General features: G+C 39.5%; 9 protein-coding genes and 1 pseudogene across 10 annotated transcripts; all 10 read left to right on the plus strand.

The window, feature by feature from the left end:
* Window positions 1–7714: 7714 nt before the first annotated feature.
* Window positions 7715–11514, plus strand: LOC110284916 (protocadherin beta-6). The gene has a single exon (XM_021150913.3). It carries the CDS (start codon window positions 7893–7895, stop codon window positions 10209–10211), a length of 2319 nt encoding a protein of 772 aa, XP_021006572.3. The 5' UTR covers window positions 7715–7892; the 3' UTR covers window positions 10212–11514.
* Window positions 11515–15673: 4159 nt separating this feature from the next.
* On the plus strand, window positions 15674–18957 carry LOC110284896 (protocadherin beta-4-like). The gene has a single exon (XM_021150889.2). It carries the CDS (start codon window positions 15734–15736, stop codon window positions 18128–18130), a length of 2397 nt encoding a protein of 798 aa, XP_021006548.2. The 5' UTR covers window positions 15674–15733; the 3' UTR covers window positions 18131–18957.
* A 9965-nt stretch (window positions 18958–28922) lies between these two features.
* LOC110284914 (protocadherin beta-8) lies at window positions 28923–32551 on the plus strand. The gene has a single exon (XM_021150911.3). The coding sequence runs from the start codon at window positions 29044–29046 to the stop codon at window positions 31381–31383; it is 2340 nt and encodes a 779-aa protein (XP_021006570.1). The 5' UTR covers window positions 28923–29043; the 3' UTR covers window positions 31384–32551.
* Window positions 32552–53140: 20589 nt separating this feature from the next.
* LOC110284897 (protocadherin beta-4-like) lies at window positions 53141–56346 on the plus strand. Its single transcript, XM_021150890.3, has one exon. It carries the CDS (start codon window positions 53242–53244, stop codon window positions 55726–55728), a length of 2487 nt encoding a protein of 828 aa, XP_021006549.1. The 5' UTR covers window positions 53141–53241; the 3' UTR covers window positions 55729–56346.
* Window positions 56347–65003: 8657 nt separating this feature from the next.
* LOC110284904 (protocadherin beta-6-like) lies at window positions 65004–69345 on the plus strand. Of its 2 annotated transcripts, XM_021150898.2 has the most exons (2): window positions 65004–67545; window positions 69181–69345. In XM_021150898.2, exons 1-2 carry the CDS (start codon window positions 65259–65261, stop codon window positions 69237–69239), a joined length of 2346 nt encoding a protein of 781 aa, XP_021006557.2. In that variant the 5' UTR covers window positions 65004–65258; the 3' UTR covers window positions 69240–69345. The 2 variants fall into 2 exon arrangements, with proteins under 2 accessions (XP_021006557.2, XP_085689682.1); XM_085833556.1 differs by lacking the exon at window positions 69181–69345 and having other exon boundaries at window positions 65004–68608.
* Window positions 69346–73536: 4191 nt separating this feature from the next.
* Window positions 73537–78524, plus strand: LOC110284906 (protocadherin-3). Its single transcript, XM_085833534.1, has one exon. The coding sequence runs from the start codon at window positions 74343–74345 to the stop codon at window positions 76734–76736; it is 2394 nt and encodes a 797-aa protein (XP_085689660.1). The 5' UTR covers window positions 73537–74342; the 3' UTR covers window positions 76737–78524.
* An 8373-nt stretch (window positions 78525–86897) lies between these two features.
* Window positions 86898–87998, plus strand: LOC110285081 (large ribosomal subunit protein uL15m pseudogene; annotated as a pseudogene).
* A 202-nt stretch (window positions 87999–88200) lies between these two features.
* On the plus strand, window positions 88201–91790 carry LOC110284907 (protocadherin-3). The gene has a single exon (XM_021150903.3). It carries the CDS (start codon window positions 88407–88409, stop codon window positions 90795–90797), a length of 2391 nt encoding a protein of 796 aa, XP_021006562.1. The 5' UTR covers window positions 88201–88406; the 3' UTR covers window positions 90798–91790.
* A 150-nt stretch (window positions 91791–91940) lies between these two features.
* LOC110284908 (protocadherin beta-6-like) lies at window positions 91941–98205 on the plus strand. Its single transcript, XM_021150904.3, has one exon. It carries the CDS (start codon window positions 95252–95254, stop codon window positions 97640–97642), a length of 2391 nt encoding a protein of 796 aa, XP_021006563.1. The 5' UTR covers window positions 91941–95251; the 3' UTR covers window positions 97643–98205.
* A 2230-nt stretch (window positions 98206–100435) lies between these two features.
* Window positions 100436–105857, plus strand: LOC110284905 (protocadherin beta-14). The gene has a single exon (XM_021150900.2). The coding sequence runs from the start codon at window positions 100594–100596 to the stop codon at window positions 102985–102987; it is 2394 nt and encodes a 797-aa protein (XP_021006559.1). The 5' UTR covers window positions 100436–100593; the 3' UTR covers window positions 102988–105857.
* The last annotated feature ends 7861 nt before the right edge of the window (window positions 105858–113718 follow it).

Consider the following 113718-nt stretch of genomic DNA (forward strand, 5'->3'; position numbering starts at 1 on the left):
TTTCCTTATTATGCCAACATCTTATCTCTATCTATGAAATCTCAACTTACCTGAAGTCTTTCAATCAACAAAGATGTATGAACTGGGCAACTGGGCGTGGTGGCACACACCTTTAATCCCAGCACTCGGGAGGTAGAGGCAGGCAGATTTCTGAGTTTGAGGCCAGCCTGGTCTACAGAGTGAGTTCCAGAACAGCCAGGGCTATACAGAGAAACCCTGTCCCGAAAAACAAAAACAAAAAACAAACAAACAAAAACGAAAACAAAAAATAAACAAACGAAAACAAACAAACAAACAAAACCCAAAGATGTACAAGTATCTAAGAGCTATGTTTATACATTTTGTTTCAATGATAATTTATTTCCAGCTTTATTATTTTTAACAAATAAATATCTCATGTGATTTTTATATTTGAGTTTCTATCTCTCAATTCTCTCTTGGTTCTTCGAAATATAAAACACTGAAATGACCACATCTTCATGGTGTAGAAGTATCATAAACATAAACATTTATATCATGAACATGTACAAATTTTTATCAGGTAGATATGTTATAACTTTCTGCTTAATGTGCAATTAAGCAGTTCTCTCCTCTACTTTGCTGGTGTCAGTGCAAGGAGAGAAAATTCATGAGGAAATCACTTTTTTTTCTAACGATTAATAGCTCTTCTTATATACCATCATATGTTTTAGAAACAGCTTTCAGAAAGCACAGTCATCTTCCAGATATCTTACGCAAAGTCAGACATCTTCCAGCAAAAGGAGAAGATCCACATGATTTTCTACAGCAACAGGAAGAGTAACCAACACGAGTTAACTTAGCTGTATATACCTACAACATTGGGTATAAACTAGCATTAAATGCAAAGAACATTGGTAGACTTCCCTTCTGTGTTAACCAAATCCTCAGGTGTGGTCCACACACTTTTGTTTAGAGAAACTTGTGTACTTTTTGTGGAACTTTGGTCATAATCCAGACCTCTATAATCAATAATTTATGCCAGTATTTTCTAAAATATGGCAGTAAGCGTACCAGGAAGCAAGCGTAAGTGAACACTGGGTCCAGTGTGCTGTGCAAAATCTGTACAAGTTGTTTTGAACACCATTGCACAACTGTATACTGGCACAAGGATTGTTTTTATTCCTGTTTCAACTCTGAGAAGGTGGGAGCTCAGATAATTTCATTTATTTTCTGGTAGCCAGACCAATAACTGGCAGAATGGGAATAGCACGTGTGTGGTCTTCCAGCACTGCAACTTCTAACATTGAGAACAGCAGTGAGCAAATTTGCTCTAAGTTCAGGGAGAAAGGAGCCATGTAACAAGCTATTGTATGTTACTAACTTTTCATGCTTTTCCACATTTAGAGCCATTGTAAATATTTCATTAGCCTTGTTAATATTGTACTTAATGAAAATAGCACTCACATCTCATTAAGATTAAAAGGGAAACCCACTGTTTTAAAAATGTGTCATAGATCAAGTGTGATAAAATATAAACTCCACTTCTCCAACTCATTGTCATATCACCTACTGTTGAGAGCTACAAGCAAGTCTCTATTTTAGAAGTCAAGTTATTTGTGAGTAATTCAGAGAGATAGAAATCACTTCTTTCTAATGGCTTTTAAAATATTCAATGGCTACCTTTGTTTTCCTCCCTTCCTTCTTTGCTTTCACTCTTATTCTTTCTTCTTTCCTCATTCCTCTATTTCTAGTACACTTGCACCTGTGATTCAGAGTCAAGAGATAAATTACATAAGATTTGTGTGTCTGTTGAATGTGTGTAGAATATTTGGTAAAAACAAAATTTCAATATACTCAGGTGATGAAATCATGTGAACTATTGGGCCATGGCTCTCCTTGATTAGGCTGTTATGTTTGTCATACACAAACTATTTGTATTTGTTTTTGCTCATCTTTAATAATCCAGACTGTCAAAGATTTATGAGGAACAATGTTGCTGCATTTGAGAATTTATTTCAAATGTCATTTGAAATTCAGAACTGAGGAAAATATAAAATCTTATCAATCATACGAATTAGACAAATGTACTCTAAAAGTCTATTTCACATGTTGAATTATTACAAATGCTCACATGAGAGCTAAAACAAACACATAAACCTGCGAATGAGTGAACATATCAAAAATCATTTGGGTGCCAGTAACTATGGAGAGATTATAATATCTAAACTTCAAAAGGGCATTGTAAGAAAGAAATGACAAAAGTCTTCCATGGACGTACATGGACATGCTCTTTCCTTGAAAAAGGCAATCAGATTTGGAGATGTATAAGGCAAAGGTAAATGATGACATAATGAGTTAGTATCTGATGCAAAGCAGTTCAGTATTTGAAATTTGATCATTGTTATTCACCGTAGTAACAGGTAAAAGGGAAAAATAATACCGTTAATCTCAATGTGTACAGAAAAAATTTACTCAACAAAATCCAGCATATACTAATGTGCAAAGTATGTAAATATACATATAAGGGAGTTTTTGAGTGTTTAAAAGTATGCAGTAGCCAGATTTGGTGGCAAATCTTTAATCTCAGAACTCAGGAGTCAGGAGCCGGTGGATCTCTATGAGATCATTTGCCATAAGTTGTTCCAGAACAGCCCAGGCTATACACAGCGGCACCCCATCTCATAAAAAAACCAAATCAAATATATACATTGTAAATATCATTAAAGGAAAATTATTGAGATGTTTGCTGGAGATCAAAAATGAGACAAGGATGCCCTCCATGGTTACTGCTGAGATTTTACTACCAATCCCAACTAGAAGAAAAGACAGAGAAGAGAGAAAAGCCATAATAGAAGAAATAGCACTACATGTTAAATGACAAAAGTACACACACAAAAATCATGAAAACTTTTCAATCAGAAGTGACAAGTGAAGTCTTGAGTACTGACAGATGCCAGGTCAGTTCTGTTTCTATGAAGAAAATTTGAACATTCAAATAGCGTTTAAAACATCTTCCAAACATGTAAGCACCAAGAAACAAATCTAATTGAAAGTTACAATGCAAAAATATACAACACTATTGGAAAATATAAGGATGTAAATAAGTGGAGGAATGCACAGTAGTCTGTTGGAAGGATTCTGTGGTTGGAATGTTTATCTTTCAAAAAATCAATAGAAATTGTAAAAACTTAAGCAAAATTTCAACATTCTTTGTGAATTTGATGGGCTGAATTACACTTTGTATGCATATACAAAGAGAACATAATAAAGCAATCTTAATGCCAAATAAAACTGAGTATTCTGTAGTGATACTGTGATCAAGGGAAGTAAGAATTGATGATTCAGGATTTATTAAAATTAAATGTTCTGCTCTGCAAAAGATTATTCAATTTTTTAAAAAGCCATAGACCAGAAGAAAATACTGGCAATAAATAATAAATAAATAATAAATAAAATACAGCTTTCAAAATAAAGACTGCCAAGATTCAACATTAAGAAAACAACAACATGTAAAAAATGTGATTTTAACACAAAACAAGACTTAGAGATGGTGCGATGGCTATTCTTGGTTGTCAACTCGGCTACATCTGGAAACTCTCAATCGGGCCACACATGTGAAGGAACTTTTGTTTAGTTTGAGCTGGGAAAATCCATTTCTAATTCAGACTTTTGAGGTGGGATAACCCACCTCTAATCTGTGCCACATCTTCTGCTGGAAGTCTTTATAACACAGGCTCTCAACCAGTGGGACATGGCTGATTTGAAAGTCAAACAGTTCTTTCACAGGGGTCGCAAATCAAATATCCAACATATCAGATATTAACATTAGATTTATAAGAGTAGCAAAATTACAATTATGAAGTAGCATTGAAAATAACTTTATGGTTAAGGATACCACAAGAGAAACTGTATAAAGGATTAGAGCATTGGGAAGGTTGACAAGTATTGATTTATATAGACAATGAAGAAGGAGGCTCTTCCCTCTTTGCCTATTTGCTCTTGTCTTGCTAGCTAGTCCATTCATCCACTGGCATTAGGACCTACCTCTTCGGAATTCAAGAGTATAACGGAGACCATCTGAATAAATACTGGTTTTTGGACTTTTCATTTATTGGTAGCCGTGGTTGGATGAGCCGGACCACAGTCTATAGTATGCAAGTCATCCTATAGAGAACCCTGACTAATATAGATGACAAATTCACACATGAGAAGAAGCTCACATCAGCAAATTCAAATAATGAAATGCCACCACCCAACCATAGGCAGGATGGTCAAACTCCAGGACACTGAACTATCAACTGCTGCAGATGACACAAAGGACCAAGAACCTTCATACCTGGATCATGGGAATGAAAAGGGTATTATCATTTTAGAAGATAATTTGGCAGCAAAATGAAGTGCACTCTTACATGTCATCAAGCAATCAGTTTTCTAAGTATAAACTTAAATTGGCTGAAAACTGATGTTCACACAAAAACTGGGACAGGCATGTTTATTGAAACTTTTTACACCACTTATAAAAACCTGGTAGTGACCAAGATTCTTCAGAAAGGGAAACTGAGAAAGTCTGATGCAATTGCAAAATGAAATATTAGCCAATACCAAAATGAATGACCTATCAACCCATGAAAAGGTGTTGAGTGTAGACTTATGTTTTTCAAAACCTACTTTAATAAGCATATGTGAAGGCTTTAACCTCCCTTCTTGTCTGCCACCCACCAGAGGTAGTAGAAAGGAAAGGTTAATATGGCAAAAGAAGATGTGGGCCTGTTTAGAAATAGCTCTTTAGAGGTGATTACAACCTGAATTGTTAAGATAGTTGCTGTTCAGTTCACACAAATCAGCAGTGGTAGCTCAATCCACTTGCAAACACCATTCACAAACCAGCAATGGCAGTTTGATCCAAAAGAAACCCTGAGGCTTTGCCAATCTGCCGGAGTTCCCAGAAGTGGCAAGAAGATGCAGGAATAATACAAGAAGTTCTTTGATGTGTTTGTCTCTACCAAGTCATGACAGACAATGATTAGCAAAGAGTGGCAAGGCGAACCAATACCAGACAGCACTGTCCACTGTCTGTTGGATTATATTTGCACTCTTTGTAAACATCACGTGTTCTCTCAAACATCCACTCTAGCGAAAAATCGCATACCATTTTTCTAAGATGCTTCCAGAAAAATATAAGTGTGTACATCAGCAAAATTATCCTCTCATAAAACAATTTCCAGAAAAACATCACATGCCACAACTAAGGCTCAAAACAAATCAGAAATTTCCACTTCAATTGAGAAAACATAAACAGAAATTCATCACAGAAGCCAAGCTGAAAAACTCTTACTATGTGACATTTTGAAAGGGCCAAAGCATGCAGACACTAAAAAGGTCAGTGATTTCAAGAGATTCAGAAAGGGAGAGGGGGATAAATAAATAGATTTTGAAGAATTGAGGTCAGAGGAACTACTCTGTGGTATGCTAAAATGGATGGATGTCATGATAAATTAATTCAAGTTTATATGATGTAGAGTATATAGAAGTAATATAAGTTAAAGTAATGGACTCAGTAAAAATTAATGTGTGATACTAAAGCTCAGTTAGTTATAAGAACTGTATCATTCATAGGGGTTTACAGTGAAGATAGCTGTGCACAGCTGTAGAAGTTCTTTGTGCTTTTAATAAATTTTTCTGTGCTTTTAATACATTTTTAAATTTTAAAAAATTAATATATTTTTTAAAAATTACTTAAAACTAATCTTTTTGTAGGAAAACATGCCCTGAGAATAAGAAAACCTATGAGTTATGAGAAGAAAGCATAGTATCATTTGATAATCAATGGCAAATGGAATCTTTGCGTTAAGTCATGTCAATTGTGACTTGACAGTTGAATTGTGACTATTCAGAAGCAATGGGGAATGGATCATCTTTCCAGTACAAAATGCAAAACCATTTGGAAAAAAATATGGGACTTAGTCTTCTGGGCTTGTAAGATTTTACATTGTACTTTTAAATGTGAAAAATGAAACAAGCATTCAAAATACATAATAAGACTTGCAATAACCTTGGAGATGGAAAAATTTAAATGGGAGAAAAGTGCTACCCAGAAAATGGAAAATATTGACAGATCAGGCTAAGCTAAATTAGTAACTTTTGTTTTACAAAGACACCATAATAAGGTTAAAATAGAAGGCATATCATGGGGAAATTATTTACAATATGTGCATGCAAACAGAGATTGTGCTAAGAATTTAAGTTCTTCTGCAGAACAAGACAACAGGCAAATACCTCAGATAGACAAATCTATAAAACAACTGAGCATCTGAGTGGTCAATTAGCATGTGAAAGTTTGCAAAATTTCATTAACCGCCAGAGAAGTGCAAATAAATATTCACCATGATATCCATACTCACTAGAGTGGTTAAAAATGGAAAGACAGCATCAAATGTTGACAAGATTATGGAGTAACTGGAATTCTCATGAGTTGCTAGAATAACTTTTTCACATTGCTGGGAATGGATCTCAATCCATTGAGTGCACTAGGCAAGCTCTCTACAATTGAACTATACTTTTACCCCCAGCTTTTAAAGAAATGTCTTTGAGACAATGACTCACTATATATCCCACTCAGGCCTTGAACTTGTGATAACTGACGTGTCTTCACAGACATGGGACTACAGAGGTGAACCACCACAGGCAGCTCAGTACATCATCGACCTTTGGAAACTATTTCACATTATCTGCTAAAGCTAAATGTATTTTCACACTTTGACATACACCAAGCAACCCTGATATGTATGATATATGTATATTTTTATACATAGGACATGTTCAGTTGTTTATAGGAGTTCTAGTCAAAATTCAAGCCTGGGTCTCAGTGTGGTGGCGCATGATTTACATTCCAGCACTCAGGAGGCAGAAGCAGGCAGATCTTTGTGAGTTCCGGGTCAGCCTGCTCTACAGAATGAGTTCCAGAACATCCAGAGCTATGTAGAGAGATCGTGTCTCAAACACGAACAAATAAAACTCAAACATGGAAGCCCCAAATGTTTCTTTTGTGGAGTATATGCAAACAAATAACACAAGCACACGGAGGAATGATACAAAACATGGAAAACAACAGCATACCATAGATGAGCTTACCAAAGATGATGCCAGTGAAGGAAAATACTATAGCACAGAAATACTTTAGTGATTCTACTTTATAAAGGTTCTAAGAAAGACAAAAGATCCTATGTTAATAAAAAGAAACAACGTTGTTGTTCTTAGGAAGAGAGTAGAAGCCAGTGGAGGTCGGGGGAATATGTTTTGTTTAGGCGCACAATATTTATCCATCCAGACTCTGCTTATTGGAATACATGGACTTGATGACTTTTTGTTGTTCTGAGCACTTAAGATTGGTGTCCTTTTCTATACATATGTTACATTTCATTGTAAAGGAACTTAAGAATATTCAAATATTTTGTAGATATCCATTGCATTGAATTTATGTATTCAAAAAGTTTTTACGATCAGTGTGCTATTCTGTTCATTTAAAAAAGTTACATTCACTGAAAATTACTGCAGCAAATGTGTTGGAACTTACGTTTTCAAAACTGAACATGAAAAGAGCGATACTTCTGTATCTTAAAAGATGTTTAAACCCAACAGGGCTGAACTGAGAACAAGGTGGAGAGAACTATGTGCAACACTAGAATAGCACACACGGTGGCGCTGCAGTCTAAGGATTTGTAAAACAAGGGGCTCCCAGGATGCCCAAGACGCCATTCCTGGGATTCAGAATGCTGAATGTTTCCCCGAATAGGGGGGTATTTACATAAGATCCGGGGAGAAAGGACTCCTGAAAGCAATTCAATAAGGTTCATTTGAGGTCATTTCACTAAAACATCTGTGTGACTGAAACCGACAAGATTTAGAAGCACTGTTTGGATCATAGCTCAACAATGGAGACAACGCTAGCAAAAACGTCAGAGAAAAGGCAAGTGGTTTTTCTTGCTATATTGTTTCTATTGTGGGAGGCTGGTTCTGAGGCAATTAGATATTCCATGCCAGAAGAAATGGAGAGTGGTTACTTGGTGGCTCACTTCGCAAAAGATCTGGGCTTCAGGGTAGGGGAACTGGCCACTAGAAGGGCTCGAATCCATCACAGAGGAAACAAAGAGCTCTTGCAGCTAGATGTGGAGACAGGGAATTTGCTCCTGAAGGAAAAACCAGATCGCGAAGCACTGTGTGGGGCGACAGAACCCTGTGTGCTGCACTTCCAGATCATACTAGAAAACCCTGTGCAGTTCTTTCAAACAGACTTGCAGCTCACAGATATAAACGACCATTCTCCAGAGTTCCCTGACACAGAAATGCTGCTAAAAATTCAAGAAATTGCCCAGCCAGGAACTGTGTTTCCTCTGAAGGCAGCTCAGGACCCTGACATAGGGAGCAATGCTGTTCAGAACTACACAGTCAGTCCCAACCTCCATTTCCATGTCATTACTCTCAGTCGCTCAGATGGCAGGAAATACCCAGAGCTGGTGCTGGACAGAGCCCTGGACAGGGAGGAGCAGCCTGAGCTCTCTTTAATCCTTACCGCTCTGGATGGGGGAGCCCCGCCCAGGTCAGGAACCACCACAGTTCGAATTGAAGTTGTGGACATCAATGATAACGCCCCCAAGTTCGTACAGTCACTCTATGCGGTGGAGGTCCCTGAGAACAGCCCCCTCGATGCCTTCGTTGTCGCGGTCTCTGCCAGGGATTTAGATGCTGGGATACATGGCAAGGTAGCCTATTCTCTGTTTCAAGGCGGGGGAGGGTCTCAACCATTTGTGATAGATGAAATCACAGGAGAAATTCGTCTTAAAGGGGCACTGGATTTTGAAACAACTTCATATTATAACATGGAAATTATAGCCACAGACAGTGGCGGTCTTTCAGGAAAATGCACTGTAGCTATCCAGGTGTTGGATGTGAACGACAATGCCCCTAAGCTCACCATCTCTTCGCTCACTAGTTCCATCCCAGAAAATGCTCCTGAGGCTGTAGTTGCTGTTTTCAGTGTCTCTGACCCAGATTCTGGGGATAATGGGAGGATGGTGTGTTCTATTCAGAATGAACTTCCATTTCTTTTGAAGCCTACATTCGAAAATTACTACACTTTAGCGGCAGAAGGGCCACTGGACAGAGAGAACAGAGAAGAGTACAACATCACCATCATAGTCTCCGATCTGGGCACGCCCAGGCTCACAACCCAGCACACTATAACAGTGCAGGTGTCTGACATCAACGATAATGCCCCTGCCTTCACCCAAGCCTCCTACACCATGTTCGTCCACGAGAACAACAGCCCCGCCCTGCACATAGGCACCATCAGTGCCACAGACTCAGACTCAGGCTCCAATGCCCACATCACCTACTCGCTGCTGCCACCCCATGACCTGCAACTGGCCCTTGCCTCGCTGGTTTCCATCAATGCAGACAATGGGCAGCTGTTCGCTCTCAGGGCAATGGACTATGAGGCCCTACAGGCCTTTGAATTCCATGTGGGCGCCACAGATGGAGGCTCACCTGCGCTCAGCAGCCAGGCTCTGGTGCGTGTGGTGGTGCTGGATGACAATGACAATGCGCCCTTCGTTCTCTACCCGATGCAGAATGCTTCTGCGCCCTGCACTGAGCTGCTGCCCAGGGCTGCGGAGCCTGGCTACCTGGTAACCAAAGTGGTGGCAGTGGACTCTGACTCTGGCCAGAATGCTTGGCTGTCATTCCAGTTGCTCAAGGCCACGGAACCTGGGTTGTTCAGCCTCTGGGCTCACAATGGCGAGTTGCGCACCACCAGGCTGCTGAGTGAACGAGAAGCACCCAAGCACAGACTGCTGTTGCTGGTCAAGGACAATGGAGAACCTCAGCGCTCTGCCAGTGTCACTCTTCATGTGCTGCTAGTGGATGGCTTCTCTCAGCCCTACCTACCTCTGCCTGAGGTGCAGCACGACTCTTCACAGGATGAAGACTTGCTCACACTGTACCTGGTTGTTGCCTTGGCCTCTGTGTCTTCTCTCTTCCTCCTGTCTGTACTGCTGTTCGTGGGGGTGAGGCTTTGCAGGAGGGTCAGGGAGGCCTCTCTGGATGCCTGCTCTGTGCCTGAGGGACACTTTCCTAGCCACTTAGTGGACGTCAGCGGTATGGGGACCCTGTCCCAGAGCTACCAGTATGAGGTGTGTCTGAGCGGAGACTCTGGGATTACAGATTTCAAATTCCTGAACCATTATTCACAATAGAGTCCTTCAGGAATCCAACTAAATTTCAGTGTTAGGATCACCCAGGTTTTGGTAACTGAGTAAGAATGAGTTTCTTGGCTATTAATATTTCCCTTTGCCTTTAACAATTTTTCCTCGAAATATAGGTCTATGTTGATTTTACCCATGATTTCTAATTGTGTAGGGTTTTTAAAAAATAATTGTTTCTTTCCTTTTCTCTTCTTTTTTTGTTCTTTGCTTCATATTTTATCAATCCAATCTTAATGCATGTTTTTCTTCACTCATTTGAGAGGGAAATAAGTAACTTTGCTGTGTTTCGATGGCCATTTCAGTTACTATTCTTAGGAGTCATTTCTTCCTCTGCATTTATGACTATATTTGGAAATATATCCGCTTCAAGTTGTATCCTGTTGATGCTACGCATGTAACTTGCTAAGTATTATTTGTTTTACTTTTAACTTTCATTGCTGTGCATTAACTGTGCTAAGTACAATGTTCATTGGGGCGTTTTCAGAGATGCACATACCACAGCATGATAACATTCTCCTAATTATCACCTTCTATAATCCCACTGTTTCCTCCCCATCAGTCTCCTAAAAGCCCCACTTTGCTTTCATGGGCTTCTTGTGTTAGAGTGTGATAATTGAGCCTAGATGATCTGAAGTTTCAATTATTCCTGAAAATGCCAGTTTGATTTTTCTTGATGCCTGTGCATCAAGAACTCCATTGTGCATGTGTGTTTTCCTCGCCCACACGCCTACTGTATATAAAACAGCTTTGTCTACAGCTGGTGAAATGTGACCATAAGATACAGCTATCTGTCATATTTTACATGTTTTGTACACAAACAGAAGTAGAGAAATTAATTTATTATCTTTACTAACCACCACAATTAGTATTTCAAGATTTTATTTGCTTATATACAGCCCTATATTGCTACTAAAATATACCAGAGACGGCCGTTTGTGACTTAAGTCACTGTAAGTGATGTAGAGTGCTTTCATTTTGTATAAGCAGACATTTAGTGAGGCATGTGTTCGGATGATAAGTTGAATTGTAAATTGTGGATGTAAATGAGGGCACATTAAACTTTCAACAGAATATGCAGGTGAATGGTTTTTAAGTGTGTTAGTCATTTTATTATTAATACTTACTTGCCATAAATACAGTGCCTTAGGGCAAATAATTTTGTGTCTTCCTTTTGAGGGTTTATCCCCTCCTATTTCAATCTGTCATGCTGTAGGAATATTTGGGGATGAAAACTGTCAATCCACAGCAGTATTCTACCTACAATATTGTAATTAAATGGTTTGAAAATATAGAATATATTATGGGAAAAAGATTATTGTTTGGAATGTTTGAATCTTCTACATCGAAAAATGACATGTGGAAGCAACTAAAACAACAGAATGAAATTTTTTAAATTTTACATCACAAATTATTATTTTTGGTTAAATTTACTTAAAATGTTTTGTTTTCATGTTTTGTTGTCCAGAGGCATCTATCTAATATTTGAATGCTACTGTCTAAAGAAAATAATTGAAGCTGTAAAAAAAATTGAATAGTTTGGGATACTCAGGAAAGACAACACTTTAAGACTGACACACTCCCAAACATCAGTAAGTTCAATTGTATAGCCATAGCCACTTAAGTTCTCCTGGGCGTGGGAGAAGCACCTTCCATCCTAAAGCTCCCTAGCACCAAAACCTTATGTAAATGAGCAAGAGTAAATTCTGAATAATCAGAGGATATTTTTCTCTTCAGCCCAATGCCTTGTATAGAAACTTTAACTGAGTCCTTCACCCTTTCATGCTTATGTTGATTTTCAGGAACGTTATGCAGTTCATATAGGATGGTTATTTTGAGAGGCACTATACCATATGATATCAGACTAAAGCTGGAAGGGCTATATGCTGACAATCCATTTACAACTTTAAAGAAAATGTTGAGACTACTATGAGAGAGAGAGAGAGAGAGAGAGAGAGAGAGAGAGAGAGAGAGAGAGAGAGAGAGAGAGAGAGAAGGGGGAGGGAAAGGGAGAGGGAGAGGGAGAGAGAAAGAGAATGAATTCAAGACCTGGGGTCCATGGAATACAAGGTATGCATTTTATCACTAAGATAAATCCCCAGCTCCAGATCCTACTAGTAATTTAATTTGTAGATGGCTTATCTTCATATGTTGTTGAAAAAAATGAGCAGAAAATTCCCAAGCCAGAGAGTTAAGCTGGACTTACTTTAAAGACAAAGAACAATCAGTCTTTGTTCAAAGTTATTTTTATTTCTCTGCTATTAGAAATCATTTATCTGTTTCTTTTAAACTATTGCTATTACTTATTTCTGAGGTAAGTTCTTATTAAGTTCTCTCTATGTAGCCTAGGCTGTGCCACCATGTCTGCTCCTGAGGTCTGGGATTATGGCTGTGCAAGCATGTCTGGTTCCCAAGACCTCTTTATATAGATATTTTATTAAGTGCAGAACTCAGGAAAGGTAGGATATGTGCAGTACTAACTATTCTTGCACTTTGGAGCATTTTACAAACTGCAAATCTGATGTCAGTACAAGAGATGTACTTTGTCTATCAATTCTCTAGTGGTAAGGTCACTAAGGTACAAGTTGATATTGCTGATATTTCAATATTTGAAGAGGAAACTAAAACTAAATAACTTCAGTAAATACTACATAATCTAAAAAAAAGCTGTTTTGTTTTTATTCATAGTTGAGCAATTGGCATGCAATGCAATGCCTCATTCAAACAGGTGTTCGCTTTGTACTCATTGAACCTTCTGTGCTTCTGTCATGCTACAAATACTGTTGATTGTACGTGTGGGGCCAGCCAGCTTCTCAGTTTTTATATGCAAAACCCCATCCCTTCTACATTTGACTTCCCCCAAAAGCAGAGAAGTGATAAATTGGTATTCGTTAAGATTATTTCGTTTAGTCATCGCATTTGGCATATTGTCATAGCAAGTTTACTTACTTTATGATTGTTGTTTCCCTCTTGTGATTTTCCCTCACGTACAGTCTTTTCAGGTAGTTATGAATCTCTATGTCCCAGGGGAGAAGACAAGCATTGTGCCTGTCTAGTCTGTTTTCCATGGCCTTGGTTGTCCTCAGTGATGACATTTCATCAGCTATCTGCCTTCTTTTGGAAGTTCCTTCATACTGCCATGGCTTTAATGGCCTTTAAAAGAGAGATTAGAGGTCTCATGTTAGTATGTACTCATATTTTAGGGGATCCAAGCATTAATGAAGAAGGTAGGCTCACACATGGGTAGAAGTTCTATTCACTCCTAAAGTTGTATCAGTGCTGGGTTCAAACAGCCTTGTAGCTTACAATTCTGCATTTGCCTTATGAAGCTAATTATCTTAGATGTTGTCTCCTTCATAGCTGTTACGGTGTCTGTTATGGTGGTAGGCATGAGATCTGTGAGAATATTTTTATAAAGTAATTGTTAAGTAAAAGTCGCATGGAGAACTTGGCATGGTGATGCATGACTTTAATCCCAGCACTTTGCAGACAGAAACGGGTGGACCTCTGTGAGTTTAAGGTCAGCTTGATTTACATAGTGAGTTCCAGAACAGCCAGAGCTACACAGAGAAACCCTGTCTCAAAGCAACAAGAAAGCCACACACACGGGAAGTCTTGTAGCCTTCATATTGGCAATAAATGTACAATTTTGATGGAGCTCAGCAACAGTATGACACAATCAAAATTTTCCATTCTGAATGAGTAGTTGGTAGTTTTAGACTCTAGAGATGAAGGAAATTGACTTGATACTTCAATATAATTCCCTCCCCACAAAGCTGTATATCTGCCATTACTGTCCTAATAACAGATCAAAGCAGCAACTACTTATCAAATCATTTTGTGACAGTAAACTGTGACATCACCAGGCAAATATAATAAAAGGAAAGAAAATCATACAGCCATTTTTGTTGATGTGAAAATTCTCAAGAAAATACTAACAGATTGACAGCAATAACAGATGAAATTGTGCGTCGTGTCTCTAAAGGATTTATCCAGGAACAAAATTGTTTCAACACACAGAAATCAATGTGGAAATATGACATATGGGCAGAATGAATGGGAAAATCACAGAATTGTCTTAATAAATACAGAAAAGCATTTTAGAAAAATCTGACGTGTAGAAAAGGAAAACAGAACTATTGATACTTATAGATGGTGTGGCTTTGCATATTCAAAATCATAAGTAATAGACAAGAATGCTAACACTAATGAGCAAATTCAGCAGCTGTGGAGAATACAAGATTATCTCCAAATCAGTTATATCTGTACACTACCTAAAATGAAGGAAAAGTGCCTTGGAGTCAAAGGGAACAAAATGCTTAGAAAATAAGCTGATGAGAAAATAGATGAACTTCGTACAGAACACTAGACAACATTGAAGGAAATCACAGAAGACTTATGTAAGGAGGAAGTGTATGTGTGCTGTGTTGTAAAGATTACCCTCTGACTAGTTATGACTTAATGGAATCCTCACCAAACTGCCAGCTTGCTTTTCTCTTAGAAGTCGCCAAGATGTCTCTGAATTTTTCGTGTGAAAATGGAAGAACTCTCGAATAACTAAAACAATATTGAAAAAAAGAAGAAGAAATTTGAAGAAAAAAAATTTCCCGGTTGTAATATGGTACTCAAAGTTTGAAACCAAATATTTGAATGACTTATGCACCAAAGCATAAAAACAAATTTCTATTTAAATAGACACAGGAGAGTTTTGTTACCTATTATCTTAGATTGCATCAAAATCTATAATGCCAAAGTACTTTAAAATATTTTAGTCTTGGAAGGTTAGTCAATCTTAAACCTTAGTTTATTTTTACCAATAAACCCTTTGGTTTGTAGCTATTTCAATCAGGTGGTCAGCTGATGAATTAGATTATGCAGCTGTAACTGTACATCATTGTGTTCCAAAGGTAATTCCTTCTGTAACAATTTATAGTAAATTCCTTACATTCTTGATATTAACAATGTACCTTTGATAGTTTATCACCGTGGAAAAATACTTTCAAAATGCTTTCTTGTTTTGTTTAGCTGATTATTCAAATTCTCCATTTATGCAAAGACTAGTTGTCTTCCAGCTTCATTTTCACGACTCCTCAGGTGTACAGTTTTGGATAACCATACTGATCATGCAATTTCAAGAAATAACAACATTAATAGAGAAAAAACATTTGCATACACTTTTAAAATGACAATTTGGAAATTTTAAAGAAGTAAATACCTCCGTTTGACTTGAAAATAGAACTGTATGAATTTATCAAAGTGGACGCAGGGTGGCGCTGCAGGCTAAGATTGTGATTAAAAGTGCTAAAATAACCGGAATCGCTTGTTGCAATCCTGAACAAAAGACGCAGGCAAGAGCTTGGCGGACACTACAGAGCTATGAAAGGGTTTGGGCAAAGATATACTGGATTAATATAAGATTAACAATGTTAAGATTCCTCCAAAGAAGAAATCAGAGTTCAGCATTTCAAAGCTTTGGAAATTCTAAAGGATTGGTTGCTAGCACTCAGTGGGACTTCATGGAGAAGCTGGAGAAAGCTCACCCAAAAAGGCAAGTAATCGCTTTTATTTTTATGATGGTTTTGGTTCAGGTTTGCAGTGAGCCAACAATTCGATACTCTATCTTAGAGGAAACAGAAAGTGGCTCCTTTGTAGCCCACCTGGCCAAGGATCTGGGTCTGGGAGCTGGGGAGCTGGCTGCCAGGTCTGCACGGGTGGTGTCTGATGATTACAAGCAGAGATTGCTGCTGGATCCTGAGACTGGAGATTTGCTTCTGAGGGAGAAAGTAGACCGGGAGGAGGTGTGTAGCACTGTGGATCCCTGTGTGCTGCATTTCCAGGTGACTCTTGAAAAGCCAGTGCAATATTTTCAAGGAGAATTATTGATCCAGGACATAAATGATCATGCTCCAGAATTTCCAGAAGGGGAGATGCTATTGAATATACCAGAAAACAGCCAGCCGGGCACTCTGTTACCACTGAATTTAGCCCAGGATTTGGATGTGGGCAGCAATGGGCTTCAACAATACACAGTCAGCCCCAACTCTTATTTTCATGTCCTCACTCGAAATAATAGTGAGGGCAAGAAATACCCAGAGTTGGTGCAGGACAGAGCCCTGGACAGAGAGGAGCAGGCAGAGCTGAGCTTAACCCTCACAGCTCTGGATGGAGGGTCTCCACCGAGGTCAGGAACAGCCCAGGTTCGAATCCTGATGATAGACATCAATGACAATGCTCCTGAATTTGTGAACAGCCCCTATGAGGTGCAGGTCCTAGAGAGCAGTCCCCCAGACTCCCCAGTCCTGACTGTCTTAGCACGGGATGCAGATGCTGGCAACTTTGGGAGAGTTTCCTATGGCTTCTTCCAAGCATCAGATGAAATCCAGAGAACTTTCTCAATAAACAAAGTCACAGGAGAAATACGACTGAAAAAGGCATTGGATTTTGAAAAAAATAAATTTTACCATGTAAAAATTGAGGCCATGGATGGGGGAGGACTTTCTGGGAAAGGCTTGATAATGGTAGAGGTGGTGGATGTGAACGACAATGCCCCAGAGCTGACCATATCTTCACTGACCAGCTCTGTCCCAGAAAATGCTCCTGAGACGATCATAAGCATCTTCAGAGTTGGAGACAGGGATTCCGGAGAGAATGGAAAGGTGGTTTGTTCTATTCCAGAGAATCTGCCATTCATTCTAAAATCCACTTTCAAGAATTTCTACACTCTGGTGACAGAGAGCCCTCTGGACAGAGAGAGCAGAGCTGAGTACAACATCACCATCATGGTCTCCGACCTGGGCACACCCAGGCTCACAACATGGCACACCATAACGGTGCAGGTGTCCGACATCAACGACAATGCCCCCGCCTTCACCCGAACCTCCTATACCATGTTTGTCAGCGAGAACAACAGCCCTGCCCTGCACATAGGCACCATCAGTGCCACAGACTCAGACTCAGGCTCCAATGCCCACATCACCTACTCGCTGCTGCCGCCCCATGATCCGGAGCTGCCACTCTCCTCGTTAATCTCCATTAACGCAGACAACGGGCAGCTATTTGCACTCAGGGCGCTGGACTACGAGGCGCTGCAGGCCTTCGAGTTCCACGTGAGTGCGACAGACCGAGGCTCACCCTCGCTCAGCAGCCAGGCTCTGGTGCGTGTGGTGGTGCTGGATGACAATGACAATGCGCCCTTCGTGCTCTACCCACTGCAGAACGCCTCTGCACCCTGCACAGAGCTGCTGCCCAGGGCAGCAGAGCCTGGATACCTGGTCACCAAGGTGGTTGCAGTGGACCGCGACTCTGGTCAGAATGCCTGGCTGTCATTTCAGCTGCTCAAAGCCACGGAGCCCGGGTTGTTCAGCGTGTGGGCGCACAATGGCGAGGTCCGCACCACCAGGCTGCTGAGTGAGCGAGATGCACCCAAGCACAGGCTGCTGATGCTGGTCAAGGATAATGGCGATCCTCCGCGGTCTGCCAGTGTCACTCTTCATGTGCTGTTGGTAGATGGCTTTTCCCAGCCATACCTCTCTCTGCCTGAGGTGGCGCCTGACCCCACACAGGAAGTTGAAGATATGCTCACTGTGTACCTGGTCATTGCCTTGGCATCTGTATCTTCTCTCTTCCTCTTGTCTGTGGTGCTTTTCGTGGGGGTAAAGCTGTGCAGGAGGGCCAGGGAACCCTCTCTGGGTGGCTGCTCTGTGCCTGAGGAACTCTTTCCTGGCCACCTGGTGGATGTCAGTGGCACAGGGACCTTGTCCCACAACTACCAATATGAGGTGTGTCTGACCGGGGACTCTGGGACTGGTGAGTTCAAATTCCTCAAACCCATGATCCCCAACCTGTTGGTTCAGGACGCTGGGAGAGAACTTAATGAAAATCTTCGCTGCAGGGATAGCTTTGTATTCAGTTAAGTCAGAGGTTCTCAACCTGAGGTTTACAACCTCTTGGGGGGTCGAAGGACTCTCTCGCCACGGTCACCTAAGACCCTCAGGAAACTCAGATTCTTATGACACACACAAAACAGTAGCAAATTTACACTTACGAAGTAGCAGCGAAAGTAATTTCATGGTTGGGAGTTACCACAACACTATGAGCTGTCTTAAAGCATTCCAGCATTAGGGAGGTCGAGAACCAGTGAGCTAAGCGATGTGATTTCCTAAGTGTTGTACAATTCTTTTCTTTTAAGAAATGATCTTGTTTCTATGAAGTTCTCCACTAGTCTATTCTACTTATTAATAGTGCTCACAGTTTCTTTTTTATTGGTATGAGAGTTCTAGCCTTTAGTTGTACTAAGCATAGTTCATATTTTCCCCCACATATGAATAATTTTGGTGATTAGTACCCTGATAAGCATAAATAAACTGTCTTTAAATGAAATTCTTAGTGATCTTATAAGACATTTCACTCATCTCAAAAAATCCTTGTGCTTTTGTTTGTATTTGTAACACCTGCCATTTCCACACAGTTGCCTCTTTTTAAAGGTAGAGTGTTTAAAATTATTTATGTTGCCTGAATCTTTCTGCATGAACAGAAAGCATCACTATGTCGTGTTCACTACCAGTTTAAGCGCCCTGGTTGTCCAAGTCATAAACTTTACGGTGTACATGAATGCACACAAAGGTTGTGGCCTTTTTGTTTTTGAGCATCATGCATGGTAGTGGTTCTATTGACTGGTTGAGCATGTTCTGGATGTACTACGGTTAGTTTTGGATTTCTATTTGACAAAAATTAAAGAGAATATGTGTAGTTTGTCATCCTGTATATTTAATAAAGCTCTTAAATCACTGCTTTGACATAATCTCTTTTAATAATTAATCTCTGAATTGGAATCATGTACTATCTTTATGAAGGGAAAATTCAGGATTATTGAGGGCATCATATCTTTCTTTCTCTTCCTCATGCAAAGAAGTCCAAGCATGGTGGTGGTGGTGGTGGTGGTGGTGGTGATGGTGGTGGTGGTGGTGGTGTGTGTGTGTGTGTGTGTGTGTGTGTGTGTGTGTGTGTGTATTTTCCAGCGCTTCTCTGGCATTTCAAATGAGTAAATTCTCTCGAAGTTTGGGTATCTGTCTAGTTCTGTTCATTAGTAGATTTCAAAAACTTTTGCCCTTGCATTATTTGGAGGTTTTGGTTAGAGTAGATCAATCAAGAAAAACCATTTTTGTTGTTCCATCATTTTGTTTTGTTGCCCAGTCTGTCCTCCAGTTGATTTGAGATCAACTGATGAACAGCAATGAATATGATTGTGTTTGTTAATATACAGGAGCAGTAAGTAGTACATTGATTGATTTATTATTGTAGCACTCTACTTTGTTCGATAAGCCCAGTGAACTGATTGATTTCTAGCTTATTACATGTATGTAGATAATACTATATCAAATTTTCTTGAACTTTTGTCAGAAAATGAGCAACTGAAACTCATTCTTTATATTCTACCACTCATTTTTAAATCTTAACTATCAGTCTACATGAAGTGAAATAGTTTTACTTTAAATTACTCCCTTCACCAAAGCTAAGGAACAGTAAAAAGGCAAGTTACTGTCAGTTTAAGGCCTTGAAATATAGAGTTTAGTCATCATTCAGTTTTTTGAAAAGTAATAAATAAACCTGATAATCAGTAAGCCGCACATAGAAGACCTGAAAGTGGGAAGGAGTCCTTTCAGAAGAGGGGCTTAGGCAGGAGAGGGAAGGGATGAGAGAGAGGAGATTTGGGGGTGTGGGAAGTGGCTAACAAGTATCTGGAGAGATAATGACTGATTCTTGGTGCCACTAGCGAGTCATTGAATATTTGGAATATTCCGAGAAACCTAGAGTCTGTAAGAAACAAATCACACTTAGGCATATCATAGGAACATTGCTCAACACAAGGTCCAGGGAGAGAGAATATTAAAGCAACTCCATGAAATGGTATATTTCTTTTACAGGAGCATCTGTAAAACTAAGAGCTGATTTAAACTGCAATCACTGGAATCAAAGACAATGTCTTTAAACCCCCCCCCCCAGGTTTTCCAGAGTAAAGCCTTCAAAGGTAAAATTTTTGAGCAAAGACTGAGAGAATGAGCTGAGCTACATAGGCACCAAGAGAAAATACTTTTAGTAGAGTTTTAGACAGAAGGAAAACAATCCCAAAAGCCTTTGCAGACTTGTGTCAAGAAGTACAACGTAACAGTATAGATTACAAGCAAATAACGACCAGGCATTGACTGTGCAAAGTGAGAATGGTGGCTTCTTAAAATTCAAGAAACCCAACAATGCGAAGGCACAGCAACAGAGAATGAAGAAATAGAAAATGGAGAGAAAGTGTGGAACCTTTTAAAAATGAAAGGAGCTGGACCTGGCGGCACACTCTCAGGAGGCAGAGGCAGGAGGATCACTGATTTGGAGGCCAGTCTGGTCTATGTAGTGACTGTGTCTACATGGCCAGCAGGAACTACATAGTGAGGCCTTGTCTCAAAAATGGTTTTCTAAATCAATCATCTAATAATACTATTACTACTTTTTTCTAATCATTAATTCATAGTCACATTTCTATGATAGTTTGTTTGGCGGGGAGCCTTTTAAGATTTTTTCTCTTTTTGAAATACCTTTCTGTTTACACAACTGTAGTACTTATTTCCATACACTGTTTCAGTAGGCATGCCCATGTGAATATTAAGTCTATTTTTAGAAAAAAATAGTTTCCTCTTTGGAATATTATGTTTTCTTCCATCTCTTTATTATTTTCTTCTGGAAACTTTATTTTCTGAGATTCCTATTCTATTCCCCATGCCCCTTGAATTTACATTTTTATTTCTCTGTATTATGCCAGCAGATTATCTCTATCTATGACATCTCAAGTTACCTCAGGTCTTTTAACCAAAAAGGTGTTACAAGTACCTACGAGCTATGTTTATAAATTTTGTTTCGATGATAATTTATCTCTAGCTTTATTGCTTTTAACAAATAAAGATCTCACACTATTTTTATATTTGCTATGGGATTGAGTTTCTATCTCTCAATTCTTCCTTGGCTCTTTTAAATATAAAGCGCTGAAATTACTACATGTTCATGATAGAGAAGTCACACAAACATACACATCTATAAAATGAATACATACAAAATTTTATCAGATGAGCCACACTATCGTATACCTACTTTCTGTTTATCATATGTTTAGTGTTGTGGAACCTTGTATGTTCTCTCCTCCACTTTGCTGGTAAGTCTTGGGGCAAAGAGAGGAAAATGAGGAGGAGGAAATCACTCCTTTCCAATGAACTTTTCATATACAATGTCTGCTTTGACTATCTTTTCCTCTCTTCCTTCTTTACTCTCACTCTTGTTCTTTCTTCTTTCCTCATTCCTCTATTTCTAGCTCATTTGTACTAAAAATGTAGAGTCAAGAAGTATGTTACATTTGTTTGTGTGTTGAATGTAAGCAGCATATTTGGTAAAAAATAAAATTTGAAGGTGACAGAATCATGTGAACTTGTGGATCACAACTCTCTTTGATTAGACTATCATGTTTGTCACACGCATTGTATTTATTTTGTCTTGCTAATATTTAACAAACAGAATGACAAAATTTTGTAAGGAAAATATTGTTGCATCTGATAAATGCTGTAAAATGGCATTTAAAATTCAAAAATGAAAATATAAAATATGAGACCAATCATATTGATTAATGGTACTATAAAAGTCCATTTAACATGTTGAATTATTACAAATGTTCACGTGAGAACAAAAATTAATGTATAAACTTGTAAGCATAATGAGCATATCAAAAGTCATCTGGATGCCAGTAACTCTGAATAGATTATGACATCCAAACTTCAAAAGGACATTTTAAGAAAGAAATGACAAAACTCTTCTATAGACATACATGAACGTGCCCTTTCTTTTAAAAGGCAATCAAATTCAGATAAGTGTAAGTGATATATAATGAATGTAATGCAGTATATGAAGCCATGTATCCATCCAGATATACTCCTTGGTTGGTGGTTTAGTCTCTGGGAGAACTGGGTGATCAGGCCAGCCTATGTTATTCTTCCAATGGAGTTGCAATCCCCCTCTGCTCCTCCAGTCCTTCTGCCAGCTCCCCCACCAGGTTCCCTGAGCTTAGTCTGATGGTTGGCTCCAAGCATCAACATCTGTATTGGTCAGTTGCTGGCCAGACCTCCCAAGGCACTATCATACCAGGTTCCTGTCAGCAAGCACCTCTTGACCAAGACAACAGTGTTGGGTTTGGTGTCTGCAGACATGATGGATCCCCAGGTGAGGCAGTTCCAAGTTGGCCGTTCCTTTGGTCTCTGTTCTGTATTTTTGACCTTATTATTACTTTGGACATGAAAATTTCTGGGTTAAAAACTTTGAGATGGGTGGGTGGCCCTGTCTCTCAACCAGGGGCCTTCCCCGTCTACTGGAGGTAGTCTCTACAGGTTCTATCTCTGCACATTTCAGCTAAAGTCATCTCCATTGGCTCTTGGGAGCGCCGTGTTTCCCTGGTGTCGAGGACCCTCCAGTGGCTATACTCAGTTCCTCATTCCCCCTGCTACATATTTTTGTTCAATTTTCTGACCCTCTGTACCTCTCTCACATCTCCTCCAGTTTCTGATACTGCCCCCCATTTCCTCCCTCTCCTTTCTCCTGCCCAAGTCCCCCTCTCCCTCCATCACTCATGATCATCCTGTTCCCCTCCTCAATGCAGAACTGAAGCATGAACACCCTGGTGCACTTCCTTCTAAGCTGCATATGGTCTGTGGGTTGTATTATGTACACTATGAGCTTTTGGACTAATATCCACTTATCAGTGAGTTTATACCATGTGTGTTCTTTGGTGTCTTGGTTACCTCATTCAGGATGATATTTTCTAGCTCTATCCATTTGCCTGTGAATTTCATGATGTCATTGTTTTTAATTGCTGAGAAGTCTTCCACTGTGTAAATGTACAACATTTTCTGTATCCATTCTTCTGTTGAGGGTTGTTTCAAACTTCTGGCTATTATAAATAAGGAGCACAATATATCCAAACTTATGGGACAAAATGAAAGCAGTAGTAATAGGAAAACTGATAGCCCAGAGTGCCTCCATAAAGAACCTGAATAGAGCATACACTAGTAGCTTAACAGCACATCTAAAAGCTCTTGAACAAAAAGAAGCAAATACACCCAAGAGGAGTAGACAGCAGAAAATAATCAAACTCACGGCTGAAGTCAACCAAGTAGAAAGAAAGAGAACTATACAAGGAATCAACAAACCAGGAGCTTGTTCTTTGAGAAAATCAACAAGATAGATAAGTCCTTAGCCAGAGTAACCAGAGAGTACAAAGACAGTATCTGAATTAACAAAATCTGGAATGAAAAGAGAGACATAACCACAGAAACAGAGGAAATTCAAAATTCATATCCTACTACAAAAGTCTATACTCAATAAAACTGGAAAACCTGGATAAGATGGAAGATTTTCTAGACAGATACCAGGTACCTGGTATCTGGATCAGTTAAATCAGGATTAAGTAAACTATCTAAATGGCTCCATAACACCTACGGAAGTAGAAGCAGTCATTAGAAGTCTCCTAACCAAAAACAAAACAAAACAAAACAAAACAAACAAAAAACAAAAAAACAGGACCAGATGGTTTTAGTGCAGAATTCTATTTGACCTTCAACGAAGATATACTACCAATATTTCTCAAACTATTACATATACTAGAAACAGAAGGAACACTACCCAATTCTTTCTATGAAGCCATAGTTACACTGACACCTAAACCACAAAAAGACCCAACAAAGAAAGAGAACTTCAGACCAATTTCTCTTATGAATATTGATGCAAAAATACTCAATAAGATTCTCAAAAACCAAATCCAAGAACACATCAAGATGATCATCCATCACGATCAAGTAAACTTCATCCCAGGGATACAGGGATGGTTCAATGTATAGAAATCCATCAATGTAATCCACTATACAAACAATGTCAAAGAAAAAAACCACATGATCATCTCATTAGATGTTGAAAAGGCCTTTGACAAAATACAACACCCATTCATGTTAAAAGTATCGGAGAGATTAGGAATTCAAGGTTCATACTCAAATGTAATAAAATCAATATACAGCAAACCAATAGCCAATCTCAAGCTAAATAGAGAGAAACTCAAAACAATCCCATTAAAATCTGGGACAAGACAAGGCTGCCCACAAACTAACTCACTCTCTCTCTCTCTCTCTCTCTCTCTCTCTCTCTCTCTCTCTCTCTCTCTTCAATATAGTACTCAAAGTTCTAGCCAGAGCAATTACACAACAAAAGGAGGAGGTCAAAGGGTTACAAACTGGAAAGGAAGAAGTCAACATATCACTATTTGCAGATGATATAATAGTATACATGAGCAGCACCAAAAATTCTACCAGAGAACTTCTACAGCTGATAATTTGATATCCAGCAAAGTGGCTGGATATAAATTTAACTCTAACAAATCAGTGGCCTTCCTCTACTCAAAGGATAAAGGGGCTGAGAAAGAAATTAGGGAAACGACATACTTCACAATAGTCCCAAATGATATAGAATATCTTGGTGTGACTCTAACCAAGCAAGTGAAAGATCAGTATGACAAGAACTTCAAATCCCTGAAGAAAGAAATCAAAGAAGATTTCAGAAGATGAAAAGATCTCCCATGCTCAAGGACTGGCAGGATTGACATAGTAAAAATGGCCATCTTACCAAAAGCAATCTACAGATTCAATGCAATCTACAGATTCAAAGCAATCCCCATCAAAATCCCAACTCAATTCTTCATAGAATTAGAAAGAGCAATTCTCAAATTCATTTGCAATAACAAAAAAACAAGGAGACTAAAATCTATTCTCAACAATAAAGAACTTCCAGGGGAATCATCATCCTGACCTCAAGCTGCACTACAGAGCAATAGTGATAAAACTTGCATGGTATTGGTACAGAGACAGGCAAGTAGATCAATGGAATAGAACTGAAGACCCAGAAATGAACTCACACACCAATGGTCATTTGATCTTTGACCAAAAAAGCTAAAGCATGCACTGGGAAAAGACAGCATTGTCAACAAATGGTGCTGGTTCAACTTGAAGTCTGCATGTAGAAGAATGCAAATTGATCTATTCTTATCTCCTTGTACAAAGCTCAAGTCCAAGTGGATCAAGAACTTCCACATAAAACCAGATACACTGAATCTAAGAGAAGAAGTGCAAAAGAACCTTGAACACATTGGCACAGGGAAGAATTTCCTGAACAGAACACCAACGGCTCGTGTTCTAAGATCAGCCTTTGAGAAATGGGAGCTGATAAAATTGAAAAGCTTCTGTAAGACAAAGGACACTTGTCAATAGGACAAAACAGCAATATTTTTATTCTTAATGGGTACAGAAAAATTGTAGAACAAGACTCAGTACATATTAACACATAATATATTAGCATATGATTGAATAAGGGAATGTTGAGTATTTTCAAAAATATATAGCAGCCAGATGTGATGGCATATACTTTTAATCTCAGTAGGCAGAGGTGGGTGAATATCTGTTAGTTTGAGAGCACAGTGGTCCACACAGGGAGATTCAAACTAGGCTAGGCTCCAAAGTGGCACCCCATTTCAGAAAAAAAAAAAACCTGAACAAATACATACATAATACATATCACTAAAGGCAAATTATTTAAAAATTTCTTCTTGAGGTCAACCATGAGAGAAGGAGTCTCACCCCAGCTACTACTGTGATTTTATTACCAATCCAAACCACAGGAATCAGCAAAGAAGAAATGAAAGTCATGACCATTAAAGCAGAAGAAATAAAAACTATATTTTAAATGATGCAATTACACGCATAAAAATTATGAAGGCTCTGCAATCAGAAGTGATGGATGAAGTCATGAACAGCAGTAGATGCAAGGTCAACAGTGTGTTTACATGAAGGAAAATGAAATTTTTAAATAACATTTAAAAATGCTTCCAAATACATACATATTTAGAAACAAATGCAACAGGAGACTTGTAAGGCAGGAAGTGCAAACATTATTGAGAAAAATATAAAGATCTAAATAAATTGAGGAATGTGCAATGGTCATTTTGGAAATGCTCCATGGTTGGAATATTGTTCATCTTTCCAACAATCAGCAGAAATTGTAAAATCTTAAGCAAAACTTCAAAATCTTCTTTGTGAATTTGATGGGCTAAGTATGTATACTATGTATGTCAATACAAAAATGTTGATAAGGAAATATTGACACCAAACAAAACTGAATATACTATGAAACAGTGTTATATTTGGATGAAAGACTTGATGGCACAGAGTTCATTTAAATTAACTTTTCTGCTCTGCAAAAATTCTACAAAGAAAATTAAAACAAAGAAACAAACAGACAAAGAACAACAAAACAAAGTCACAGACCAGGAGAAAATATTTATGACAGACACGCTTGATAAAAGACAGCTGCCCAAAATATATAAAAACTTTCAAGACTCAACAGTAAGAAAACAATACCATGTAAAAAGTGTGCCAAAGACCCAAACACTTACCAAACAAGACTCAGTAAATAAGTGCACGGGAAGAGACTCCACATCACTGTTGTTAGGGAAATGCAAGTTTGAATAATGAGACACCACTAGACGACCTTAAGGTACAATGGCCAGACTCTGGTATGATGACACCAACTGCTGCCAAGAGCGTAGGGTACCAAGAAGCCTCATTCATGGCTCAAAGTGGTGGATCAGGGGAAAACGTGTTAATGTTGAAGGTCGGTGAGAAATGTACCACTCTGGAGCTGTGGAGGGATGGCCCTGAGGAAGGTGGTGCACGGTCCTGCATGGTTTCTATGCCTTTACATTTTTTCCCGTGGATTTAAAATTCCTCAAAAATAATCTTTGCAGAAGAAAACTTACCCTGAAGATAATAAAGCCTCTCATAGAGTTATGAGAAGTAAGAGAATACAGTATTACTCGATATTCAAAGACAAATGCAATCTTAAAGCTTTTCCATGATCCCCTGACTTGTGACAATTGTGGCAACTCAGAAACAATGGGGAATGGATTATCTTTTCAGTACAGAATGCAAAGACAGTTGGGGAAATATGGGCCCTAATCTTATGCACTTGATTTTAGGTTGAGTGTAGCTTTAAATGTTAAAAATAAAGCAAACATTCAAAATATGACTTCCTATGACGTTGGGGACACAGGAGGAAAGTTTTATTCAGAAATGGAAAATATTGACAGAACAGACTAAATTAAAATGAGTAACCTTTGTTTAACAAAGACAATATAATAAAGTTAAAATAGAAGGCATAGATGGAGGAAATTATTTACACTATGCATAAGCAAAGGGTGATATACTAAGAATATAGATTCTTCTGCAAACCAACAAGCTGTTGACAAATGCCTTATAGTAAAAGGTATAAAAGAAATCCTCATGAGAATGAATTTGAATGGTCAATAAACATGTGAAAGTTTTTATACTTACATTATTCACCAGGGAAGTGCTAATCAAATGTACACTGTGACATCACAGTACCTAGAGTGGTTAAAACTGTAAAGACAGCATCAAATATTGGTTTGGATCATGGAGCAACGAGAATTCTCAGGCATTGCTGGAATTACTTTTTCACATTGCTGGGAATGGAACTCATATCACTGAATGCACGAGGCAAGCACCTACAATTGACTCACTATATATCCCACTCAGGCCTTGAGCTTGCGATAATTGTTGTGTCTAAACAGAGATGGGACTACAGGGGTGAACCACCAGGGGCAGCTCAGTACATCATCTATATTTGAAAACTATTCACAGTGGTTGCCAAGGTTAAATGCATTTTCACACTTTGACTCACAGTAAACCATTCTTATTTATATGGAAGTGTGAAAAACTTTTTTGTAGGAGTAGTATTCAAAATTCAAAGTGTTGGCACACACCTTTAATCCCAGTACTCCTGAGGTAGAAGCGGGCAGATCTCTGGAAGTTCAAGTTCAGTCTGGTCTATATCGAGAGTTTCAGGACAGCCAGGGTTGTGAAGAGAGACCATGTCTCAAAAACTCAAACCTGGAAAGCTCCAATGTTCCTCATATGGAGTATATGCAAAAAAAAAAACAAAAAAAAAAAACGCAAACATATGAAGGAAAGATACAAAACAATGGAAACAGGATACCGTAGACGAAACTTACCCAAGAAAGCTAGCAAAGGAAAATACTATCACAGAGAAATATGCTACTGGTTTTAATTTACTTCTTAAAAATTCTAAGAAAGGCAAAATATTGTATGTTAATAAAAGACAACATAGTTCCTAGGAAGAGATTTAAAACTAGTGAATAGCAAGGAGAACATGTTCGTTTAGGTACACGCTATTTATTCATCTAGATTCTGCTTACTGAATTATAGTACCTTGGTGACTCGTGCTGTATGTATACTGTGTGCTGTGCCCCTTGTAGATATTTATGACAGAATTTGTGTATTCAAAAGTCTTTATTCAAAACTAATATGCCATATTGTTCGTTTAAAAAATTACCTTTCACTGAAAATTAGCTCAGCAAATGTTGCAATTTCCAGTTGCTAGAAACTTGACATACAATGTAAAAGATACTTCACTGTAGGGCTGGAACTGAGAGCAAAGTGGAGTGCAACGCTAGAGTAGTACACACGGTGGCGCTGCAGTCTAAGGATTTGTATAACAAGGGGCTCCCAGGATGCCCAGGACGCCATTCCTGGGAATCAGAAGGGAGACATTTACTTAAGATATTGGGAGAAAGAACTACTAAAAGCAACTATTTCACCAAAACATCTGTGGGATTGAAACCGACAAGATTTAGAAGAAGCAGAGCCCTCTGGATAACTTCTAAACAATGGAGACAGCGCTAACAAAAACGTCAGAGAAAAGGCAAGTCATTTTCCTTGCTATATTGTTGCTTTTGTGGGAGGCTGGTTCTGAGGCAATTAGCTATTCCATGCCAGAAGAAACGGAGAGTGGCTACTTGGTGGCTAACCTGGCACAAGATCTGGGGCTCAGGGTTGGGGAACTGGCCACTAGAGGGGCACGAATCCATCACAATGGTAACAAAGAGCTCTTGCAGCTTGATGCAGAGAGAGGAAATTTGCTCCTGAAGGAAAAACCAGATCGCGAAGCACTGTGTGGGGCGACAGAACCCTGTGTGCTGCACTTCCAGATCATACTAGAAAACCCTGTGCAGTTCTTTCAAACAGACTTGCAGCTCACAGATATAAACGACCATTCTCCAGAGTTCCCTGACACAGAAATGGTGCTAAAAATTCAAGAAATTGCCCAGCCAGGAACTGTGTTTCCTCTGAAGGCAGCTCAGGACCCTGACATAGGGAGCAACGCTGTTCAGAACTACACAGTCAGTCCCAACCTCCATTTCCATGTGGTTACTCTCAGTCACTCAGATGGCAGGAAATACCCAGAGCTGGTGCTGGACAGAGCCCTGGACAGGGAGGAGCAACCTGAGCTCGCTTTAATCCTCACCGCTCTGGATGGGGGAGCTCCGCCCAAGTCTGGGACAACAACTGTTCGAATTGAAGTTGTGGACATCAATGATAATGCCCCCCAGTTTGTACAGTCACTCTATGCGGTGGATGTCCCTGAGAACAGCCCCCTCGATGCCTTAGTTGTCACAGTCTCTGCCAGGGATTTAGATGCTGGGATACATGGCAAGGTAGCCTACTCTCTGTTTCAAGGCAGGGGAGGTTCTCAACCATTTGTGATAGATGAAATCACAGGAGAAATTCGTCTTAAAGGGGCACTGGATTTTGAAACAACTTCATATTATAACATGGAAATTGTAGCCACAGACAGTGGCGGTCTTTCAGGAAAATGCACTGTAGCTATCCAGGTGTTGGATGTGAACGACAATGCCCCTAAGCTCACCATCTCTTCGCTCACTAGTTCCATTCCAGAAAATGCTCCTGAGGCCGTAGTTGCTGTTTTCAGTGTCTCTGACCCGGATTCTGGGGATAATGGGAGGATGGTGTGTTCTATTCAGAACGAACTTCCATTTCTTTTAAAACCCACATTCAAGAACTTTTACACCCTAGTGACAGAGAGACCCCTGGATAGAGAAAGCAGAGCTGAGTACAACATCACAATCACGGTCTCCGACCTGGGCACACCCAGGCTCACAACCCAGCACACTATAACAGTGCAAATGTCCGATATCAATGATAATGCTCCTGCCTTCACTCAAACTTCTTACACCTTGTTTGTTCATGAGAACAACAGCCCCGCCCTGCACATAGGCACCATCAGCGCCACAGACTCAGACTCTGGCTCCAATGGCCTTATCATCTACTCGCTGCTGCCGCCCCATGACCAGCAGCTGGGCCTTGCCTCGCTGATCTCTATCAACTCAGACAACGGGCAGCTGTTTGCGCTCAGGGCGCTGGACTATGAGGCACTGCAGGCCTTTGAGTTCCGCGTGGGCGCCACAGACGGAGGTTCGCCCGCGCTCAGTAGCCAGGCTTTGGTGCGCGTGGTGGTACTGGACGACAATGACAATGCGCCCTTCGTGCTCTACCCGATGCAGAATGCCTCTGCGCCTTGCACTGAGCTGCTGCCCAGGGCAGCGGAGCCTGGATACCTGGTCACCAAGGTGGTGGCTGTGGACCGCGACTCTGGCCAGAATGCCTGGCTGTCGTTCCAACTGCTCAAGGCCACGGAGCCCGGGTTGTTCAGCGTGTGGGCGCACAATGGCGAGGTGCGCACCACCAGGCTGCTGAGCGAGCGTGATGCGCCCAAGCACAGGCTGCTGCTGCTGGTCAAGGACAATGGAGATCCTCCGCGCTCTGCTAGTGTCATGCTGCAAGTGCTAGTAGTGGATGGCTTCTCTCAGCCCTACCTGCCTCTGCCAGAGGTGGCGCTCAACCCCACACAGGAAGAAGACATGCTCACTCTCTATCTGGTTATTGCCTTGGCTTCTGTGTCTTCGCTTTTCCTCTTGTCTGTGCTGCTGTTTGTGGGGGTGAGGTTGTGCAAGAAGGCCAGGGAGGCTTCTCTGGGTGACTGCTCTATTCCTGAGGGACACTTTCCTAGCCATCTGGTGGATGTCAGTGGTGCGGGGACCCTATCCCAGAGTTATCATTATGAGGTCTGTCTGACTGAGGACTCTGGGACCTCAGATTTCAAGTTCATGAACCCCATTATTCCTACTAGTCTCCTTCAGGACTCCTAACTAACCGCAGTGTCGGGAAGATCTACAGTTCTATAACTGAATCAGAATTAGTGTCTTGGTTAATATTTCTCTTTTTGCATTCAATAATCTTTTCTTGAGACAAAATATTTCTATGTTTATTTTAGCTTCTTATTTTATCAATTCAATCTTAGTGTATCATTTCCTTACACTAATTCGTGAAGGGAATAAGTAAATTTTTTGTGTTTCTATGGTCATCTGAAATACTATTCTTAGGAATAATTTCTTCATCTGCTTTTATAACTATATTTTGAAATCTACTCCCTTCAAATTGTATCGTGTTGAGGCTATGCATATTTCTATCTAGGTAGTATTCACTGATTTTCGCTTTCATTGCTGTGTATTAACTGTGCAAAGTACAGCGTTTATTGTGACATTTCCAGAGATATTGTACATACCACACCATGATAACCTTCTCCTAATTACCACCTTCTATAATCCCACTGCTTCCTCCCCATCAATTTCCTAAAAGCCCTACTTTGCTTTCAGGTGTTTCTTGTGTTAGAGTGCGATAATTGAGCCTAAATGATCTGAAGTTTCATTTATTCCTGAAAATGCTAATTTCATTTTTTCTTGATGCCTGAGTAAAGCAACCTCATGTGCGTGTGCGTGTTTTCCTTGCCCGCACATCTACTACATATAATGGTAAAGCAGCTTTGATCAAGTGTGAACGTAAGATACAGTCACCGGTCATATTTTACATCTTTTGTACACAGACTGACCTGCCACTTGATTTGTTACATTTACTGACTATTACAATTACTATTTTAAGACTTTGTTTGCTTGTATACAAGCCTAAATTGCTACTGCAATGTACCAGAAATGACATTTCTTGACTTAAGCCATTGCAGGTCCCGGAGTATGCTTTCATTTTGCATGAGCAGACATTTAGGAAGGCATGTGTTTGGATGATAAGTTCATTTGTAAATCCTGGATGTAAATAAGAGCACATTAAACTTTCAACAGAATTTGCAGGTGAATGACTTTTGTGTGTTTTAGTCTTTTATTATTAACACTTAATTGCCATAAATAGGGTGACTTACAGCAAGTATTTTTGTTGCTTCCTATCAAATGGTTCCTTTCTTCCTATTGCAATGTGTTGTGATATACTAATTTGGGGGGATGAAAACCGTCAATCCACAGCAATATTTTACCTACAACATTTTAATTAAATGGTGTGCAAATATAGAAATTTATATTGGAGGAAAACAATAACATTGGGGAAGTTTAAATTTTCTACAACTAAAAATAACATGTGGAATCAGACAATACCACAGAATATGGCTATTTTGTGTTAAATAAAAAAATGACTTTCATATAATAAACCATCAAACCATTATTCCTTGGTAAATTTTAATTAAAATCCATTTTCATATTTTATTACCCAGAAATATCTGTTAGAATTTGAAATGTTTTGTTTAAAAGAAAAATAATTGAATTTATCAAAATTTGAAAATTATTTTGGAAGCTCTAGAAAGACAAGAATTTAATGTTGAATATGTTCTCAATCATCAACCAGTGTAGTTGTATTGCTATAACCGCACTTAAGTGCTTACAGGAGCAGAGGAATTACTTCTAATGCTGAAAGCTCCCCGGTACCGAAAATTTTACATAAATGGCAATTAAAGGCATGAACTCAAAATAATCAGAAAAAAATCTTTCCAAGTTCAGCCTAAACACTTTGTATAAAACTCTTAATTAGAATTTCATCATTTTATACTCATCCTCATTTTCTGGGAAATTATGTAATTCATATAGGACGATTTCTCTGTGTAGCCTTGACTGTCCTGGAACTCACTTTGTAGACCAGGCTGGCCTGGAACTCAGAAATCAGCCTGCCTCTGCCTCCCAAGTGCTGGGATTAAAGGTGTCTTCCACCATGCTTGGCTTAGGACAATTATTTTTAAAAGGCACTATACCATATGATATCAAACTAAAGTTGGAAGGCCTAAATGCTGATGACCCATTTACATCTTCTTTTTGATGTTTGTAGATATGATTTCAATGTTTTCAACTGTTAATATTCAACAAACAGAATACTTATTTTAAGATATACTTCCTTGTTGTGTCTCCCTTTTCATTTCTGATTTTATTCATTTGGATATTCTCTCTGTGACCTCTGGTTAGTCTGGCTAAAGGTTTATCTCTCCTGTTGATTTTCTCAAAGAACCAGCTCCTGGTTTTGTTTTTTCTTTGTATAGTACTTTTTGTTTGTATTTGATTGATTTCAGCCCCAAGTTTCATTAATTCCTGCTGTCTACTCCTTCTGAGTGTACCTACATCCTTTTGTTCTAGAGTCTTTAGGTGTAATGTCAAGCTGTCAGTGTAAGCTCTATTCAGTTTCTTTTTGGAGGCACTTAGAGCTATGAGATTTCCTCTAACCCCTGATTTCATTGTGCTTCATAAGTTTTGGTCATTTTCATTAAATTATAAAAAGCTTTTAATTTCTTTCTTTACTTCTTCCTTGACCATGTTAGCATTGAGTAGAGTTTTGTTCAGCTTCCATGTATATGTGTGCTTTCTGTTGCTTTTGTTGGTATTCAAGACCAGCCTCAATCCCTGGTGATCTGATAGGATGCATGGGATTATCTCAGTGCTCTTGTATCTGTTGAAGCCTGCTTTGCAACCAATTATATGGTCAATTTTGGAGAAGGTACCATGAGGTGCTGAAAAGAAGGTATACTCTCTTGCTTTAGGATGAAGTGTTCCACAAATATCTGTTAGGTCCATTTAGTTCATAACTTCTGCTAGTTTCACTGTGTCTCTGTTCAGTTTCTGTTTCCATGATCTGCCCATTGATGAGAATGGGGGTTGAAGTCTCCCACTATTATTGCATGGGCTTTAATAAATTTTCTGTTATAAATGTGGGTGCCCTTGCATTTGGAGCATAGATGTTCAGAATTGAGAGTTCATCTTGGTAGACTTTTCCTTTGACCAGTATGAAGTGTCCTTCCTTATCTTTTTTGATAACTTTTGGTTGAAAGTTTATTTTATTCAACATGAGAATGGCTACTCCAGCTTGTTTCTTGGGACCATTTGCTTGGAAAATTGTATTCCAAAATTTTATTCTGAGGTAGTGTTTGCCTTTGGTATTGAGGTGTGTTTCTTGTATGCAGCAAAATGTTGGGTCCTTTTTACCTATCCAGTCTGTTAGTCTATGTCTTTGTTGGGGAATTGAGTCCATTGATATTAAGAGATATTAAGGAAATGGTACTTCCTGTTATTGTTGTTGTTCATCCAATTAACTCTCGGAAATCTATATTTAAATTTCTTAGTCCCTAACTAGTGTTTCCTCTGCCCCTTTGGTTACTCTTTACAGCATTAATATTAAATGAAAATTTCAAGATAGAAATTCACTCATTCATTTTCAAAACATAATTCTATATAGTATATACTACCCTAATTTTTCTACAAACAACATCAATTCAGAAATTTTAATTATTTTCTCAAAAACTCATGATCCCATTTTATTTTTTATTGGTTATTTTATTTATTTACATTTCAAATGTTATTATCTTTCCCAGTTTCTCCTCCACACACCTCACATTCCCTCCCCCTTCTCCTCTCCCTGTTTCTATGAGGGTGCTCCCCCTCACCCACCCACTCCCACCTCAGTGCCCTAGCATTCCGCTTCACTGGATCATCAAGCCTGCATAGGACCAAGGGGCTTCACTCCCATTGACATCATATAAGGCAATCCTTTGCTACATATGCAGCTGGAGCCATTGGGTCCCTCCTTGTGCACTCTTTGGTTGGTGGTTTAGTGCTTGGGAGCTTTGGGGGGTCCTACTGGTTAATAGTGTTGTTCTTCCTATGGGATTGCAAACTCCTTCAGCTCCTTCAGGCCTTCCCCTATCTCCTCCATTGGGGTCCCCATACTCAGTCCAATGTTTGGCTGCATGCATCTGAATCTGTATTAATCGAACTCTGGCAGAGCCTCGCAAGGGACAGCTATGCCAGGCTCCTTTTAGAAAGCACTTCTTGGCATCAGCAATAGTGTCTGGGTTTGGTATCTGCAAATGGGATATATCCCTAGGTGTGGCAGTCTCTGGATGTCCTTTCTTTCAGTCTGTGCTCCACTCTTTGTCCCTGCATTTCCTTTTGATGGGAACAATTGTGGATTAATATTTTTGAGATGGGTGGGTAGCCCCATCCCTCAACTGGGGGACTTTGCCTATCCACTAGGTATGATCTCTACAGGTTCAATCTCTTTATTTTGGGGTATTTTGGCTAATGTCATTCCTGTTGGGTCCTGGGAACCTCTTGGGTCCCTGACATCTAGGACTTTCTAGTGGCTAACCCCAGCTCCCCATCACCCAGTGCTGCACACCTCTGTTCAAATTCTTGACCCTCTATACTTCTTCCTGTCTCCTCCTGCATCTGATCCTGACCCCCTTTTCCCTCCTCCTCCACTCTCCCTCTCTGATCCCTCTCTTCCTTTAACACCTGTGGTTATTTTCTTCCACCTTCTGAGTAGGACTTAAGAATCCACCCTTTGGTCTTCCTTCTTCTTGGGTTTCATATAGTCTATGAGTTGTAATGTGGGTATTCTGAAATTTTTGGCTAAAATCCACTTATCAGTGAGTACATACCATGTGTGTACTGTTATGTCTGGGTTGCCTCACTCAGGATGATATTTTCAAGTTCCATCCATTTGCCTTTGAATTTCACGAAGTTATTGTTTTTAGTGCTGGAGTAGTACTCTATTGTGTAAATGTACCACATTTTTTGTATTTGTTCCTTTGTTGAGGGAAATCTGGGTTATTCCCACCTTCTGGCTATTATAAATAAGGCTGCTATGAACATAGTAGAGGAGCATGTGTCCCTGTTATATGTTGGAGAATATTTTAGGTATATGCACAGGAGTGGTATAGCTGGGTCCTCAGGTAGAAGTATTTCCAATTTTCAGAGGAACTGCTAAACTGATTTTCAGAATGGTCATAGCAACTTGCAATCACACCGGCAATGAAGGAGTGTTCCTCTTTCTCCACATCTGCTGGCACCTGAGATTTTTAATCTTAGTCATTCTGACTGGTGTGAGGTGGAATGTCAGGGTTGTTTTGATTTGTTCTGATGACTAAAGATGTTGAACATTTCTTTAAGTACTTCTCAGTCATTCAAGATTCTTCAGTGGAGAATTCTTTGTTTATCTCTGTACCCATCTTTGATAGGATTATTTAGTCCTCTGGAGTGTAAGTTCTTTGTATATGTTGGATATAGCCCTCTATTGGATGTAGGGTTGGTATACAATAGTATACATAAATGATTCTAAAATGTTCATAAGAGAACTCCTACAGGTGATAAACAACTTCAGCAAAGTGGCTGGGTATAAAATTTAACTCAAACCAATAAGTAGCTTTCCTCTACTCAAAGTATAAATGGACTAAGAATGAAATTATGGAAATTACACCATTCACAATAGTCACAAATAATATAAAATATCTTGGTTTGACTCTAACCAAGCAAGTGAAAGACATGTATGACAAGAACTTCAAGTCCCTGAATAAAAAAATCAAAGAATACCTCAGAAGATGGAAAGATATCCCATGTTTATGGATCAGCAGAATTAACATAGTACAAATGGCCATCTTACCAAAAGCAATCTACAGATTTAATGTGATCCCCATCAAATTCCCAACTCAGTTCTTCAGAGATATAGAAAGATCCATTCTTAAATTCATCTGGAATAACAAAAAACATCAGGATAGTGAAAACTATTCTCAACAATAAAAGAACTTCTGGGGGAATCGCCATCCCTGACCTCAAGCTGGACTACAGAGCAATAGTGATAAAAGCTGTATGGTATTGGTACAGAGACAGGCAAGTAGATCAATGGAATAGAATTGAATATCTTGAAATGAACCCACACAACTATGATGACTGGATTTTTGACAAAGGAGCCAAAACCATTCAGTGGGGAAAAAAAGACAGCATTTTCAACAAATGATACTGGTTAAACTAGTGGTTAGCATGTAGAAGAATGCCAATTGCCAGGCAGTGGTAGCACATGCCTTTAATCCCAGCACTTGGGAGGCAGAGGTAGAGGCAGGCAGATTTCTGAGTTTGAAGCTAGCCTGGTCTACAGAGTGAGTTCTAGGACAGCCAGGACTACACAGAGAAACACTGACTCAAAAAACAAACTGAGAGAGAGAGAGAGAGAGAGAGAGAGAGAGAGAGAGAGAGAGAGAGAGAGAGAGAATGCAAATTGATCCATTCTTATATCTTATACAAAGCTCAAGTCCAAGTGGATCAAGGACCTTTACATAAAACCAGATACACTGAATCTAATAGAAGAGAAAGTGGGAAAGAATCTAGAATATGTTGGCACAGCTAGAAATTTCCTGAACAGAACACCAATGATTCATGCTCTAAGATCAGCAATTGACAAATGAGACCTCATAAAAATGCAAAGCTTCTGTAAGGCAAAGGACACTGTCAATGGGACAAAACAGCAGCCCACAGATTGGGAAAAGATATTCACAATCCAATTCTAATGCTTATGCTAATACAATGGTTTTATTGTTTAAAGTATTGGCCTCTTGGAGTAGGCTCAGAACAAACCCAGCACCATATTCTCAGCACACAGGAGATTTATTACCCCAATGAGGAAAGCAGGAGCAGGACTGCCTCTGGGTTGGGTAAAGGCAGACTGAAAGCAGCAGGTGTTTCTATTGGGGTGGATTTTTACAGAGAAAGGGGAAGAAGTATGTATTAACATGAGTTGGTATATATTTATTGTCCTTGTTATCCAAAGAATGAATTTTGATTGTTAGAGCTTGGTATTTTGTCTCAGGGATGAATCAGTAGCCAAATATGGTAATAGACCTTGGGAGCTAGCTTTATGAATGTAATCTAATGGCTTGGCAATTGAGAAGTAGAGAGAAAGGGCAAGACCTGCCAGAACCATGTGTGCTATGCTCAGGCCTATTAGATAGTTTGTAGAGAGAATATCTTGTACATTGTATGGATACATCATCTGCCAGTTAAAAGGCCTATGGCCTATGACTTAAGCAGGAAATGGAAGGTGGGATATCCAGGAAGAGAAAGAATTGTAGAACAAGGACAGGTGGGAGATTGGCCTGTGAAGATATAAGGAGATGTATGGTACCTGAGCACAGGTAACCAGCCCAGTAGCAGAATGTAGGTTAAATAAAGGAGTTATCTTGTTATAATTCTAGTCAGAGAAGAGCCTACGTATATAGCCAGGGTATTTGTAAGTATATTTCGAGTCTGAGTTTTTTTTCTTTTTCTGGAAACATGAGACTGGGAGACAGAACTACAACTAAATACAACAACGCCCTTCATTAGTCATACACTTAGTAACTACAGTATATTTTCACTGCTCTTCTGTCATGCTACAAATGCTGTTGATTGTAAGTGTGGTGTCAGCCAGCTTCTCTGTATTTGTATGTAAAACCCCTTTCCTTCTAAACTGGATTTCCTCCAAAACAGAGAAGTGATAAATTTCATTTTCTTTTAGATTATTTCATTTATTCATCATATTTTATATATGCATTTCAGAACCTGGTATAGGCTTAGACTTTTTAAAAACCTACTTTAAATAAGGAATTTTAAATGCTTTGACCCCCCCCCTCTTTTAGTGTACTATTCAAAGGTGAGGGAGAAAAGATGGTAAATGGAACAAGGAGATGTAGATATGTTTAGAAGTAGTTCTTTGGGGTAATTCGCATCTCCATTTGTCAGGATACCAGCAGTCCAGTTCAGTCACGTCAGGATAATTTGATCCTTCAAATGCAATTCATATATATATATACATATATATATATATATATATATATATATATATATATATATCCTGTAATGGCTATTCCTGGTTTTCAACTTGACTATATGTGGAATGAACTATAATCCAGAATTGGAGGGCTCACCTGTAATCCAGATCTTGGGGCTGGAAGAAACACGTTTCTGACCTGGATCTTACCATGGAGATGTTAATGCATAGTGGCCATGAAAAGCTTAATCCCAGGCAAGGTAGTCCGTGTCTTAAATCCCAGGAGACTAATGCAAGGAGATCCCTGAGTTCAAGGTCAGCCTGGGACAAAACAGGTACCAGATCCAGGCACAGTGGTACATAGCTTTAATCTGGGCTACACCTTCTGCTGGAGACCTACATAAGGACATTGAAAGAAGGAAGATTTGAGAGCCTGGGACAGGATCCTTCTGGTTTCCATCTGCACCCAGAACTGATCTTGTGCCACAGCGCTCCATAGCCAAATACTGTCAGGAGAGAGCTAGTCTCCAAGGAATGCCGAAACCACCTGTAAGCACAGGTAAGATCAATACTTCTGCTCAAATTCCTGGCCCAAGAGGGACCTTCCTAGAGCCATTAGGACACAGGAACCAAAGAACATCCAGGAACAGGATCCTTCTGGTTTCTATCTGTACCCCAGAGCTGACCCTGTGCCACAGCTCTCCATTCTTAAATTCTACCTGGAAAAAAATGGTCTCCCAGTAGTACTAGCACACAGGCTTGCAGGAGGGACAAGCCACAATCAAGACAGCAAGACCAACTAACACTAGAGATAACCAGATGTCAAGAGGCAAGGGCAAGAACATAAGAAGTAACCAAAGCTTCTTGGCATTATCAGAAACCAATTCTCCCACCACAGTGAGCACCGGATACCCCAACGCACCAGAAAAGCAAGATTCTGATTTAAAATCACATCTCATGCTGAGTCGGTGCCCTGAGTAGACCTTGGGTGCTAGCTCCACACCCAAGCCCAAAACACCCAGAGGAAACTTGACTTACAGGTGTTCTAACATGATCATAGGATCACAGGATCTCTGGAGCTTGGTCACAACAAGATTTCAGGAGCCCAGAGGCAGCTTGACTCCCAGGAGCTCTTACATCTAGGATCTCAGGATCACAGGATCTCAGAGACAGCTGGACTCTGAGGAGATCTGACACAACCAAGATAAAAGGAGGGGCAGGTTCCAGTCAGAGACAGTGAGTTCAGGTAGCACTAGAGATACCAGATGGTGAAAGGCAAGTGCAAGAATGTAAACAACAGAAACCAAGGTTACTTGGCATCATCAGAACCCAGTTCCCCACCATAGCAAGTCCTGGATACACCATCACACTGGAAAAGCAAGGTTCAGATTTAAAATCACTTCTCATGAGGTTTATAGAGGACTTTTAAAAGGACGTAAATAATTCCATTAAAGAAATACAGAAGAACAAAGGTAAACAGGTAGAAATCCTTAAAGAGGAGACACAAAAATCTCTTAAAGAATTACAAAATTCATAACCAAACAGGTGAAGGAATTGAACAACACAATCCATGATCTAAAAATGAAAGCAAAAACAATAAAGAAATCACAAAGCAAGACTACCCTGGAGATAGAAAGCCTATGAAAGAGATCAGGAGTCATAGATGCAAGTATCACCAACAGAATACAAGAGCTAAAAGACAGAATATCAACTGCAGGAGATACAATAGAAAACTTGACACAACAGTCAAAGAAAATGAAAAAGCAAAAAGCTCCTAACACAAACCATCCAGGAAATCCAGGACACAATGAGAAGAACAAACTTAAGGATAATAGGTATAGAAGAGAGCTAAGAATCCCAACTTAAAGAGCCTGTAAATACCTTCAACAAAATTATAGAAGAAAACTTCCCTAACCTAAAGATACCCATGAAAACACAGGAAGCCTACAGAACTCCAAATAGACTTGACCAGAAAAGAAATTCCTCCAGTTATATAATAATCAAAACACTAAATGCACAAAACAAAGAAAGAATATTAAAAGCAGTAAGGATAAAAAAGTCAAGTAATTTATAATGGCAGGCCTACCAGAATTATACCAGACTTCACCAGAAACTTCAAAAACCAGAAGATCCTGGGCAGATGTCATATCGACCCTAAGAGAACACAAATGCCAGCCCAGGATACTATACCCAGCAAAACTCTCAATTACCATAGACAAAGAAACCAATATATCCCATGACAAAAACAAATTTACACAATATTTTTTCACAAATCACGACCTTCAAAGGATGATAGATCAAAAACTCCAAAGCAATGGGGAAAGTACACTCTGAAAAAAAAATCAAGAAAACAACTTTCTTTTAACAAACCAAAAAGACAACAACCACATAAACATAATTCCACCTCTAAGAACAAAAATAACATGAAGTAACAACCACTTTGCTTAATATCTTGTAATATCAATGGACTCAATTCCCCAATAAAAAGACATAGACGAACAGACTGGAAACGTAAACAGGACCCAATATTTTTCTGCATACAGGAAATGCACCTCAGTGACAAAGGTAGACAATACTTCAGAGTAAAAGGGTGTACATTTTTTTCCAAGCAAATGGTTCCAAAAACAAGCTGGAATAGCCATTCTAATATCAAATAAAATAGACTTTCAACCAAAAGTTACAAATATATATATATATATATATATATATATATATATATATATATATATGGAAGGACATTTCATACATATCAAAGAAAAAATCTACCAAGATGAACTCTCAATTCTGAACTTCTATGCTCCAAATGCAAGGGTACCCACATTAATAAAAGAAATTTTACTAAAGCTCAAAACACAAATGGCACCTCACACAATAATTGTGGAGGACTTCAACATTCATTCCACTCTCAGCAATGGACAGACCATGGAAACATAAACTAAACAGAGATGCATTGAAACTAACAGAAGTCTTGAACCAAATGGATTTAATAGATTATAGATAGATAGATAGATAGATAGATTATAGATAGATAGATAGATAGATAGATAGATAGATAGATAGATAGATAGATAGATAGATAGGGAGGGAGAGAGAGAGAGAGAGAGAGAGAGAGAGAGAGAGAGAGAACATTTCATCCTAAAACAAAAGAATATACCTTCTTCTCAAAACCTCATGGTACCTTCTCCAAAGTTGACCATATAATCAGTCAAAAAACAGGCCTCAACAGATACAAGAAGATTGAAATAAACCCATACATCCTATCATATCACTCAGACTAAGACTGGTTTTCAATAACTACAAAAACAACAGAAAGCCGACATACACATAGAAGCTGAACAATGCTCTACTTGGTGATAAATGGTCAAGAAGAGAAATAAAGAAAGAAATTAAATACTTTTTAGAATTTAATGAAAATGAAGGCACATCATTCCCAAACTTATGAAACACAATGAGAGCAATGCAAGGAGGAAAACTCATGACTCTAAGTGACTCCAAAAGAAACTGAAGAGAGCTTACATTAGCAGCTTGAAAGCACATCTGAAAGCCCTAAAACAAAAAGAAGCAAATACACCCAAGAGGAGTAGATGGCAGGAAATAATCAAATTCAGGGCTGAAATCAACGAAGTAGAAAAAAAAGAACTATACAAAGGATTTTCTCTCTGGTGATTGTCTAAGGTGGGTCCACTCAGAAGTGTACAAGCCAAAGAAGCAGCAGAGAAGCTGGGACAGGGTCTTATGGGCCTACATCTGCACCCAATAGGTGGGGCTGTTCCACAACCCTCAGGTCTTGCTAGGGGAGAGCTTGTGTCCAGGGAGTCTAGACATAGGCTTACAGATTCACAGGAGGAACAAGCTCCAGCCAGAGACAGGAAGAACATCTAACACCAGAGATAACCAGATGGGAAAGGCAAATGTAAGAATCTTACCAACGGAAACCAAAACTACCTGGAATCTTCAGAACAAAAAACTCTCACCACAGAAAGTCCTGGATACCCCAACACACCAAAAAAACAAGACTCATATTTAAAATCATATCACATGATGCTCACAGAAGATTTTAAGAAGGACATAAATAACTCCCTTAAAGAAATACAGGAGAACACGGGTAAAGAGCTAGAAGCCCTTAAAGAGAAACACAAAAATGCCTTAAAGAATTACAGGAAAACATAACCAAACAGGTGAAGGAATTGAGCAAAACCTTCCAGGATCAAAAAATGGAAGTAAAAACAATAAAGAAATCAAAAAAAGGAGACAACTCTGGAGATAGAAAACCTAGGAAAGAAGTCAGGAGCCATAGATGCAAGCATCACCAACAGAACACAAGAATCTCATGTGCAGAAGATGCCATAGAAAACACTGACACAACAATCAAAGAAAATGCAAAACACAAAAAGCTCCTAACCTAAAACATCTGGGAAATGCACAACACAACAAGAAGACTAAACCTAAGGATAATAGGTATAGAAGAGAGTGAAGATTCCCAACTTAAAAGGCCAGTAAATATCTTCAACAAAATTATAGAAGAAAACCTGCCTAAAAGCAGTAAGGGAAAAAGGTGAACTAACATATAAAGGCAGACCTATCAGAATTACACAAGACTTCTCACCACAGACTATAAAAGCTAGAAGATCATGGGCAGATGTAATATAGATCCTAAGAGAACACAAATGCCAGGCTACTATACCCAGCAAAACTCTCAATTACCATAGATGGAGAAACTAATGTATTCCATAACAAAACCAAATTTACACAATATCTTTCCATGAATCCAGCCCTTCAAAGGATAATAAAGGAAAAGCTCCAATACAAGGAGGGAAACTGCAACCTAGGAAAAGCTTGAAACTAATATTTCAACAAACCTAAAAGAACAAAGCCACATGAACAGAGTCCCAAGTCTAACAACAAAAAATAACATGAAACAACAGTTATTTTCCTTAATATCTCTTAATATCAATGGAATCAATTCCCCAATAAAAAGACATAGACTAAGAGATTGGTTATGTAAACAGGACCCAGCATTTTGCTGCATACAGGAAACCCACCTCAGTGACAAAGACAGACACTACCTCAGAATAAAAGGATGGAAAACAATTTTGCAAGCAAATGGTTCCAGGAAACAAAATGGAGTAGTCATTCTAATAACCAATAAAATCGACTTTCAACATGAATTTATCAAAAAATACAAGGACTGACACTTCATACTCATCAAAGGTAAAATCTACCAAGATGAATTCTCAATTCTGAACATCTATGCTCCAAATGCAAGGGCATCCACATTCACAAAAGAAACTTTATTAAAGCTCATAGTACACATTGCACCACACACAATAATAGTGGGGGACTTCAACAAATGAAAGACTTTTTAGAGATTAATGAAAATGAAGCCATAACATACTGAAACTTATGAGACATAATGAAAGCAGTCCTCAAAGGAAAACTCTTAGCTCTGAGTGCCTCCAAAAATAAACTGGAGAGAGCATACACTAGCAGCTTACAGCACACCTGAAAGTACTAGAACAAAAAGAAGCAAATACACCCAAGAGGAGTAGACAGCAGGAAATATTCAAACTCAGGGATGAAATAAACCAAGTGGAAATAAGAAGAACTATACAAAGAATCAACAAAAGCAGGATCTGGTTCTTTGAGAAAATCAACAAAATAGATAAACCCTTAGCCAGACTAACTAGAGGCCACAGAGACAGTGTCCTAATTAACAAAATCAGAAATGAAAAGGGAGATATTAACAACAGAAACCGAAGAAATCCAAAAAATCATCATATCCTATTACAAAAGCCTATACTCAACACAGCTAGAAAACCTGGATGAAATGGACAATTTTCTAGACAGATACCAGGTACCAACGTTAAATCAGGATCAGATTAATAATCTAAACAGTCCCATAATCCCTAAAGAAAGAGAATCAGTCATCAAAAGTCTCCCAACTAAAAAAAAACAAAACAAAACAAAACAAAAACAACAACAAAAAAAAAAAAACAAAAAAAACAGGACCAGATGGGTTTAGTGCAGAGTTCAATCAGACCTTCAAAGAAGACCTAATACCAATGCTCCTCAAACTATTCCACAAAATAGAAACAGAAGGTACTCTACGAAATTCGTTCTATGAAGCCACAATTACTCTGATGCCTAAAACACACAAAGGCCCAACAAAAAAGAATTTCAGACCAATTTCCCTTATGAATATCGATGCAAAATACTCAATACAATTCTCAAAAACAAAATCCAAGAACACATCAAAATGATCATCCATCATTATCAAGTAGGCAGGGATGGTTCACCATATGGAAATCCATCAACATAATCCACTATATAAACAAACACAAAGAAAAAAACCACATTATCATCTCATTAGATGCTAAGAAAGCATTTGACAAAATCCAACACTCGTCCATGATAAATGTCTTGGAAAGATCAGGAACTCAAGGCCCATACCTAAGCATAGTAAAATCAATATACAGTCAACCAGTAGCCAACGTCAAACTAAATGGTGAGAAACTTGAAGAATTCCCACTAAAATCAGGGACTAGACAAAGTTGCCCACTCTCTCCCTATCTATACAGTATAGTTCTCAAAGTCCTACCCAGAGAAATTAGACAACAAAAGGAGGTCAAAGGGATACAAATTAGAAAGGAAAAATCAAAATATCACTATTTGCAGACGATATGATAGTATACATAAGCAAACCCAAAAATTCCACCAGACTACTCTTAAACCTAACAAACAACTTCAGTGCAGTAGCTGGATATAAAATTAACTCAAACAAATCAGTGGCCTTTCTCTACACAAAGGATAAACAGGTCGAGAAAGAAATTAGGGAAACAACACCCTTCACAATAGTCACATAAAATATAAAATACCTTGGTGTGACTCTAATAAAGCAAGTGAAAGATCTGTATGATAAGAATTTCAAGTCTCTGAAGAAAGAAATTGAAGAAGATCTCAGAAGATGGAAAGATCTCCCATGCTCATGGATTGGCAGGATTAATATCATAAAAATGGCCATCTAGCTGAAAGCAATCTACAGATTCAATGCAATACCCATCAAAATTCCAACTCAATTCCACACCGAGTAAGAAAGGGCAATTTGCAAATTCATCTGGAATAACAAAAAACCTAAGATATCAAAAACTATTCTCAACAATAAAAGAACCTCTGGTGGAATCACCATGCCTGAAATTAAGCTGTACTACAGAGCAATTGTGATTAAAAACTGCATGGAATTGGTACAGTGACAGACAGGTAGATCAGTGGAATAGAATTGAAGACAGAAAAATGAATCCACACATCCATGGTTACTAGATCTTTGAAAAAGGAGCTAAAACCAACAAGTTGGAAAAAAGACACCATTTACAACAAATGGGTCTGGTTCAACTGTGGTCAGCTTGTAGAAGAATGCGAATCAATCCATTCTTATCTCCTTGTAAAAAGCTCAAGTCCAAGTGGATCATGGATCTCCACATAAAACCTGATACACTTAATCTAATAGAAGAGAAACTTGGAAAGAGCCTTGAATACATGGGCACAGGGGGAAATTTCCTGAAAAGAACACCAATGGCTTATGGTCTATGATCAAGAATTGACAGATGAGACTTCATAAAATTTCAAGTTTCTGTAAGGCAGAGGATACTGTCAATAGGACAAAATGGCAGTCAACAGGTTGGTAAAAGATCTTTACCAATCCTACATCCAATAGAAGGCTAATATCCAATATATACAAAGAACTCAAGAAATTAGACTCCAGACAATCAAATAACCTTATTAAGAAACGGGGTACAGAGCTAAACAAGAATCCTCAACTGAGGAAACTGAATGGTCAAGAAGCACCTAAAGAAATGGTCAACACCCTTAGTCATCAGGGAAATGCAAATCAAAAACAACCCTGAGATTCCACCTCACACCAGTCAGAATGACTAAGATCAAAAACTCAGGTGACAGCAGATGTTAGTGAGGATGTGGAAAAAGAGGAACACTCCTACATTGTTGGCAGGACTGCAAGCTGGTACAACCACCTGGAAATCAGTCTGGCGGTCCCTCAGAACATTGGACATAATATTACCTGAGGACCCAGCTATACCACTTCTGGGCATATATCCAGAGAGTTGTTCCAACATATAACAAGGACATTTGCTATTCTATGTTCATAGCAGCATTATTTATAATACCCAGAAGATAGAAACAAACCCAGATGTCCTTCATCAGAGGAATGGATACAGAAAATGTGGTACATTTACAAAATGGATTACTACTCAGCTATTAAAAATGATGAATTCATGAAACTCTTAGACAAATGGGTGGAACTAGAAAATATCATCCTGAGTGAGGTAACCCAATTACAAAAGAACACACATGGTATGCACTCACTGAGAAGTGGATATTAGCCAAAAAGCTAGGAAACCGAATATACAATTGACAGACAACCTGAAGCTCAAGAAGAAGAAAGACCAAAGTGTGGGTGCTTCGGTCCTTCTTCGAAGGGGTAACAAATACTTATAGGAGCAAACACTGAGACAAAGTGTAGAGCAGAGACTGAAGGAAAGGCCATCCACAAACTGCCCCACCTGGGGATCCATCTAATATATAGTCACCAAATGCAGACAGTACTGTGGATGCCAAGAAGTGCATGCTGACAGGAGTCTGATATAGCTGTCTCCTGAGACTCTCTGCTAGAGCCTGACATATACAGAGGTGGATACTCACAGCCAACTATTAAAATGATCATGTGGTCCCAAATGGAGGAGTTAGAGAAAGGAATAAAAGAGCTGAGGGGTTTGCAACCCCATAGGAAGAACAATATTATCAACCACTGGGAGCTCCCAGGGTCTAAACCACCAACCAATGAGTACACTTGGAGGGACCCAAGGCTCCAACCATATATGTAGCAGAGGATGGCCTTGTCAGATATCAATAGGAGAAAAGGCCCGCAGGCTTTTGAGATCTCGATGTCCCAGTGTAGGGGAATGCCAGAGCAGGATGGCAGGAGTGTGTAGTTTGGTGGGGGCACACCCTCACAGAAGCAGGAGGAGGGGAGATGGGATAGGAGGTTTCTCGGGGAAATTCAGGAAATGGTATATCATTTGAAATGCAAATAAATAAGATATCCAATAAAAAAAATCACATCTCATGATGACTATAGGGGACTTTAAGAAGGATATAAATAACTCCCTTAAAGAAATACAGGAGAACACAGGTAAACAGCTAGAAGCCCTTTAAAAAGAAAAAAAAATACCTTAAAGAATTACAGGAAAACACAACCAAACAGGTAAGGCAATTGAACAAAACCTTCCAGGATATAAAAATGGAAATAGAAACAATAAAGAAATCACAAAGCAAGACTACCCTGGAGATAGAAAACATAGGAAAGAGATCAGGAGTCATTGATGAAAGTATCACCAACAGAATACAAGAGATAGAAGAGAGAATCTTAGGTGCAGAAGATGCCATAGAAAACACTGACACAACAGTCAAAGGAAATGCAAAAGGCAAAAAGCTCCTAACACAAAACATCCCAGAAATCCAAGAAACAATAAGAAGACCAAACATAAGGATAATAGGTATAGAAGAGAGTGAAGAATCCCAACTTAAAGAGCCAGTAAATGTCTTCAACAAAATTACAGAAGAAAACTTCCCTAATCTAAAGAAAGAGATGCCCATAAAAATACAAGAGCCCTACAGAACTCCAAATAGACTTGACCAGAAAAGAAATTCCTACCATCATATAATACTCATAACACCAAATGCACAAATCAAGGAAAGAATGTTAAGAGCAATAAGGGGGAAAGGTGAAGTAACATATAAAGGCAGACCTATCAGAATTACACCAGACATCTCACCAGATCTAGAAGATCCTGGGCAGATGTTTTACAGACCCTAAGAGAACACAAATGCCAGCCCAGGCTACTAACTATGCCCAGCAAAACTCTCAATTACCATAGATGGAGAAACCAAGACACTCCATGACAAGAACAAATTTACACAATATCTTTCCAAATATCCAGCACTTCAATGGATAATAGGCGGAAAACACCAACACAAGAAGGGAAACAACACTCTAGAAAAAGCAAGAAAATAATCTTTCTACAAACCCAAAAGAAGATAACCACACAAACGTGAAAATAACATAAAAATAACAGGAAGCAGCAATCACTATTCCTTAATATCTCTTAACATCAATGAACTCAATAAAAAGACATAGAAAAATGGACTGGATGAGTAAACAGGACCCAGAATTTTGCTGCATACAGGAAACACATCTCAATGTCAAAGACAGACACTGCCTCAGAGTAAAGGGCTAGAAAACAATTTTCTAAGCAAATGGTCCCAACAAGCTGGAGTAGCCTTCCTAATATTGAATAAAATCAACTTTCAACCAAAATTTATCAAAAATGATAAGGAAGGACATTTCATATTCATCAAAGGGAAAAATCTACCAAGAAGAACTCTCAGTTCTGAACATGTATGCTGCAAATGCAAGGACACCCACATTCATAAAAGAAACTTTACTAAAGCTCAAAGCTCACATCGCACCTCACAAAATAACAGTGGGAAACTTCAACACCCCACTCTCATCAGTGGACAGATCATGGAAAAACAAACTAAACTGAGACATGTTGAAACTAACAGAAGTTATAGAACAAATGGATTTAACAGATATCTATAGAGCATTTCATCCTAAAACAAAAGAATATACCTCTTCTCAGCACCTCACTGTATGTTCTCCAAAACTGATCATATAATTGATCACAAAAGAGGCCTCAAAAGATACAAGAACATTGAAATAATCCCATGCATCCTGTCAGATCACCATGGACTAAGGCTAGTCTTCAATAGCAACAAAAACAACAGAAAGCCCACATATACATGGACGCTGAACAACGATCTACTCAATGATAACTTGGTCAAGGAAGAAATAAAGACTGTTTAGAATTTAATGAAAATGAAGGCACAACATACCCAAACTTGTGATACAAAATGAAGCAGGGCTAAGAGGAAAACTCAGCTCTGAGTGCCTCCAAAAAGAAACAAGAGAGAGCATACACTAGAAGCTTGACAGCACACCTGAAAGCTCTAGAACAAAAAGAAGCAAATATACCCAAGAGGAGTAGATGTCAGGAAATAATCAAACTCAGGGCTGAAATCAATCAAGTAGAAACAAAAAAATCTATACAAAGAATCAACAAAACCAGGAGCTGGTTCTTTGAGAAAATCAGCAGGATAGATGAACCCTTAGCCAGACTAACCAGAGGGCACAGAGGCAGTATCCAAATTAACAAAATCAGAACTAGGGAGAAAAAGGGAGACATAACAACAGAAACTGAGGAAATTCAAAAAAAAATCATCAGATCCTACTACAAAAGCTTATATTCAACAAAACTGGAAAATCTACATGAAAGGAATGATTTTTCTAGACAGATACAAAATATCTAAGTTAAATCAGGATCAGACAAACCATCTATATAGTCCCATAACCCCTAAAGAAATAGAAGCAGTCATTAAAAGCCTCCCAACCAAAAAAAAAAGCCCAGGCACAGATGGGTTTAGCGCAGAATACTGTCAGACCTTCAAAGAAGACCTAATACTAATACTTTTCAAACTATTCCACAAAATAGAAACAGAAGGAATACTGCCTAATTCATTCTATGAAGTCACAGTTATACTGTGTATTCTCTCTTGGAGATGGAATTGTTTCTGTCTAATCAAGGAATCTGTCACAATTTCCTTTCATAGAGGACTTTATAAGAGATTTTTTTCTACTTCTATCATGGTTAATGTCCAGATAGATTTTAAAACCTGGTTGAGTGCATATTATTTTTAGCTTCAGAAGATATTGTGTATATTTAAGAGGCATTTAACTTTTATAAATTATTTTGATGACTTAAAAAATGTCACAGTGTATTTTAAAATACACTGAATTGTGTATTTTAAAATAAATGTTATTGGTTTAATAAATAAAAATTTAAAAAAGAATGAAGATTTGCTTTTCTTCACCTGCTTACATTTACTTGCCAGCACCTATGTTGGAATCTACTTCTGCAGAAGACCAGCTGAAACAACTAGCCCTTTGGGACTGAGCAACTACTAGATTCTTGCATTTCCCAATTCACAGCTGACCATTGTTGGAGTAATTGGACTACAGACTGTAAATCAACACAATAAATTCTGCCAATATAGAGAGAGACATTCCAAAAGTTCTGTGACTCTAAAGAACCCTAACAAAGACAATAGTCATGTGTCAAACATTACTGCTGTAATAACAAAGATCAGAGAAGCAACTACTAGTCAACTCACTCTATGGCAGAAAACTGATAAAGCCAGACAAATATAGTAACAGGGGAGAAAAGTATACACCCATTTGTCTTACCAGCAATTATTTAAAACACCTCAACAAAATACTGGCAAACAAACACCAATAATAAATGAGATTACATTTCACCGCTGTAAAGAATTTACCTGGGAACATACTGGCTCAACATACAATGAAAAATAATTAAATATGCCTTATGGATAAATGTCACAATGCAGAAAAGCATTTCAGAAAATCTGATAATTAGAAGAGGAAAACACAATACTTCTATAGACTTCTCTATGTATAGATGATGTGGCCTTGCATGTATAAAATTCTAAATAATCTGCAAAAATGGTAACATGAATGAACAAATTCAGCAAGTGCGTATAATAGAAGATCATTACCCAAAGATTAACCACCTCTGCATTGGACAAAGTGGACATGAGGGAAAAGTCCCTTGGAATCAAAAGGATCAGGATGCTTAGAAAGGAAGCAAAAATGTGTGTAGACAAATTTCATAGAGAACACTAGGCAACACTGAAGGAAATTACAGGAGACCTATCTAAGGAGAAAGTGTGTGTGTACTTGAAGACTAGATATTAGAGATAACCCTCAAACTAGTTTACAACTTAATGGAATTCTTATCAAAATGCCAGTTTGCCTTTTCCCCAGAAATTGCAAAACATCTCTAAATTTTTCATTTGAAAATCCTAGTACTACTGAACAGTCAAAAGAGAGAGAGAGAGAAGAAGAAGAAGAAGAAGAAGAAGAAGAAGAAGAAGAAGAAGAAGAAGAAGAAGAAGAAGAAGAAGAAGAAGAAGAAGAAGAAGAAGAGGAGGAGGAGGAGGAGGAGGAGGAGGAGGAGGAGAAGAAAGAAAGAAAGAAAGAAAGAAAGAAAGAAAGAAAGAAAGAAAGAAAGAAAGAAAGAAAGAAAGAAAGAAAGAGAAAGAAGAAAGGACACCTTTTTAAAAAAAATCATGTTTCCTGATTTTAGAGAAATGTTCTAAATTGAAAATAAATTCTTTGGCTGATTTCTATGCATTAAATACATAGATACTATTTTCTATTTAAATACATACAGGAAAGAGTTGTTAGTTGTCTGAGGTTGCATCAAAAATTCATAATGTCAAACTACCTCCAAATGCTTTAGAATTAGAAGGTTGGCCAATATTAAATTTTGGTTTGCACTATTTGGTTTGTAGCTATTTCACTCAGGTGGTCAGCTGATTAATCTGATCTATTCATCTCTATCTGTACATTAGAGTTTTCCAAAAGACAATTCCCTCTGTAATAGTTTATACTAATGACACAAACTGCTGATTTTAAGCAAGCAACTTTGTTCTTTTGGCACTGTGAAAAAGCACTTTTAGAAATAGAATTTCCTGGGTTTTTTTTTTAACCTGATTATTCAAAATTTCAAAGTATATGTGGGAAGATGAGCTGTCTTCTACTTTGTGTACATGGTTCTTCTTATACATAGTAGTGAATGACCTTACCAAATTATGCAATATAAGGCGATAACAATGTTGCCAAAGAACAAAAACTATATACACTTTCAAAATGTCATTAGTCTGAACATTAAAATTGTGTTTTGACACTAAAGGCTTGTTTGCCTTAAAACTAGAATTGTATCAATTATCCCAAAAAGACACAGGGTGGCGCTGCAGGCTAAGATTGTGATTAAAAATCACAAAATACCCGGAATCACTGTTGCAATACAGAACAAAGGAAGCAGACAAGAGCTTTGCAAGCACTATGGAGCTATAGAAGTTTTGGGGGCAAGAATATAATGGATTAATATGAGATTATGAGCAACACGGTGAAGATTCCTCCAAAGAGGGGAACAGAATTCAGTGTTTCAAAGCATTTGGAGACTGCTACAGGATTGGATGCAAGCATGCATTTCCTCATCATGGAGAAGCTGGGGAGAATGCACCTAAACAGGCAAGTAATGGCGTTTATTTTTGTGATGGTTTTGGTTCAGGTTTGCAGTGAGCCAACAATTCGATACTCTATCTTAGAGGAAACAGAAAGTGGCTCTTTTGTAGCCCACCTGGCCAAGGATCTGGGTCTGGGATCTAGGGAGCTGGCTGCCAGGTCTGCACGGGTGGTGTCTGATGATTACAAGCAGAGATTGCTGCTGGATCCTGAGACTGGAGATTTGCTTCTGAGGGAGAAAGTAGACCGGGAGGAGGTATGTAGCACTGTGGATCCCTGTGTGCTGCATTTCCAGGTGACTCTTGAAAAGCCAGTGCAATATTTTCAAGGAGAATTATTGATCCAGGACATAAATGATCATGCTCCAGAATTCCCAGATAGAGAACTGCTCTTGAGAATACCGGAGAACAGCCAGCCAGGCACACAATTTTCACTGAATTTAGCCCAGGACTTGGATGTGGGCAGCAATGGGCTTCAACAATACACAGTCAGCCCCAACCCTTATTTTCATATCCTCACTCGAAATAATAGTAAAGGCAAAAAATACCCAGAGTTGGTGCAGGACAGAGGCCTGGACAGAGAGGAGCAGGCAGAGCTGAGCTTAACCCTCACAGCTCTGGATGGAGGGTCTCCACCGAGGTCAGGAACAGCCCTGGTTCGAATCCTGATCATGGACATCAATGACAATGCTCCTGAGTTTGTGAACAGCCCCTATGAGGTGCAGGTCCTAGAGAGCAGTCCCCCAGACTCCCCAGTCCTGACTGTCTTAGCTCGGGATGCAGATGCTGGCAACTTTGGGAGAGTTTCCTATGGCTTCTTTCAAGCATCAGATGAAATCCAACAAACATTCTCAATAAACGCAACTACTGGAGACATGCGATTGAAAAAGAAATTGGATTTTGAAAAAATTAAATCTTACCATGTGGAAATCGAAGCCATAGATGGAGGTGGGCTTTCTGGGAAAGGCTCTGTAACGATCGAGGTGGTGGATGTGAACGACAATGCCCCAGAGCTGACCATATCTTCACTGACCAGCTCTGTCCCAGAAAATGCTCCTGAGATGATCATAAGCATCTTCAGAGTTGGAGACAGGGATTCCGGAGAGAATGGAAAGATGGTTTGTTCTATTCCAGAGAATCTGCCATTCATTCTGAAATCCACCTTCAAGAATTTCTACACCCTGGTGACAGAGAGCCCTCTGGACAGAGAAAGCAGAGCTGAGTACAATATCACCATCATGGTCTCCGACCTGGGCACACCCAGGCTCACAACCCAGCACACTATAACAGTACAGGTGTCTGACATCAACGACAACGCCCCCGCCTTCACCCAAACCTCCTACAGCATGTTTGTCCGCGAGAACAACAGCCCCGCCCTACACATAGGCACCATCAGTGCCACAGACTCAGACTCAGGCTCCAATGCCCACATCACCTACTCGCTGCTGCCGCCCCATGATCCGGAACTGGCCCTCTCTTCGTTAATCTCCATTAACGCTGATAATGGGCAGCTGTTTGCTCTCAGGGCGCTGGACTATGAGGCCCTGCAGGCCTTCGAGTTCCACGTGGGCGCCACAGATGGAGGCTCACCTCCACTCATCAGCCAGGCTCTGGTGCGCGTGGTGGTGCTGGATGACAATGACAATGCGCCCTTCGTGCTCTACCCGATGCAGAACGCCTCGGCTCCCTTCACTGAGCTGCTGCCTAGAGCTGCGGAGCCAGGCTACCTGGTCACCAAGGTGGTTGCAGTGGACCGCGACTCTGGCCAGAATGCCTGGCTATCCTTCCAGTTGCTCAAGGCCACGGAACCTGGGCTGTTCAGCATGTGGGCACACAATGGAGAGGTGCACACCACCAGGTTGTTGAGTGAGCGTGATGCACCCAAGCACAGGCTGCTGTTGCTGGTCAAGGACAATGGAGAGCCTCAGCGCTCTGCCAGTGTCACTCTGCAGGTGCTGCTAGTGGATGGCTTCTCACAATCCTACCTACCTCTTCCAGAGGTAGCACAGGATCGCGCCCATGAAGATGAGGACGTGCTTACGTTGTACCTGGTCATAGCCTTGGCATCTGTGTCTTCTCTCTTCCTCCTCTCTGTGCTGCTGTTTGTGGGGGTAAGACTGTGCAGGAGGGCCAGAGAGATCTCTCTGGATGGCTGCTCTATGCCTGGTGAACACTTTCCTGGCCACTTGGTGGATATCAGTGGAGCAGGGACCCTGTCCCAAAGCTACCAGTATGAAGTGTGTCTGAGGGGCGACTCTGGGACTGGTGAGTTCAAGTTACTGAAACCCATGATCCCCAATGCTGGGATAGAAATTATGGAAAGTCCCCACTGCAGGGATAGCTTTGTATTCAACTAAGTAATTAATCTTAAGAATTAATACACTTTTATATGGGTAAGTGTAATATTAACTAACTTTAGGAGAAACTACCTTGTGCATGTCTCCAATGGCTCTTGTTTATCCTATTCATATTACGCACGCTTATTCTATCATTATGTTAAATGTGGGTTTTCTACATATTCAGTGTCTTTGGTGAATAGTAATTTCACAACTACAAGTAACTCAAGTAGCATAGAATTTCCTAAAGTGACTTTAATGCTCATAAGAAAATTTGGATTTCTGTATAATTATGACACCTGTTCTAACTGTATCTTTTATATTTTTAAGATCAGAATGCTTAGAATTATTTGGTCTTAGAATACTTATTTTTCCCAAATCATGTTAAGATGCACTTCATTAGAACACTCAGTTGTGACACTTGTCGTGAGCATCATAAATGTTTGTCATTCTTTTCATGAAATAAAGTTGTTAATCCATTGCTTAGCATGATTTTTTTTTCAAAAAGCAAAATCCAAATCCAAGCATTCTGAGATAATGAAGCGCCGGGTTTATCCTTTCTTACCTCACACTTGGCAGAAGCTAAAGCGTAAAGTTATGCTGCATCTTACTGTAGCTTGCGCTGTCTTCCAATAGGAGAAACTTCTGCATTCTGACCGTCTTGTTCAGAGCTTATTATTGTGACATAATATTCTTGTGTTTTGTCATTTGGTAGCTATGAGTTCTTTTTAAAATCAACAATAGAATCCCCTTTACTATTTTCATTTCTTCGTTGATGTTTAATGTGACTTCAGTTATTTTTAACTTAAATTCTCAATCAAATGCATTTGCCATTCTAGTAAATAAATACTGTTTTGCTCATGATTGAACAGAAGAGCATGTATTGTATTATAATTGTTTTATGCTATGTTTAGTGGATCTAGTACACACATTGTGTGATTCTACCTAACTATATTTATGTCAATGTGACTGTAAAACAGTCAGTAAAATTAGACAAAGAAATGAGGAGTTAAAAAGCTTTCTTTCTATAGCGGGGCATAATGGTACATGCCCTTAATCCCCCAGAACCTGGCAGATCTTTAAGTTCAAGGACTGTCTGGTCTTCAATAGTAAGCTCCAGGCCAGCCAATGTTATGTAGCAAGACCATGTCTCGAAATGTAACCAGATACTGGAGTTTGTGTTGCCTTAGTCTATAGAAGTGTCAGAAGTGGAATGTTTACATCACTTTATTTAGAGAACTGCCAATCTGAGAAGGCAGCAAGTCAACACTCTAAAACCTACCTTATGTCTTGCTTCCAGGCAGCAGATTACACAGGAGGAAGGTGTAGCAGCCAGTCATTCAGAATTTAGTCTCTGGGCAGGTGGTCAGTCACTTTTTTTAGAGTTGTGATATATTTATTTCTCTCATTATCATCACCTGACCGCTTCCCTCATTCTGTGGATAACAAGTGCAGGATCTTCTGACAGGTTTATTTACACTCGCTGGATTTATCCTGAAACTCTTCCAGGGGTATCTAGACAGGAATGGTGTGGTAACTCTGAACAGACAAGTTAATCATGTAAACATACCAAGCTGTTCATAGTATGTGAGTTATATAGTCCTTTTTACAGCATGGACTACACATAGTGCCTTTATACAGACTACATATGAGAGTGCTCCTATCATTCTTCTCTGGTCTCTGTTGCTTGAAGTTTACATGAAGGATCTGGTAAGAGAAAACAATCATAAAAGCAGGTGAAAGGTCAGAAACCATTACTGTTCAGCCACAGAGATTGTGCTGTATGATAATTGGGTGGGCTTAAATCACCGAGAATCAAATCCCATGGGGATGAGCAACAAGTCCTATTGTCTGCTTGCTCCCAAAGAAGTTTGCTGAGTCTGAGCAAACAACAGGTTGTTTGCTCACAGAGACAGAGTAAACGGAAACTTAAGTATATTGAAGATTGAAGTCTAGTTCCTTCTCTCAGGACATGTACTCAGGGAGAAAATACACAGTTAAATCAAGTGGAAATTTCTGGTTTCTTTGGAGGCTCAGTTGTGTCATGTGATGTTTGTCTAGAAACTGTCTTTAGAGGATTTTTTCCTGAAGCAGGCACATAGCAGGATGTTTTGTTGAGAACAGACATGTGGTGTTTTTCTGGCAGCTGCCTAGAAAAGGGGGCATGTGATGATTTTCTAGAGCAGATGCTGGAAAGAACACATGATATTTGGAAAGTGTATAAATATAATCCAACAAACAGTGGGTGATGCTGTGTGGTATTGGTTCGCCTTGCTACGCTTTGCTAGTTATTGTTGGGTTTTGCTGATCATGGTCCTTGCTGACAATGCTGTGTGATATTAGTTCACCTTGCCACTCTTTGTTGGTCATCATTTGTTGTGACTTCATAGAGAGAAATGCACCACAGAAATTCTGATGGTGTTCCAGTGCCTTCTTGATGCTTCCATGATCTCAGGCTGATTGGTAGACCGTCGAGGTTTTGTTTGGATCAAATTGCTGTTACTGATTGGTGAATGGTGTTTGCAAGTGCTGCTGATTTCTGTGAACTGAATTGATGATATCCTGACAAAACAGATTAGATTTACTACAAAGAACTATTTCTAAACAGGTCCACATCCCCCTTCGCTTAACCTTTCCTTTCCTGCCGGGCGTGGTGGCACACGCCTTTAATCCCAGCACTCGGGAGGCAGAGGCAGGCGGATTTCTGAGTTCGAGGCCAGCCTGGTCTACAAAGTGAGTGCCAGGACAGCCAGGGCTACACAGAGAAAGCCTGTCTCGAAAAACAAAAAAAAAAAAAAAAAAAAACAAACAAACAAAAAAAAAAACCTTTCCTGTCCACTTCCTCCGGTGGGTGGTGGGCTAGAAGAAAGGTTAAAACATTTATGTGCACTTTTTAAAGATTTTGAAAAATATAACCTACAGTTATATAACCTGAATGCAGAGGCAAAATACTGTTTTTCTTGCTATGCAAAAATTAGAGTTTGGCCTGGAGTAGGAAAGAGATATCAATAATCCAAGTTCTCAACTGGAAATTAAGTAGTGTTTGCTGTTCACCAGGCCTGAAACTAACCGTAATTAAGCACAATGCCTGTTTGGATTAGAATAATTTGATTAGACCTGGCTCTACCATGCAAAACTCAAAAGGACTTCTCTGGAGGGAAAATAGGAGCTTGATCTTAGGTTAAGTTTTCACATAAACATCCAGTCTTCAGTAGAAAGATTCAGTGTAAGCCCCACTACTTAGAGACAAGAATAAATGAAGGGGGAAAACATTTGACTTAGAAGGCTCAGATCTTAGACTGAAAGATAGTATTAAAAATTCAACTTAAGGGCTGGAGAGATGGCTCAGTGGTTAAGAGCACCGACTGTTCTTCCAAAGGTCCTGAGTTCAAATCCCAGAAACCACATGGTGGCTCACAACCATCTGTAATGAGATCTGACACCCTCTTCTGGTGTATCTGAAGATACCTACAAGTGTACTTAGATATAATAATAAATAAATCTTTAAAAAAAAGAATTTAAAAAAAGCAGGGCGATGGTGGTGCACACCTTTAATCCCAGCACTTGTGAGGCAGAGGCAGGCGAATTTCTGAGTTCGAGGCCAGCCTGGTCTACAAAGTGAGTTCCAGGACAGCCAGGGCTACACAGAGAAACCCTGTCTGAAAAAAATTCAACTTCAATAATTAATTAAATTGATTTGTAGGGAGATGACATTGGTTCAGTGGGGGAAAGGGCCTGCTACCACCAAGTTCAAAACCTGAGTTTGTTCTCTGGAACCCAAAATGTGGAAAGAGAGAGCTGACTTGTGTAATTATCCTCTTGACTTGTATACACACACACGCGCACACACACACACACACACACACATACTGTGTCATGTGCATGTAGGGCTAGGGCTCTCAAGTCTAAAACTGGTAAACAACTGTTCAAGATGTTTTATGAAATTCCAACTAGACAAATGATGTGGGAATTTCTGGTTTTGTTGGAGACTTAGTTGTGTCATGGGATGTATTTTTGGAAACTGTCTTATGAGAAGTTTTGTGAAGAACAGACATTTAGTATTTCTGAAAGGTGACTGTTGAAAGGGTGTGTGACAATTGAGAGGACACATGATGTTTAGAAAAAGTATAAATATAACCCAACAGACAATGGACAACAGTCTTGCATTGGTTCACCTTGCCACTCTTTGCTGGTCATTGATGGGCTTCACTGAGGCTTTGCTGGTCCTTGCTGATGACACTTTTGCATTGGTTTACCTTGCTTTCTTTGCTGATCTTCGCTTGTTGAGACTTCATAGAGAAAAATACACCAAAGAACTTCTGGTGGTATTCCAGCTGCTTCTTGACTCATGCTGATCAACATAGTCTTGCAGTTTCTTCTAGATCAAGCCACTGCTACTGATTCACTTTTGGTATTTGCAGAGTAGACTGGACTACTACTGTTGATTTATGTTTGGTGTTTTGCTAGTGGACTCGACTTCTAATAATGAATATTGGAATCACCTCAAAAAACTATTTCAAAACAGGCCCACAACCTCTGTTTCCTATTAAACATTTTTCCCTTACCTCTAGTGGGTGGTGGGCTAGATGGAAGGTCGAAGCATTAAAGAACCATAATTAAAGAAGGTTTTGAAAAATCTAAGCCTACAGACAAAAATCAAAACACACCTTAGGAGAAAATAAGAAAGTGCAGTATCCAAGTCAAATAGAAAAGCAAAAAGTATTCTAGCAATCACATGAAGAGATAAATTTCATTAAAGAAACATCAGAGAAATGGAGCAATAACTTCTCGATATGAATTATGAGACCAACAACAAAAGAGTCATGTTTTAACATCTCAAAAGAAACATTTATCATACTAGAATTCTATTATGAGAGAATAGAACCTCAAGAAAATGAAGTTTTCAGACAAAGAATATTAGTAATATGAACACTGAAAGAAATATGTTAGAGAAACTACATTTTAAAAAAGCATTCTAGAAGAGATTATAGAATTGTAGGAAGAAAGAAAATGACTGGAAATGAATAGTGATTGAGTGTTGATTATGCAGCCAATAAGAATAGGGAGATTAATTATTGTACACCATTGTAGATGATTCATTGATGAAATTTAGGTAACTTCTAAATAATGATTCAAAGACTAATTGAAAGAAAATTAAAATAAAAACATTTGAATAATATAGGAAGAGCAAAACATAGGGGACAAATAAAAATATTCTCTAAACATAGAGAAGATACATTATATAGTACATCAATTATAATTGAATTAAAATTAAACCTAAATTATCAGACTACATTTAAGAGAGATGTAGATTACATACAACCAAATTGAAGATTCTACAACAAAGACACAATATATGGAACAAGAATTATACTATCAATGATTCAAATAAATCTTTTCTTCTGCAAAATATCCTATGAAGAAAATGAAGAAAAACATCAAGCTGTAGATTGGGAAACTGTTTGAAAGAACTTATTTCAGAGAGGATGACTACACACAGAATTTAAGAACTCAACAACAACAAGAAACACTGCCATGTAAAAGTGCTCCAAGACACACAGGTGGTCAATATGTACATGAAAAGCTGTGACACATTGTATGTCATTCAAGAAATGCCAATTAAAATAACATTGAAGTACCCCCAAAACAACTACTAGAATGTCCAGATTGCAGAACACCAACACCATCAAAGGCTGAGGAGGTGGTGGAGCACCAGGAACTCTGATTCGTGGTAATGGGAATGACAACTGATGTAGCTACTTTGGAAGACAGTTCTAAGTTTCTTGAAGCACTGGGTGTATTCTCACTGTGTGATCCAGCAAGCATGCTCTACAGTATACATGAAAAGAAATGGAAAACACATCCACACAAAACTGTGGACACCTGTGTTTCTGGAAACATCCTTTATAAACATCAAAACTTAAAGCAATGGAGATTTCCCAGTAGATCAGTGGATAAATACATTGTGGTAGAAGCTGAAAATGAAGGTTTAACATCAAAAAGAGCCATCCCCTCATGAAAGAGCATTGCAAGAACTTAAATGCATGTACTAAGCTAAGGACTCCTTCTTTGATTCTCATGACATTTTGGAAAGGGAGACAGCTGTAGTGACAGTAAAAATGTCAGTGATTTCAAGAAATTCAGGAAAGCCAGGGAGAAATAGGAAAATTTAAAAGATTTGGAGTCCCAAGAAACCAATCTACTTGTCCAAAGCTATGGAATACACCACATCAAAGGAAAACAGTTGTTTAAATTTGGGCTTGATGGTAAAGATGCGTAAAGGGAAGCTGGAAATAGTTCAGTGGATAAGAGTGCTTGCTGTTCTTCCTGACCTTAGTCCTAGACCTACATTGGACAGCTTATTAATTCCATCTCCAGGGAATTCAGTAGCCTCTTCTGACACCTACACGTAATTGGCATACAGTCACATAGATGTCCAGAAGAATAAAATAAAAATAAATAGCTTTTAAAAAATATGTTAGCTGGGTGTGGTGATTCAGTTCTTTAATCCCAGAACTGAGAGGCAGGAAGATCTCTGGGAGCCCCTGGGAGCCCAGGTTAGTTGATTCTGTAGGTTTTCTTGTAGTGACCTTGACCCCTCTGGCTCCTATAATCCTTCCTCCCCTTCTTTAGCATGATTCTCTGAACCTAATGTTTGGCTGTGGATCTTCACATCTGTTTCCATTAGTTGCTGGGTAAAGCCTCTCTGATGAAAATTGGGCTTGGCACCAATCTCATAACAGGGGTCTCAATATGGACCAATCATTGGTTAGCCACTCCCACAATTTCTGTGCCACCTTTATCCCCGCACATCTCTCAGGCAGTAAAAATTGTAGGTCAAATATTGTGTGGCTGGATTGGTGTCCCAATCTCTTCACTGGAAGTTTTGCCTGGTTACAGGAGATGGCTGGTTCGGGCTGTAGCCCTCATTTCTCAGAGTCTTAGCTAGTGTCACCCTCATAGATTCCTGGGTGTTTCCATTTCACTTGGTTTCTATATCACCTCTGAAATACCAACTCTCATTCCAGTTTTCTCTCCCAAATCTCTCTCCCCTGGTAGTCCCTCCAATTAATCCCCCTGTTCCTGTCCCTACCCACTTCCAGTCCACCTTCCATATCTATCATATTTTCTCTTCCCAGGGAGATTCCTACAATGCGCCCAGAGCCCACCTTGTTACTCAACATCTTGGTGTCTGTGGACTGTATCTTGGTTATCCTTTACATTACATCTAATATCCACTTATAAGCGGGTACATACCATGTTTGACTTTCTGGGTCTAGGTTTCCTCACTCAGGATATTTTTCTAGTTCCCATCGTTGGCCTAGAAATTTTATGATTATTTTTAACAGTTGTGTAATACCTTGTGTAAATACATTATGTAAAAGTATCGCATTTTCTTTATCCATTCTTCAGTGGAGGGACACCTACGTTGTTTCCATGACTATTACAACTGAAGCTGCTATGAACATGGTTGAGCAAGTGTCCTTGTGGTGTATTATCACATTTTAATAAGCAATTGAAAGTGGAATTTTTTTGTTTCTTTGGAGACTCAGTTGTGTCATGTGATGTTTTTTTCTGGAAACTGTCTTATGAGAGGATGGTTTTGCTGAGGTAGACACATGGGAGGATGTTTTCTTGAGTACAGACACGTGGTGTTTTTCTGAAAACAGCCTGGAAAGGGGGCATGTGATGTTTTGCTACAGCAGATGCTTGAGAGAACATGTGATGTTTGGAAAGGGTATAAAATAATCCAACAGACAGTGGATGATACTGTGGCATTGGTTCACCTTGCCACTCTTTGCTGGTCATTGATTGTTGTGACTTCACAGAGAGAACCACATCAAAGAACTTCTGGTGGTGTTGTAGAGGATTCTTCATGGTTCCTCAAACTTGAGCAAATGGGCAGAGCCTCGAGGTTTTCTCTGGATCAAATTGCCATTCCTGATCCATGAATGGCATTTGGGAGTGGATCAAGCTACCACTGCTGATTTTTGTGAAGTGAACTGCTGATATCCTGACAATCCTGGTTGGATTCACTTCAAAGAATTATTTCCAAAACAGGTTGTCTTAGTTAGGGTTTTGCTGCTGTGAACAGACACCATGACCAAGGCAAGTCTTATAAAAGCAACATTTAATTGGGGCTGGCTTAGAAGTTCAGAGGTTCAGTCCATTATCATCAAGGTGGGAGCATGACAGCATCCAGGCAGACATGGTGCAGGAGGAGCTGAGAGTTCTATGTCTTCATCCAAAGGCTGCTAGTGGAAGACTGACTTCCAGACAACTAAGGTGAGGATCTTAAGCCCACACCCACAGAGGCACACCTACTCCAACTAGGTCACACCTCCAAATGGTGCCACTCCCTGGCCCAAGAATATACAAACCATCACACAGGTCTACATCCTCCTTTGCCCTATTTAACTTTTCCTTTCCACTACTTCTGGTGAGTGTATGGCTAGAAGGGGTGGGGGATTAAAGAACTGAAGTCCTCTTATTAAAAGTAGGCTGTGAAAAATCAAAGCCTACGCACAATAACACAGTTCCTAGAAATAAGTTCAAAATAAATACATACATATTACAGAAAAAATGGTAAATATAATAATGCTCATAGCATTACTCTTCAACAAAGTTCAAAACTGAAAACTAGCATAGTTCATAAACTGGAGTAACCAAAATGAATCAAGGCAGACTTCTACAGAGGAGGACCATAAGACAATGGGGAGACAGTAGTTAGAAAAACTTGTCACATATGACTTCACAAAATCAATGTCTATCAACTAACACAAGAGAGGAGTAATCTATAAACCCATTTCATAAAACTCCCAACCAAGATGAGTAATGTGTAATGGTAGCAGCCAATATGCTGCTTTTGTAGAGCTGACCGTCAAATAATAGCCACAGACAGCATGGTAGGTTTGGTACATTTTAGGTTTTCTTTATGTTCTGCTTATATGAATATATTAACCATAGGATATATTCCAGTTGGGTGTCTTATGAATGTATTTCCTACATCACAACAAAACTGTATAAAATTCAATTATTTCTGGGTAAAATTAATAAGAAACATTCAACTTAATAAATTATAAGTCCATAAAGTTTTTTTTTACATTTTCAAAAGAATTTTAAGATTAGTATACAATGTTAACATGTTATGTTAGGGCTATCTTTCCACGTAGTTTCAGCTCAGCGGAGGTATGCTTAGCACAACTGATATTTAGGAGGTGACATAAATAACTACAGGTGATAGCTATAACTCAAAACTAGAGTTAGAATTCGTGACTACTAAACTACATGCAATTATGGGAATGGACACGTGGTGGCGCTGTCGACTAAGGGTGAGAATTATGGGCTCGCATATAACCAGAAAGCCACAAAAGCTGGAAAACAGAACGCTATCTACCCCCTAGAAGAAGAAGGTATCTGACTGTGATCTAGGGGAGAAAACCCCGCGGACAGTAAGGCATTAAAGATTAAATTGAAGGATATTTTGCCAAATAATTTCTTGGATTGAAACTGACGAGAAGAAGCAGCACCCTCTGGACTAAATCTGAACAATGGCGACCGCACTAGGAAAAACACCAGAGAAAAGGCAAGTCATTTTCCTTACTATGTTATTGCTAGTGTGGAAGTCTGACGCTGAAACGATTAGATATTCTATGCCAGAAGAAACAGAGAGTGGCTACTTAGTTGCTAATTTGGCAAAAGATCTTGGGCTCCAGGATGGAGAACTGGCTATTAGGGGGGCACGAATTCATTACAAAGGAAACAAAGAGCTCTTGCAGCTGGATGCAGAGACTGGGAATTTGTTCCTGAAGGAAAAACCAGACCGTGAGGTGCTGTGCAGGGCGACAGAAGCCTGTGTGCTGCACTTCCAGATCATACTGGAAAACCCTGTGCAGTTCTTCCAAACTGAACTGCAGCTCACAGATATAAATGACCACTCTCCGGAGTTCCCTGACAGAAAAATGCTACTAAAAATCCCTGAGAGCGCCCAGCCAGGGACAATGTTTCCTTTGAAGGCAGCGCATGACTCTGACATAGGGAGCAACGCTGTTCAGAACTACACAGTCAGTCCCAACCTCCATTTCCATGTGGTTACTCTCAGTCGCTCAGATGGCAGGAAATACCCAGAGCTGGTGCTGGACAGAGCCCTGGACAGGGAGGAGCAGCCTGGGCTCGCTTTAATTCTCACGGCTCTGGATGGCGGAGTACCGCCCAGGACAGGAACCACTGAAGTTCACATTGAAGTTGTGGACATCAATGATAACCCGCCCCAGTTTATACAGTCACTCTATGAGGTGCAAGTTCCTGAGAACAGCCCACTCAATGCTTTAGTTGTCACAGTCTCTGCCAGGGATTTAGATGCTGGGATACATGGCAATGTAGCCTATTCTCTGTTTCAAGGTGGTGAACTATCTCAACCGTTTGTGATAGATGAAATCACAGGAGAAATTCGTCTTAAAGAGGCATTGGATTTTGAGGCAACTCCATATTATAACATAGAAATTGTAGCTACAGACCCAGGAGGTTTTTCAGGAAAATGCAGTGTAGCTATACAGGTAGTGGATGTGAACGACAATGCCCCTAAGCTCACCATATCTTCACTCAATAGTTCTATCCCAGAAAATGCTCCTGAGACTGTCGTGGCTGTATTTAGCGTTTCTGACCCGGATTCTGGGGATAATGGAAGGATGGTGTGTTCTATACAGAATGAACTTCCATTTCTTTTGAAGTCCACATTTGAGAATTATTATACTTTAGTAACAGAGGGGACACTTGATAGAGAGAGCAAAGCTGAATACAACATTACCATCACAGTCACTGACCTGGGCACTCCCAGGCTCACAACACAGCACACCATAACAGTGCAGGTGGTGGACATCAACGACAACGCCCCTGCCTTCACCCAAACCCCCTACACCATATTCGTCAAGGAGAACAACAGCCCCGCCCTGCACATAGGCACCATCAGCGCCACAGACTCAGACTCAGGCTTCAATGCCCACATCACCTACTCGCTACTGCAGCCCCATGATCCGGAGCTGCCGCTCTCCTCGTTAATCTCCATTAACCCCGACAATGGGCAGCTGTTCGCGCTCAGGGCGATGGACTATGAGGTCCTGCAGGCCTTTGAGTTCCACGTGGGCGCCACAGACCGAGGCTTGCCCGCCCTCAGCAGCCAGGCTCTGGTGCGCGTGGTGGTCCTGGACGACAATGACAATGCGCCCTTCGTGCTCTACCCGATGCAGAATGCTTCTGCACCCTGCACAGAGCTGCTGCCCAGGGCAGCAGAGCCCGGATACCTGGTCACCAAGGTGGTGGCAGTTGACTGTGACTCTGGCCAGAATGCCTGGCTGTCATTCCAGCTGCTGAAGGCCACGGAGCCCGGACTGTTTAGTGTGTGGGCGCACAATGGCGAGGTGCGCACCACCAGGATGCTGAGTGAACGAGATGTACCCAAGCACAGGCTGCTGTTGCTGGTCAAGGACAATGGAGAGCCTCAGCGCTCTGCCAGCGTCACTCTACAAGTGCTGGTCGTGGATGGTTTTTCACAGCCCTACCTGCCTCTGCCTGAAGTCGTGCAGGACTCCGTTCAGGAAGATGATGACACTCTCACGCTGTACCTGGTCATTGCCTTGGCATCTGTGTCTTCACTCTTCCTCTTGTCTGTCCTGCTCTTCGTGGGGGTGAGACTATGCAAGAAGTCCAGGGCTGCTTCCCTGGGTGTCTGCTCTGTGCCTGAGGGCCACTTTCCTGGCCACCTGGTGGATGTCAGCGGTATGGGAACTCTGTCTCAGAGCTACCAGTATGAGGTGTGTCTAAAAGGAGACTCTGGGACTGGTGAGTTTAAATTCCTTAAACCCATGCTTCCCAATGTAATGGTTCAGGATGCTGGGAGAGAATTGAAGGAAAGTCCCACCTGCAGAGATAGTTTTATATTCAGTTAACTGTTGTATTTGTTTCGGTGAATTTGTTTTTGACAAACCTATTATGATACCGTTCTCTTAAGGAAGTGATTTGCTTTAAATAAGTATTGACAGTGTCCTCCATTACCAAAATGTTTACTTCTTTCTTGGTATCCACTATACTTAGTAGTTTTAGTTTTAATCGATATTAAGAACATGACTAATGTTTTTGCTTTGCCCACATATTACAGAACAAAATTTATTTTGTGTCATCTGATTTTGTTTTGTATTGTTTTCAAACAATACAAACAGGGTCTCACTATGTAGCTCTGGCTATCCCGGAATTCACTATGTATACCAGGAAGGCCTCAAGCAGACATCCATCTGTCTCTGTCTCCCAATTGCCAGCTACTTTACATGTTTTACCACACAATTTCCAGTTTTTATGACTAAGATGTTTGTATTTCATTTCTCTATTTCCCTTTATTTTGTTATGATTGGATATTTAATATAGGATCTCTTACATGTTAAACACAGATTAGTGAGCTTTTATCATAGCTTAAGTCATTTTAGTTACTTTGAGTAGCCATGATCACATTTGTCTTCTGAATTATAAACAATCCCTGTATTAAAATATTGTGATGCTAGAGTTGTACCTTTTTGAGAACTACGCATGCTAGAGATTTTCTGCATTATTTGCTCGCCACATACCTAGCATATTGTTCTATAAATAATATTAATTTTAGAAATTCCCTTCGTGAATACTAAAGATACAACCTTCTATGTAAATAATTTGTCATCTCTGTCACTAAATAAAAGTGCTAAGAGAGTAAGACTATAATCAGTAGTAGACTATGAGTGTCTGTCAGGCCCTAGGTACATTTCCAGGTGAAAAAGAAACAAGCAAACCAACAAATATCCAAGTCCTGTTAAATCAATGCTTGGCACAATCCTACTTTAAAACTAATCTGAATAAGAGAAGTAACCACTGAGGTCCTCCAAAGAATCAAGGCTTTAATGATCTCATTTTGTTGAAGAATTTCTTTTTACTCATCCTTTTGTTCTAGAAATAAAAGTATAAATGTAGCCTTTGTGGGTCTTGTGCTAATCTCAGTTGTCAACTTGAGATGTAGAACCTCTGGGCACACCTAGGAAGGATTGTCTTGCTTAGGTTAATTGAGGTGGGATGGCCAGCCATGGAAGACCATTGTGGGCGGCACCACTCCCTGCGCTGGGATCCTGGACTGGATGAAGAGGAGAAAGTGGGCTGAGCACAGTGTGCTGCTCTCTTCTTCCTGCCTGGAGATGCAGTGTGACCAGTTGCATCAAGCTCCTGTCTTTTAGCTTCCTCATCACGATGTGATCCTGAACTGGGAGGATCTTTCCTTCCATAATTTGCCTTTGTTGTGGTATTTTTATCATAGAAATAGGAAAAGGAACTGAGTGAGATTGCATGGCGGCATGGTGCCAGATATCACATCCAGAGAGTTGTGCAGTCTAAGCATGCTGTTCACCATGGCCCTGTCTCTGGTTTATATTAATACACGTGTTTCCTTTGCTTTCCCTGCAGCTTCTCTTCACCTTTCAAAAGAGCCAGGGGATTTCTGGAAATTTCAGCAATCTATCTGATCCTGGGTATTAGTTCTCAGAAAATTTCACTTCATGTTGTTTTGTAGATATGGAAAGCAAGAGACAGTCCCTTCAATGATATTTGATTAATTCCTAATTCGTTATTTGGTGCAACTTTACAGAATTTTCAGACAATTTAGTTTTTCAATTGTGCTGATTATTGCATAATACAAAAGTATTTATTCTTAATTGGTTTGAATTATAATGAATTTAACTGAGTTATGAATTACTTATATTCAGTGACCTAAATAAACTTATTATGTTATTTTTTTGATTTTTAAATAGGTAATTTTGTGTGGATATAACTGCAAGAAAGCTTTGTTGAACTTTTTGCAGAATGTAAGCAATCGAAGAGTTTGGATTATAATCTAATATCTGTACTCATATGTTTCTCTTTTTATGCATTCACTGCACAAACCAATGGGTTTCCCTATGAATTTGTCACACATGGATATAATGTATACACATTGATTTTGTTGACCCTTTATTTGGTTTTTATATCTCAAGCGTCACTCCTCTGGAGTTTAAATATTTGCATCTTTACCTGAAATAATGTTTCCCCCTAAGGATATAATGAAATATAAAAGGGAAATAGATGACCATTTCTTATCCTGGATATGTGAGTTTTGGTTATTCGACTTCAAATTTTAAGTGAGAAAGATGTAAACGTGAGAAAAACTAAGGATTAACAAAACTATCAATAAGACTTAAATATGAGAGACAGCTCTAATAACTAGCCCACTTTGTGACAAATAACTATTCAGGTGTGGTGTCCAGCATTAAGAATATCCACCCGAAGTAAAAACAAACAAACAAACAAGCAAACAAGCGATTAGAGGCCAACAGTAAGGCCTCATAGGTTCACTCTTCCCAGCATTGGGGAGACATATTCCCTCTCTTCCTTCAAGATCAAAAGTCATCAAATATATTCATCTTAAAATATGAAGTTAAAGATTATACCTGTGTTTAGTAGAATTCCCTTCTAACTTAGATGGATTATCTGACAGCAGAAAACATCCATAAAAATTGCCTAAATGTCATATGTTATCTCTTCAAAGCAACAGGAAGCTGATTATACCAGAACTGAGTCCTACAGACCGTTATCTCAAAGAATAATCAACAGGTGCATGATATAGACAGTAATTCAGTAGCTCTGACAAAAGAGAGGACTCAAGCCCAGGGCCAGTTTTCCTTGTCACCTCAGCACCCAGGAGAGGAGACTAAAACAGTAACTTGAAAATTCTCTGAAGGCAGAATGAGATCCTGTACAAAGTACACAGAGTAGAGGCTGGGATCTCTCTACAAAGCAATTACAGAGAATTCATGTGTGCAACTTAAACTTGTCATGGTCAGGGGGTTGGAAGAGAACCCTGACTCAGCTCGGCAACTGTTTGGATTACAGTGACTGCACAGGATAGTGATCTATCGAGCTAAGAGCAAAGGGGGAGCTCCTTCCAGAGGAGGATAATAGAATCATGATCATCACGGATTTTACATAAATATCCAGCAATCAGTAGATGCACATCACAAACTGGATAATATAAAGAAAACCAAGAAGAGAAAACATAATTCTCTGACCTAGAAGATCTATAAGCTAAAATCAACTAACAATGTCAACAAAATAAGAATGATTAGTAGATGTGAAACAAGGAACAATTAAGCAAATAAGTAAAAAGATAATTTCATAAGAGAATTGAAATTTAATACTGAAAGTCAATTTCATAGCAAAGAATTTTGTGTATAAAGCTATATAAGTGGTACAACATCACAGAAATGAACAAATTCAGCATTACTATATGGGAAGCATGATTATAAGAGTTAGCTAAAATAAATAAGGAGGAAAAAGGCTTGAAGAGAAGGCTCAGAGTTTAAGAGCAGTGGACCTTAGGTCAGTTGTCAGCACCTGCTGCTTGTCAGGCTACCAAAACTGTCTTTAACTCTACCTCTGATGGACCCAACACCCTCTTTAAGGACAGTCACACCCTCAAGACATAGTCATGTACACACAAACACCAAAAGGAGATCAAGGGGATACAAATTGGAAAGCAAGAAGTCAAAGTATAACTATTTCCAGATGGTGTGATAGTATGCATAAGCAACCCCCAAAATTCCACCAGAGAACTCCTACAGCTGATAAACAACTTCAGGAAAGTGGTGGGATATAAAACTAACTCAAGCAAATCAGTAGCCTTCCTTTATACAAATGATAAACAGGATGAGAAAGAAATTAGAGAAACAATACTCTTCACAATAGCCACAAATAGTATAGAATATCTTGGTGTGACTCTTACCAAGCAAGTGAAAGATGTGTATGACAAGAATTTCAAGTCCCTGAAGAGAGAAATCAAAGACGACCTCAGAAGATGGAAAGGTCTCCCATGCTCATGGATTGGTAGGATTAACATAGTGAAAATGGCCATCTTATCAAAAACAATCTACAGATTTAATGCAATCCCCATCAAAATTCCAGCACAATTCTTCACAGACATAAAAAGAGCAAGTCTCAACTTCATATGGAAAAATGAAATGTCCAGTATAAGCAAAACAATTCTCAACAATAAAAGAACTTCTGGGAGAATCACCATTCCTGACTTCAAGCTGTACTACAGAGCAATAGTGATAAAGACCGCATGGTATTGGTATGGAGACAAACAGGTGCATCAATAGAATAGAATCAAAGACCTAGAAATAAACCCATATACCTATGGACACATTATCACTGACAAAGAAGCTGAAAACATACAGTGGAAAAAGAAAGCACTTCAATAAATGGTGCTGGTCTAACTGGCAGTCAGTATGTAGAAGAATGAAAATAGATCCATATGTATCACCTTGCATGAAGCTCAAGTCCAAGTGAATCAAGGACCTCAATAGAAAACCAGATAGACTAAATCTAATAGAAGAGAAAGTGGGAAAGAGCCTCGAACTCATTGGCGCAAAATAAATAAAAACATATTTTTAAAACATAAAAAGGTGAGGCTGGGGAGATGGCACACTGGTTAAGATAACTTCCTGCTTTTCCAGAGATCTCAGGTTTAGGACCCAACAAAACTATCTGTAACTCCTGTTTCAGGGGGGTTTATAGTTTTCTGGCTGCATGGGGACCCACCCAAGGAATTATTATTCAACAACAAAAATGAGCTATTAACCTACAGAAAGCCATTGAAAAACTTAGGTGCACATTTGTAAGTCATAGAAGCTAAGTTGAAAAAACCCAATACTGTAAAATTCTGATTATGACATTCTTGGAAAATGTAAAACTGTGAGGGCAGAAAAATTATCAGTGAGTTGCAAAGATTCTAATGAGAATGGATAGGGAAAGATAGATTTACAGGATGGGGTTGGGGAGAGACAGTGAAACTACACTATTCTAAAAATATGTGCATGTAGGATTAAATTTATCCATGGACTCTATAGGACCAAGAGGGGACCTGAATTTAAAATATGGACTCAGTGATAAATAAGCAGTCTCATGAATTGTAACAAATATACCAGTGTGACAGGGGTACCTATAATGAGGAAGGCAGCACAGGTGTAGAGAGGGTATGTTAGAATTATCTGCATTTCCCATCCATTCTCTGTGATTTTAAAACTATTCATTAAAAGTAGACTTAATAAAGAAGACTTTATTGTCAACAAAATCTGTGATGAATCTGGAGTAATGAAGACAATATTGTAGTACATGATCTTCAGAGAGAAGACTGGAACACTGGGAAACCCTGTAACCACCATGATTTAGGACAGGGATGGCCCCTCAGGAGGGGTGCATCAACATTGTAACGTGATGTATTGAAATTTGGAAACCAAACTCTCCAACTTAATTCATTCAAAACGTATTTTAAGTTTATAGTATGTCTGTGTCTGAAAAGGAAACTTTCAAAATATACACATCTCTTTAACGACCCTGACTTGTAGAAACCTAAAAGTACTAAACAAAATTGAACAGTAACACCAAACCTAACTAAACACAATTAAGATGTTTCATTGATCAAAGCACAATGTCATCAAAATTCAAGACATACAGTGGAAAATATTTGAGCACATATATCTGAAAAAGAAATTATACCCAGAATATACAAGATACTTCTTCAAACCAACAACCAAAGAAACAGAAGAACTATATCAGAACTATATATATATATATGACATGAACAAGCATATAGAAGACAGTAAACCGATGGCCAGTACTGAAAATGTACAAGATTTCATGAATGATAGACAAATGCTAATTAAATTTACCCTGTTAAGTCACAATACAATCATTAGTGCTCTAAAAATTGAAATGACAAGACCAAGTGCTAACAGAGATGTGGAGCAACCGGAACTCTCCCGCTTTGGTGGCCTTTGTACAACTACACATGAAGAATGTTTATTCTTTGAAGAACTAAAGTAACCAAACCAGAGCAGGCCAGGTTCTCTTGGAACTTGGCCTATTTTATAATTATCAAAGCAGAGGTAAATAACATTTAAAAATTCAATGAGTAACACAATTATCACCCTTTTTCTCCTTTCTGAATGTATGGTTGTTTCAAAGCTAATATTAAAAAGTGTAAGATAATTTTCTTTATATTTATTATATTTACCTTCTTGAACAAAATCGAATTATCGACCTAAGAAAGAAGGTTGATTAAGCTCCTCAGGACTCTTACCAGGTAAAAGGAATGGCATCTTAGTTGTTTTGAAATGTATTCTTACACTCAAACTTAATTCAGTAAAATCATATTAGAACTTTCAGTTAATAAAAACAGAGCTTGCAATTCAGGCTGTGTGTTTAAACTAAAAGGATACTGAAACACAGCAAGTTTTAAATTGGAAATGAAACGAGAAAATGATGTGCAAAAGCAAATAAAGACACTTGGTGGCGCTGCAGGCTTAAGAGTGTCAAGAATGAGCTCTGCAGACGCCCAGGAAGCCATCTCATTAAGTCAAGAAGCAGAACAACGGCAGCTGCTTGAAGAAGAAGGTAATAAGTTAGGGTTTATAGAAGAATCTAGGAAGAAGGCATCTCTTCCTAGTCGGATTTACTCCAGTATCTCCGCGGACACTCAGGAGTGGACTATAATCAACCAGAAGCAGCAGCACCCTCTGGACTGAATCTGTACAATGGAGACAGTGCTAGCAAAAATGCCAGAGCAAAGGCAAGTCTTTTTTCTTACTATATTGTTTCTGTTGTGGAAGTCTGGCTCTGAGGCCATTAGATATTCCATGCCAGAAGAAATGGAGAGTGGCTATTTGGTGGCAAACATGGCAAAAGATCTGGGGCTCAGGGTTGGAGAACTGGCCACTAGAGGAGCTCAAATCCATTACAAAGGAAACAAAGAGCTCTTGCAGATGGATGCAGAGACTGGGAATTTGTTCTTAAAGGAAAAACTAGACCGGGAGGCACTGTGTGGGGCGACAGAACCCTGTGTGCTGCACTTCCAGATCATACTGGAAAACCCTGTGCAGTTCTTCCAAACTGAACTGCAGCTCACAGATATAAATGACCACTCTCCGGAGTTCCCTGACAGAAAAATGCTACTAAAAATCCCTGAGAGCGCCCAGCCAGGGACTGTGTTTCCTCTGAAGGCAGCCCAGGACTCTGACATAGGGAGCAACGCTGTTCAGAACTACACACTCAGCCCCAACCTCCATTTCCATGTGGTTACTCTCAGTCGCTCAGATGGCAGGAAATACCCAGAACTGGTGCTGGACAGAGCCCTGGACAGGGAGGAGCAGCCTGAGCTCGCTTTAATCCTCACAGCTCTGGATGGGGGAGCCCCGCCCAGGTCAGGAACCACCGAAGTTCACATTGAAGTCATGGACATCAATGATAACGCCCCCCAGTTTATACAGTCACTCTATGAGGTGCAAGTTCCTGAGAACAGCCCACTCAATGCTTTAGTTGTCACAGTCTCTGCCAGGGATTTAGATTCTGGGATATATGGCAATGTAGCCTACTCTCTATTTCAAGGTGATGGAATATCTCAACCATTTGTAATAGATGAAATCACGGGAGAAATCCGTCTTAGCAAAGAGCTGGATTTTGAGGGAATTAGCCATTATAACATAGAAATCGCAGCCACTGATGGGGGAGACCTTTTAGGAAAATGCACTGTGGCTGTACAGGTGTTGGATGTGAATGACAATGCCCCAGAGTTGATGATCAGGAAGCTCACAGTCCCTGTCCCAGAAAATTCCGCTGAGACTGTAGTTGCTGTTTTTAGTGTTTCTGATTCTGATTCGGGGGACAACGGAAGGATGGTGTGTTCTATCCAGAACAATATCCCATTTCTCCTGAAACCCACGTTTGAGAATTACTACACTTTAGTGACCGAGGGGCCACTTGATAGAGAGAGCAGAGCTGAGTACAACATCACCATCACTGTCTCGGATCTGGGCACACCCAGGCTCACAACCCCGCACACCATAACAGTACAGGTGTCTGACATCAACGACAACGCCCCTGCCTTCGCCCAAACCTCCTATACCCTGTTTGTGCAAGAGAACAACAGCCCCGCCCTGCACATAGGCACCATCAGTGCCACAGACTCAGACTCAGGCTCTAATGCCCACATCACCTACTCGCTGCTGCCGCCCCAAGACCCACAGCTGGCCCTCGCCTCGCTAATCTCCATTAACCCCGACAACGGGCAGCTGTTCATGCTCAGGGCGCTGGACTATGAGTCCCTGCAGGCCTTCGAGTTCCACGTGGGCGCCACAGACCGAGGCTCTCCTGAGCTCAGCAGCCAGGCTCTGGTGCGCGTGGTGGTGCTGGATGACAATGACAATGCGCCCTTCGTGCTCTATCCGATGCAGAACGCCTCTGCGCCTTGCACTGAGCTGCTGCCCAGAGAGGCGGAGCCTGGCTACCTGGTCACCAAGGTGGTGGCTGTGGATCGCGACTCTGGACAGAATGCCTGGCTGTCGTTCCAGTTGCTCAAGGCCACGGAGCCCGGGCTGTTCAGCGTGTGGGCGCACAATGGCGAGGTGCGCACCACCAGGCTGCTGAGTGAGCGCGATGTGCCCAAGCACAGGCTACTGCTGCTGGTCAAGGATAATGGCGAGCCTCAGCTCTCTGCCAGTGTCACACTTCAAGTGCTACTGGTGAATAGTTTTTCTCAGCCCTACCTTTCTCTTCCTGAGCTGGCGCAGGACCCCATTCACGAGGATGAAGAGATGCTCACTCTGTACCTGGTCATTGCCTTGGCTTCTGTGTCTTCGCTCTTTCTCTTGTCTGTCCTTATGTTTGTGGGAATGAGGTTGTGCAGGAGGGCCAGGGAGGCTTCTCTGGGTGTCTGCTCTGTGCCTGAGGGCCACTTCTCTAGCCACCTGATGGATGTTAGTGGAACTGGGACTCTGTCCCAGAGCTACCAGTATGATGTGTGTCTATCAGGAGACTCTAGGACTGGTGAGTTCAAATTCCTCAAACCCATGATTCCCAATGTAATTGTTCAGGACACTGTGAGAGAAGTGAAGGAAAATCCCCCCTGCAGGGATAGCTTTGTATTCAGTTAACTGTTGTATTTGTTTCAGTGAATTTGTTTTTGGCAAATCTATTGCAATAAGGTTCTTCTAGGAAAGTGAATCATTTTCTAAGTACTGACACTGTAATCAAAGTTTCTAGGGCTAAGGTGTTTGCATCTTTTTCACTTCGTGTTTTGCTATTGATATTAAATGTTAAGAACTCTTATATGCTAACTATACATTCTAGTTAGTGAGCTTCACTCACAGCTGAAATCCCTTTTACTCTGAGTATCTATGAACATATTTGTCTTCTGAACTATAAGCCATCACTGTATTAAGATATTTGAGTTGTGAACTTTTTATTCTTATAAGAACCATATATGCTATAGGTTATCTGCATTATTTTGCTCACCACATATCTAGCACATTGGTCTATGAATTATATTAAAATTTAAAATCTCGTTGGTAAACATTAAAGAGGAAACATAGAATTTTTCATCTCTGTCACTAAATAAAGGTGTTAAGACCTCTAAGAGTATAATCGGTGGTAGACCATGCATGTCTGTCAGGCATTTCCAAGTAACAAAAAGATACACACAATCCAACATAGTCAAATCCTATTAAATAATTGCTTGACACAATCTTGTTTTGAAAACTAATCTGAGTAACATAAGTAAGTTCCTTCAAAGAATCATTTTATTGAACAATCATTTTTTGTTCATCCTTGTATTTCAGAAATAAAAGTGTAAATGTAGCCTTTGTGGGTCTTGTGTTAATCTCAGTTGTCAACTTGAGATCTAGAACTTCTGGGCACAACTACGATGCATCATCTTGCTTAGTTAACTGAGGCGGGAAGTTCAGCCATGGAAGACCATTGTGGGTAGCACCATTCCCTGTGCTGGGATCCTGGACTGTATGAAGTGTTACTATGACCACAAGTGTTCATTGCTTTCTTCTTCTTGCTTGAGATGCAGTGTTACCAGTTGCTTCAAGCTCCTGTATTTCACCTTACCTATCATGATGTAATTTTAAACTGAGAGCCAAAACAGACCTTTCCAAAATTTGCTTTTGTTGTGATATCTTATCCATGAAATAGGAAAAATAACTGAGCCAACTGCATGGTTGCATGGCACTGGATAACATACCCAGGAACTGTACATTCTAAGCATGATACTCACTGTGGCCCTGTCTCTGGTTTATATCAATACACATATTTCCTTTGGTTTCCCTGCAGTTTCTCTTCACCTTTCAAAAGACCCAGGAATTTCTGGAAACTTCAGTACTCTATTTGATTCTTGTTATTAGTTCTCAAAATTTTCACTTTATATATATGTTTTGTAGATATAGAAAGAAAAGCAATTTGTTGTGATATTTAATTGCCTCCTGCTTTGTTATTTGGTGTAATGGTGAAGCATTTTCAGTTAATTTAATCTTTCAATTGTGCTGACTGTTGCACACTACAAAAAGTGATTGGTTCTTAATTGATTTGAACTATAATGAATGGAACAGAATTATAAATTACTTACATTCTATGATTTAAATAAGCTTATATGTGATTTCCAACTAGTTAAGATTTTGTGGGTACAACTGCAAAAAATAAACTTTGTTAAAGTTTTTGCAGAACATGAACAATTGAAGAGCTTGGTTTATAATCTACCATCTGCATTTATATCTGTTGCTTTTTAGTTGGTATGGATTAATTGAACAAAGAAATAGATTTCCTAATGAATCTTTCATTCATGTACATAAACATTCAACATGTTTAATCTTTATTTGTTTTTAAATCTCAAGTGTCATTTCTCTGGAGTTAAAGTATTTGCAAACTTCCCTGAATTAATGTTTCCCCCTAAAGATATAATGAAATAAAAAAGAAAATTTCTGATGATTTATTTTCTTAGAAAACTAATTTATAAACATATCAAAAAGACTTGAGTATGATAGACAACTCTAATGACTTACCCATTTTGTGCCAAGATGCCTGTTCTGGTGTGGTATTCAGTACTTAGAATGGCCACCTGTTATAGCCCAACAGACATGCATTTGCCTCATAAGTAAAAGTCTCTAGGTTCAATTTCCTCAGCATTAGGGAGAAATATTCCCCCTCTTACTTCAAGATCAAAAGTCATCAAATATATTCATTTTAAAATATGAAGTTAAAGATTATGCATGTGTTTAGTAAAATTCCCTTCTAACTTAGATGGATTATCTGACAGCAGAAAACATCCATAAAAATTGGCTAAGTGTCATATGTTATCTCTTCAAAGCAACAGGAAGCTGATTATGTGAGAACAGAGTCTTACAGTTATCTCAAAGAATAATCAACATGTGCATGATATAGACAGTAACTCAGTAGCTCTGACAAAAGAGAGGACTCAAGCCCAGGACCAGTTTTCCTTGTCACTTGTCGCCTCAGCACCCAGGAGAGAAGACTAAAACAGTAACTTGAAAATTCTCTGAAGGCAGAATGAGATCCTGTACAAAGTACACAGAGTAGAGGCCGGGATCTCTCTACAAAGCAATTACAGAGAATTCATGTTTGCAACTTGAAATTTGTCATGGTCAGGTTCTTGGAAGAGAACCCTGACTCAGCTCAGCAACTGTTTGGATTACAGTGACTGCACAGGATAGTGATCTATCGAGCTAAGAGCAAAGGGTGAGCTCCTTCCAGAGGAAGATAATAGAATCATGATCATCACGAATTTTACATAAATATCCAGCAATCAGTAGATGCACATCACAAACTGGATAATATAAAGAAAGCCAAGAAGAGAAAACATAAATTTCTGACCTAGAAGATCTATATACTAAAATCAACTAACAATGTCAATAAATCAGAAGAGTGAATAGTTTTAAAACAAGAAATAATTATACAAATAAATAAAATGAGAATTTCATAAGAGAATTGAAATTTAATGCTGAAAGTCAATTCCTTAGCAAAGAATGTCTATATAAAACTATATAAATGGTAAAACTTCACAGAAATAAATAAGGAATTAGTGGATGAAATGCATACTGACATGAGATAACTAAAATGAATTCAGAAAAAAATTTAAAGCCTTGAAGAGATGGCTCAAAATTTAAGAGCAAGTGGATCTGAGGTCATAGTTCAGCACACAGTCTGTCACAGCTGCCTTTACCTCTACCTCTGAGGAATTCAACACCCTCTTTAAGAACCTTCACATTCTCAGGACATATACTCAAATACACACAACACAAAATAAATAAAGACAATTCTATTTTAAAAAGTAAAAAGGCAAGGCTGGACAGATTGCTCAGTAGTTCAGAGTATTGGCTACCTTTCCAGAGGACCAAGGCTTGGGTCTCAACAAATTCATTTGTAACTCTAGTTCCAGGGAACTCTAGTTAAAGAGTCCTCTGGCTCTGTGAGCACACACAACGGGTATTGTTATTCAATAAAATGAAATGGGATATCAACCTATTGATTGATTGAAATCCATTGAAAAACTTAAGTGCACATTTGTAAATCACAGGAGCTAAGCTAGAAAAATACTGTAAAATTCTGACTATGGAGGCAGAACAACTACCAGTTATTTCCAAAGATTCTAATGAGATAGAAGAGAGAAAAAGATAGATTTAGAGGATGGGAAGTGTCATAGTTAGGGTTACTATTGTTGCAAGAAAACACCATGACCAAAAAGCAATTTGGGGAGAAAATTTTTTTTATTCTAGTTCCTGTTCATCACCAAAGGAAGTCTGGACAGGAATTCAAACAGGACAGGATCCTGGAGGCAGAAGCAGATGCAGAAGCCATAGAGAGTTGCTGATTACTGGCTCACTCTAGTGATGAACAACAATGTGAAGTGTAAGCTGAATAAACCCTTTCCTACCCAACAGGCCTTTTGCTCATTATATTTCATCACAGCAATAGAAACCTTAACTAAAACAAGTTTGTACCAGGAGTGGGGTATTTCTGTGACAGTTCTGACCATCTTCTGGGGAGGATTGTAGGAAAACTTTGGAACTTTGGGCTAGAGGAGACTTAGAGTGTTAGGAGTTCTGTGGGATATTATTAGGACTATGGAAGACAATTTTGAGAACAGTGCAAAAGGTGGAAGCCAGGCTTGTGACATTTCAGAGGAAAGATTAAAGACTCTATCAGTGTCATTTGCTATTTTGATTTAAGATTCTTTGGTTCTCATTAGCTGAGGCTGAAGAATCAGCTATGATTAACAAGATGTCAGAACTACTAAAGCAAAACCTTTGTGTTTCTGGAACAAAATTGATGCTGGTTGGCTGGAGCTAAGAAATCAGCAGTTATTAAAAAAGAGAGCAGCATCACTGAGGTGAAATCTTCTGAAAAGTGTTTTCTGGGAACACAAAGAAATTGCATTCCAGAGATAGTCAAAGCTGTACCTCATGCTGGCAGCCAGACTTGTTAATGTATATGAATCACCAAGGTGGTACTGATTTGAAGCCATGAAGGGGTCATGGAGAGCAGCTGAGGCTTGGCACTGTGAGAGACTAGGAAGGACCATTGGTTGGTGGCAGTTGAAATGCTAGAACTGAAGGGATCATGCAAAGAAGTTGAGGCTTGGCACTGTGAAGAAAGCCTATAAGAAGTTATTAGTGAAAGTGCAGCCTAGTTGCAATGGAAACCCACAGCTGATTAGAGATTCCAGTACCATAGGATGACCACCAAGAGCAACAGCAGCAGTAAAATGAAGTCATCTGAAGAGTAGAAGATAAGCTATGTGTGCTACAGAAGGAAGAGCTGAAGAAGTGATCCAAGCCCTTTGGAGGATCCCAGAAGATCATGTTTTGTATGTCAGGCTGACAAAGGGGTCAGTTTATTGGCAGGGTTCATGTATCATATGACACAAGTTAGAGTCATCAGGGAGGAAGGAGCTCAGTTGAAAACATGCCTCCATGAGATTCAGCTTTAAGGCATTTCCTCAATTAGTGATCAGTGAGGGATGGTGCAACCCATTGGGGGTGATATCATCCCTGTGCCCATGGTTCTAGGTTCTAGAAGAAATCAGGCTGAGGAAGCTATGAGCAGCAAATCAGTAAGCAGCACACCTCCATGGCCTGTGCATCAGCTCCTGACTCCAGGATCCAGCCTGGCATGAGTTCCCATCCTGACTTCCTCCAATGATGAAGTATGGATCTGGAAGTATAAGACAAATAAACCTTTCATTCCCTACCTTGTTCTTTGCTCATGGTGCTTTGTTGCAGCAGTAAAAACCCTAACTAAAGACAGGAAGAGACAGAGAAACTATGACATTCTAACAATATGCGTATGTGAGATTAAATTTATCCATACCCATGGATAACAAGGAGGAACCTTAATTTAAAATATGGACACAGTAGTAAACATGTAGGCTCATAAATTGTAAGAAACAGACCAGTGTGACAAAGCATATCTATAATGCACATAGTGTAGAGAGAGTATGATAGGTATGATAGAAATATCTGCAGTTCCTAGTTGTTTTTGTAATTTTAAAATTACTCATTAAAAATAGACACTTCTGGAGCTGATCCTGTGCCACATCGATCCATACTCAAATACCACTGGGAGAAAAAGAGGGTCTCCCAGGAGTGCTGACAAGCCTGTAAGCACAGGTAAAACCACCGCTTCTCCTCAGAGAGACTTGTCTGGAGACCTCAGGACACAGGAACAGAAGAACAGCCTGGGACAGGATCCTTCCAGGTTCCATCTGTGCCCAGAGTTGATCCTAGGCCAAAGAGCTCTATACCCAAATAGAATCAAGAGAGAGCTGGTCTCCTAGGAGTCGTGACACACCTGTGAACACAGGTAAGACCACCACTTCTTCTCAAATTCCTGGCCCAAGAGGTACCCATCCAGAGCCATCGGGACACAGGAATCAAGAAACAGCCAGGGACAGGATCCTTCTGGTTTCTTTCTGCACCCCAGAGCTGACCCTGTGCCACAGTTTCCATACCCAAATTTCTCCTGGAGAGAACTGGTCTTCCAGGAGTACTGAGACACAAGCTTGCAGGAGGGACAAGCCACAATCAGAGACAGCAAGACCAACTAACATCAGAGATAACCAGATGGTGAGAGGCAAGTGCAAGAACCTTACCAACAAAAACCAAGGCTACTTGAAATCATCAGAAACAGTTCTCCCACAACAGCAAGCTCTGGATAGCCCAACATACCAGAAAAGCAAGACTCTGGATAGTAGGTATAGAAAAGAGTGAAGATTCCCAACTTAAAGGGCCAGTAAATATCTTCAACAAAATTATGAAAGAAAACTTCCCTAATCTAAAGAAAGAGATGTCCATAAATATATAAGAAGCCTATAGAACTCCAAATAGATTGGACCAAAAAAGAAATTTCTCCCGTCACATAATAGCCAAAACACCAAATGCACAAAGCAAAGAAAGAATTTTAAAAGCAGTAAGGGGAAAAGGTCAAGTAACATGGAAAGGTAGACCTATTCTAATTACACCATATTTCTTATCAGAGACTATGAAAGCTAGAAGATCCTGGGTAAATGTTATACAGACCCTAAGAGAACAAAAATACCAGTGCAGGTGACTATACCCAGCAAAACTCTCAATTACCATAGATGGAGAAACCAAAATATTCCATGACAAAACCAAATTTACACAATATCTTTCCACAAATCCAGACCTACAAAGGATAATAGATGGAAAAAAACAACAAAAGGAGGGAAACCACACCCTAGAAAAAGCAAAAAAGCAATCTCCTTTCAACAAACCCAAAAGAAGATAGCCACACAAACATAAAAATAACATCAAAAAGAACAGGAAGCAACAATCATTATCCCTTACTATTTCCTAACATCAATGGACTCAATTTGTCCAATAAAAAGACATAAAATAACAGAATGGGTACATAAACAAGATCCAGTACTTTGCTACATACAGGAAACACACCTCAATGTCAAAGACAGACACTACCTCAGAGTAAAGGGCTGGGAAACAATTTACCAAACAAATGGTCCCAAGAAACAAGCTGGAGTATCCATTATAATATCTAATAAAATCAACTTTCAACCAAAAGTTATCAAAAACGATAATACTGGTCAAAGGAAAAATCTACCAAGATGAATTCTCAATTCTGAACATGTATGCTCCAAATTCAAGGGTACCCACATTCATAAAAGAAACTTTACTAAAGTTCAAGGCACACATTGCACCTCACACAATAATAGTGGGAGAATTCAACACTCCACTCTCATCAATGGACAGATCATAGAAACATAAACTAAAAAGAGTCACAGTTAAACTAACAGAAGTTATGAACCAAATGGATTTAACAGATATCTATAGAACATTTCATCCTAAAACAAAAAAATATACCTTCTTATCAGCACCTCATGGTACCTTCTCCAAAATTGACCATATAATTGGTCACAAAATAGGCCTCAACAGATATAAGAAGATTGAAGCAATCCCAAACATCCTATCAGATCACAATGACTAAGGCTGGTCTTCAATAACAACACAAACAACAGAAAGCTCACATACACATGGAAGCCCTACTCAATGATCTTGGATCATTGGATCAATGATAACTTGGTCAAAGAAGAAATAAAGAAATTAAAGACTTTAGAATTTAATGAAAATGAAGGCACAGCATACCCAAACTAATGGGATACAATGAAAGCAGTGCTAAGAGGAAAATTCATAACTCTGAGTGCCTCCAAAAAGAAACTGAAGAGAGCATACACTAGCAGCATAACAGCACACCTGAAATCTCTAGAACAAAAATATGAAAATACACCTAAGAGGAGTAGACCACAAGAAATAATCAAAATCAGGGATGAAATCAACCAAGTAGAAACAAAAAGAACTATTCAAAGAATCAACAAAACCAGGAACTGGTTCTTTGGGGGAAATCAGCAAGATAAACTCCTTAGCCAGACTAACCAGAGGGCACAGAGACAGTATCCAAGTTAACAAAATCAGAAATGAAAAGGGAGATATAACAGTAGAAACTGAGGAAATTCAAAATATCATCAGATCTTACTACAAAAGCCAGATTCAACAAAACTGGAAAATGTGGATGAAATGGACAATTTTCTAGACAGTTACCAAATACCTAATTTAAATCAGGATCAGATAAACCATCTAAACTGTTCCATAACCCCTAAAGAAATAGAATCAGTCATTAAAAGCCCCCCAACCAAAAAAAAAAAAAAAAGCCCAGGTTCAGAAGGGTTTATTGCAGAATTCTATCAGCCCTTCAAAGAAGACCTAATACCAATACTCTTCAAACTATTCCACAAAATAGAAACAGAAGCAACACTATTCAACTCATTCGATGGAGTCACAGTTACACTGAGTATTCTCCCTTGGAGAAGGAACGGTTTCTATCTAATCAGGAACCTGTCACAATTTCCTTTCATAGAGAACTTCATAAGAGATTTTTTTTCTATTTCTATCATGTTTAATGTTCCAAATAGATTTTTAAAACTGGTTGAGTGCATATTACTTTTAGCTTCAGAAGATATCATGTATATTTAAGAGGCATTTAACTATTATAAATTATTTTTATGCCTTAAAAATCTCAATACTGAGTTGTATATTTTAAAATAAATTTTATTAGTTTAATAAAAAGAAAGAAAAATGCACACTTTTAAAAGAAGAGACTTTCCTCTCAACAAAATCTGTGATGAGTCTGGAGTAATGAAGACAACAAGACTATTATATGATCTTCAGAGAGAAAACTGGAACATTGGGCAAACCTGTAACCACCCTGATACAGGGCAATGATAGTCCCTTAGTTATATAAGCTTTGTAGCATGGTATAAGATATTTGGAAATCAAAAATTATGTGTTTTAAGTATATAATATGCTTGTGTCTGAAAAGGAAACTTTCAAGATATACACATTTTTTTCTTTAAGAATTTATTTACTTATTTTTATTCACTTTACATCCTAGTCACAGCTTCCCCCCACCCACAGTCCCACTTAGAAATCTTTTCTCCCATTGCCCACTTCTCTTCTCCTCAGAGAAGGGGAAGCCCCCCTTGGGTACCACCCCACCCTGGGACATCTAGTTCCATCATGACTAGGTGCATCCTCTCCCACTGAGGCCTAACCAGGCAGTCCAGGTGTGTGTGTGTGTGTGTGGTGGGGAGGATCCAGTGGTAGAGAACATATGGAGAAAGCCCCACTCCACTTGTTATGAATCCCACATGAAGACCAAGCTGCAAATGTGCTACAAATGTGTAGGAGGCCTAGGTCCAGGCCTTGTATGCTCCGTGGTTGGTGGTCCAGCCACTATGAGTTCCCAGGGGCCCAAGTTAGTTGACTCTGTAGGTCTTTGGTGTCCTTGACCCCCCCTTCAAGCTTGGTCAATTCTATCCCCCACTCTTCTACAAAACTCACTGATATACACATATTAAAATTATTATCTGTATTGAATTGAATTATGGAGATTTAAAAGTACTAAACAACATTGAAAGGTATTACCAAATCAAACTAAACACAATTAAGATGTTTTATTGATTAAAGTACAATATCCAAAAATTCAAGACATACAGTGGGAAATATTTGAACATATATATCTGAAAAAGAAATTACACTCAGAATATACAAGATACTTCTCAAAGCAACAAGCAAAGAGAAGCCACACACATACACACAAACACACACACACACAACACACACACAAACACACACACACATAACATGAACAAGCATCTCAAAAGACAGTAACCCGATGGCCACTAAACAGAAAATGTACAAAACTTCATGAATGCAGACAAATGCTAATGAAATTTACCCTATTAAGTCACAGCACACTCAGTAATGTTCTAAAACCTGAGAAAGACACACCAAGTGCTATCAGAGATGTGGAGCCACTGGAACTCTCATGCTTCTATGGTCTTAGTACAACTACACATGAAGACTGCCTAACATTTGGAGAAGTAATTGAGCAATAGAAGGGCAGATTTTCTTGGAAAATCTTAGCCTATTTTATTTATTGTCTAAGTTGAGCTAAATAGCATTATTAAAATTCAATGAGTATACAATTATGACTTTTTCCTCCTGGATGTATGGTGTATTTCAAAGCAAATATAAAAAGTGTATAATTAATTTTTCTATATATCATCATGTTTACCTTCTTGAACAAAATGAAATTTCAAACTTATGCAAGAAAGTAGATTCGTGTACTCAATAGTCTTATAAAAACAAATAATTGTCTTTTAGTTTGTTTGAAAATGTATTTAGATGTATTCTTGGCCTCTGAAAAGAATCACGAATGGCATGGTGCACAGCTGCAAGTCCAACCTGGAGCTGAAGTGGTCCTTGTTGTGAGTGATCCTGGATAGCCTGAAGACCAACCCTAATTCCAGAAAACAGGAAAGACATCCAAGAGATATGAGAAGAAGTAGGAAGAAGTGTGGCAGAGGCCATAAAGGAGAAAAGCAGAGGAACCCAGCCTCAGCTGGACTTTGATGGAGGGCAGACTCCATTTTGCATCTGAATCCCAAAATATGGATTTAATAAAGAACATGGTTTCAGACAACAGTACCAGCCTTTGAGTCTCAGGGGACTACAGTATCTTGTTGATACTACAACTCAACTTAATGACCTAACCCAGATTGTGAATAGGAGAGGTGTGACCATCCAAGAATTTAAAAGCAATTATGGGGTCCAGCTGGTTGAAGAGGGTGCTGATATTTCTCAAGCAAAAGTTAATATTGAGGTGCAGTTGGTTCAATTGCTACAAGTGAAAAAAAATGGCAGTGTTGTTACTACAGCCTTTTATGATCCACGAAGTCTGGAGATCTTGTACAAGCCTGTTCCAGTCTTTCTGCGGTGACAACACATTCCAAATGATTGCTCCTACCTGAAGTGCTGGTACCCTATTATACTGATGCAAAAAAACAGGTTACCTGGCCAACCCTCCCGAAGCTAGACTTGAACTCACCATATCACGAAAGATGAACTCTTGAGAATGCTCAGCACTTGGAAGGATCCAAAGCAGATTTTCTTTGGTCTTGCTCCTGGCTGGGTGGTGAATATGGCAGATAAGAAAATTCTAAAACCTACAGATGAGAGTCTCAAGTATCACAGCTCCTTAACTCCCTTCCAGTAAAGCAGACTTGTGAGCCAGACAAGGGCTGAAAATTGGTTTCTTCTGGGTCTTAAAACCTCGGAGTTGATACCAGCCGTCACTGTGATCAGATCTCTTGTCCTTTTTCTACCTGATATTAAATCACAATCAGCAAATACTAGACAGAGGAGCTGAGCCTTTGAGGGTGCATGTCTCAAAAATCCAAATGGTAGCAGTCTTTAGAAAGGCGATTAAAAAAAAAAAAACCTGCTTAAAAATTAAAATAAATTTATTCTTACAGCCAAACTTCATTCATCAAAATCATATGTAGAATTTCTGGTTGCTAAGAACTGAGCTTACAATTCAGGCCACTTGTGTAAATTAAAAGGATACTGAAACACGTCAGGTTTAAAAGGTGGGTTGAAATGGAAATATGAACTGTAAGAGGAAATAAGGACACTTGGTGGCGCTGCAGGCTAAGAATATGAAGAATGAGCTCTGCAGACTCGCAGGAAGTCATTTCATTAACCGGAAAGCAGAATTCTGGTAACTTTGGAGGTGGAGATAATTGGATAGGGTTTATATGATCATTTGGGAAGAAGGCATCTTCCTAATCAGATTTACTCCAATACCTTCACGGATCCTCATGTGTGGATTTTAACGACTTGGAGAATCAGCACCCTCTGGACTGAATCTGCACAATGGAGACAGCGCTAGCAAAAATGCCACAGCAAAGGCAAGTCTTTTTTCTTACTACATTGTTGCTACTGTGGAAATATGGCTCTGGGGCAATTAGATATTCCATGCCAGAAGAAATGGAGAGTGGCTATTTGGTGGCAAACATGGCAAAAGATCTGGGGCTCAGGGTTGGAGAACTGGCCACTAGAGGAGCTCAAATCCATTACAAAGGAAACAAAGAGCTCTTGCAGATGGATGCAGAGACTGGGAATTTGTTCTTAAAGGAAAAACTAGACCGGGAGGCACTGTGTGGGGCGACAGAAACCTGTGTGCTGCACTTCCAGATCATACTGGAAAACCCTGTGCAGTTCTTCCAAACTGAACTGCAGCTCACAGATATAAATGACCACTCTCCAGCATTCTCTGACAAGGAAATGCTTCTAACAATTTCTGAGAGCGCCAATCCAGGGACTGTGTTTCCTCTGAAGGCAGCTCAGGACTCTGACATAGGGAGCAACGCTGTTCAGAACTACACACTCAGCCCCAACCTCCATTTCCATGTGGTTACTCTCAGTCGCTCAGATGGCAGGAAATACCCAGAGCTGGTGCTGGACAGAGCCCTAGACAGGGAGGAACAACCTGAGCTCGCTTTAATCCTCACCGCTCTGGATGGCGGATCCCCACCCAGGTCAGGAACCACCGAAGTTCACATTGAAGTCGTGGACATCAATGATAACGCCCCCCAGTTTATACAGTCACTCTATGAGGTACAGATTCTTGAAAATAGCCCTCTTGATGCCTTAGTTGTCACGGTCTCTGCCAAGGATTTAGATGCTGGAATACATGGTACTGTAACCTACTCTCTGTTTCAAGGTGGTGAACTATCTCAACCATTTGTAATAGACAAAATCACAGGAGAAATTCGCCTTAAAGGGGCACTGGATTTTGAGGCAACTCCGTATTATAACATGGAAATTGTAGCTACAGACCCAGGAGGCTTTTCAGGAAAGTGCACTGTAGCAATACAGGTGTTGGACGTGAATGACAACCCCCCAGAGTTGATGATCAGGAAGCTCACAGTCCCTGTCCCAGAAAATTCTGCAGAGACTATGGTTGCTGTCTTCAGTGTTTCTGATTCTGATTCGGGGGACAATGGAAGGATAGTGTGTTCTATTCAGAATGATATCCCATTTCTCCTGAAACCCACATATGAAAATTATTATACTTTAGTAACTGAGGGACCACTTGATAGAGAGAGAAGAGCTGAATACAACATCACCATCACTGTCTCTGACCTGGGCACACCCAGGCTCACAACCCAGCACACCATAACAGTGCAGGTGTCTGACATCAATGACAACGCCCCCACCTTCACACAAACCTCCTATACCCTGTTTGTGCAAGAGAACAACAGCCCCGCTCTTCACATTGGTACCATCAGTGCCACAGACTCAGACTCAGGCTCCAATGCCCACATCACCTACTCGCTGCTGCCTCCCCAAAACTCACAACTGGCCCTCGCCTCGCTAGTCTCCATCAATTCAGACAATGGGCAGCTGTTTGCGCTCAGGGCGATGGACTATGAGATGCTTCAGGCCTTCGAATTCCACGTGGATGCCACAGATGGAGGCTCACCTGCGCTCAGCAGCCAGGCCCTCGTGCGTGTGGTAGTGCTAGATGACAATGACAATTCACCTTTCGTGCTCTACCCGATGCAGAATGCCTCAGCACCCTGTACGGAGCTATTGCCCAGGGCAGCAGAGCCGGGATACCTGATCACCAAGGTGGTGGCTGTGGATCGTGACTCTGGCCAGAATGCCTGGCTGTCGTTCCAGCTGCTCAAGGCTACAGAGCCAGGGCTGTTCAGCGTGTGGGCGCACAATGGCGAGGTGCGCACCACCAGGCTGCTGAGTGAGCGTGATGCTCCAAAGCACAAGCTCTTGCTGCTGGTCAAGGACAATGGCGATCCCATGCGCTCTGCCAGCGTCACTCTTCACGTGCTAGTGGTGGATGGCTTCTCGCAGCCTTACCTGCCATTGGCAGAGGTGACGCGGGATTCCACGGAGGACGATTATGACGTGCTCACGCTGTACCTAGTCGTTGCCTTGGCATCTGTATCTTCTCTCTTTCTCTTGTCTGTGCTGTTGTTTGTCGGAGTGAGGCTGTGCAGGAGGGCCAGGGCAGCCACCCTGGGTGACTACTCAGTACCTGAGGGACACTTTCCTGGCCACTTGGTGGATGTCAGTAGAGCAGGGACCCTGTCCCAGAGCTACCAATATGAGGTGTGTCTTAATGGAGGTACTGGAACAAACGAGTTCAACTTTCTTAAACCATTGTTTCCTATTCTTCCGACCCAGGCTGCTGCTGAAGAAAGAGAAAATGCTGTTGTGCGCAATAGTGTTGAATTCTATTAGAACATTTATTTTGAAGCGGTGACCTAATTTTTCCTTAACTCTCTCTCTCTCTGATGTAGAATTGTATAGTGCCATGAGTCAACTCTTGAGATATATGTGTAATTTATCCTTTGTTTTGGATCAAACTATTCAGAGGTGATCCCACTCTAGAGAACTTGGTTCTTCTGCTTTGTGTTTGTTTATATTTCTATTCCATACCAGTGCATGCTGGATTTTTTAAATATTATAATTTTGCTTTTGGGGGGACTTGTATTTGCTGTAACAAATTGGAACTGCTGTCATTGTTAGAGATGACTTGTTTCGTTTTTGTTATTTCAGACAGGGTCTTACACTGTAGCCCTGGCTGACCTGAAATGACTATGTACAAATGGACTTTAAATTTCTGGCAGTCCATCTGCTTCTGTTGCCCTATGTCCAGATTATGAGCATGAACAAGTAGACTCAGCTGTGGTGAAATGCCTCAGTAACAATCAAATACTAGTTGTATTTTCTGTTTATTCTAGCCACTTTATTTCTCGATAGTCTTTTTGATGCTATGTTAAAAATGGAAACTGTGGGACAGCATTCTCTTTATTGTTGGTGGTATAAATATAAATAATGTTTGCACATGACATCTGAGGAAGCAATAGAATCATTATGGACTTCTTTGTTTTATTTTGCTTTTTTGTTTGTTTGTTTTTTCCTGTCTTGTTCCCTGTGATCAAAAAAAAAAATCTGTTAAGGCTTTAAGTCAAATTATAGCATGACAAAATAAAAAAAAAAACCCTAATGTTCATCTGAATGTGGTTTCACAAAGTAAGTATATGTCATTTCATCAGTGCAATGGGAAAATGAAATATTACTAACATTCCAGGTGCCACTCAAATGACCCTTTACAACCACTATTGTCCAAAGTATAGCAAGCATGCTGACTTCCAATCCTATAGTTCTGCCTCTTTTGAGTTTATGTAAATTTCTTGTAGGTTACCAGTTGCTTCTTTCACTCTGTATTGTGTTTATGAAATATATGCATAGTATTGCTTTAATGTCTGTTGTTTTATTATTTTATCATAAATTATTATTCTAGTTGTGTATGCCATACTTTATTACTAAATTACTCATTTGTCTTAGTTTAAGGTTTGGTTGTTATAATATTATGAACATTCTTACACATATGTTTTGGTTAGATACATATTTGCATTTGTGAAGAACATTCACTTCTTGGGGGTAGAGTTGTATAAGTAAACTTTCAGTAGGTATTTCCGACTAGATTTCAATATTGGTTGCAAACAACTTATAAGAAGCCATATCTGGACATAAAACTTTGTTCACATTCTTGCCAAAACCTTGTCTAATTGGCAAGCACTCTCTGTGTCTCTGTGTCTCTGTGTGTGTGTGTGTGTGTATGTGTGTGTGTGTGTGTGTGTGTATACAGTGTGGGCATGTGTGGACCAAGGCATTTGCATGAAGGTCAGAAGACACCTTGGAATAGCCTTCCACCTTATTTCAGACAGGGTCCCCTTGGTGTTTTTCTGTTGTAGGCACCAGCCTAGCGGGCCCTAGAGCTTCTAGAGAGCCTCTTGTGTCTGCCTCCCAGCTCCCTAGAGGAGAACTGGGATTTGAACCAGGGTCTTCATGCTTGTTCAGACAAATGCTTTTACCCATCAAAACACCTTTCCATCTCAAAAGCACCTTCAAACAATTTTAAAATCTCTTTTTAATCAACTTGTTTATTACTAAGAAATACATTTTAAACCATTATCAGCTGAATTGTTAGCATCCCGGATTTTTTGTGTGTGGAGGGTAATAGCAAGATACTATCTTTCTCATTTAAGTGCCAATGTTCTTAATGGACTTTTCTTTGTCTAGATTGAGTTCAACACATGCTGTAATGCTGATAAAATCTGTTTTAACTTTGAGAATACTCTATAAACCATATTTGAAGACACCTGGTACCATTGTAGCCACAGAGTGAATAAAGTAACTTGGGAGACAGTATGACATTAACCTGGAATCAGAGCTGAGAATACCCATTGTTAGTCCACCCCTCACTGTAATGGAATGTGAAAGAAAACAAGGGAGGAAGCATTTATTTTGGCTCAAGGTTTCAGCCCATCACTGAAGGAAGAACACCTGTCTTAGAGCTGTATTGCTGTGAACAGACACCATGACCAAAGCAACTCTTATAAGGACAGTATTTAGTTGGGGCTGGCTTACAAGTTCAGAGATTCAGTCCATTATCATCAAGGTAGGAATATGGCAGCATCCAGACAGGCATGGTGCAGGAGGAGCTGAGAATTCTACATCTTCATCTGAAAGCTGCTAGCAGAATACTGACTTCCAAGAAGCTAGGATGAGGATTTTATAGCCCACATCCACAGTGACACACCGACTCCAACAAGGCCACACGTACTCCAACAGGGCCACACCTTCTAACAGTGCCACTCCGTGGGTTGAGCATATACAAACCATCACAGCATCCATTGAGGTGACCAGAACCTAGAGGACAGATTGCTTACCTGGTTTTCTTTCTCTGTTTTCTTCTCTGATTCTGACTCTGGTCTAGGGGATGGTGCTGCCCACATGCAGTGTGTGTTTCTTCCCTCACTTCTCTCTAGGGAACCCATCACAGACACTGCAGGAGATAAGACTGACCAATCTTGGCTGTACTGAAATCAAATTGACAACAATGACTAACCATGACCCCATTCAAAGGGAACGTTTAGAAATGATCTAGCAATGACCAAACCCATCCACAATCTTTGACGGTCGGTTTTACTTCATTAGTTCCATTTGTTAGTCACATGCTCAAGAAATGTGCATCCTCAGAAATGGCTTTTCTAGTAAACCCTGGAGGATGGTGATATTGATATTCTCTTTATTCTATTGAATGTACACATGTGATCTCTAGCTATAAGATGATTTCAACCATAAGATTTTAAATTTGTTTTACTAATAGTTAAAATATTTTTGATATATTCTAATTTCTCGCCTTCCATTGTCTTGGCTGTTATGTGAAGTGAAGTTTGCTTGACTTTAATGAATTTATCTTTAAATAAATACAAAATCCATCAGAAACCAGTCATATTTATTATATATTATGTCCTTGTATGGTTACTTACCCACCTTTTAAATGATACTTAAAGATGCTTGAATTTATCAGAAGAGAGAAATACAGTAAAAGAATATAACCATGATATTTAGTCATTAAATTCCATGGTGTGTTCAAATGTAATCCCTTTCACATTTTCTGCATTTCTATTTGTTGGGTTTTTTTTTTGTTTTTGTTTTTGTTTGTTTTTTTTTTGAGATGCAGTCTTTATTTAGCCTAAGCTTGACTCAAACTTGCTGCCCTTCTGTCTTAGACTCCCAAGTCCTGGAATTATAGCCATACACCACTATTGTACTTCTTGAATGTCATTTTCTGCATCATCATGGGTAGATTACAATAGAATAATATATTTGGACTTCGATCAATAAACATGAGGATGTTTTGTCTAATGAAAAGTTATAATAAAACCCCTGAATCTCTCAAAACAATGACCAATTCTACTCACCTAGAAATGAAGTTAAATCTTAAAGTTCTTATGATAAATATCTATATCTCCTATTCCTATTTTAAATTAATCATTTTGGTTAGATATTGCTGTCATATGTACCTTTTGGCTGCAGTTTTCCTCTCAGTGGCCTAATGACTACCATTATTGTCCTCATGTGGCCTTGTCACAAAGTAAGTCTGTGCTCACACCATTTATGAGTCATGTGTTGTAGAGAAGTTGATGTTCATGTCAATATTTATGTTTCTAACCAGCGTTCACATTTTCAGTCATTTGTTGATGTGTTTATTGGGACAATTAAACAGTGTACATCTTAAACTCATGATTTCATAGAACTCATCAGAGATCAGTTGTACTGTTAAAGAACCATAGTTGTTCATGGGACGTTGACCCGGCCAGCGAGAATGATTTGTAAATACATAAAAGACTGTGGAGTGGACTCCCATTAGATCAGCAGGCAGTTGGATTCAAGATATAGAGTGGGCTTGAAAACCAACCTAAAAACAAAATACAAGTATGTACACACAAACACGTCTCCTAAGAAACCCGTCACACACTCAGTTTGGAAACGCTGACTCAAAAGTCCTTATAATGCCCAGACTTGGATAAAAGTTTTTATAATGCTCCGGTGTTGATCTGAAGATTTCTCATGAAGTTATTGATTTGAACGCATGGTGGCGGTGTAGGCTAAGAGAATGAGTAAGAACCCTTTAGCGTCCTCAGACTCTGGTTCACCTAAAAGCTGAAGCAAAAATACGGAACCATTTGCTGCTGCAGCTAAGCATTCCGGAGAAGAGGAGTCACCAGGAACCTGTAAGATCAATTCCACAATTCCACAACAAAGGTTTTCGGGAAGGCCAAAGTTACTCGGTGATGAAGAGCTAGAAGGGATTTTTCCTCCGGAATCAGACAATAGAGATGTCACACACAAAAATGTGGTGCAAGACAAGGCAAGTGATGGTTTTGATTACATCGATGCTTTTGTGGGAGGTGGGTTCAGAATCAATTCAGTATGCCATGCTGGAGGAGACAGAAAGTGGCACGTTTGTGGCCAACCTGACTAAGGACTTGGGACTAAGGGTGGGAGAACTGGCTGCTCGGGATGCTAGAGTGGTTTTCAAGGGGAACAGACAGTATTTGCAGCTTGACCCTCAGACCCAGGATTTGGTGCTCAATGAAAACCTGGACCGGGAGGAACTGTGTGGCTCCACAGAGCCTTGTGTGCTGTCTTTCCGGGTGTTACTAAAAAATCCTTTGCAGTTTTATCAAGCTGAACTGAGAGTTATAGATATAAATGACCACGCCCCAGAGTTTCCTGCCAGAGAAATGCTCCTTAAAATATCAGAAATAGCTCCACCTGGAAAGATATTCCCTTTGAAAATGGCACAGGACTTAGACACTGGCAGCCACAGCATTCAGAGCTACACTGTCAGTGATAACCCTCACTTCCACGTGCTCACTCGCAATCGCAGCGATGGCAAGAAGTTCCCTGAGCTAGTGTTGGACAAGGCTTTGGACCGTGAGAAGCAAGACCAGCTCAGACTAAAGCTCACTGCGGTGGACGGTGGGTCTCCGCCCAGGTCAGGGACCACAGAGATTCAAATATTAGTCTTAGATATAAATGACAACGCACCAGAATTTGCTCAGGAGCTCTATGAGGTCCAAGTTCCTGAGAACAACCCCATTGGCTCACTGCTTATTACAGTCTCAGCAAGAGATTTAGATATAGGGTCCTTCGGGGAGGTGTCTTATGGACTGTCTCAAGATGATGATGCTAACGAGCCTTTTGAAATAAACACAAAGACAGGAGAAATTCGACTGAAAAGCACGTTGGATTTTGAAGCATTCCAGTCTTACCATGTGGATGTTGAGGCCCTAGATGGTGGCGGGCTAACAGGAAAATGTTCCTTAGTCATCCAAGTATTGGACGTGAATGATAACGCTCCAGAAGTGACCCTATCCTCACTCAACAGCCCCATCCCTGAAAATTTGCCAGGTATCATAGTGGCAGTATTCAGTGTTTCAGATGCGGACTCTGGAAATAACCAGCGGGTTATGTGTTCCATAGATGACAATCTTCCATTTCTTCTAAGACCATCTATGGAGAATTTCTATACTCTGGAAACAGATGGGGCACTAGACAGAGAGAGCAGATCTGAATACAACATCACCATCACTGTCTCCGACCTGGGCACACCCAGGCTCACAACCCAGCACACCATAACAGTGCAGGTGTCTGACATCAACGACAACGCCCCCGCCTTCACCCAAACCTCATACACCATGTTCGTCCACGAGAACAGCAGCCCCGCCCTGCACATAGGCACCATCAGCGCCACAGACTCAGACTCAGGCTCCAATTCCCACATCACCTACTCACTACTGCTGCCTCAGGACAAGCAGCTGGCCCTCGCCTCGCTGGTCTCCATCAATGCAGACAATGGGCAACTGTTTGCGCTCAGGGCGCTGGATTATGAGGCCCTGCAGGCCTTCGAGTTCCGCGTGGACGCCACAGACCAAGGCTCTCCCGCACTCAGCAGCCAAGTGCTGGTGCATGTGGTGGTGGTGGACGACAATGACAATGTGCCCTTCGTGCTCTACCCCATGCAGAACGCCTCTGCACCCTGCACAGAATTGCTTCCCAGGGCTGCAGAGCCCGGATACCTGGTCACCAAGGTGGTGGCTGTGGACCGCGACTCTGGCCAGAATGCCTGGCTGTCATTCCAACTGCTCAAGGCCACGGAGCCTGGACTGTTTAGTGTGTGGGCGCACAATGGCGAGGTGCGCACCACCAGGCTGCTGAGCGAGCGCGATGTGCCCAAGCACAGGCTACTGATGCTGGTCAAGGACAATGGAGAACCTCCGCGCTCTGCCAGCGTCACGCTGCATGTGCTGCTGGTGGATGGCTTCTCTCAGCCCTACCTGCCTCTGCCAGAGGTGGCGCAGGACTCCATAGAGGATGCTGAAGATGCGCTCACGTTATACCTGGTTATTGCCTTAGCATCTGTATCTTCGCTCTTCCTCTTGTCTGTGGTGCTGTTTGTGGGGGTGAGGCTGTGCAAGAAGTTCAGAGCGGCCTCTCTCGGAGGCTACTCTATGCCTGAGGGACACTTTCCTGGCCATCTGGTGGATGTCAGTGGCGCTGGGACTCTTTCCCAGAGCTACCAGTATGAGGTGTGTCTGAGAGGAGACACTGGGACTGGTGAGTTCAAATTGCGAAAGGCAATTAATCCCCACTTTCCTTCTGTGCCCTCTGAGAGGAACACAGAGGAAAGTCCTACTCTTCGGAATAGCTTCCTATTCATCTAAATGCTTTAATAAACTACTAAACTCTGTTTAAGCTTAGAAATATCTTTCAACCTATATCTGCACGCTATCGATGTGCATTGACAGAAGTTTATGCTCTTACTTTTTATAATAGCGCCTGGGAATGAAATCCAGTGTCTCGTGCATGTTAGGCAAACTAAACCACTGAGCTAAGTCACTTTTCTTTTCTGTTCTGTTCTTTTCTTTTCTTTCTCTTTTCTTTTCTTTTCTTTTCTTTTCTGTTTTTTGGAAACAGGGATTTTTCTTTTTCTTTTTTCTTTCTCTTGCTTATTTATTTACATTCCGAATTTTGCCCTCTTTGCCTGGTTCACCCTCCAAGAGTTCTTCACTCCATCCCCCTTCTCTTTTGCCTCTGAGAGGATACTCCCCCCACCCTCCCACACCCTCATTCACCCACTCACCTCCACCTCACATCCCTCTTCCCTTAGGGCATCAAGGGAATGATGTGTAACCCTGGCTGCCCTGGAACTCTGTAGACCATGCTGGCCTCGAACTCATAGAGATCCCCTGCCTCTGTCTTCTGAGTGGTGGAAGTAAAAGCATGTGCCCACCACAGGTCTCACTGTGTAGCCTGGGATGGTCTGAATCTCACTAGATTGACCTGGCTGTCTTGTAACTCAGAGAGACCCATCTGCATCTGTCACCTTAGTACTGTGACTAAAGGCTTTTGCCGTCATGCTTGGCCTGTCTGTACCATTGTTACTATTCTTGAGATTTTACTTTTTAGAAAGACAGTTTCTGGAGATGCCACTAGTTTCACTATTATGCTTCATAGTTTGTTTTTTAATTAGCGTAACTAACCTGTATTTGACAAGTTAAATAAAAATATTTTAATAGTATATGAACTCAAGCAATCTTTTAAGTATACTATCATGTAAAGTCTTTGAGATTTCGTTTTAAACAAGTTATTAAATTAATTTTACTATTAGTTTGAGAAATTTTTAGATGTGAACACTTGATATTACTGAATTTTGTCAATTTAGTCTCATTTTGTGGTAACTGGTTATCAGGTACATCTCTAAATATAAACGTAAGGAACTCTAAATGCTAAGACACATACCTTACTTAGGTATGCACAGTTAGGAATGTCTCTGTGAATCCTAATAATCAACACATATTTCTTATATGTAGATTTTACTGAACTGTCAATTCATTAAATTAGAGTTTGTGAACATTGTGTAAGAAGAGTGTGATCTTTTAGCATCAAGATATTTACAAATGTTGAATAAATCTTTGCTTAATGTTACTAACTGTCCAGCAGTCCTTTTTTAAACAAAAATTCTACAAAGAAATGCTAACATTCTCTCTACAACTATGTGCCTTTGCCAATGAATGAAGTTTTTATTTTTATTTTATTTTAATTACAAGTATATGAAACTTTAAACATTATCACTTACTAAGGTTATCTTCTTTCCTTCCATATAGAAAATATCTTTCCTTTCATTCTAAAATTTATTGCTGAGAAAAAAAAATCCAGTAGAGCACATTGTATCTTTGTGTGTGTGTGTGTGTGTGTGTGTGTGTGTGTGTGTGTGTGTGTGTGTGTAACAGTTTGGGAGTTCAAAGTTTTTGTGTTCATGTATATAAATCTAAATCGTATTTTCCAAACTTCACCCTCTGCTTTCTCAAGTATTGGTATTTTCTCCTCTGATGTTTATGAACATCATTTACTAACTAGAAAGCCATTTCTATTCACAGTCTTCTTTTCTGGTTATTGTTGCCATATTGTATAAAAATACTCTTTTCAAATGTCTCTCATAGAAAAGTAAATTGCATTAAGATACTCTGTGTGGATTTTGTTTTACTTTTAACCTTAATCAAAGTGGACTGGGAAGCATTTACTCTTTGGAATTCTGGGATTCTTGTCCCTCAAATGGCACTTTTTTTTTCTTTGGGGCATTTGCTTCTGTCACTCCAACTATGCAGCTCTGTTTGGAGCTTCGGTGTTTTTCAAGTATGCAATTTCCACAGCCCAAAGGTTGTGCACTGCCTGGTTCCCTACCTAATAGCGCACATGAAGAAACCCTTCCTGAGACAGGATCCATTTTCCAACATCAACCTCATTATCTTCTTTGTATTTGAGAAACGACAGTTGAACTCTGAGCCAGAACTTATAAAGTGAGTGACCACCGGCAGTCAAATGTATTGGCCATCACATACAATGAAGGATAGTTTCAAAGAATGTAAACCCCCAAAGACTCAAACAAACAAACAATAACAGAAGATCACCCTTTAGTTGTCCTTCAGTAGCTTCAGGCACATGATCATTTGGAAGTTTAAAACTGTATTTTCAAAAAATAATATATTTATGTAAAACAAAAGGAATTTGTAACTTTTACAATAAAATGAAAACTGTTCTGAGAACAAGAAATTTTGCTTGTTCCTTCATGGTGTTACAGTCAAAATCTAAATGATTACCTATACAGGTAAATAAGTTTTAAATGAACGACTGACTCTACAGAGACAGAGCTTTGTGTACTGAGTTTGTTCCTTCATGAGAAAGGTATGTAATTCTCTCACACAGCTTAGCTACCTCAAGGCTGCCATACGAGACTTAGGTGAAAGGAAAAGAAAGGAAAGGCGCAAATAGAACAAACACTTTGACCTAAAAGGTGGGCCACACATTTTAGCCTTTACAGTGTACTTTGAAACAAAAAGTATCTGAAGTTGTAAAACAGAACGCTTGGTGGCGCTGCAGGCTAAGAAAACTGAATCTTGGCGAATTTGTGACTGTAAAATCAGAGCCATTTCTTGCTGCTGAGAAAGAAAGCTTTTCACAGCTCTGCCGATCGATCCTTTCAGAGAGGTGGATAAGCTGCATCCCGCAATATTAAAAAGAAAATAGGCTTAAATTTATGTAGACAGGATTCCTGAGCTGTTCACAAAGGAATTCTTGGATGATTAACTGCTGCATCTTTTGAAGCAGAGGAACGATGGAGACATCACTCCACAAGGCACCACAGAAAAGGCAAGTGACCGCCATTATCTTTCTGTTACTGCTGTGGGAGGCAGGTAGTGCAACCATTATGTATTCCGTTCTAGAGGAGACAGACAGGGGCTCTTTGGTGGGGAACCTAGCAAAAGATTTGGGGTTGAGTTTAAGGGAGTTGATTACCAGGGGCGCCCAGATTCTTTCCAAAGGGAACAAACAGCTCCTGCAGCTGGAGCAGAAGAGTGGAAATTTGCTCCTGAAAGAAAAATTGGATCGAGAGGAGTTATGCGGGAGCACCAACCCGTGTATCCTACATTTCCAGGTGTTACTCAAAAGCCCAGTGCAATTTATTCAAGGGGAAATACAGCTTCAAGACGTAAACGATCATGCCCCAGAATTCATGGAAGATGAAATTCTCCTTAAAATTGTGGAAAGTAGCCTTCCAGGTGCCGTGTTTCCATTGAAAATAGCTCAAGATTTGGATGTAGGGAGCAACACGGTTCAGAACTATACAATCAGCACCAACGCCCATTTCCACCTTCTCACCCGCAATCACAGCGATGGCAGGAAATATCCAGAGCTGGTGCTAGACAAAGCACTGGACCGGGAGGAGCAGGCACAGATTAGATTAACACTCACGGCTCTAGACAGGGGGTCACCTCCCAAGACTGGGACTACCCAGGTTGTCATTGTGGTCCTGGACATTAATGACAATGCCCCTGAATTTGCCCAAGGGCTCTATGAGGTGCAGGTTCAAGAGAACAGCCCCGTGGGCTCCCTTGTCCTCACTGTATCCGCAAGAGATTTAGATGCTGGGATACACGGAGAGCTCTCCTATTCGCTTTTTCAATCATCAAATCAAGTTCTTCAGGCTTTTGAAATAAATACAGACACCGGAGAAATTAGAGTAAGAAAACTGTTGGACTTTGAGGAAATTCAGTCTTACCGCATGGAAATCGAGGCCTCTGATGGGGGAGGCCTTTCAGGAAAATGCACAGTAGTAATAGATGTGACGGATGTAAATGACAACGCTCCTGAACTCACCATGTCAGTACTAATCAGCGAAATTCCAGAAAACTCACCTGAAACTGTAGTCGCGATTTTTGGAATTTCAGATCCAGACTCTGGAGACAATGGAAAAATGGTGTGCTCTGTCCAAGACCGTCTTCCTTTCCTCTTGAAACCTAATGAAGAAAACTTCTACACGTTGGTAACTGAAAGAGCACTGGACAGAGAGAGCAGAGCTGAGTACAACATCACCATTACGGTCTCAGACATGGGCACACCCAGGCTCACAACCCAGCACACCATAACAGTGCAGGTGTCTGACATCAACGACAATGCCCCCGCCTTCACCCACACCTCCTACACCATGTTTGTCCGAGAAAACAACAGCCCTGCATTGCACATCGGCACCATGAGCGCCACAGACTCAGATTCAGGCTCCAATGCCCACATCACCTACTCGCTGCTGCCTCCTCATGAGCCACAACTGGCCCTCGACTCGCTCATCTCCATCAACGCAGACAATGGGCAGCTGTTTGCGCTCAGGGCGCTGGACTATGAGGTCCTGCAGGCCTTCGAGTTCCATGTGGGCGCCACAGACGGAGGCTCTCCCGCGCTCAGCAGCCAGGCGCTGGTGCGCGTGGTGGTGCTGGACGACAATGACAATGCGCCCTTCGTGCTCTACCCGATGCAGAACTCCTCTGCGCCTTACACTGAGCTGCTGCCCAGGGCTGCCGAGTCTGGATACCTGGTCACCAAGGTGGTGGCTGTGGATCGCGACTCTGGCCAGAATGCCTGGCTGTCATTCCAACTGCTCAAGGCTACGGAGCCTGGACTGTTCAGTGTGTGGGCACACAATGGCGAGGTGCGCACCACCAGGCTGCTGAGCGAGCGCGATGTGCCCAAGCACAGGCTGCTGCTGTTGGTCAAGGACAATGGAGATCCTCCGCGCTCTGCCAGTGTCACACTGCATGTATTGCTCGTCGATGGTTTCTCTCAACCCTACCTTCCTCTGCCAGAGGTGGCGCGCGACCCTGCACAAGAAGAAGATGTACTAACACTGTACCTGGTCATTGCCTTAGCCTCTGTGTCTTCTCTCTTCCTGGTGTCTGTGCTGCTGTTTGTGGGAGTGAGGTTGTGCAGGAAGGCTGGGGAGACTTCTCTGGGTGGCTGCTCTGTGCCTGAGGGACACTTTCCTGGCCACCTGGTGGATGTTAGCGGATCTGGGACCCTGTCCCAGAGCTACCAGTATGAGGTGTGTCTGACGGGAGGTACTGGAACAAATGAGTTTAAATTTCTTAAACCAGTACTCCCCAACTTCTTGAATGAAGGAGGTTACAGAAACACGGAGGAGAATTCCAATTTTAGGGATTCTTTGGGGTTTAGCTAGAAATCACATTTTGACCTCATGTGATGAATATTCGGTGATATAATTTTACAACCATTCACTCGTGGAAAGAGGTCTGCACTAGCATGATACTGATAGTCATATTTGTAGCTGATTCACATTGTCGAATATTCCTTGCATTTTTTTGCTAACTATCTTTCCCTCAAGCACACAATATAGCTGCAAAATGTTCTTTCCGTTTTCATCACTTAAAAAAAAGGTTTAAAAGTTAAGAGGTATTTTCAGGCTCCTGGTTTCTGAGCATGTGCATTGATTTCTTTTAGTCAAAGAACTCCTGTCTCGAAAGTTCTTGTTATTGCTAGGATGAATTTAATGCTATTGTAAATGATGGCTTTCAGTTTTAAAAATAATTTGCAATCAGGCAAGCATTCTTTTGTGAACTTCTAAATCCTATGATTTGGTTGCCTAGTTCCAAGAGCCCCGTTTTCTTTCTTCGAATGAGCTGTTATTCGATCAGGATTATGTTTCTAGATTACGTATTTCTTTCAAAATATATAAAAGTTAATTAAAGTATCTTTTAACATTCTGAAAAACTCACCTGTTATATCAAGAATGGTGGACTTATTAATACACTTGCGACTGGTTTTTCAAAAATGGCTTTGGTATGTAAACAGTGATTCTAACTCTTTTAGCATGATTGAGCAATTATCAATCTACATGGTTAATACATACACAGTAAACACAGAGACACATTAGTGTGCTTTCACAAGAAATCTGTCATTAAGTCAATATTACTCTAAAATACATCTACTGGAGCTTGAGGTGTAGCTAGATGGAAAACCATGTGTTCAGCAGGCATGGTGCCCTGGATCCAACGCTCAGAACCAAAAGGAAAAAATAAGCTCTTCATGTGAAAATAAATACGATTTTAATTAACAAATGAGATCAGTTCTCAAAAAGTGAATTATAATAAACTTAAAACATCTAAGTAAAACTATCAGGGGCTGGAAAGATGACTTTGTGCTAAAGAGGAAATATTCTTCTAAGGACCCCAGCTTAGTTCTCAGCACCAATGTCTGGTGGCTCACAAATAGACTCTAAATCGAGCTTCAGGGAGAACCATTGCCCTCTTTCGGTGTCCATGTGTACCCACACACATAAAACTAATATCAATATAAATTAAATCGTAATTTAAATAGTTGGTGAAACTCAGTAGCCATTTGGTCTTTGGCTTTTCTTTGAAGAAAAAGTTCTAAACTGACTCTTATTATTGGCCTGTTAATTTTCTTCAAGAATGTGTCTAGGTTGTAAGATTGGCTGCCAGATGCCTGCTCATCATATTATTTCACTATTCTTTGTGTTTTGTGGTGTTGGTTGCAATGTCTCCCTTTTCATGTCTGATTTTTTTTTTAATTTTTAGTCTATCATAGTGTTTGTCGGGGTTTTTTTTTTTTTTTTTTAAGAACAGGCTCGGTTGTATTTCTCTTTTCTGGATTATTCAGTCTCTTTCTTGTTTCTGTCCTACTAGCTTATTTTTGTCTATTAATTTTGAACTTGGTTCATTCTTGTTCTGTTGGTCCTTTGAAACACGGGGCAGATTGCTTATTTTGGAGCTTGCTTTCTTTAATGGCTGCATTGGTGTCTACAGATTTCCCTCTTGGTACTGCTTTTGCTGTATCTCATTGGTCTCAGTGTAGTGTGTGGCCATTTTCGTTTGCTTGATAGGATTTTTTTTTCCTTGATTTTTCTATTGGATAATTTATTGCTCCAAGTAGGTTGCTTAGTGTTTAATTTTTCTACTTCTTTCTTTTTAAGATGCAATCTCATTGTGTTGCCTGGAGTGTTCTGAACTCACTTATTGGCCAGGGTGGCATTGAACATGCCGTCTCATCTCAGCCTACCAAGTGCTGGAATTCCATGCTTGTGTCATAAAAGCTTGTGACACAAAGCTTAGTCTTTCTTGCCTTTGTTCTAATTACTATATTTTGTTTTGATCTTTACCAGAATGTAGTAGATCTTCTCCATCTACATTTTTATTTTTCTGATTAAAATTTCAGAAATTTTAATTTTTTGTTCTCTGAATGTTTCTTTTCCTTGCATGTTTTAAGATTTTTAAATTTTGTGAAATTTAATTAATATGTGATTATTCTCTAGTGAATATATATATGTACGTATGTATATCCACTATCAAAATTGTGACTGTTTCCATCATCCCTAAAATGAACTTGGTGTCCATTAACAGGCAGCAAACACCCACCCCCACACACACACACACACACACCCCACTGAAGTCCATGATAAACTACTAATAAGTTTTCAATCTCTTTTAATTTTTTATTCTGTACATTTCATATGCATGAAAGCGTGTATGTAGCATTGTGTGTCTGGACTCTTTCGTGTGACATAACATTTTCAAGGGCCATCGTATTAAGATATATCAGTACTTTATTCATTTTATGACTCATATTCTATTGCATGGATGTACCATACTTTTCTCATTAGATATAAAAACTTTGCATATTATAAATAATGATGCTTTAAATTTTGTTTGCACATATGTTTTCAATTCTTTTGGCATACGCCTATGATTAGAATTACTGTTACAAAGACTATATCTTTTGAATTGTTGTCAAATTATTTTTCAAAAAGAATGCCATTTTACATTCCTACCAACAATGTATAGAGAAATCATTTTTCCTTATACAGTTTTTCCTTAAAATTGTTGTCATCCTATCTATGTGAAGCAACATCTTACTGTGGTTTGATTTGCAGTTCCAAAATGACCTCTAGTGTTGAGCGTATTTCCATGAGTTTATTGGCTATTTGAGTATATTGTATGAACACATTCTTATTTGTTGATTGTAATTAAAGTATACAGCCTAAACCACAGCCTTATATTTTATCATTTATGAACATTTATGAACATTTCTCTCATTTCATTTATCATTTTACTTTGTTGATAATGTCCTTTGAAGAAAAAAACTTATTTTGATAAACCCAATAGTCTTAATTATTTGTACATTAAGTGTTATATCTTAGAAATCACTGCCTAATGAAAATTATGAAGATTATACTGTTTTCCCAAAAGTTTTCTTAATTTTATCCCTTATGTTTGAGGTCTATATTTTATAATTTTAGGCCCTATGCATATATTGTTAATTTCTCTACAGTGTTCTATTATTTTATTACAGAAATTGAGATTTTTCTGATACTTCTGAAAGTATTAGTTTTAAGTTTAAAAAGTACTTCTAACCACATCTTTTTCATTTGAGTTATTATTTTCTTTATTTTTTAATATTTCCATCATGTTACAGATTCTCCAAATTACATCTTTTGGATGGCCGTTTTTATTGGGTTTTAGTGAATTAAAAATGCCCACAAGATATCCTGTGTTTGGTTGGGGCTAGTTGAGTGGTGAACCTTAACTTACAGGGAGACAATTTGTTTTAGGACCAAAACTCAGCTTCTGTAAGTTTTCTCATGGGCCCATGTAATTCTCTAAAGAAGAATTTAATTACAAAATCAGTGGACAAGATGGAAGGAATTAAAACCTTGGCACCTGGCATTTTGAACTTCGTGGTATAGAGGAAGTACTGATAATCAGTGTGTAGAATTTTCAAACTTCTCCACACTAAAGTCTAATTCCTATCCTTACTTTTGCTGGTATTTCTCAGTACCTCAATCCAGAGCTCTGCCATTTTCTGATGCTCAGAGGGAAAAAAATGTATATTGCTTTATCTGATGGGGAAGGGAAAGCTACTTCCTTATAGAGATTTTCATATTCTCTCTCTCTCTCTCTCTCTCTCTCTCTCTCTCTCTCTCTCTCTCTCTCTCTCTCTCTCTGTCTCCCCCTCTCTCCCTCCCTCCCTCCCCATAAACCTTAAATTTGAGTCATTACTTTACCTGAATCTGATTTTCTTATTATTAATAACCTTCTTGGTAGAGCTGAAAATAATGATATTTGTCAGTTACCACTTGTTTGTATCCTTTGAACATTCCAAAAACTTAGTGGTTTTCTCTGAAGTATACTCTTTTTATTATTACAAGTTCATTTATTTTAACACACACTGTTATTTAAACAAAGATTAAGGAGAAGATCAAGATGAACTGATAAACTCAAATTGAAATAAATTCCCAGTTTCCCCATACTAGAGCCATCCATATTATTTCATATCTTGCTTCATTCTGACAGAAATAGACTTTCAAGGTGAACTGTTTTCTGAGTTCTCACGTGACTGAGAAGCGTGGTTTAGCTGGGTATAAAATTCTTCAGTCAACTTTCTTAAAGTGGGTGCTAAGAAATAAAAGTTCAGTCCTCTGAAAAAACAAGTATTCTTAACCACTAAGTTATCTCTCCAGCCTCTCCTCAAAGAGTTTTTAATGCAGACATTTTATTGAGAACACTGGAAGAGCATAAATGGGCTGTAACTGTAGTACCACTTATATGTCATATAAATAGGGCAAGGGACATCTTTCTATGTGCAGATAATAAGATTTCTTTTTTTTTTTTTTAGATTTATTTATTTATTATATGTAAGTACACTGTAGTTGTCTGTCTTCAGACGCACCAGAAGAGGGCATCAGATCTCATTACGGGTGGTTGTGAGCCACCATGTGGTTGCTGGGATTTGAACTTCGGACCTTTGGAAGAGCAGTCGGGTGCTCTTACCCACTGAGCCATCTCACCAGCCCATAAGATTTCTTTTTATGTAATTCCAAGATATATAATTTGTGCTATGGGAAGGGGAGCAGTTCATATTGTCTGCTATATACTCTAAGATTTTAGTATGAGCTACAGTGAATGTAGCTTCCAATTCTAATCAGAGTCTCAACAAAAGAGTCTGGGCTACATAGAACTTTCCATTGCCATTACAATCTGGTATGGCCTGGCCTGAGTGCCTTCATCATTCCCATGAGAGTCTGGAGATTTGTAGGAAGACAGAACAGTACAAAATGTGTGTTAAAGGGCCTTTGAGAGATGGGGTAAAGCCAACTGTCACCAAGCCTAAAAACCTGAGTCTGATCTGCAGGTCGTACAAATAATAAGGACACAGACTCCTTGAACATTGTCTCTGACAACCACTCAAGTACAGTGGCATTATGAGTGAGCACACACAAACCATAGCCCAAGCAACCGATCAACCTCACTACTTGTCCCGAGTAAGGAAAGATGAAATCTGGCCTGGGTTGCTGGTCAACTTTATTTCTTGGGAGAATAGGGGGAAGGAGAGGATAGATAAAAAGAAAAGAAGGAAGAAGAAAAGAGGTTAAAAAGAGTAATAATGACCAGTTTCAAAGAAGGACAACTGGTATATCTTGTCACATGCCAGAAGTGAGTGGAAATTAAATCTTGCCTGGACAGTTAATCAATTTTACTCCTGAGGAGGAGACAGAGAGAAAGGAAAGAAAACCTCCTCTGGTATTTTTGACATCAAATATTATATTATGTTATTTTCTCCATTCATCTATAGTTGGCTAAATGTTAGCGTTAAGTAGTTTATTTCAATAAATATTCATGTATACTGATATAATGTTCATTAATTACTTTCTATTTGCAGAATTGTTATCTATGTTCTTGAAAAGTATAAATTAGGTGAATTATTGAGCCCAAATTGCTTTCCATTACAACATTCCTCAGTTACATTACGTGTAAGTTTTTGACTTGTAGATAACTTTCTCTTTTTCCATGATGAAGACAAAACTGAGAAAGTACCTTGTCACTCAGTATATCCCCCACGACTGAATATCTTCCTGTTAGAGTTAGTGTTAATTGTCATTTGGCAAGATCTAGACCAGATGCAAACCTTCTGGTACACCTTACACCTATAGATGTGTCATATAGGTTAAGTAAGCCTTTGAAGACTCCTTTTGGGAGAGTATCTTCTTGCTTGGCTTGGTTTAGTTCGGTTTTTCAAGATAGGGTTTCTCTGTGTAGCATTGGCTCTCCTGGGACTTTCAGAATCTGCCTGCCTCTGCCTCTTAAGTGTTGGGATTAAAAGTGTGCATCACCACCACTGGGATGGAAGATTGTCATGATTGCATTAATTGAACTAAAAAGGTCTGCCCACTGTGGGTATCACAATTTTGTGTCTGGGATCTTGAGTTGAATAAATGGGAAAATAGAGCTGAACTGCAGCATTTTTTCATTCCTGCCTGCTTCCTAACAGTGGATATCATATAACCAGCAGCTTCAAACACCTGCCAGCCTGGCCACTCCACCTGGATGGACAACAGACTGTAACCGTGAGACTGAATAAATGCTTTCTCCCCTAAAGTTGCTTTTGTCAAGATTTTTTATCACAGCAACCAAAAAGTAACCAAGAGGCTTCATTCTCTGTTTGAAGATTATTGCCTTTCCCTTTACAACTTGTATTCATTCATTCTTGTGGCTGGCACTTCATTAACTGACCTTCTCTGCAACCTCATTCATTTATTTTTATGAGTATGTGTTATTTGTATGTGCACAGCATGTGTGCAGAGCTCCTGAAGACCAGAAGGAGCCTCAAGCTCCCTGGAATTGGAATTAGATGTGTTTGTGAGTCATCTAATGGATTTGTTCAGAACTGAATCCTAGTCCTCTTCAAGAGAACAAAAGCTCTTAACCACTGAGCCATCATCCCAGCCACCTAGGATTGCTAACATTATTGCTGTTTTGGAGATGAGTATATCCTTTCAACACGACCCATGCAGATATTTTTCAAGTATGCCATTTATATGGTAAGTATAATTGTTTGGCCATTCGCCTGATATTTCCATTGACTAATGTTAGTATGTTGGGGGGGGGGAGGGAGGGCTAGTTTATCTTCTTATAATTCATGCTGTCTTTGTTTCTTTGTATGGCGTGTGTGGTTGCTTACCTTTTATCAGATGGCATATCTACAAACATTTTTAATGTTCCATCATTTAAACTGGATTTTCACTTGTTTTAGCTAGGATACTGAAAACAGTGTGGATAGGGATTCACCACCAGTAGTTTTACCACAAAGCTCATGACTGGAGGATTCTTACAACTCACCTATACATATTCAAACATGTACATACAAGGACCTATCTATAACTACAATTTTTCTTTTATTCTTGTCTTTTTATGATCTTGACAAATCAAATTTCCCTTCTGTACCCTTCTGTAGTGCTCTTCCTTTGATGAGTTTAGAAAAATATGCACTCTACATATAAATTAGTCAATACTGGTACCCTAATTACATTTTGTAACTTATTTTTGTGAACATACCAAAGTTTAAACACATGTATTACATATGTGTGCTGATGGCACAGGACAACTTGAAGGAGTCAGCTCTCTGCATCTACGATGTGGTTCCTGGGATTTGAACTCAGGTTGTCAGCTCTTGTGACAGGCACCTTTGATGGATAAACCATTTTGTCAGACCTATGTTTAGTTTCCATATCTTAGTAAACTTAAAAGTTAAAGTATAAGTTTAGAGTAATAGCATCATTTGGGGGTCAGATGTAAGAAGAACAAGAGTTCAAGGTCATTCTGAGCTACTCAGCAAATCTGAGGTCAGTCTGGGCTATAAAAGATATTGTCTTCAAAAAAACCCTAATAAGATGACTCACAAATATATAGCTTTTCATAAAATATTCACTTACTATTTATAATTTGATATTTGCTTTATTAACACTGCAATTATATAACCTGAAATATGTGAGCCAATTTTCTTTTTTTAATATATAATCCATCTTGGTAGCATATACTGATAATCCATACACATGGGAGGCTGAGACAAAGGTTACCAAAAGAACTGGACAATCATGTGTAAAAAAAAATTATCCTGAACTGGTTTCTAATGCTCTTGAGGTCCTCGTTCTCAATGTGTGGTATGGTACAAGACCAAGAAAGTGATACTGCAGCTCTTAGCAAGAATATCCTGTACAATATCCTATTCTGCCTCCTCAGTTCATACCCAGACACTGGTGGCTACACAAAGAAACACTGACTTGCTTACATACTTCATTCACACCTTTCTAAACTTGTGAATCAACAACAGCAATGGTGAAGAAATGACTTTGCCTTTCTTATGAAGATTATGTGAAGGAATGACATTCTTCAACATGATTTGCATCTACAACAACAATTCAAAGGTGTTTAGGAAGTTTTAAGCTGCCTCTTCCTATGGAAATACTTCTACAGAGTACACTATGATCTTAGACAGAACATAGAATAGGATGCATTATTTGGTGCCTTTTGGACTAAGCTTTCATAAAACTAAGAATCCTTTTGGATATCAAATACACCAATAATATAGAGATACAGTCATATGCTCAAATAACAACCAATCTGAACTGGGTGACATTTAACTCTATATACACCTACTAGGTAGTTAAAGTAAGTCAAGGGTCAGCTCTGAGTAGATATAACAAAACTGATAATCTGACCAAACTATGTAACGTTCACTTCTCATGTGGACATGTGAGCTATAAATTATACTTCCTAACTTTTCCCACAGTTGATTGTTGTTTAATAATTAAGTTATGGGTATGGCATATTCAGGGATGTTTTACTATTAAAGAAGGGGCAGACTTGCTTCCATTTAGTTACTGCTATGAGCAGAGATGTAGGAAATTAGGCAGCTATCCTGTTCTTAAAAAAAAAAAAAAAGATGAAAGCTGTATCCTAAAGATGTCAAATCAATAACAGAATGATAATAGATCCCAAAGATATCCGAGAGCAATTTTCAGCCTTTGTTTTTAAGAAATAAAAACAAAATGTGTATATTATGCTTTTAAAATGATGCAATATTTATTTTTCCAAGAATTTGCTATATGATTTTTTCCTGGAGAGATGGGAACTAATTCCTATTCACTCCAGAAAGGGATTCAATGCCTGACCAGAGAAACAATTCTATCAAACTCTACTTAGAAGAATCAATGAGTGTATTGGCTCCAGAAGTTCAGTTGATGACTCCCAAAAGATAAATCCCACAAGTTTCCTACTCAACTTGCAAGCAGTTTGACCCAAGAGGATTTTCTACCTCCTTGCAATTATTGTTTTGCTTATATGTTCTTGGGGAGAGACACTGGGAAACTTGTAACTTCCTGAACAAGTTTTAAAACTTTCATGACCTTCCTGAATCTTATAAGTCAAATATTTCAACGTGGAGAAACAACTACACAGCAGTGCCAGTCAATAGACAAACAGATAAAGAAAACATTTTATGTATGCATATATTAGTATTAGTTAGCCACAAAAAGCGGCATGGTGTTGCCTACAGAAAAGTGGAATTAGAGATCACCAGAGTAGAAATACGGTGGGTAAACAAACCATATTTTAAAAAGAAAAGTGTTACGTGCTTTGTCACCTACAAAGACTCTTGAGTATATTTTTCTTTAAAGACATACAAGCATAAGGGGAAAGGTACTCATTACTTTTCTCATTGTTACAACAAACTAACTGACAAAGGCAACTTAAAGAAACAATGGTTTGGTTCAGTGTGAGGGTACAGTCCATCATGGTAGAGAAGTCACAGCAATCAGAGCATGAAGGTCACAGTCACAGAGCAGAGAGAGATGAATGCTTCTGCTCATCTTTCTCATTTTCATTCAATCTGGGACCACAGCCCAGGAAACAGTGACACCCACATTTAGGGTGTGTCTTCCCACTACAATAATTCAATCTACATATTCCATCACAGACAAATTATGGGTCCTTGGATAACTGCTGTGAGAAGAACCATATGGAATTGTGTAGGGCATGAATAGGAGAACCAACTATAATAAGTCTTTGAACTTTGAAAAAATTAAGTGATAGTGATTTGATACTGAAATATAATACAAACATAGCCTTCTTCAGTGAAAATCTCCACTCCTCTAGTCCTACCCAACTCCTTACATTTTTCATTCTGTATGTGTTTAGGGATAGAAAACGGGAAGTTCGTGGCATGGTAGCTCAAGCCTCTCATTCAAGCACTCAAAAGTGGAGGCAGGAGGAGTCATGGCTACATACAAAGCCAGTTTGACCTTGTTCTCAAGATTCTAGCTCCAAAAAATAAATAAGTTAAACAATAATAAAATAAAAATATCTACCAATGAATGAAAAGTACATTGGTAAGAAGGAAAGATAGACAGAAAATGAAAATAAATAGGTCAAGAGCCACTCCCACACACTGGAATGTTTTTTTACCTTACAATGATGGTAAAAGCAATTGCTATCAACCTGTTCAGGGTTATCACTCTGCTCGTTAGTCTTTAAAGTTGATTTAAGAAAAACACTTGGGCTAGGAATGTGGCTCAGTGGTAGCAAACATGGATGAAGGCCTGAAATTTCCCTTGCACTAGGAAAAATAAAATTTTCAAATAAAAATGAAGAAGAAGAAGAAGAAGAAGAAGAAGAAGAAGAAGAAGAAGAAGAAGAAGAAGAAGAAGAAGAAGAAGAAGAAGAAGAAGAAGAAAAGAGTAGTCAAGACAAACCAATGCAAAAGGACTCTTGGGGAAAGCTAGACCATTTGCAAAGAGAAACATTTGGGAGTGAAACCTATTATTATCAGAGGTGGAAAAGTCATCGTGTCTAACCAATAAGAATGGAAGAGCTCTTGGAAAATATGAACCCAATAAATGAAAATCTCATCAGAGGACCTTAACAGTAAAGTTAAGAAGATACTTCAAAAAAAGCCAGGTGTGCTAGCATAGACCTTCATTCCCAGCACTTAGGAAACAGATGCCTGAGGATCTCTAGAACTCAAGGTCAGTCCTGGTCTACATAGGGAGTTCTAGGCCATACAGGACTACATAGCGAGACCCTCTTTCAAGAAAACCAAA

Source organism: Mus caroli, unplaced genomic scaffold, assembly GCF_978045245.1.
Source record: "Mus caroli unplaced genomic scaffold, Mus_caroli_1 scaffold_19, whole genome shotgun sequence".
Classification (NCBI taxonomy): domain Eukaryota; kingdom Metazoa; phylum Chordata; class Mammalia; order Rodentia; family Muridae; genus Mus; species Mus caroli.

Excerpts from the sequence above, each read along its gene's own strand:
- LOC110284916 (XM_021150913.3), top strand. The coding sequence starts at position 7,893 with ATGGAGACAACGCTAGCAAAAACGTCAGAGAAAAGGCAAGTGGTTTTT.
- LOC110284896 (XM_021150889.2), top strand. The coding sequence starts at position 15,734 with ATGGAGAAGCTGGAGAAAGCTCACCCAAAAAGGCAAGTAATCGCTTTT.
- LOC110284914 (XM_021150911.3), top strand. The coding sequence starts at position 29,044 with ATGGAGACAGCGCTAACAAAAACGTCAGAGAAAAGGCAAGTCATTTTC.
- LOC110284897 (XM_021150890.3), top strand. The coding sequence starts at position 53,242 with ATGAGCAACACGGTGAAGATTCCTCCAAAGAGGGGAACAGAATTCAGT.
- LOC110284904 (XM_085833556.1), top strand. The coding sequence starts at position 65,259 with ATGGCGACCGCACTAGGAAAAACACCAGAGAAAAGGCAAGTCATTTTC.
- LOC110284906 (XM_085833534.1), top strand. The coding sequence starts at position 74,343 with ATGGAGACAGTGCTAGCAAAAATGCCAGAGCAAAGGCAAGTCTTTTTT.
- LOC110284907 (XM_021150903.3), top strand. The coding sequence starts at position 88,407 with ATGGAGACAGCGCTAGCAAAAATGCCACAGCAAAGGCAAGTCTTTTTT.
- LOC110284908 (XM_021150904.3), top strand. The coding sequence starts at position 95,252 with ATGTCACACACAAAAATGTGGTGCAAGACAAGGCAAGTGATGGTTTTG.
- LOC110284905 (XM_021150900.2), top strand. The coding sequence starts at position 100,594 with ATGGAGACATCACTCCACAAGGCACCACAGAAAAGGCAAGTGACCGCC.